At 43.3% G+C, this 105,732-nt stretch overlaps 1 protein-coding gene across 1 annotated transcript; it reads right to left on the reverse strand.

Annotated features, from left to right (window-relative positions):
• Window positions 1–2,630: 2,630 nt before the first annotated feature.
• On the reverse strand, window positions 2,631–98,272 carry ULK1 (unc-51 like autophagy activating kinase 1). Its single transcript, XM_044275620.1, has 28 exons — window positions 97,442–98,272; window positions 95,743–95,835; window positions 95,626–95,667; window positions 65,582–65,614; window positions 63,829–63,865; window positions 53,428–53,601; window positions 51,610–51,683; window positions 47,302–47,403; window positions 36,042–36,100; window positions 34,495–34,577; window positions 32,836–32,886; window positions 31,810–31,898; window positions 31,353–31,524; window positions 29,245–29,302; window positions 28,809–28,895; window positions 26,955–27,077; window positions 26,415–26,566; window positions 24,851–24,934; window positions 23,076–23,335; window positions 21,442–21,635; window positions 19,781–19,896; window positions 16,218–16,355; window positions 15,939–16,126; window positions 14,298–14,476; window positions 9,816–9,934; window positions 9,202–9,359; window positions 8,406–8,541; window positions 2,631–5,591 (listed from the first exon to the last, which is right to left on the reverse strand). Exons 1-28 carry the CDS (start codon window positions 97,529–97,531, stop codon window positions 5,536–5,538), a joined length of 3,147 nt encoding a protein of 1,048 aa, XP_044131555.1. The 5' UTR covers window positions 97,532–98,272; the 3' UTR covers window positions 2,631–5,535.
• Between the last annotated feature and the right edge of the window lie 7,460 nt (window positions 98,273–105,732).

The following is a 105,732-nucleotide window of genomic DNA, read 5'->3' on the forward strand; positions in this document are numbered from 1 at the left end:
GTTTTGGGAGAGAGGTATGTACCTTCCTAAACAGGTCTAATTCATATAGCCCAAGATTTTTTAGGGTTTAGAGATTAATCCGGTTTCGGTCCAGTATTGATGGGCTGTGGAATAAAGACTGCTTTGTAAGCAGGTACGTTACCCTCCTTGTGGTTGTTGGTGCGCTGATCAGCGGCTCCTGTCCGGGCGGCGATATCCACGTGTGCCGTTCCCGCTCTCTGGTGTCTCCGGCCGTTAGTTGTTATTAGGTGTCGTCACTTCCGGTGACGTCACCAGCGTTCCTCGGATCTCCCGCTCAGTGCTGATGGAGCTTGCCACGTGGAGGCTAGTGGCGGGAAGCGGAGGCGCTGTAGTTTTTGGGTAGCTCCGGAGCTGATCTGTAGTGGTCGGATCCTTCTTGTTTCGTTGCTAGCTAGATGACATAGACTTACTCAATGCCCATACGCGTTTCAGAGCTCACTGCTCCTTCATCAGTGAGAAGGAGCAGTGAGCTCTGAAACGCGTATGGGCATTGAGTAAGTCTATGTCATCTAGCTAGCAACGAAACAAGAAGGATCCGACCACTACAGATCAGCTCCGGAGCTACCCAAAAACTACAGCGCCTCCGCTTCCCGCCACTAGCCTCCACGTGGCAAGCTCCATCAGCACTGAGCGGGAGATCCGAGGAACGCTGGTGACGTCACCGGAAGTGACGACACCTAATAACAACTAACGGCCGGAGACACCAGAGAGCGGGAACGGCACACGTGGATATCGCCGCCCGGACAGGAGCCGCTGATCAGCGCACCAACAACCACAAGGAGGGTAACGTACCTGCTTACAAAGCAGTCTTTATTCCACAGCCCATCAATACTGGACCGAAACCGGATTAATCTCTAAACCCTAAAAAATCTTGGGCTATATGAATTAGACCTGTTTAGGAAGGTACATACCTCTCTCCCAAAACAGGTTGATAAAACAGATTTACGAGACTATCTCCTCTCCCTCCATACCAGGAGCACCTCTTCTTTTTTCCAACAGGATTATACAATTTTTTTCCAACAGGATTATACACTATTGACATTGTACTAGGATATTATTGGTCATTATAATACTGGAAGTGACCTTTTTTTTCAGCGGAGTGTCTCCCTCTTTTTTCCAACAGGATTCCTCTCTCTTTTTTCCAGCAGGATTTTTATTGAATTTTTTATTGAATTTTTTATTGAATTGACATTCAACCGATTTCTATTGAATTGACATCGAACCACCTTACTTGGTGTCTTTTTATTTTATTTTATTTTCTTTTATTATCTCTATTACCATCATGTATTGATTTATTTAATCATGTGCATACACAGCCATTATATCTGATATATTTTAACATCAGCTATTCCTCACTAAATGAATATTTTTCCATACACCTCAGTTGTTTGAGTGCCATCCCTCTACTTTTACACAGAGTTCCTGGTGCTGCCATAGCTTCTAGCAAGTTAAGTATTACCTTTCCCTTTGTATTTTGGCTTTTCTGTGTGTTGCATTTCCTTGTCGTTTTGTATTAGGCCTTAGGGAGACTCCCGTTCATCCTTCCTTTTGGAGGAACAGGTTGTCTCATTCCTGTCACTAGTACCAGGGTCCTTTAGGGTTAGATAGGACTTTAGGTATTCCTGTGTATGAACTCATCTACCTCTGGGGTCTGTTCATGTTGGTAGTCACTGTCACTAGTCATCTGTTATTTTGTTTCTCTGTGCTCCCCAATTCTGGCCCACCACATATATAGGAAAGGATTGCTGTCCACTTGTGGGTCGCTAGTTAGGTTGGATTGTAAAAGTAGGTAAGTACAGTGGTAGGCAGGAGTACAGTTCACTGTTCCCTTGTCACGGTCCCTCCCATGACAGAGGTGAGAGGATCTGAGAGACTGGCGGCACGTGAGGGTATCTGACAGTCTCTCTGTTTTCACTTTGCAGTGTTGTTGCTTGGTAATGACCACACCTCTTGTCAGGTGCAGCTTGTGATCATTACTGAGGCTCTATTTAGTTCTGACTCACATTGCTTACCATGCAGTTGATATTTCCTGCTGGAGTTGGTTGAGCTGGAGTGTTGTTAGTTTGGATCTCCTGCTCCTCCATTCTTCTTTAAGCTAAGTGCATTTTGTTGTTCACTTGTGTTTGTTGTTTTCTAGGCCTCAGGGAGACGCTGGTTCCGTCATCTGAAAAGGAACCGGTAGTGTCATTCCCTGCCACTACTCCTAGGGATTTCCAGGGTCACCAGGGCTAGGTTCCGGTGTATGAGTATTTTCACCTTCAGGGTCTACTCATAGTGGCAGGAGTCAGGGAGAGGTCTAGGGATTCCTAGGAGGTCACCGTCCCTCTACCTTAGCTTTGAGACCTATACTCCGGGCTATTTCCTTCTGTTTGTTATCTGGTGCTTTCCCCTCCCCATTACACGTGACATCCCTACCTTGAAAATATCCAACTAAACGATTCTGGTTTGTTAAGTCACTTTATTATGACCAAGTATCTTTCCTATGATCCCCCTCTGCACTTATGTCGAGTCATACATTCATATAGGCCTATCCAAATACATCTGCACAGATGGCTAGTCTTGTCTATTCTAAACCAAGCCTTCATTTTTTTTTATAAACACGCTAACAATTAGTTATCAAGATTTTATTTTTTTATTTTTACATTTTCTTATTGAAGGTATACAAATAAAATAAATCGATGCAACACACACAAACAAAAATGGAAGAACATCAAAACAACCATGTTTCAAACACTATCCATATTACTCTTTTTTTTATAATAAAAGCAGACATTCCACATCATAATTTTCCAACCATGTATTTTATCACCCAAACCAGCATATTCCAAATACAAACAGCATACTTAGTAGGGAAGCCTACTGAGAAGTTATTTTTACAAGTGCAACTAGCTAATATCAGAATTCTTTCATTAGTTTAACAATGCCACTGTTAGGAGAACAGCACAAAAGTGAGGTTGACTCAATCCAGCAGAGTCATTCTAGAAATGTATGCCCGTGGCGCAACTTTAGACTGCAATACCAAGAATAGACGGCCTATTGGACAGTCGTCTGCTGTCTACCAGAAAGGCAATATCCTGCACTGTATTAGTAAGGCTTTAAAAACAAAGTCTTGTAAAACATTTTTCCATCTGAGCACTCACACATCATACATAAGCACGCATGACAATGCAGAACAATTAACCTCCAATTCTGTGTAGCTAATAGGCTTCATTGAGAGTACCACTTGCTTGTGTGCGTAATACTCTGCTGAACTATAGTACTAAGTGAGATAAAAGGGCACTTTTCATTGTGAAAAATCTGATATTTTTTTTTTACTTATCCTTTTTATTTTTGGCTAACACACAATAAATACCAATTATTTGAATAAATGCTACATACAACATAAAAGCTGTGATAAAAAAATGCAACCCAGCTAATGGCAAATGAAACAGTTACTTCAACCTTGTGGGCTAGAGGCCTAACACTACCTAACACGGCAAAACATATTTTGCTCCTGGAAAACTGATTAACTCCTAGGTCTCTTTTGGGCCTCAAGGCGCTTATTGACTAAAAGCATTAAATAAAGTTTCAAGTATTGAGAAGTAAAATTATAAAAGCAGTGGTGCATTTTCTTCACATTACTATGACCATGTCTCAGTGGACTCTACTATTCAGGACTACCTACAGATGCAGGGTCTTTGAAACTAAGGTAAGACCATAAATACCATTTGACCTGTGATTATAGTTAGGTCTATTGAGAATACAGAGTGATGTTACCTCCAATAAGTACTCTCTGAACATGACCAACTGCTTCATAAGACCTGTAAACCATAAGTTGTTGAGTAATACTTCTGGATCTAAGCCGAATCCTTTTTCTAGAATAGCAGCTCCAATCAGATCCCATTTTTGCCACCATCATATTCAATTATTGTCCATCCATTCCTAGCTCATTATTCAACACCATATTGCATATAGGATCGTTCTTATGGCCATATATTGCATCCTGGTAGAATCTTCTCCAGAACAGATCCGTTGATACAAATCCCTATTTCACATGGATTGTATACGTAAGGATAGGAGTGGCAATATCCCAGAGTTGGCAGCAAAGGCCTTGATATAGGTCCATAGTTCTAATAGTGACCCTGCCAACATAGGTGTGGTAGTTCCGATCTGTGTCATAAGCATGAAGAGGAGCAGCAACCTTAAGTGACTATTTTCTATAAAACAAAAATGCTGATAGGAAGACAAAGCAGACAAATGTGATAGTCGTATCTTACCGCAATTTACAGTTCTTGTAAAATCTACATTATATACACATATATATATTTATATACATGAACGTATATACACTGGTAGTGTAGTACAAAAGGAAAAAACGACTAGAGAAGCAACCTTGGCTTCTGACAACCTGGCATTTAGCCTTCTGTGCCAACTCTGAACATCAATTCCACTTCAATATTAATATGTTCCCTGTATGTTCAGGAAAACATTTTGGTTGACATTCTCAAATCTTCGTTAAAAGTGAATTAAGTGCAAGAAAAAAAAACTATTTATAAAGAGAACATGCAGGGAAATGCTATTATTCAGAACTGCACCATGACACTGTTCTGTCCCCTGGATACAGTTGTATTTGCTACATAAGGACGTTGTCACGTACGTCTAGCAGGCTTAAGGAAAAGAAATATAAATGAACAACTAGATCATTTCAAATCCTTGGAACAGTTCATAGCCTGCGGCGGGCACAGTGTGTAAAGTCCATGAGAAAAACTCTGTTCTGTGCAAAGGTAACTCCAAACTCTCCGAGCCTTGGCAAGTAATAGAAAGTAATTACTCCATTTTCCTGGTTGATGGTTCTGAGAGTTCTCCATCATTCATAAGCTATATTAGTTCTCTGTAATTGAGAGCAAGGATCCAACCAACATAACAGCTTCTTTGGAACTGTGCAAACTAGATAATCATGGGAGATCTGCAGAAAATGTAACGACAAGCGTTGCAAGGTATTGCATGGCGATTTCAGAAATGTACCCTGTGATGTTCAGAGCCAGATGAGGAGGGGAACTCTAAGGGCAGATCAACGGTGGAAACAGTGACATGGCGGCTTCCTGGTCAGACTATATCACTGTATAAAGAGTAAATGTGTCATCAGCCTTGGTTGTACCACTAGACAGATCCTTTTTGGCTTACATGGAATATTTTACAGTATTTTTACACCAAGCTGGACACTCTCCACAATGTCATACTTTGAATGCAGTCTTGGCCATTCATGTCCTTAAAGAATGCATACCATCTTTTTTGTTACTACAGCATAAAGAAATTCTATGAAGTGTTCTCCAAGCGTTCTTCATCAGAAGATCCCGTCACATAAATGTGTGCAGGAGAATGTTTAAAGGGGAAGGGTCTCCATAACATAGAGAGAACTGATGTTTTATAGGATTCATCTCTGACAGCTGGAAATGCTTGAAACTGTACATAGTGCTGGCAATGCTTTTTTTTCTTCCAAAATTAGAGGAAATGTGACAGGAAAACATCTAGGGCTCATGCACAAATGCTGCCTTGAAGTGCAAAGAGTCGGCGCTCTATACAAAGTTTACCTATAAGAAAGAACAGCAACATTCATGGTGTGAATAGACAATACATTTTAGAAGGCAAAGACAAATGTAACGGTCCTTCAAACTATTCTTACATCTATGGATTTTCTATTGTGTAGCTAGCATTCCACTGCTGTTAGAGGTTCACCTTTAAGAATCTTGAGACATGTCAGAATATGGACTCCACTTATGGCTAGAGCAAAGGGGCTGCAGTGCTGTTAAAAGTGCCCCTACCATATGCACTGTGCATAGTAAGCTGAGAACACTACACCTTGCTTCACTGTGCACTAAAATAGGGTGTACTGTCCTCTGCTTCATAAGTGCATGTGCCAAAGTCAATGGAGATGAGTCCTGAACTTATCTCCAAAACAGCCTATTTGCACAGGGGCATCTTTAGAAAGCTAAGCCCCGGATGCATAACGTCATGCTGGTGGTTTACTGGCCCCAGAGCTAGTGATGGTGTTACGGTGGGGAGTGGGGGGGAGAACTCCCCACCGTAAAGTGAGGAGAACGGGGAAACAGCTAGGCCTGTAAACCAGGAAACGGGAGCATGTTACCTCCTAAACCTGGCCCTGACTCCTAACCGTATGAGCAGACCCAGATGGTAGGTGATCTCATACACAGGAACCTCGGGCCCTTAGTCACCCTGAAGATCCCTGCAATGAGGTTAGGAGCAGGAGACAACCTGTTCATGCCAGACGCGGATGAACAGGAGTCTTCACTGACCTAGCTACATGGAAAGGGACAGCCAGTGAACAGCCACTAGATCGGCAGGTAAGAGCCCAGAAACAACATGAACTTACCTGCCGCGGCCAGAACAACCACCGAACCTCCATGCAGACAGGAAGCATGGCGGCCCCAGGCAGAGCTCAAAACATACACCCAAAACAATAAGTGAGGATGGGAAAAGAACAGAGGGAACAAAGGGGAGACATCAAGGTGACGATGTCTAGCTAGGAGGCCCTCCCACTGGACAGATAGTATATCCAGGATAGGGACAGCACTCCAGCTCTCACAAAGGCTGAAGGGCCACTGACCTCAAGCTCACAACACAACATATAAAGAGCCAAGAGGCCACACCCAAGACACACCTAAATCCACACCAGCCAGATAATTAACCCCTTCGGCACCAGACAGGGAAGGGCCCAGGGGAAAGGAGGAGCCACCTACATACTGCAACAGCACATTGCCACAGGCAACAGCATGCACGGCAACCGTGTCACGGCGCACACAACAGAGGCCGTGACAGATGGGTACCCTTTAAATGTGCACAAATTTTCCTTAACAATAGTACACCTGATGAAGTTGGAACTGGTACCTCTCAGTAGTGCAACCTCAGGCTTTGGGGCCATAACATCAAGTAATTTATGCAAAATCAAAATGGGAAAAAAACGGATCTGGCACTGAAAACAATATAAGTCAATGGTGACGGATCTGTTTTTTTCAGGAGCCTAAACTTTTAATGTATTTAGTAATGGTTCAGTTTTTTTTCCATTTTGATTTCACACAACCGCATCCCAACAGAACGGATACATCCTGATATGCAAAATCAAAACGGATCCATTTGATTCTGGTATAGAGATCCTCTGCGAAATCTCAATACCAGAATTACTAAGACAAGTGTGAAAGTAGCCTATTATATATCAGTATGTTATGATCACAGCAGTGTGTGTACTGCAGTATTTCAGGTGGCAGCTGCATTTACATTTATATTTTACCACTGTCGTGCCCAAGGATCGCAGTGTAGCGTTGCCAGCATAGAAATGTAAGGGGTCACTGCATGACTCATGTTTGCTGCGACTCCAGAAGTACAAAATCCATCAGTGTTGGATCTTTTTTGCAATTCTGGGCTTGTGGCATATGTGCGAGTTGTGCTGCGACCCCATTCATTTCTATGCTAGCACTGCTACACTGTGATCCAACTGCGATTCTTGGGCACAACCAAGAACGTTGTGTAGCTTTAAATATGTATCTAACTAAAGTAGCATATACACTTGTTTGCCATTATCTATTTATCTATAGTCAAAAAAGTGGCATCCTCATCACTCAGACATATGCCCCCACTAGACTACACCGCATCGTGACACCCTGGAAGAAAGATAAGCGAGTGGCTCTCTTTCCATGTATATGAAAGTGACAGCTAACAGTAAGAGACATAATGATGTAAACTTACTGACACAGACGTTCCCTCGACAGGTGGCAGGAGATCGGTGAGACTGGCAACACGTGGTTTGATCTGACATGTTTTCTGTTTGGACCAAATGACTTCTGTGCTGTTTCTGGTGCTTGCCACACCTTCTATCCCCAGGTGTGGCTATTATGGTCATTTAACCTTCTTTATTTATTGCTGTATCTCCTACTATGCTATGTGTTTTATAGCTTCTGTTTGAGTTTTGGATAGCTGGTGTGTGGATCTTGGCTGAGTTCCTGGTGCTAACATAGCCACTTGAAGTTAAGTATTTTCTTTCCCCTTTGTATTTTGTTTTGGGTTATTTTGTGTGTTGCAATTCCCTGTCATTTGTATTAAGGCCTGAGGAAGACTCCTGTTCGTCCTTCCTTTTGGAGGAACAGGTTGTCTCAGTCCTGACATTAATACTAGGGTACTATAGGGCAAGTTAGGACACTAGGTATTCCTGTGTATGAACTCACCTACCTCTGGGGTCTGTTCATACTGGTAGTTAGTCAGGTCTTTGATTAGGGTTTTACTAGGAGGAGAATTCCATCTTCTTTCCCTAATTTCCAGGCCTTATTCCCTCACCCCTTTCCCTCCTATGTGCGGTGTGGTGTTTCCCTCCCACACCCGAACGTGACACTTACATTTGCTGATATTCTCTATATCCGCCTGGTCAGTCATGAAGTTCAGCAATCCATCCATCAAGAGCAGAGCTTTGTGATATCTCTGCACACAGTCTTCCCGATGGTGAAACATTTCATCTAAGGCTGCTGACTGCACCTGTAATAACATGCCAGCATTATGAAATATCTATAGATTCATGTATATGTCAATATAGAACTGAAACTGACAACCTTTCATTTCTATGTATAATGTCACTTTACGATGACTTTTAAAGGCAACTTTGTCATTAGAGAGAAGCATTTTACAAAAGGGCAGCTATAAATACACATACAGTACAGAAAGGGCGTTCCCTTCATGCTGGGGTCGAGGAACCTGGAAGGTGTTTTCTCAGCCTACCAAGTAATGGCTGATGGTGGGCATCTGATGGATGAGGAGAAGGCCATATCAGCATTTGCTATGCACAACACTGCTTTCAACCTGGTATTGTGCCTATAACTGCATTTCAACTAAATGGGCCACACATGGTCAAGACTGGCATTAGGCAGGACAAAAATTGAGAAGGGGTATGACACTCCCCAGGGCATTCTAGCAATCAGAGGTTCCATCAGTTTATTACTTACATGGGTGAACCCAGTAAATCTTAATATGCATCTTTCAGGGGTATATTGTTCTCAAACAAATCGTACAGGGTTGTTGGTTCATCTGCATCAAGCAAAGCAGTTGCAGAGGAATTACAGCAAATGCAGTGATTTCATTCATTAGTTAAATAAGGAGTCGCGGAGACTAAATAGAATGCATATGTCGACTGCCACTCACCATCTGGACCGTATAGCTAAAGATGAGCTTTTCTGCCGTGATGCTGTTGATCCGGTCCATAAGCTTCTGTTTGTCAGCAAAGAACCTTTGAAGCCGCACATTCAGGCAATGACAGGAAGACACGCACGATTTGTACAGATCATTCAGCTTCTTCACCACTAAGAAAGAAAAAAGCATCAAAAGTCAGCAGCTGCCCAAGGTATCCTAGGTGCCAATTCAAGATAGAAACTGCATGTACACACAGCAGACTTTTCATACATATTCTGTCTGAAATCTGCTCCATAATTCATACAGTGCAAGCTTTCCGTGCGCAGATTTGAAACTGCACGGATTATCCCAGGTGAATGGAGTTAAACCTGCGTATGGATCCGTGTCACGTTCTATTGAAAAACTGCAGCTGCCGGAAATATTAGCCGCATACACATCCCTTTAGGGATGTCTATGGGCCTGAACAGATACTTCTGAGACAACAGGAAGAAAAAGGGACCTGATGAGTTGGATTTCATCCTGTTCAATGATAAGTGGAGACAGATAATCATGGTAGCTGCTTATCCCCAACACTGCATGTCATGCCTGGATAACCAGTGTCCCACACCAAACGCACAAACACCTACCCTGTTTAACTGTAGAGGACAGACACAGTTTTCCAGTCTTGACCTGCTCCATGGCAGTCTGAAGCCCAATTGAGAGAAGTTGTGCTGCTTTCAGATAGAGAACCAGCTGTTCTGCGTAACTAATACAAAGTGCAGAAAAATTAGTTTTTGATATACCGGCATGCTATCATTCAGGCTTTACATAATGTGAAGAATGACAACTACATTGCTTGTGTCTCTCCCCTTGTCCTGTGTACCTAAATACAATTCCATATGGTACCTGTCATCCACACATATCATAAGCACCTTCAAATATCAAGAAAAAAAAATACAAGGTAACAGCACTCTGTATAATAAGATTATCTGGGCCCGTCTGCCCAGCATGCATGTGGAACCTGCACTCCCTGAATTTTATGGTGGCTGTTATGGCACATAACAGGTAGAATTTAGTGTTAGGTTCCCGTCTTACATGTGGCAGACGGGCCCAAATAATTTTGTACAAAATATATTTGCCAAGAATCTCAAATTTACTTAATAAGCATAGCATTATAATACGTTTTTGTACTTTATTTGGTTTGCAGAGTACTGTTGCATTGTATTTTTTTTCTTTGTGTTTCTAGTCATGACAACGTGTACCTGCGCATTGGGATGTGCTGACTGACCACCTTTTTTCTTTGTGTTTCTAGTCATGACAACGTGTACCTGCGCATTGGGATGTGCTGACTGACCCCCTTTTTTCTTTGTGTTTCTAGTCATGACAACGTGTACCTGCACATTGGGATGTGCTGACTGACCCCCTTTTTTCTTTGTGTTTCTAGTCATGACAACGTGTACCTGCACATTGGGATGTGCTGACTGACCCCCTTTTTTCTTTGTGTTTCTAGTCATGACAACGTGTACCTGCACATTGGGATGTGCTGACTGACCCCCTTTTTTCTTTGTGTTTCTAGCCATGACAACGTGTACCTGCACATTGGGATGTGCTGACTGACCCCCTTTTTTCTTTGTGTTTCTAGTCATGACAACGTGTACCTGCACAATGGGATGTGCTGACTGACCCCCTTTTTTCTTTGTGTTTCTAGTCCATGACAACGTGTACCTGCACATGGGATGTGCTGACTGACCCCCTTTTTTCTTTGTGTTTCTAGTCCATGACAACGTGTACCTGCACAATTGGGATGTGCTGACTGACCCCCTTTTTTCTTTGTGTTTCTAGCCATGACAACATGTACCTGCACATTGGGATGTGCTGACTGACCCCCTTTTTTCTTTGTGTTTCTAGTAATGACAACATGTACCTGCACAATGGGATGTGCTGACTGACCCCCTTTTTTCTTTGTGTTTCTAGTCATGACAACATGTACCTGCACAATGGGATGTGCTGACTGACCCCCTTTTTTCTTTGTGTTTCTAGTCATGACAACGTGTACCTGCACATTGGGATGTGCTGACTGACCCCCTTTTTTCTTTGTGTTTCTAGTCATGACAACGTGTACCTGCAGCATTGGGATGTGCTGACTGACCCCCTTTTTTCTTTGTGTTTCTAGTCATGACAACGTGTACCTGCACATTGGGATGTGCTGACTGACCCCCTTTTTTCTTTGTGTTTCTAGCCATGACAACGTGTACCTGCACATTGGGATGTGCTGACTGACCCCCTTTTTTCTTTGTGTTTCTAGTCATGACAACGTGTACCTGCACATTGGGATGTGCTGACTGACCCCCTTTTTTCTTTGTGTTTCTAGTAATGACAACATGTACCTGCACAATGGGATGTGCTGACTGACCCCCTTTTTTCTTTGTGTTTCTAGTCATGACAACATGTACCTGCACAATGGGATGTGCTGACTGACCCCCTTTTTTCTTTGTGTTTCTAGCCATGACAACATGTACCTGCACATTGGGATGTGCTGACTGACCCCCTTTTTTCTTTGTGTTTCTAGTAATGACAACATGTACCTGCACAATGGGATGTGCTGACTGACCCCCTTTTTTCTTTGTGTTTCTAGTCATGACAACATGTACCTGCACAATGGGATGTGCTGACTGACCCCCTTTTTTCTTTGTGTTTCTATCCATGACAACGTGTACCTGCACATTGGGATGTGCTGACTGACCCCCTTTTTTCTTTGTGTTTCTAGTCATGACAACGTGTACCTGCGCATTGGTATGTGCTGACTGACCCCCTTTTTTCTTTGTGTTTCTAGCCATGACAACATGTACCTGCACATTGGGATGTGCTGACTGACCCCCTTTTTTCTTTGTGTTTCTAGCCATGACAACGTGTACCTGCACATTGGGATGTGCTGACTGACCCCCTTTTTTCTTTGTGTTTCTAGCCATGACAACGTGTACCTGCACAATGGGATGTGCTGACTGACCCCCTTTTTTCTTTGTGTTTCTAGTCATGACAACGTGTACCTGCACATTGGGATGTGCTGACTGACCCCCTTTTTTCTTTGTGTTTCTAGCCATGACAACGTGTACCTGCACATTGGGATGTGCTGACTGACCCCCTTTTTTCTTTGTGTTTCTAGCCATGACAACGTGTACCTGCACATTGGGATGTGCTGACTGACCCCCTTTTTTCTTTGTGTTTCTAGCCATGACAACGTGTACCTGCACATTGGGATGTGCTGACTGACCCCCTTTTTTCTTTGTGTTTCTAGCCATGACAACGTGTACCTGCACATTGGGATGTGCTGACTGACCCCCTTTTTTCTTTGTGTTTCTATCCATGACAACATGTACCTGCACATTGGGATGTGCTGACTGACCCCCTTTTTTCTTTGTGTTTCTAGTCATGACAACGTGTACCTGCACATTGGGATGTGCTGACTGACCCCCTTTTTTCTTTGTGTTTCTAGCCATGACAACGTGTACCTGCACATTGGGATGTGCTGACTGACCCCCTTTTTTCTTTGTGTTTCTAGTCATGACAACGTGTACCTGCACATTGGGATGTGCTGACTGACCCCCTTTTTTCTTTGTGTTTCTAGCCATGACAACGTGTACCTGCACATTGGGATGTGCTGACTGACCCCCTTTTTTCTTTGTGTTTCTAGCCATGACAACGTGTACCTGCACATTGGGATGTGCTGACTGACCCCCTTTTTTCTTTGTGTTTCTAGCCATGACAACATGTACCTGCACATTGGGATGTGCTGACTGACCCCCTTTTTTCTTTGTGTTTCTAGCCATGACAACGTGTACCTGCACATTGGGATGTGCTGACTGACCCCCTTTTTTCTTTGTGTTTCTAGCCATGACAACGTGTACCTGCACATTGGGATGTGCTGACTGACCCCCTTTTTTCTTTGTGTTTCTAGTCATGACAACGTGTACCTGCACATTGGGATGTGCTGACTGACCCCCTTTTTTCTTTGCACCATAAAATATCCCCCAATAACACGAGTGAGAAGTGACTTCTATAATACAAAACATGGGATCCGTCTGGACAGAAAAAAACTGCCTGTCTCATTGTTCATCCAATCCCTTCTTGCTTTAAAGGAATTGTCTAAACTTTTTCTAAGTGATGGTCTATCCTCAGAATAAGTTGATCAGTTGGGGTTTGGCACCCCCCAAACCATGGTTGCCATTGTCCAGAAATTTCTGATCAGTATTTAAAAAAGGGGACTTTTTTCCTATGTCCGTGAAAAAAAAAATTACGCATCCGTGATTTTTTTGAGGCTGGTGGTACTTGAATTGATTATTTTGAAGGTAATTATCATTTTACAGCTCACTGTAAATGCTGATAATGAGTTCAGTATATTGAGCTACAGACCTGCATTACTATATAATATTATCATCCATTATGGTTTTCCAGTTTGTACATATAAAGTGTTGGCTGCCCGTGATTTTGGGAGAAGTTCTCCAGAAAAAAAGAAAAATTCTGGTTGGCAACCCTGCGCAAACCCCCTTTAATCCGCTTCTCTGCAGCAGCTCTGGCACCAGAACTATAGCTTTGAGCTGGTTACTGCATTGCTGCTCCCACTGAAATGAATGCAATCAGGTCTCCAGTAACCAGTTCCATCCACTACACCCAAAGGACGGAGCGGGATCTGCAGAACGGCTTAATGTCAGTGGTGGGGGTTTGACATCCCCACAGATCAATTACTGATGGATCAATAAAAAAGGAGTGGAAAATACAAACATTCATTTCTTCATTGCAATTAAGGGTCTATTCGCATGTCCACAATTTCGTTCCGCATTTTGCGGACAAGAATAGGCATATTCTATTAGTGCCGGCACTGTGTGGCCCGCAAAATGCGGAACGCACATTGCCGCTGTCCGTGTTTTGTGGATCCGCAAAACACACACGGATGTGTGAATGGACCCTTACAATGCCAATCAATGGCTGCTGCACATTCACAGCTCCCTCAGATAGTCCGCATGCCTGAACGTCATCAGATCTAGAGGATAAAGTTCTAATAACCCTTGCATGGTTAATTTCCTTCATGTGGTGTCTTGTACTGTGTTCTGACTTGTAGGGGACAAGCTCACCTCCACTCTCGACTTAGGAGGCTAATCTGATCTGCCACAACACTCTCTTGCATTTGGAACTCGGATGTGGCAGCAGCGCTGACGTCCACAGGACTCCCTTTTAGACTGGCGATTTCCATAACAGAATGAGCAAAGGCAAGTGTGAATCGGAGGCTGCGTAGTGTGTCTGTGTGCTCTTGCTGCAACGGAAAGTGGAATATCACAGTTAGGTGATAGAATATGAAGATGCCTGGAACAACAGTAAATCAAGCACTTCACTTCTGACTAATATCACATCTATAGTATTGTGTTTAAGCACAGAAGGTTACATGGATCAGGCACGGCTCCTGCTTATGAATCTTCTAGGAGCAAAGAGAGAAACTCATGACCACGTCAATGAAAAATCTGAAATTAAAAGTCCCTCTCGCCATTGATAGAAACAGACATACAGAATGTTGGAATCCAATGATAGCAATGTCTCACACACTACAATGGAAATGTCTGCTGTCATCTATGAAGTCAATGGACCTCACATTAGCCACCACTAAGACAGCTGTCACCTTTATAAATGCCATGTTAAGACATGCTTATATTGGGGTTCAGAGTGTTTCTCGGTTGGTACATATGTCCTATCACATTATATAACCACAAGGCAGAAATAGCTACACTCCTCTCTTTCTCCAAGTTCTGACCCCAACAAAACAGAATACTTCAGTCTAACCACAAGCGATACTGATTCTACAGATTCCCATAATAATCCTGACGTTCAAGATGTATCTGCATATGGTTAGATGAGAGAAGACGTGTATGCAGCACCTGACTAGACATGCCCTAAGTACTGCTGTTCACAGACTCATGTTTCCTATGAATCTGGATGAACATGGCAAGCTTCACTTGTAACCGGTTCTGGTGGCCCAGGCCTATCTAGAAGGGCATGTCTACAGGAAACATTCCCTCAGATGATGACTATTAATATAGACAGGAAGGACAACAACTAGAATAGGACACTGGGGCAGATTTATTAAGACTAGCAGTTTAAGCGCGGTTCTAGATATCTCCTGATCATGCCTTGTCATAAATTAGATGCATATTCCTGCAGTCCGTGCAGATAAACAGAAATCTACTTCATATATTGGCTGCTGCTGCTCCCCTATTCTCCCAAGATGGCTGGACCATCGTACAAAACAAGCACTTCTACCTTTTGTGTCACCTCTATCTCCTCATCGATTGTAAGCTGAGGAGATAGAACCAGAGGGTCCTCATTCCTCTTGTTCTAATTATTGACGTGTCTGTTGCTATGTTACTTATGACTGCTTGTACATGAACTGTAAAGCGCTGCGGAATATGTTGGCGCTATATCAATAAAGATTATTATGATATTATCTACCACAGCTCAGAGCTGCTGTAGATTTCTGGCTTAATTTGTGCCAGAAAACTGGTGTAAATAAACATACATTTGTCAGGGCGGCTGGCCACAGACCCTTCCCGCCACTGTCATGCCTATTTTAGGTAAGGTGGCAAGGTTGGCATACAAAAAAAAAAATCTGAGAAATGCGACAATTTTTTGAAAAGTCGCAATTAAAAAGCTTGCTATCAGAGGGTTTCTGCCATCTAAAAAAAAAAGATCAACATGCTACCAAACCTTCTAAGAAATGTTCTCACCTCCATCAGCGTCTCTTCAGGAAGCTCAGGCACTTCAAACATTACAATGCCTTCAGCATTTGCCATCCCAGTGTCGGAAAATGCATATCTAAGGCTTGATGGGGCTTCAAATGTTTCACCCCCTGCGCCAACCACAAGATGTCTTCCAGTGTATGAGCCAGCAGAGCTCTGTGAGCTGGATGATCCCACTGGCAGGAAAAATAAGTAAGGAGACAATGTATGAGGAGTCCACCAGAAAACATAACAAATTGTAATAATAAGAGATTCAATCCAAATTACCAGAGAAGAGTTGTGTGCGTGTTGCCTGAGGAGGAGTCATGCCATCCGGAGGAGAACCCACTGTAAAAATGACCGGAGCCGGACTGATAGACCTTGGTGCCCCACTGTGCAGGTTCCCTCCATAACCAATTAAAGGAGCTAAACAGGATTCAGAATAGATGAGATATGTTAGCTGACCCACTGTTTGACATTAGATGGTATAAAATACCTACTGGAAGATACCTGACATTGCTTATCGGTGATACATAATACATGGGCGGGGGATAAGGTTGTTACTTCCCCTTCCTGTCTTCATCTAGAAATATCAGATGTACCACCCACATTATACAGCTCGGGCAGCGGAGAATATTATTTTTTATTTTACGCACTTCTATATCGCTGCTACAGTGGAGGAAATAATTATTTGACCCCTCACTGATTTTGTAAGTTTGTCCAATGACAAAGAAATGAAAAGTCTCAGAACAGTATCATTTCAATGGTAGGTTTATTGTAACAGTGGCAGATAGCACATCAAAAGGAAAATCGAAAAAATAACTTTAAATAAAAGATAGCAACTGATTTGCATTTCATTGAGTGAAATAAGTATTTGAACCCTCTAACAAAAAAAGACTTAATACTTGGTGGAAAAACCCTTGTTTGCAAGCACAGAGGTCAAACGTTTCTTGTAATTGATGACCAAGTTTGCGCACATTTTAGGAGGAATGTTGGTCCACTCCTCTTTGCAGATCATCTCTAAATCCCTAAGGTTTCGAGGCTGTCTCTGTGCAACTCTGAGCTTGAGCTCCCTCCATAGGTTTTCGATTGGATTAAGGTCCGGAGACTGACTAGGCCACTCCATGACCTTAATGTGCTTCTTCTTGAGCCACTCCTTTGTTGCCTTTGCTGTATGTTTTGGGTCATTGTCGTGCTGGAACACCCATCCACGACCCATTTTCAGTTTCCTGGCAGAGGGAAGGAGGTTGTCGCTCAGGATTTCACGATACATGGCTCCGTCCATTTTCCCGTTTATGCGAATAAGTTGTCCTGTGCCCTTAGCAGAAAAACACCCCCAAAGCAAAATGTTTCCACCCCCATGCTTGACGGTGGGGACGGTGTTTTGGGGGTCATAGGCAGCATTTTTCTTCCTCCAAACACAGCGAGTTGAGTTAATGCCAAAGAGCTCTATTTTGGTCTCATCAGACCACAGCACCTTCTCCCAGTCACTCTCTGAATCATTCAGGTGTTCATTGGCAAACTTCAGACGGGCCTGCACATGTGCCTTCCTGAGCAGGGGGACCTTGCGAGCCCTGCAGGATTTTAATCCATTGCGGTGTAATGTGTTTCCAATGGTTTTCTTGGTGACTGTGGTCCCTGCTAATTTGAGGTCATTAACTAACTCCTCCCGTGTAGTTCTAGGATGCTTTTTCACCTTTCTCAGAACCATTGACACCCCACGAGGTGAGATCTTGCGTGGAGCCCCAGAGCGAGGTCGATTGATGGTCATTTTGTGCTCCTTCCATTTTCGAACAATCGCACCAACAGTTGTCACCTTCTCTCCCAGCTTCTTGCTAATGGTTTTGTAGCCCATTCCAGCCTTGTGCAGGTCTACAATTTTGTCTCTGACATCCTTGGACAGCTCTTTGGTCTTTCCCATGTTGGAGAGTTTGGAGTCTGCTTGATTGATTGATTCTGTGGACAGGTGTCTTTTATACAGGTGACTAGTTAAGACAGGTGTCCTTAATGAGGGTGACTAATTGAGTAGAAGTGTCTAACCACTCTGTGGGAGCCAGAACTCTTAATGGTTGGTAGGGGTTCAAATACTTATTTCACTCAATGAAATGCAAATCAGTTGCTATCTTTTATTTAAAGTTATTTTTTCGATTTTCCTTTTGATGTGCTATCTGCCACTGTTACAATAAACCTACCATTGAAATGATACTGTTCTGAGACTTTTCATTTCTTTGTCATTGGACAAACTTACAAAATCAGTGAGGGGTCAAATAATTATTTCCTCCACTGTATATTCCGCAGTGCTTTATATTATATAAGCATCAAGCTGTCCCCAGTGGGGCTCACAATCTAAGGTCCCTATCAGTATGTCTTTGGAGTATGGGAGGAAACCCAAGTACCCGGAGGAAACCCATACAAACACGGGGAGAACATACAAACTCCATGCAGATGTGGTCCTAAGTTCCTATATGTATGGTATTGTGTGCAACAACTCGTGTAGAAATAAAAATGGGAAACTATGTGGCTTGTTCTGTTCAAACCAGAATATTACATCACTGGTCAACAGCTGATTCCTGTCTTGAGAAAGCAAGTGGTTAACATGCACAACAGCTATTGACCAATGATGCAATTTCTGGGCTTGAAGATTTTTTTCCTGCCAACTACAATGGAAACTGATAGTCTAAGATATGAGATAGTAGAGCAAATAATGCTATTCAGTCCTTTGAAGGGGTTCTTATATATATATATATATATATATATATATATATATATATATGAAGGTTTTAAAATAATAAAGAATGCATTCTCACCAGTTTGGACCCTGTAGACTCTGGCATTGCCACTCCATCCATATGGGCAGTGGTGACGTGCCCGTATACTGCACTGGACAACTGCAGCCGATCACTGGCTTCAGCAATACAGTTCTGTATACCGCTGAGGCCAAAGACTGTATACAGGGACATGCCGCTAAAGCCAAGAACATGATGCCACAGATGCAGCATGGAGGATTGGAGCAGCAGAGCTGGAGAGTTTTTATTTTTTTATTCACACTGACATGCACATACCTTACACCAGGTTTAACAGACCTTCAGCCATTTTTGTATGTTTCCCTTGAACCGTGTGCACCACAGAGAGATGAGATTCAGCAGCGATTCAAACAAGATAATCCAGCGCTGCACTGGTGCAATGAAACAAGATTGTATCGAAGAGTAGAATGCAGACATGGCTTATGCATTTCACTTTTCGACACAATAAAGACACTGTTTTATTGAACTGGTGCAGTGGTGGATTATCTTTTTTGAATGTCTTCTTTATTGTTTTATTGTCTTCCCTGCCTTTTTCAATTATTTTTTCTTACAAAAAAAAAACCTTTTAAAAGAACAGAGTCAAACACAGACCACAAGGGCATACTATGCCATATGTCTACTCAGTATAAAGCAGGGAATGTTACAGTACATGATGTGTATACATACATCAGTGTAAGGTAGCCACCACACGACAGGTAAGTATCTACCAGGCCACCAAGGCTAGTGACTAAACCTTGGAATACCAGAGATGGCGCGTCCCCACTGGATTACTAGAGAGGGGCTGGATTTCCTGGGATGGACAACAAGCCATTGGACTAAGAAAATATATGGTGAGCTAGTGGATCACCATGAATGGGCCATATACAGCTGGATCATCAGGGTCTGGTCTCTGTATCAAAGGCTTCAGAATTATTTCACCGACAACCCTAGAGTACACTGCAGCTAATATTTTAAAATCTATTACTCAGCAAATGGCAAATTGGGGTGTTAAGAGCACATGCGTGGAATGCATTCCGGTGTCATGTCAATATAGAAAGAGAAACTCACCTGCTATCTCCATTGGTTTCTCTGCATTGAGGCTATCTGTACTGCCGACGTCCGGAGCCTGTGTCCCAAATGCTGCTTTCAGCAGGAGGTCAGTGAGTCTTCCAGTGCTGAGTGACCTGCAGTTATCCGGACACAAAAAAAATCAGCATTTGGCCTGAAAATCTGCACTCAATATCCAGCGCTTGGCTATTTTCTCAATTCCCATAGCGGTGAACGGAGAGTGGCTGCATATGCGGGGCTGCTATCTGTTCACTTTGGGGGTCCCGTTCTGGAGATAGGAGTGGGTATGACCTATGTGACACTGATGCAATTAATATCCCAGATAGGAATACCCCTTTAAGGTTCCCATACACCTTCAATAGCTGTCGGCCGAACAGCTACCTCTGCAGACTCCCCTATAGACATATATGCTGATAAGCTGCAAGACATCTCTCCTGGGAGAACCAAGGGATCAGATGAAAAGCAGGTCACCCAATCCTCCTCTTCTCAACCTCGTCTGTCAGGGGAGAATCGGAAGCTCCCCATACAAATTAGATTGACAGCTGAACTATTGTGTATGGGGCCTTTACAGTCTTATTTAGAATAAAAGGCTTTTCTAGAGCAGGCCATGCAGCAGCAGCATGTGTGCATTACCCAACACTATACATATTTGAGGAGGCCGATAAGGACGCATATAAACACATTTTGCTTCTATCTATAGCATTATACAATATAATAAACTCAGCCATACACAAGCACATTTATGAACGGAGTAAATGGGAACTATGGCCAGAGGGGAGCTCCCGAGCATAAGTAAAATCTATATTTTCCACATTTGGCTAGATAAATTATGATTATTATGGAAAGATCTACTCATCTAGAGTAAAGTAACAGATGGATCAGGTGTCACGGATCATTAGATAGATCAAATCAAAAGCATAATGGCCACTGAAGCAGGGTCAGAGTGGAGCGATTACATTTTAAGGCTAGGGCTTCGTCTATGGCAAACAAGGCTGCAGGACCCCTTGACATATCAAATATGGTAAAAGCCCCTTTACATGGGCTGACAATTAGGGCAATTATCAGGAATTAATGTCCCTAGGAACACTCCTTCCAGATAATTGCCTTGTTTTAAGGTGCTGCCAATCACCCGATGAACAGGCAAACGCTCATTCATCTGGTGAAAGCACCATTGATGCGGTCACCTAAATGATTGTTCCTGGGCTTCAGATTGTGCTGTGCAGAGCGGGATGTGATGACCAGAAACAATGAATCTGTAAGGGGATAGTCCATCCGCGTACAGCAGAAGTGATTGCTGCATGTAAATGCAGCTCTCACTTACACTTACAAGCAGGCAATTATTGGGAATGAATGCTTCATTCCCCACAATTGCCTGTGCTGGCCTACGGTATGAGACCTTTTGCAACAGTCACCAAGTCACCCATTACCTTGCAAAAAAAATTAGATTGCGGTAATCCCATAATGTCACACTCAGCAGCGCATGAACAATTGTCACTGTGTAGCCCAGTGTGTCATGTCACAACTAGTGTTAGAAGATGATTAGACATTTATTGGTCAGCTCAATTGAAATCAGTGAAAGACATCACTGCTTATAGCCTGAATAAGAGCACACAGCGATAAAGCAACCGAAAACAGAGTAAAATGTGTAGTAGCATGAGTACCTGCCAAATGGCCCCTTCATGTCCTCCACAGGACGCATCCCTAGGCCAGTCTGCTGGCACTGGTACTGTCCTACATTCTTCAGGTCAGGAAGCGTCTTGTTTCGGGTTGGTGGGCCTATCACCCCTTGGTGAGTGAGAAGAGTCAGCAGATTCTGGGTACTGGTTCCCCTTGGAAACTCAAATGGTGATATGCTCTGAAAAGTAAGGAAAGAAGGAAACATTTAGCACTGGATTTATTATTATCCATTATTATTTTGAGATATCTTATATCTATCTATCTTATATCAATCTATCTATCCATCTCTCTCTCAATCTATCTAATATCTATCTCTCTTTTATCTAACTCTATCATTCTCTCTAATAAAATCTATCATCTATCTATAATCTATCTTATATATATCTTCTATCACAGGGATGGCCAACCTGAGGCTCTCCAGATGTTGCAAAACTACAACTCCCAGCATGCCCGGACTGCCAACAGCTATCAGCCTACAGAAGGGCATGGTGGGAATTTAAGTTTTACAACAGCTGGAGAGCCACAGGTTGGCCATGCCTGTTCTATCATCTATCAATCTAATATCTATCTAACTATCATTCTATCTAATATCTATATATCTATTATCTATAATCTATCTTCTATCCTTTATCAATTAATCTAATATCTATTAATCTAGCTATCTCATTCTATCTAATATCTATCTATCTATCATCTATCTTATATCTAACTCTCTATCAATCAATCTAATATCTATGTATCTATCAATCAATCTAATAGCTATGTATCTATCTATCAATCAATCTAATAACTATCTAATATATATCTATCTTATAGCTACACACATAATAATAGCAGCAGCACTCCTTTAAATGCCAGGTGCAAAAATCCCTGTAAAGTTTCGGACGTGGAAACCACAGCCAAAAATGGAATAGAAAACAAGGCAGCACTCCGGTCTTCCGTGAAGAAAAGTGGATCTTTTATTACACCCAATGCAAGGTTTCAGCTCATCTCTATGGAGCTGTCTATCTAATATCTATCAATCTTATATCTATCTAGTATCTATCTTATCTTATATCCATCCAATCTAAATACAAAAATATTGTAAAATATACTTTATGGAACAAACAGTATACAGCACAGTCTTTATGAAGGATCATCAGCTACACACCGGGTAATGATGTGAGGCTCTATGCTGGCTATGTACATTTGTTTAGTGCACAATATAGGCCGGTGGTGACGAACCCAGAGGCGGCACTCAGAGCCCTCTCTGTGGGCACCCGCACCCTGGACAAAGTCTATGGTGTACCAATATGCCTTTAGACCTTTCCTGCCAGTCATCAGCGCAGGGCGCACTATGAACAGCACAGGCAGCGCATTAAATGATAAAGTACATGGAAGATATACTATATTGGACTGTAGTATTCAGGTTAAATTGCTGTGTTGGCCTTTTGTGATAAATATGTGGGTTTTGGGTTGCAGTTTGGGCACTCGGTCTGTAAAAGGTTCACCACCCCTGATATAGGCTGTCTTCCTACTCAGTCATACTCAGTTTTAGGATAACCTCTAAGCCACTAAATGTGCTAGAAAATAGTAGTAAAATACTTGTTGTTACTCCTTGATGGTTCTGTTCTCTTACCTTTGTGGGTGAACCCAGTATAGTTGGAAGGGGGCTCCTATGCATAAATTCAGACAACTTGGGGGATGATCTGAGAGGTCGGGTGGACTGTAAGCCATGGATCTGCTGGGGGGAACTTGGCTTTGTGAAGACATCTCTAGGTATTACAGGATCTGACAGCTGTTTCTTAATCTTCTGTCTGCTTGGTTGTAGGTCAGACAAGTTTGGAGCACTGTTAAGACGAGATCCCATTCTAGAATTCTGTGCAGGGACTGGAATACCTGTAAGATATGTAGATGTAATGACAGACTGGAGGGTGGGAAAAGAAATCCTGAGCTTTCCATGGCGAGTACATACCCACTGAACCTCTAGTCCAGCTAACAGTAATGAATACTGAACAGAAAAGGAGTCTGAATTAAACTCCCTTAAAGTCTGGGTTTCCATAAAATCCATCAGTGGTGGTCTGCTCTTGTTGCACCCAAGCCATGCTCCTTTCTGTGCCAGCCCCTTCCTTGCTGCTTTGATTGACAGGGAGTGGCCCGGCTGATCGATTTTACAGACCATTTTATTAGGAACGAGCGTTGCTGTAAACGCTTGCTCCCGATAATTGGCCCAAATACTGTGCGGTCTAATAAAGCCCTTAGATTGAGCCTCCAATAACAGTTTGGTGGGGGTCTGACTCCTGGCACGACCAAATATCAGCTGTTTGAAGGGGCCCACAGCACATAGGGCAGTGATGGCTAACCTCCGGCACTCCAGCTGTGGTAAAACTACGACTCCCATCATGCTCCATTTATTTCTATGGAGTTCTGAGCACAGCCAAGCAAGTATGCATCTTGGGAGTTGTAGTTTTACCACAGCTGGAGTGCCGGAGGTTAGCCATCACAGCACATAGGGCAAGCACCGCAGCCTCTATATTATCAGGCACAGTGCCATACATTCTGTACACAAATTCATAAATGAATTCTGTCATATGCATACATCTGAAACTGTTGTATACTTCCCTAAGGCAACTTGTTCCTCCCCTAGTGCTGGAAAAACACCAGTGCGTGCTGACAGTAAATATACCTGCGCATGGGTGACTTCTGGGTTCAGGCACTGAGGTGTTTACCACATACACCAAAACCATGTCTGATTTCAGAAGTGTATTGTGCACAACATGTAAAGGTGACCTAATCATAGTCACAGCTGACAGTTTGTTGCAGTGTATCGTTATTAGCAAAAGTCTGTAAGTTTAACATAGCGGCAGCTCAAATCCCTCTCTCTCCCGTGTCTATACTGATCAGCCTCAAAGACAATAAAACTTAAAGGATTGTATCACTTCAGCAAATGGCATTTATCATGTGGATAAAGTTAATACACAGCACTTACTAATATATTGTTCCTATCCATATTGCTTCCTTTGCTGGCTGGATTCATTTTTCCATCACATTATACACTGCTCATTTCCATGTGCAGATATAGGAGGTGACCAGGACGGGAGATGCTGCGCATGCGTGCCTATCCATGCCACTACGGTCCTGACTACCAGAGAAGCCTGCACATTTTCCTATTCACGGCTGGTAGTGGTTGTAACCCCTGGAGCAGTGTATAATGTGATGGAAAAATGAATCCAGCCAGAAAAGGAGACAATATGGACAATCACAATACATCAGTAAGTGCCTTGTATTAACTTTGTCTACATGATAAATGCCATTTGCTGAAGTGAGACATCCCCTTTAAACAGGTAAGACACGGGAGCACAGTGTCTGCACTCTAATATGAATAAACTATACAATTTTTCATGCTATACACACCATAATCAGGGCTCCTGTTTCTCGGTTCTGCTCCCCCAGGACTTCTGCTGATGTCCTGCCCAGGCTGCTCTGGAATGGTGCCCACTGTGGCATACGTAGAAACAAAGTAAGCAGAATTGTAACTGTCTTTATGTACTGTATGGGAAAGTAATTCTCGTTACAGCTGGATCACGGCATCCATGTACAGATTAGTTAAAATAAAAAATGGAAAAGTGGATATAAAGCTCTTGCTATAAATTTTATTCTTTCCAAAAGGTACAAAAACCTGTAAAAAGTTACATAGCAGTAATACTCACCTTTTCGATCCCCGCTGCTGTCATTTTGATGCTTCCCAGGTCCCCCACCAGTCTCTACTTCTTGGCCCCTCTCGAAATGTGACCACGCAGCCCATCACAAGTCACAGTATTGACTAGCCTCGGCCAGTTATGGGCTGAGTGGCCACATTTAAGTCTAGGGAAGCATCATGGAGCAAAAGACCAATGGGAGACCCAGGAGGCATCAAAAAGGAGCAGTGGTGGATCGATAAGGTTTTACTTTTTTAAGCCATTCTATTCTTTTTCTATTTACATTTTTTTTGCCAGCTAGACAACCACTTTATCATAGTTCAAAAGTCTAATAATTAAAGGGCATCTGTCAGCAGATTTGTACCTATGACACTGGCTGACCTGTTACATGTGCACTTGGCAGCTGAAGGCATCTGTGTTGGTCCCATGTTCATAAGTGCCCGCATTGCTGAGAAAATTATGTTTTAATATAAGTAAGTGAGCCTCTAGGAGCAACAGGGGCGTTCCCATTACACCTGCTCTTTATGCAATTTCTGAGCCCTCTCCACTTTGACTAATAGGACCAGGTGTGATGCCTGGCCTTGTCAATCAAAGTGGAGAGGTCACGGCAGCAGTTCCAGTTGTTAAAACATCATTTTTCTCAGCAATGCGGGCACATATGAACATAGGACCAACACAGATGCCTTCAGCTGCCAAGCGCACATGTAAGGCTACTTTCACACTAGCAAAATCGCTTCCGTTACAATAATACAACCGCATGCATTCGTCATGAACGGATCCAGTTGTATTATGTGATCTATAGCCATGACGGATCCGTCTTGAACACCATTGAAAGTCAATAGGGGACGGATCTGTTTTCTATTGTGCCAGATTGTGTCAGAGAAAACAGATCTGTCCCCATTGAATAACATTGTGTGCCAGGACGGATCCGTTTGGCTCTGTTTTTGGTGTCCGCTTACAGAGCGGAATGGAGACTGAACTGAGACAAACTAATGCATTCTAAGCGGGTCCTTTTCCATTCAGAATGCATTAAGGCAAAACTGATCCGTTTTGGATCGCTTTTGAGAGCCCATGACGGATCTCACAAACGGAAAGCCGAAACGCCAGTGTGAAACAGGTCAGCCAGTTTCATATGTACAAATCTGCTGACATACCCTTTAACAACAGTGGAGGTGAAGTCATAAACAGCTGGGTATACTATGGCTACTGAGTTATAAATTCTGAAGTTTATGCCTTTAAATCACCACTATATCAAAAGACAGTGAAAGAAACCTTCTTACCTTGAGGAGAGGGAATGAATGCTTTTGCTCCTCCAAAAGAGAGCCTCCGCGTTGTTGGTGCAGAAGCAGTTTCGATAGGGAAAGGAGGGGATGTTCCTGCTCTCATGAAATTAAGGGGGCTGGCACTGTTGGACTTCCGCACCATGCCAGATCTAAAAAGAAGACATCCAGTGATACAGATTAATCCATAATGAAGCAAAACATGCTTATTAGGATGATGGCATATAATATCAGTCACACTATGACAACTATGTACTAGGGACAATTACACATTCGATCGCACAAGTAATTCAGCACAGTAGGGGAAGTCGGAGGGCGGCAGCTTACTAGTTAGACAGACACAATAACCATACTTTCTATGTATGGTTAGAATATGAATTGATACAAGTACCGTAAATGGGTCCTTAGATGGTAGTTGTGGCAGAAGCCAGACAAGACCTCTGTACGTACAATACATATTAGCAACTGGAATCACTCATCACACAATAAGAAATATGCATAATAAACCTACTTTATCATGGGGACACATTCCATACAAACCTTTGTGGTGTGTACTGATTGGGTGACTGTAAATTCTGCTCAATCCTCCGATAATTGTCGATTTGAGTTGGTACTGGAATGGGCACAGACTGACCATATCTACTAGCTGATGCCTGAGGCAATCTAAAGGAAAGAAACAAAAAAATAAAACTCCATAAGCTGTTGAAGTGAAACAGTTGTACTGCTGTAGAAAACAGCACAGCATGCTGCAGAGTAGAACAAAGGGCACCAAGATACTGGGGTCAGTTGGGCTCATTGATATCCAGATCTGTCCCTGGTTTGTATTCGATTTTTCTGTTCCTATGACAAACCAGGAAAAGGGCATGCCCAATGCAGAAGTCAAAGAAGCCTTAAAGGGGTATTCTGGCCTAGGAGCTGACAAACCCAATGGTCCTAACCCGTAGCCTTTTGAAAAAACAAAAAACACCTGTACGCTGACTCTGTTCCTACCCTACAGGAACAAGTAGCTTGATCCAGTGAATAGCCGAGGCCAATCACAATCCTCAGCAGTCACATGTGCTTGAATGGCATGTCACTAGCAGCGACGTGTCGGTCAAGCACATGCGACCGCTTAGGTCTATCATTGCCTGCAACAGTCACAGGACCAAGCAGATCCCAGCTATGCAGGGACTGAAAGTGGTCAGCAATGGGGCAGTGTTTTTATTGGGGCACAGGAGAGGACCATTAGCATTGTTGGCTCCTAGGTTGGACAACCCCTTTAAAATAATGTAACATATAAAAGCTAAAACAATCTAAAAAAATAAAAAGCAGCACACAATAATAGCGGGTGCAAAATCCTTCCCAGGACCTGAGACCAAGGTCCTATGTAGATATATTTGAAAAAAAAAAAAGACGGCAGCACTCCAAACTTTGGTGAAAAAAACTGGTGGTTTATTAACCCATCTAGCAGCAATGTTTCAGCTCTCTCTATGGAGCCTTTGTCTAGCTGAGTCAACATGTGCAATGTGTCATATATTTATAGTGAGAACAAATACATACAACAAAATTACATGATTATTCAATAAGGCAGTGATTACAGTAAAAACCTCTTAAAAAACATGATTACTCCATAGATTTATATTAGTGTCATGATTCAGTATAATGATAATCATAAATCTTTGTTTTAACAATCATAAAAAAACTTCATTAAAAGCATATATTCAATTCATACACATAATTATCAATAAATACATATAAGTGTGCATAGTGAGTATCATATAAACAGGATTAAACACCTTTTAATCTTGAGGAGCAGTCACGCATGATGCCAATAATCAATGGGACCAGCTTGGCGTTGGAAGATGCGGCATGCACATGCGCCGCCCGTCCGTGCTCTCGCGAGACACGGGAATACAGCTAAGAAGATAGGAACCACATTAAAGATGGCCACAGTCTCGGAATTGCTCAGAGCGCATGAAGTTTAGGAGTTAATTTTATTTTGGGCTTGGGCGTAACACAGGGGGCATGCCTGCCTGTATGGTCAATTCCGAGACTGCGGCCATCTTTAATGTAACATTTCAGATATACATAGAGTGCTCTCTCTGTCTCTGCAGGGTCCCGAGCTGTAAATTCAGTATAGTTTATTTTGGGCCCTGTTCATTTTTTTATTTAAAGGGCCTACATATATTGTATTTTGGTGCCTTATGGTCAATATGCATATTGACTGAACACATCCACAGGGATTCAAAATGATGAACTGACACCAATCCCAGAGAAATCAAGTTCATCTGCTCAAGGATCCCTCCTATATATTTCTGAATATAGAAATAATGGAAATCACATAGCAAGTAAAAAAAAAGTAATAAAAGGCCTCATCTCGATGATACAATTGAAAGGTTTTCTTTCAGCTCTTACCGGGATGGACTTGGGGAGCAGCTATATGGAAGTGTTGGTGAAGGTGTTCGAGCCCGGCTCTCCAGACCAGCAGATGTCAGCAGAGAACTGGGAAGAAACACAGATAAGACTTAAGGCCATCAAAAAGTATAAGAACTAGCCTTGCAAAGTCCAAAGACGTCGTAATATCACACTTAGTATCTCAAGATGTCTCAATAAAGAGACCTCAAACAACCCTCTCAAAATGGACAGACAAATTATTGGGTGAGAACACTCACTGTGCGTGTGGTTTTACCTCCACAATATGCACTATTTCTGGAAATGATCAGTTTGCTCTGCTGATGTGGGCATAGAGCTGACTGATGATAACCTTTTGAGGCCAGATTGTATGAGTAGGTGGTAAGTTGCTAACTTTGTGATTTGTAGACCGTCTGAACTGGGAGGACAGTTTTCTTACCCGCTATACATTAAAGTATCTTGGATGGGCTTGCTTGTCGTAGCTTCTGCGATATCTCCTAGAACATAAAAGAACTGATTAACTCAAAGCTATAATTAAAGTATTACATGATGACTACATAAAGACAAACGCAGGTACATAGCTGTCTGACTGCATTTCCATATCAACGTTCTCAGAAAGTTGCACTCCATTATTCCTTGTATGTTAAATAATTAGTTGAAGTAAAATTGAGAAATTCTTTAAATGGAATTGAAGACCCAAGGAGAAAAGTAATAATGCTAACTAAAGCACTGAAGCCAGCCATACACAGGCAATCCAGCTATACTGTAGACGGAGCATCATTCCTATAGCTCTTGGCCAAACTATTAATCCCACTTGCCAACAAACCTCAAGGGACTTGGGTATTTGTGGCACTATGCACAAATGAAGATCATAGGGACACGAGTGGAATAACAAAAGCATGACTATTGTCCTATTAACCTGCATGTCACTCTGTCTATCACTGGGCACTTATCTTTACTTCAAGGGGTTATCCAGAATTTTTAAATTGATGTCCTATCCTCAGGACACCTTGACTCACGGCACCATGGTCGATCAGTTGTTTGAAGAAGGCATGAGTGCCGTGCTCTCCTCACAACTCATTGACCGGAGTGCCCTTCATAGTGTAGTGGCTGTGCTTGGCCATGTGAACGATGTACGTGACGTCACAGGTCTAGGAAGAGCACTGCATCCTCTCCATACAGCTGATTGGCGTGGTTCCGACACCCGGGACACCTCCTGATCTGACACTAAAGACCTATCCTGAGGATTGGTCATCAATATGAATTCCCCGATAAACTCTTTAGTTAGTTTTCAATTACTAAACTTGAAACAACTTGTTGGTGGAAGGGGCTTCGAGGAGAAGACAGCTTCTGGAGTAAAAACTCCTTTGAAAGCCTTGGAAGTGAGCTGTGCTATGCTTCTTTTCCTGGTCTCCATAGGGTTTCCGGTAGGAAGACAAGTCTTTAACTGCTAATACTTAAAAGTAACAACAGCTCCAGACATGAATCGAATGGAGAGTTTCAGTAGGCTCCACTGGCATCAATTAATCATAATTTATGAAGCCAGACTGTCAGAACTCGCCCGCTGGATTAGTCCTAGGTGAATGGATTAGATTTGCAAATCTCTTCTTTCATTACCTATGACAGGAGGTTGCCTCAGTGATGTACATCAAGGGGACACTAAACCTAAAATTGTATCTCTTTTCTATGTAGCGGAATACTATCAGTCATTTTGGGCCGAGGAAAGGCTGACTGTAGTGTTCTGCAATGGGATTAATAACAGGATGCCAGAAAAATGTCTGCCCCCATAGTCATCTATGTCCAGTTATGAAAACCTTGGCAAATATTTCCATTCCCGGTAGTGAAGGATGGTAGAAGCTCTTTTAATCAGGTACAGTTTTATAAGCTTTGAATTTTTGGTTTAGTGGTTCTTGAAATCTATAAATGGGTCCATAGAGAATGAAGCTTTACAGGCAAGGCTTCCATATTACAAAATCACAGAGGGGTAAGCCGCCATACCAATGGAAAAAAAGGCTTAGACTTTGTTGCTGCCCCTTCTTTCCATCCTATGTAGGAGAGAACGTTGGGTATTTCCTCTTTGCTAACGTTTCTTTGGTGGTAAAGAAGAGGAGTCCTGTGGAGGTCCACACAACCCACAATAAACCATACTAGACCATACTGTGCTCTCCTTTTGGGTTCCTGCTTACAGGTGTATATCTTTACATTGTTACTGATATGAAATTTGTTCAACTAAGGTCCGTCATACACATTAGATAGTCCTCGGTCGAATGCTCATTCGGCTGACAGCTATCCCTACAGGTCACCCATATACTCACTCGGCCAGGTTCTATATGCAGAGAGGGGAGAAAGCCACTGCCAAACTCATCTAGCAGAGGATATCTCCCCAAGAACATATGGATCTGGCACTTGATATCCAACTACCTGATTCCTATCTCTCCTGACATCTGCCATCAGGGGAGAATCGGGATGTCCCCAAATACCTTAGATGGTCGGCCAGTCCTATTAAAATCAGCACACCATGTGTATAGTTTGTAAAATATTACAAACCTTGAGAACTTGGAAATTGTGCAGGCACCATCACAAAATCATCAGTGTCACAAGAGGAGTTCTTGCTGCTGCTCCCTGCAGATTCCTTTGAACCTTGAAGAAATCCTGGAGAATCAGGGATAGGTGAGACCAGGGTTTTTTCCTGTAGTTGCTGCATTTCACCTAAGGATTGCTGGGGGTAAAATTATTAAAACACAATATAAATATTAAAGTAGTGAAAACGTCAGCTCAGTATACGGCACTGCCTCAACTACTGTATACAGGCAGTATAGTAATAGTACAGGATTAGTAGTATAGTGTGTGTTTTACATCCGTCAAGCAAGGACACAATTGCCCCCTCCCCCCCGGGTCAATATGGACATCTAGATTTGTGAGGTAAGATGGCATCAAGTCACAAAGACTGGCTTCTAATCTATTTTACAACCCTACAGGAGTAGATCTTAAGATATGTACTTACAGGTGGAGACGCCAAATGTGATGTGGAAGAACTGCTGCAAGAACTTCCTGAGCCTGAACTGGGATATGACGGCATTGGCACAGGCGCAGCTAGGGAGACAGGAATATGGTTAGAAGTTACTTTACTCTTATAGGCAAAGCTTCAGCACAGAAAATGACATTATTCTCACAATCCTGCTGTCAAAAGTGATGCTTGTCATAGCAGTAAGGTACTACTTTTCAGACGTAGCACTATTTATAAATGATGATGCAGCGGAATCAAACCAATTAAAAGGGAATAAGCAAGATTTTATGCTGACTATACTTCAGAGCTGTGGTCTCAGCAAATAAAGCGCATTCATTGCATGGTGGAAAGTTATGGAATTTTCCAATGTGCTTTCTGTATCATTTTTAATGATTTTTGAGATCTCTGCTTGCTGGCATCATATGTGACTTTTACTGTTTACCTCTAAGGGATGAAAACCAGTCCTGCCATATTATGTCTATGGGACAGCTTTAATAACTGTACTGTAACTGGAAGGAGCACCTGTGTGCCCATCACCTATGACCAGAGCAGAGTGTTATGCCCTAGAGCAGGGATGGCCAACCTGAGGCTCTCCAGCTGTTGCAAAACTACAACTCCCAGCATGCCCAGAGTGCCTACAGCAGTGATGGCTAACCTCCGGCACTACAGCTGTGGTGAAACTGTGACTTCCAGCATGCTCCATTCATTTCTATTAAGTTCTGAGAACAGCTAAGTCGTAGTCTTACCACAGCTGGAGTGCCAGAGGTTAGCCATCACAGGCCTACAGCTATCAGCCTATAGCCAGGCATGGTGGGAGTTGTAGTTTTACAACAGTTGGAGACCCGTAGGTAGATCATCCCTGCCCTACAGTTAAACAATGAAGATTCCCATTGAATGACAGCAAGTGGAGATAGTGAAAGTCCAGAATTAATGTAGAAAGTACACTGGAAAATGTTATCTGCCTAAAATGATAACCTTAAGTCAATGCTAGTAACATACAATATATACCCAAATAATACATACATTTCTTCATGGAGGAGCCCACATCCAGAAACGAATGGTGAAAGAATTCATCTAAGGAGGAAACAGGAAAAGTTTAGGAGAAGGCAAAAGAGAGCTATATATATTAGAACTGGGAGATTTTGCAAAAAAGAATCATCTAAATTATTTTTAATTTAAGGACAATTATTGATTTTTCTTGATTATTTTTGTTATGGCAACAACTTTTTTATTTGTCGATGAGCCATATGAGAGCTTGTTTCTTGTGGGGAAAACTTTTTTATTGACACAATTTTGGGATACATATAACATATCTGTTAACTTTTATTATTTTTGGGGGATGGTAATAGAAAAAAGAAAGCAGTTCCGTCACCACTTTTTTTTTTTTTCTAGAATTTTTTAATACATTTTATTAACCTTCCTTTAATTATTAGTGAACACCGTCTTACAGATGCCATTATTAGAAGCCATGCACTGCCCTCCACCCCCCAAGTTGATGGTCAGTGGTCGTATATGACACATTGTCATTCCACTGAATTTAGGCAGCCTGCACAGCCCCTACCTTCAAACAGTACTGGTGGTCAGGTAATAGTATTTCATGCCACTAGTCGCCCTACATAGTTATTGTCATCCCCCAGCCCTTCTTAAAACGATTCCTTATCCCCCTTTTGGTGAGCAGATTTACCAGATCCAAAATGGTGGCAAGTTGCTAAAGAGGGAGTGGGCCCAGCTGCTTGGAAGAGAGTGGGTGTCGGGAGTGCAGCCGGCAGAATGTCCAAGCATCCCAAGCCAACCGCAATCCAAAGTTCAGGCTTTCAAGGGCTGGCGCAGGTAAAAGTTGAGGGGCGGGGCTTTTTATAGCTCCACCCACATCAACCGTCCTGACACTGGTCAGTGACCAGAGGGGGAGCAGTGAGCACCGTCACTGACGGAGTGATGTTACATCAGCCTGCGTGGAGGATGATATGGAGTTACACAGTTCACAGCGGCTGCTGCGGAAGATTACAGGGGGCACCATGAAGGGGAGGAGGGATGATTACATCAGTTAACTGACAGCATGGCCCACCAGGGTAGACTTTCAGTCCATGCCTGGCTGCAGTCACTGCTGGGATCCCCCTGTGATCCGGAGCACTGTATCAGCGCAGCCTGTGTGGACTCTTCCGTCCCTGCTGCCTGTGTCAGGGTTAAAGGCGCGGATGGCATGGACTGAACATAGCACTTTGCCTGCACCGATACAGCGCCTTGGATAAAATGTTTTATTTTTTTTAAAACAAATATCATGAGGCTCTAAAAGGGCAAATTAATCAAATTTGTTTGGTTAGTCGCCCAGCCCTAATACATATATATGCAAATATAACAGTGCTTATAATTAATACCAAGAGCTGGGCTTTTTATTGACAAGCAAAACCCACTGTGGTCCCTCTATTATGTGATAACATGGAGGCTGGTCCTGAGCGTGGGCTTGTGCTCCATGGGGTGGACAACACTCCATGCAGACCTCCTGATCTGTGAGATGTACAAGTATGGACGCTCCGATGCAGATATCTGCAGAGCCAGGGTTTAGCAGAATTCATAGAAACTATACATTTTGGCTCAGATTTTGATACATACTAAAATCTATAAGAAGCTTTACTTGCTCATTTGCAGGAATTTGGCCAAAAGAATTTACAAGTAACACTTTACCAAAGTCCATCCGGTCCTTCTGGTTCCTCTGTAAAAGCCCCAAAAGAAGCTGCTTCAGATGACTTGAGGTTTCTCGAGGGATGCTGAAATGCCATCACAGAAACATACACGCCGGTTACCAGCACATACCGACACAGAAATACAAGGGCAAAGCTGTCCAGACGAGCAGCGAGCGAGTACAGGGAAAATGCTGAGCAGAAGATTCGAGCGAAAAGCGAGAGGGGAGCATGTTTGCCAGGGTTAAATTTAACAAGTGCAAGCACCCTGGGTATTATTCCTCGTCGCTCCTAAACTAGACCCCTGGGTGTGGTTCTAAAGTATTTTTAGGGGACAGAAGTCATGAGGTGGGCAGCAAAATAACATCTTGTGCGTTAACTAAAGATCAAAGAAATATTGTCCTTTTAGACAAACTTTAGAAGGGGCTTTATGATGAGTAGTAGACCTATTTCCAGGGCTTGCACATGTTTTTCTGGGACTGTAATGCTGATGGCTTATGCTAATGAATGGTCATTGATATCACATTGGTAGAGATCAGACTCCTGGCACCCCCATGGATCAGCTGAATGAACGGGTGGCTATGCTGGGGAACAGGCACTGGAACAGCACCATTCACTAGGTAGTGGCCATGAGTGGTATTGCAGCACTTTTAGTTACCCATTCACTTAAAGCAGGCATGTCCAAACTGCGGCCCTCCAGCTGTTGCAAAACTACAACTCCCAGCATGCCTGGATAGCTTACAGCTATTAGGGCATGCTGGGAGTTGTAGTTTTGCAACAGCTGGAGGGCCGCAGTTTGGACATGCCTGACTTAAAGGGTAACTAAACCCTTTTAATAACTTTATTAAAAACTATTCTAAAAGCGCTATAGTTTTGCAATATACATTTTTTTTAAAAACATTTTACTGACAAAAAAGGCACTCGAAGTTCAGGTTGATTGTACACCAGTACAATGCTGACATGTCAGAGGTATAAGGGTGTATGGATTCCACTGTACTGCAGGAATAAGGGCTGCAGTGAGTGCTGTACTGGCAGGAGCACACATTGTTGTATGCTCTTGTAGCACTCAATGCGCCCCCTATGGGTGCAGTACAGTGGAATATGTACACCATTGATGTGTCAGGAGGCAGAAGCAGCTGATTGGTGGCAGTGCCTGGAGTCCGTCTCCTACAGATCTAATACTGATGACCTATCCTAACCCCTTTCAACATGAAGGCTGTGCTGATAATCAGCCATTACATGCCTATATACACATTATCTGCCACATTTGGTAAAATGCAGACCAGTCAAAAACATTTCCTTGAGCCCCGTAGGCTTCTCCAGTATAAAAAAAAAAAGTTTCCTCAAATAACCTGTCCCATTTGCTGAAGGGATTAAAGGCCTTTCTGTCTGAGCCTGGCACAAACAGCTATGCAGTGTTAATTAAGGAATGCTCAAGTTAGTGCCAGATATCTAGTGCCCATCTCCCTGGCAGCCTGAAACTTCAGCACAGAATCAGCAGGTGTAGAGAAAGTCGATGGGAAAGGTCAGTAATGCTGGAAGAATGATTACTTGGGTATGAGGGTCTTGTTCTTTTCATAGTAGAGACGGAGATCCTGAGGGCTGCTGGCCTGAAAAGAGAAGGTGGTCTGTAAGCTCCAGAAGGTCACGGGACAAGATTATCATACAATAGTCACACAATAAGCTAGACATATTACTGGCCCACCAAACACCTCTAACCACTGAGGGCCACCATGAATCGGGCTACTCTGGTCATCCAAGATAGGAGAGATGGAACCGTGCAGACTACGAGGTGCTGCCATACATTAAGCATAAAGATCACACTTTCTACAAATGACATCTTGCACGTGGGAGAAGGTGAGTTTTCTTTGATTCAGCAGTGAAGAATGGAAAAGGATGGGCATACACCTGAACCTGCTGCTGGCCGACTCCCTTATATATGTGCATGCTCAGCCAAGCAAACTTCTTTTCAGTGGGGAAAGGACAGTAAACCTGGTCAGGGTCAGGAGACCCTTATGTGCATTAGATTACTTTATGATTCCACCATGTTTGACTGACATTTATCTGATGTGTATGGCCACATTTAATTGAATGACAAATCTGGTTACTTAAAGCTTTGGGGAGAACATACAAATCCAATGCAGAGGCTGTCCTTGGTCAGACTCCTGTCATCAATGCTAATCACTGAGCCACCATGCTACCGGCTTCTTCTTATGTCCCCCCTCCTGACATGTCTGGTTTAGTAGCTTCATGCATTCCCCATGTAATAACTATTCTGTAGCATCTATTCTTATGGCTTTGTGTTGTGTCATTCCTTTATTATTCCTGATAGAAGTTAGGAGAGAATTACTGGCAGCTTGCAGTGAAGGTCCAGATAAGTGTTACCAGTTGGGGGGCGAGTCCCTACACAGTCCTACCCTAATAGCACTGATTGGATCTGTCGCTGTGTAAGAACACCCCGCAACTGGTAACACCCATTGAAAACCTACTAGTAATTCATTCATTTCATTTACATGGGGAATACAAGCTGTTACTTACAGGTCCTCTCTGTAGATCTCAAGTACCGGACATTAACTACATGGCAGATGAAGAGTCTCATCAGGGACATGCCATGTCACTATGGAGCTCTGATTAAAGGGGTTGTCTGGGAATTTAATAATTTCTAGCAGGTCTTGGCAGCCCGTCTCTCCTAGTAAAAGAATCATACTTACCTGCTCTCCTGGGTCTGCATCTTCCAGTCCGGGGTTTGTCTTCTTGATCCCCGGCATGGTCACTTGATCCTCTTCAGCCAACCATTGGCTTCAGCAGTGACGTGTCTCTTGTAGACTTGTCACCACTGAAGCCAGCGGTTGGCTGAGGAAGAGGATGAAGTGACCAGCACAGAGGATCAGAGTGGCGGGAGCAGGTAAGTATGATCCTTTCAGTAAGGCCTCTTGCACACAAACGTATTTTCTTTCCGTGTCCGTTCAGTTTTTTTTGCGGACCTTATACGGAACCATTCATTTCAATGGGTCCGCAAAAAAAAACCAGAAGGTACTCCACGTGCATTCCATTTCCGCAAAAAAAATAGAACATGTCCTATTATTGTCCGCATTACAGACAAGGATAGTACTGTTCTTTTAGGGGCCAGCTGTTCCGTTCCACAAAATACGGAATGCACACGGACGTCATCCATATTTTTGTCGGACTGCAAAATTCATACGGTCATGTGCAAGAGGCCTAAGGAAGACAGGCTGCCAGCACATGTTAGAAATAATATATTCCCAGACATCTCTTAAGGATGCAGTTCATAATCCAAATATCAGGGAAGAAGGGAATATTATAAAATCTTTTTCCCAGAATATTGATGTGCGGAGCCCTATTATCTACTCATTCATATATTGTATAGCCTTCCTACCGTCATCTGCACTAATATTTGCTAATATTTTTGTCTTACTTTTATAAAGAGAAAAGGGTGAAAATAACTACACTATATAAAAGAGGTTGTCTCACGAAAAATATTTTCATGGGACAACCTCTGAATACTTTTGTAATTGCATGTAATAAAAAATTTAGTACAGCCACTGAGCTATTTAATAAAATGTATCTGTATAGCGCCACCTGCTGTTTGTTTTTTTCTTATTTCTTTGACCTGCTCACTGAGAAGGCTGCACATGCTCAGTTACATCCTTCAACGGCCTCCTGAGCTGTGATAGGGAGAGCATGGACACTCCCCTTAGCTGCAGCGGAAAAGACACTCCCCTTAGGCTGTCAGCTTGATATAAATCTAGCAGAGCAATGAATGGGGAGATCTCTGGATCCATGTGAGGTACAGGGCTGGTCCTAGCTTTGTTAAAAAAGAGATTTTCATGTACTATATGATGTATGATTTTAATTTCTTACATTAGTCATGGGATAACCCCTTTAAAATGAATGGAATGTGCTGCCCCCTAAAATGTGTTACCCCACAACTATGCCCATTTTACCTATGTAAGAAATGCAATTCTGCCCTTCTGTATCAGAAAAGAGAGGAGAGAAGAGCGACACTAAGAAGGGGCAGGCTGACATAAAAAGAATACAGTAGACATACTAGACACTAATATCAGCAGCGACCTGGAGGGACCCCGGATTTAAAAACAGAATGTGCCTGACAAGTATTGGACTCCGGTCACCTCAAGGACAGCTCCAGATTTCATGGTAGCTACACTACAAACACAGTGAGACAACTACATCGAGCGTCAGATTTTTTTTTTACGCCAGGGGTAAGGTAATGGTAACTTTCCTGAGGTCTGTCTTAGGAAATACTTGCACTCCTCATAAAATAATAATTCTGGAGGATCTACTCTTAGAACTATGCTTTGTGATGTTCATCCTGGAAATGTATCAAACATTAAAGGGTTGTCCGAGTTATGAAAGAAAAAAATATATATATAGCACTGTAAATCTGATGGGCATCAATATATAACTAAGCTAACCAAGTTTTAGGCAAAAACAATATCTATTTCCTAAGGCTACTTTCACACTAGCGTTCAGAGAGGATCCGTCTGAGACGGATCCGCTCATATAATGCAGACGGTGGCTCCGTTCAGAACGGATCCGTCTGCATTATATTGTAAAAAAATTTCTAAGTGTGAAAGTAGCCTGAGCGGATCTGTCCAGACTTTACATTGAAAGTCAATGTGGGACGGATCCGTTTGAAGATTGAGCCATAGTGTGTCATCTTCAAACGGATCCGTCCCCATTGACTTACATTATAAGTCTGGACGGATCCGCACGGCCAGGCGGACACCCGAACGCTGCAAGCAGCGTTAAGGTGTCCGCCTGCTGAGCGGAGCGGAGGCTGAACGCTGCCAGACTGATGCATTCTGAGCGGATCCACATCCACTCAGAATGCATTAGTGCTGGACGGATGCGTTCGGGGCCGCTTGTGAGCCCCTTCAAACGGAGCTCACAAGCGGACAGCCGAACGCTAGTGTGAAAGTAGCCTTATTTCCCTGGTTCTCTTCTGGCCCTTTGTTTACCTGCAATAACAACAATCTCTGCCCCTCCCCCTGCTCTGCTAAGGGAGTGAATACAAGAGCCGCCCTGAGTGACATGTCTGTCTGCTGGGAGACTCAGCAGCATGTTGTATGTGTAGGACTACAAGTCCCAACTGTAAAATTACACTGCTGATACACACAGGATCTTCCCCCTACCTGTTCTTGTGCAATGCTCTGCAGAACTCCTCTAGTCTATCACCTCCTGTGCTCAGCATTTGTCTCCTCATGGCTTCATGAGGGATCGGTCATGTCAAACTAATTTAATCAGTTTTTTATGAGGAGGTAAGTTCTAGACTCGACAGCGGCGAATCAATGTATGTCGTAAATCTGGACTTCTCCAAAGCATGTGACACTGTACCACATAAAAGGTTAGTATATAAAATGAGAATGCTCGGACTGGGAGAAAATGTCTGTATAGTGGGCAAGTAACTGGCTCAGTGATAGAAAACAGAGGGTGGTTATTAATGGTACACACTCAGATTGGGTCACTGTCACTAGTGGAGTACCTCAGGGGTCAGTATTGGGCCCTATTCTCTTCAATATATTTATTAATGATCTTGTAGAAGGCTTGCACAGTAAAATATAATTTTTTGCAGATGACACTAAACTGTGTAAAGTAATTAACACAGAAGAGGACAGTATATTGCTAGAGAGGGATCTGGATAGATTGGAGGCTTGGGCAGAGAAGTGGCAGATGAGGTTTAAAACAGACAAATGTAAGGTTATGCACATGGGAAGGAATAATACAAGTCACCCGTACATACTAAATGGTAAAACACTGGGTTACACTGACATGGAAAAGGACCTAGGAATTTTAGTGAACAGCAAACTAAGCTGTAGAAAACCAGCGTCAGGCAGCTGCTGCCAAGGCCAATAAGATAATGGGTTGCATCAAAAGGGGCATTTTGATACAAATCACTGGTCAGACCACACATGGAGTACTGAGTACAGTTCTGGGCTCCCGTGAACCAGGCAGACATAGCAGAGCTGGAGAGGGTCCAGAGGAGGGCAATTACGGGAATGAGGGAACTACAGTACCCTGAAAGATTATCAAAATTAGGGTTTTTCACTTTAGAAAAAAGATGACTGAGGGGAGATCTAATTACTATGTATAAATATATCAGGGGTCAGTACAGAGATCTCTCCCATCATCTATTTATCCTCAGGACTGTGACTGTGACGAGGGGACATCCTCTGCGTCTGGAGGAAAGAAGGTTTGTACACAAACATAGAAGAGGATTCTGTACGGTAAGAGCAGTGAGACTATGGAACTCTCTGCCTGAGGAGTTGGTGATGGTAAGTTTAGTAAAAAAGTTCAAGCTGGGCCTGGATATATTTCTGGTGTAATAACATTACAGGCTATAACTAGTAGAGATGGGCCGTTGATCCAGGGAGTTATTCTGATTGCCTGAATGGAGTCGGGAAGGAATTTTTTTCCCCCTTAAGTAGGGAAAATTGGCTTCAACCTCACAGTTTTTTTTTTTTTGCCTTCCTCTGGATCAACTTACAAGATAACAGGCCGAACTGGATGGACAAATGTCTTTTTTAGGCCTTATATACTATGTTACTGCCTGCAGCTACTCAGTAAAGCCTTCAGCCTGGAGCCTGTGCTACTGAAGGGGTTAAGAATCCAGGGCGAGAGCAGACAGCATCAGATGGCAGTGCAGAAGGGCGTGGCCAGCACAGTGACGGTCTCATGCACAGACACACATCTGCTTTCTCAGGCTTGTGCATGAAACATCACAAAGCAGGGAGAGAGGCTGACATCACAGGTCATGTGACCCTCAGTGAAATCTGAAAAAAGCAGCAACTGGAGATAAAGTAAGTGAATTGTAAAGTCCTTTGCCTAGTTCGAAACCTACAAAGGATATAGAAAATAACTCGGACAACCCCTTTAAAGGGGTTCTCCGGGAATAAAAAATAAATAAAAATACTTAAATATTACTTTATTATAAATATATTCCCAAATACCTTTAATTAGTTATAATGGCTCATTTTGTCTATGGAGCAATCATCAGGTGAAATAAAATGGCCACCATCCTTTTAGTACACACAAAACCTGTCCTAATCACACAGGAGGAAAGGTTACTTCACAACACTGAGCTAAAGAGCTGCCTTATCTCCTATTTGTCAGGGGTTATGATCCTGAATACAGTTTAATAAGATCTTCAGCTGAATCTCTGTATGAATGGAGTTAATGAGGAGATATGAAGTACAGAGAGGAGGTGGGGGTGGGGCTAATGAGCAGCAGTCCTTGTATGCACCCTTCATTACCACAGTCTGTCCTGTCAGTCCTCTCTGTACTTCATGTCTCCTCACTTTCTCCATTCCTTCAGAGATTCAGCTGAAGATCTTATCAGTTGTATTCAGAATAATAATCCCAGACAAGCAGAGCAGAGAGGAGGATGAGGTAGCTCTTTACCTCAGTGTTGTGAAGTAACTTATCCTCCTGTGTGATTAGGACAGGTTTGTGTGTACTAATAGGACGGCGGCCATTTTATTTCTCCTAATGACTGCTCCCTAGACAAAACAAACCATAATTACTAAAGAAAGACTTTTGGGAATGTATTTATAATAAAGTAATAGTTAAGTATTTTTATTTTCATAATACCCGGAGTGCGCCCCTTGCAAAAGTGCGCCCCTTGTTGTCCACAAGCTTGGATTCTATGGTCCGACGTTCTCTTACCTACACAGTATAGGGAGCAGTGATCACTAATGCCATCATTCTTCCCCATACTGACTAGTTGTTTGCTGGCAGCAGATCGTGATTACACAGCACAAGCTGCTGCTGGCAAACGATAATTTTTAAGCATGCTTAAAAATCACAATTGCCTGGTAAATCAGCGTTTGCAGGTTCATTGGGTAATCTGCAGCAGTATTACAGTGCCAGATCATCTCTAACGAGTGGTCCTATGAATGCTCATTAGCGATGATATGGCAGACATTCTGCCAGTGTAACACAAGCTTGATTCAACAAATTGGTAGGTGAATAAACAAGCACCAGCCCCACTGTTACCATCATGGCATAAACAAGGTACCTCTTTTCATTTTACTATGGGTATCTCTCTATGTATAAGCCTGGTTTTTCCCAGCACACATCCATATCTGTTTTGTAGTCTGCAAATTGTGGATCTGCAAAATACAGATGCGGTCTATATGCACATTTTTTTTGTGGACCCCTTGCCTTCAATGGTTCTGTGGTCTGCATTTTGCGGACAAATCCTATCTTTTTGCAGAATGGACATGCGGATGCATAAAGCACATGGATGTTCCATGTGCTTTCCGCATCTGTATTTCCATTCCGCATATAGATAGAACATGTCCTGTACTTGGCCGCAAAATGAGGACCACGGAAACAATTAATTCAATGGGTCCACCAAAAAATGCAGATGCAACACGGACAGTAGCCGTATTTTGCTGACTGTAAAATACATACGGTCGTGTGCATGAGGCCTTAGGACAGTTCAATGGAATACTTTATATCATTCTCTGGCAAACAATAAAAATGTACAATTTCATATTATTCTGTTCTAGCAGTTTGCTTGTGGTGGAGAGCCACAACAACAAGAAGATCTAGCGTTTGGTCTGAGGATTTATTAGAAAGTCAAGTGCTAAGGATACCATAGATATAAACAAGAATTAGGTTTCCAGACAGTTCTGAAAGAGTTAACAATGGAAAGAGAGACTGCTGAGTTCTGCTTATGAGCTGCTTTTTAGGAAACATGTGGGGCCCAGCACAAGGTTTCAAATTCCTAGGCTATAGAGGCCTACTGTATAGGGAAAGACAACCCTATATATACTAAGTTGTGTGTATGTTTTTTTTATGGCATTTCAAGCAAACAAGTAAAACTAGATCAGATAGGGAAAGGACCCAATGGGGGTCATTTATCAAAGACCAACTTTTTATGCCGGCGTTTGATACCCCTGCACTGCTGGAGGACGCGCTTAATTTATGACGAGGTGCAGGACTTGTCATAAACTAGGCGCATTCTCCGGCAGTCCATGCACCTAGACTAAAATCTACTCCAGCTCCTGACCGGAGTCAGTTTCAATTGTAATTTACACCTGGAAACAGGAGTAAGTGTTGGTGAATTTGCGGGAGCCAATGGCCCCGTCCCTGCTACGCCCCGCCACTCTGCAGTGGCAAGGACGGTGAAAAAACATTGAACGCACCTAAGAAGTCACAACATGGGGTGTGCAACTTTTTTTACAGCAAAAAACTGGTGTAGAGGGTCATGAGAAATGACTCCCAATCTCTGTTTTGGTTTGAAAAACCAGTTGAACAGGCAGCAGCATATTCCAGGCACCATGTGAAAACCCTACAGTATAGGGTTCTAGATCCAGTTAAACAGGATTAAAGCATTTTTCACTGATAAAACATATTACAAAGTTTTTTTGTGGTTGCCTGTATTATTGATTTATGCAACATTGCCTGATATTTTACATAACGAGAACTATCTAAAGTGTCACAATTCATGTATATCAGGGACAGTTCATGGGACGGAGGTTAACTGCAGTATCTTTTGTTTTTATTTAAAGGGTTTGTCCATCCTTTAGTAAGTGATGGCCTATCCTCAGGACAGGCCATTAGTAGCTGATCAGTGAGGTCTGCACCTTGTTCCCTGCCTGTTCGAGTGTAGCTCCATTGCCAAAAGTCGGTGCTGGAACTAAGTTGCTCCGTCAACGCAGTACTGGGGGGATCTCGCTACTACGGTACAGTGCTGCTCCCATTGAGGTTAATTGAAGCAATGCTGCAGTGATGAGCTCTGTCCACTACACAGTTGACTGAGCTTCGTACTTTCTTAGCTGACTTCCTCCAAACAGCTGATCGGCGGGGGTACTGGGCATTGAGCCCGTGCCAATCAGCTAGTGATGGCAATAAGCATAGGTTATCACTTGTTGGTCAATGTCCTGAAGAGCTTGCATTTTATTTGATAGAAAAAGATTATGCAAACCTTCCAGGAACTTATTGTGTAATGGAGGCAAAACATGGCATTACATCCAAAATGTGTGAATTATCTACGACAGGATATGGGTAATACACTGAAAGGCTTGCATCATCCACTTCTACAGCCAAAAAAAGTGAAGAACAGGTGATTTACGTGAACTGTTCAGTAGCAGAGTGAACAGGATTCCATATATTGAGGTGGACTCTGATGATGCAATGATTTCACAGAACTTGAGAGGTCACTAGAGCTGTGCTTTTGAAGACGGTGCTTGGACTTTCCCTCAGAAGTTCAATACAAGGGCATGGTCCTGTTCCTGGAGAAACACACTGACGTACGAATGCCAGTGCCCACTTGTAACTCCAGCAGAAAGCAGATCCATTGCGGATGGTGATTACTTTCCTTACTATTCCTTGCGAGTCAATGGTCTACAACTATGCAATCAATTGACCTTGCCCGAGGAGGAACCTGCACCTTTCTGACATACTTTGATAGCATATCCTAGTGATATTAACCATCAATGTCCCAGATGGGACAACCCCTTTAAATATTCCAGAATTTTTTTTTTTTTCAAGCTCAACCTATAAACTGTGTTTGTTAGAGACTATTTACTGCCAGGATAGTCAGGTACAGGCATGCCTGGCAGTCTTCTGCGTTATGCCTGAGGTTTAGATTATTGCTGGAGCAAGCTTTATGACATATTTTAAAAGAATAATACTTCAATTAAATTGTTTGATTTTTGTCTACATATTAAACATTTGAATTGAAACGATCTCCTTGCAGACACGGCCATACATTTTTTTAGTCCAGACTGGCCACAGATGTTCAATGGCATTGGGTGAAGAACGAACGACCTTTTTAGGAACCAGACAGAAATTTCAAACATGGACAACTTCTTTTCAGAAGAGGATGGTATTTCATTGGTTGGCAAAAATTTTCGTTTGTTAAATTTCACCAGATGAATGATCGTTTTGGTTGAAATCATTAATTTTGATCAACTTGTAAAGTTAGGGGAAGTCAAATATCCATACTAATGGGGTTATTAGGCTTATAATGGGTACCTGAACATTACTTGGACAGCTATGGGGATGATACGTCAGTTTAGAGTAAGGCTAAATGTACACGATCAGGATTTTGTGTGGAAAATCTGCACCGTAGGTCATGTACATTGTATTCTATGAGAAATTCTCAATGCACACGATGCAGATCTTTTCCGCGCGGATTTCGACCTGCGTTGTGGATTTTAAAATCCGCAGCATGTCGATTTATTTTATTTTTCCTGACGGGATTTTCTTCATTCACTTAGGAAAATCCGCACTGAATCTGCACTCAAATCCACACCAATTGATGCGGATTGACCGCACAGATTTGCCTTTCCGCACATTAATCCTGACCGTGTGCATGTACCCCAAGGCTACGTTCACATCTGCAGCTCAGCTCTCCAGCAGCTTGTTCTCTGCCAGATCCCATTATAGTCAATGGGTTCCAGCAGGCAGTATCCTGCAATGCCGGATCGGGAGAACTCCAGCTGGAGCAGCCTGCTGGAGAGCTCTGCCACAGATGTGAAACTAGCCTAACATGTAGGATGATCAGGGGAAAGTACAAAGAAGATTTGATTTCGTTAGTGTTCATATTTCATGTCCATTTAAGGCTACTTTCACACTAGCGTTCGGGTTTCCGTTCGTGAGCTCCGTTTGAAGGAGCTCACGAGCGGACCCGAACGCAGCCGTCCAGCCCTGATGCAGTCTGAATGGAGGCGGATCCGCTCAGACTGCATCAGTCTGGCGGCGTTCAGCCTCCGCTCCGCTCGCCTCCGCACGGACAGGCGGACAGCTGAACGCTGCTTGCAGCGTTCGGGTGTCCGCCTGGCCGTTCGGAGGCGTGCGGATCCGTGCGGATCCGTCCAGACTTTCAATGTAAGTCAATGGGGACGGATCCGTTTGAAGATGCCACAATGTGGCTCAATCTTCAAGCGGATCCGTCCCCCATTGACTTTACATTGAAAGTCTGGACGGATCCATCCCAGGCTATTTTCACACTTAGCTTTTTTTTGCTAATATAATGCAGACGGATCCGTTCTGAACGGAGCCTCCGTCTGCATTATTATGAGCGGATCCGTTCAGAACGGATCCGCCCGAACGCTAGTGTGAAAGTAGCCTAAGATGACAACTTTTCACAAAATGAATAAAGCCAACCAGAAACAACAGAAACACCCTACACGGGACTCTCATGACCCATTATTACTAAAGAATCAACATATACCACCACTCTGTACAGGGTAATCAATTACTCAGGCCACTACGAAGTCTATAAAGCCCGGTACACATGTTGCGGCAAATATACGTGTTTTGGACTGGGTGATGGACGGAGGAGTAACTTCTTGTACACCTATCACTTCAATGTATCCCAGAGCCTCCATGTTCATATCTATCAATGTGTGCCATTCTGAAGACAGCTTGTGTTTCCTTCAGAAGTGTTCATGTTCTAGACTCCAGTATGTATGCCAGTTCTGAAGAGGGCACGAGACATTGGTGGCTCTCATTACACAGACAGGTGTCAGTTTCTCTCAGGGATGTAAACTACTAAAAGGAGCTGACATATGAGGCTTTTGTCGCCCTGTCTAAGGGCCTGATGAAGGCCTGAGCTCATCTGATCGGGGTTAGCAAAAGGGTAACAGCTTTCAAAGGTTGTAATGTGGACAACAGTGGTGTAGGTGTACTGTGATCCCGATTACCTTTCTTTATACAAAAAAAATGTACTGTACGAGGAAGGCAATTAACATAAAAACATAAAATGTCAGGAGCAAATCAATTTCACAACCAGTGGTGGTATTCAAGAGAGACTTACCTGGAATGGAGCCTTGCCAGTCAGGCACTGGTAGATGATAGTGCCAATGCTCCACAGATCAGCCTTGGCATCATAGTGCTGGGACATAATTACCTCAGGTGCCTGGCAAACCAACGAGACAATGATCATTTATCTGTAGTGTTGCTGCTCTGTTACTCTATGGGGTATGCTAATGTTAACCAATATTTTACAGCATCCACACAAAATATATAAGTTATACCTCTGGCCCAAAATCGACTCCATGGCAAAAGTCAACTGTAGTATTTGTAAGACTACCCCAGCTATGGCGCTCTATACAAGAAGAAAGGGTACCTCCTCCCAAGACCAATGTAAAAGGTCTCTCACCTAGCCAACCAAGCACCTTTCTCTGTACTGATGAGGGGCACAGCAGATGGATCTCCTTCTCCTTTTGGAGAAGACTCTTGGTTTGGCTAAAATCTTTAGTCATCCTGCAAGGTCACACCATCACTACAGTGTCAGGATAAGCCACAACTATCTGATTGGCAGGGGTCCAATAACTGGCACCGCCGACCATCAGCTGTTCTAGAACTACACAGCTCTGTCCATGGTGCAATGGATGGAGCTGATTACTGCTCCCATTCACATCCACTGCACAACAGATGGAGCCGTGTAGTCCCAGCACTTGAGCTATTACCAGACCTTTAAACGTGTGTTTTTGGATGGGGAGAATAAAATTGAGAACACATATGCTGGAATGAGGAATGCTTCCCCTGAATCTGACCTCTTTATAAGATATCTGCTTAGGATCTTATTCTTCAGGTGTCAGTGGTTAGGCAAGAGCCCAAATAACAAAGGGCCCTGCAGCCCAGCTCATGAAACAGCACAGGACGTGACTGACAATGAGCGCTGCTAGGAAATATGAATACCCATCAATTCGGGGAGTCTGCCAGTTGTCTACTTAGCAGAAACATCACCTTACTGGCAGATATGGGTAAAATCATCCCATAAAGCAGTCAGGGGACAGTACTGCAAGCTGCCTCATTTCAGTCCTCTCCTACACAGAGTGCACTCTACTTTATTAAAGAGAACCCCCACCCCAATAATTCTTACATTATAGCTGGCTATAAAAATTAGATTCATGTTGGTTGAACACAGCCAAGCGCCTGGCCATGTAATGTCTATTGGGGGGTGCCGATGGCAGATGTTGGGAAGATAAGCATCAGGCAGTTGGATTTCAACATGCCTCGTCCTTTTGTTCTGTGCGGCTTGCTTCCTTCTACCCGTTCAGTACATATGCACTAAGCCAAGTGTACATAGGTATGGTGGTGGGGATCGGGAGCAATAGTTGTCAGCCGACTACTAAAGGGCATGGCCAGCTTTAGGCTACTTTCAGACTGGCGTTTCTGGGTCCACTTGAGATCCGTTTCAGGGCTCTCACAAGCGGCCCAAAATGGATCAGTTCAGCCCCAATGCATTCTGAATGGATAAGGATCCGTTCAGAATACATCAATTTGGCAGCGTTTGGTCTCCGTTGCATTTTTTAGACGGTCACTAAAATGCAGCTTGCAGCATTTTGGTGTCCGCCTGGCGATGCGGAGCCAAATGGATCCGTCCTGACTTACAATGTAAGTAAACGGGGACGGATCCATTTTTCACTGACACAATATGGTGCAATTAAAAAAGGAAACTTCTCCCATTGACTTTCAATGTAAGTCAAGACGGATCCGTTTTGACTTAGGCCCCTTTCACACGGGCGAGTTTTCCGTGCGGGTGTGATGCGTGCGGTAAACGCATTGCACCCGCACTGAATCCTGACCCATTCATTTCTATGGGGCTGTGCACACGAGCGGTGATTTTCACGCATCACTTATGCGTTGCGTGAAAATCGCAGCATGCTCCTCTTTGTGCGTTTTTCACGTAACGCAGGCCCTATAGAAATGAATGGGGTTGCGTGAAAATCGCATGCATCCGCAAGCAAGTGCGGATGCGGTGCGATTTTCACGCATGGGTTCTAGGTGACAGTCTATTCACTGTATTATTTTCCCTTATAACATGGTTATAAGGGAAAATAATAGCATTCTGAATACAGAATGCTTAGTATAATAGTGCTGGAAGGGTTAAAAATAATAAAAAAGTTAACTCACCTTCTCCTCTTGTTCGCGTAGAGGCCGGTCTGTTCTTTAGCTGTGGCTGAAGGACCTTTGATGACGTCAGATCACATGCTCCATCACCATGGTGATGGACCATGTGATTGGAGCATGTGATCTGACATCACCTCAGGTCATTCAGTCCACAGCTAAAGAACAGACCGGGATCTACGCTAACAAGAGGAGAAGGTGAGTTAACTTTTTTATTATTTTTAACCCTTCCAGCACTATTATACTAAGCATTCTGTATTCAGAATGCTATTATTTTCCCTTATAACCATGTTATAAGGGAAAATAATACAATCTTCAGAACATCAATCCCAGACCCGAACTTCTGTGAAGAAGTTCGGGTCTGGGTACCAAACATGCGTGATTTTTCTCACGCGAGTGCAAAACGCATGACAATGTTTTGCACTCGCGCGGAAAAATCGCGCATTTTCCCGCAACGCACCCGCCTCTTATCCGGGCAAAAAACATGACGCCCGTGTGAAAGAGGCCTTAGACTTTTTTTTGTAATGAATAATGATGGATCATGTGATGACCGGAGTGACGTCACCACAGGTCCTGTTCAGCAAAGGAGACAGACGAGAAGCCGGGCTGCGCGATCAACTGGACTAATGTGAGTTAAAAACATTTTAAAAAATGTTTAACCCCTCGAGCGCTATTTTACTATGCATTCTGTATTCAGAATGATATTATTTTCCCTTATAACCATGTTATAAGGGAAAATAATAATGATCGGGTCTCCATCACGATCGTCTCCTAGCAACCGTGCGTGAAAATCGCACCGCATCCGCATTTACTTGCGGATGCTTGCGATTTTCACGCAACCCCATTCATTTCTATGGGGCCTGCGTTATGTGAAAAACGCACAAAGAGGAGCATGCTGCGATTTTTAGGCAACGCACAAGTGATGCGTGAAAATCACCGGTCATGTGCACAGCCCCATAGAAATGAATGGGTCAGGATTCAGTGCGGGTGCAATGCGTTCACTTCACACATTGCACCCGCGTGGAATACTCGCCCATGTGAAAGGGACTTTAGAGAGGCAGACACAGTGGTTGTTCTTCAGTTTTTCCAGATTTGCTGAATAGCAATTGAAAAAGCTGAACAAAAAAGGACAATTTAATAACATATTTAACAGAGAAATTATCGGTTGAGAAAGAAATTCCATTTCAAGTTATCAAGTCTTGATAACAATGCCCCGACATGTAACGCGTCTGAATATTCAACTACCCCGGCATATAAAAGTGAGGACGGAAAGAGGTTTACAATACAAAGAAAATGACTTTAATAAACCATCATTAAATAGGGATAAACAGCAAATTATCCTCTGTGAATCAATGGGAAAGCACTGCAGAATGTGATTTTCTAGTTAATGGAAACTGTGCCTGTGCATTCAGCTATGTTAATAAATATGTTAAGAACTACATTATTCTGACTTATTTGGGGGATTTTATGCCATCATATTACAAATCCCCACTGCAGAAATATACCTTGTTGTACTGGCAAGACAGAAACCAAAAGGACACCCTAGTGGCCTCCCCTAAATGGGCGCATTTAGCTTGTGCATTGGGAGGCCCTATAAAATTATGAATATAACCCCTTAAAGGGCATCTGTCAGCAGTTTTGTACCTATGAAACTGGCTGGCCTGTTACATGTGCACTTGGCAGCTGAAGGCATCTGTGTTGGTCCCATGTTCATATGTGCCCGCATTGCTGAGAAAATGATGATTTAACATATGCAAATGAGCCTCTGGGAGCAATGGGGGCGTTGTCTTTACACCTAGAGGCTCTGCTCTCTTTGCAACAGCCGCTCCCTCCCCACTTTAATTAACATGTCCAGGCAGTAAAAACATCAAAATGCCAGGTCCTGTCATTTAAAGTGCAGAAGACGAGGCAGTTACAAGGAGAGCAGAGCCTTTAAGTGTAACAGCAACGCCCCCATTGTTCCTAGAGGCTCATATGCAGATAATAAAACTTCATGTTTCTCAGCAATGCGGGCACATATAAACATGGGACCAACACAGATGTCTTCAGCTGCCAGGAGCACATGTAACAGGTCAGCCAGTGTCATAGGTACAAATCTGCTGACAGATGCCCTGTAAGAAATATGTGTGGTAACAGTCCAGACAAAGCAGAAAAGTTAATCAGAGCTAGGGCCAAATAATGACAGTAGAGTCAGGCAGATGCTGATTACCATATACATGGGAGATCCGCACAAAGTTGCTGCCATCATGTTGTTCTGCAGATACCTTGCAAACCCAAAATCAGCTGTAAATGAGAAAAATTGGCATGGTTACTTACTAAGTAGCAGGTAAGTCAGAACCAATGTACATTTTTACATTTGAGGCAGATATCAAGGGGATATCTAGACCGCACAGCACAGGCAGATCTTAATAAATCTCCCCCACTTTGTTTATACTCTACATCCAATAGACTGTATATAACGTAAATGTACAAAAATATATTTTACTGCCATGGAGAAGTATAAGAAACAAGGCGCTCTGAGGCACCTCTGCCAAATTTTTAGGCAGTGTACACTATAATGTGTCAGATTTTTGACGGTGGCTGAAGCTGGATGATATATGTGGTGCACCTATAGATTGCCTAGTCTAAGTTTATACCAAAATCATGCACCAAAATTCAATTTTTTGTGCAAATTGCGGGACATTTATTAAAGCTTTTATACCACTGTGGCATAAAAAAGTCACAAATTATGGCGTGCTCCATAATTTGAGACTTTTTTTTACACCACAATGGCATAAAAGCTTTAATAAATGCCCCCCCAATTTGCACAACCTTTTCAGCTGCTTGCCACTATTTTGAATTGGCAATAAAAGTGACAGGACCACCGCCTGCTGAATTTACTACAACTTATGCCAGAAATTGGTGTAAGTTATAGCGGAAGTCTACACCAGTTCCTGGATGGTGCAGACTTGAGTTTCTGGAGAACGTAGTGCCAGAGATGCGAGTAATCCACGTCTCTTAATAAATTAGGTGCATCTTACTCCAGTGCAGGGGACTCAAGACTGGCTTATGGGAACGCCAGTCATGATACCTGTCCTCAATTGTCTTAATGGGATTTTATAGAATACTGATGACCTAGGTCATCAATATCTGATCAGAGGGGTTCTGATATCCAGTGCCGCCACCAATCAGCTTTTTGAAAAGGCTGCAGCGCTCTGGTGAGTGCTGCAGCCTCCTTACAGCATACCGACCAACGCGCCATTCATTGCATAGCGGCTGTGTTTGGTATTGCAGCACAGCGCCATTCATTTTAATAGGCCTGTGATGTGCCTAGGTCATGTGACCGATGAACATGATGTCACTGGCCTAGGAAGAGGCTACAGCATTTACCAGGGTGCTGTAGCCTCTTCAAGCAGCTGATCGACAAGGGGAGCGGGAGTCGGACCCCCACTGATCAGATATTGATGATTTATCCTAAGGATAAGTCATCAATATTTTACTCCTGGAAAACCCCATGAACCCACACTTGCTTTCTGGTGACCTATGCCCCTTTGTCGCAAAAAGTGTCTGAAACACTTCTGGTGCATTTTCATTCGAAAACTAGAAGTACAGCTTAAAAGCCAAGTGGGGATGTCTAGAGAAAAACACTCGCCTCACATAAAAGAGACGGTAGGAGATATGGGTGGGGAACCGGCTTAAAACAATGACTAATGAACAAGAAGAATAGGACGATAGTACTGCAGCTATAAATAAGTAGATAAAATACTTGTATACAAGGCGCCAGGAAAGGGAGTTGAAACAAAGCCAGGATAAGTGGAGTGAGGCACCTACATGCTATACGGTTATAAAAAGGAGACCCTAGAATGTCAAGAGTTACTAAGGAAAACTGAACATGCCATCATACACTAAATATAAATTGTGATGATCAGAACATAAATCTCTGGTCGATGTGATAAGGGGGAGAAGGTCTTAGGTGTCTTACTCACAAACTGCTCCACACAATGTCCATTTTCCCATGTATAGGTTTTCTCATACGTGAACATCTTACCTATCTTAATGCGGATATTGTTGGGGTTGGACCTGCGACCACCTGTGCAGGACAGAAGGATGTTCTGGGGTTTCAGATCACGGTGTATAATGCCTTTACTGTGCAACATCTTCATCGCTCCGGCAATCTGCTGAAGAAATAGTCGGATGGTGTCCTCGCTCAGGGTCCGCATTGCTAGATGGCACAAGGAGATGAGAAGAGCTGAGGTCACTTGTAGATGCGACCTCTACTGAATACAGCTTTAACTGATCACACCTGTCTCCTTCATATTCATTCAATTTTCCCCAGTTTTTGGTTAGAGTTATTATAGCACAATGGTTTTTAGTGACAACACGTTTATATAGTGATGTATATTGATAGATAGCTATTTATCATTAAATTAATATTAAAGGGGTTACCCAAAGACTTAAACGGGTTCTGCAGTTTGTTTAAACTGATGATCTATCCTCTGGATAGATCATCAGCATCTGATCAGTGGGGGTCCGTCACCCGGGACCCCCGCCGATCAGCTGTTTGAGAAGGCAGCGGCGCTCCAGCAGCGCCGCGGCTTCTCACTGTTTACTGCTGGCCCAGTGACGTCACGACTAGTATCAACTGGCCTGGGCGGGTGTCGGACCCCCGCCAGTCAGATGCTGATGATCTATCCAGAGGATAGATCATCCATCAGTTTAAACAAACTGCAGAACCCCTTTAAGGAAAGCGACAAATATCTCATTCGTGGGGTCCGACTTTGCAACGCGTTTCAGAGTAGAGAACTCCTTTTTCAAGTCTTATGGAGATGAACAGAAAGCTTTGTTGTCTATGCTGGATGAGGAGCAAGACACTGTGTATATCTGTGTAGTGAGGTGCAATTTGGCGTAGTAAAAAAAATATATTTATGGGTTGTTTTCTATTAATGTCATTTATTAGATGGCTACCCTGCCATTCTGATCAATCTGTGGCCATTCATGGCCATGCACACAGGCACTCTCCACACAAATGGAGAGGTGCTTTACTGAAACAGCTGAACGCTCTCATGATATTCCATAAAAGAAGATGGATGGAAAATGATGACGACAGCATCATCTAATCTTTACAGTTACACCCATGGTGTAGATGCTGAAACACATACAGACTCCAAATACACTTATGTAAACCTAAAAAATATCATAAGCCATGTAATTACCATGTAATATGGTAAGCCACCATTGAAGATCTCCACTTACATTACAAGTTTTTTTACATTTATTACACGATATATTACATGGTATATAATTTAGCGCTCCTATTCGTTATTCTTAAAGGCGTATAGTTGTAATGACTCCGGCCCCACTGACTATAATGGGGGCGGGCCTGAGGTCCAGCCGCAGCACAGCAAACATACCGAGAGGCGGCCGGACCTCCGGCCCGCCCCCATTATAGTCAATAGGGTCGGAGCAGACTTCCGGCGGCACGGATCCGAGAAGGCATGCAGCTAGTGTGAAAGTAGCTCTGGAGACTTGGGCAACAGGCTTTTGGAAAGCCCCTGTGAATCTGGGTTAACAAGCTCCAGGTGTATTAGACAGGGTGCCCAACGGACCTATGTCATACAAGGACCCCCCAGACTCCTGAGATCTGGAGATAAGGGGGGCAGTAGATTTGTCTTGTTACATCGGCCATTGAACTCAAAATCTGTCCACACACCTTAGCTTAGACCATCTAATGTGTATGGGGATCTCATGACTCTGTGGATGGAAGATGTTGGAGGATCAGACTGTTGGATTCCAACACACAAATCCTTTTGTTCTTGCGGAGATATGCTGCAGTGTTCGGCAGACAGCTTTCTCTTTTGACCACAGAAGGACTGGGCATGTTGAAATCCAAAAGCCCAATCCTCATCTCCCTTGACAGTTATTGTTGAGTGACAGCTGGGGTGGTCAATACACAGTAGAAGGTTGGTCGTATTGAAGAGATCAGTGGGGTCCACCCTACATATTCAGAATATATGCACACCCAGCTAAACCGATTTATTTATCGTATGGCATAGACACTAAAATAGCAACACATAAAAATGCATAAGCGCATCCATAGACATATACACATGCATAAACTCAACACTTAGCAAAATAAGGTAACAATAATGAAGCAGAGTGAATATGTAGGTGTGGCAGGGTGGAACAGAGCAGGCTTTGTCCGTTTATAGACAAACATCCAATTTGTCTATATATTCAATCGCTTCATTGGTTGCCATCAGGAAATCTTCTGGGCTGCCATCATAGGACCTTGTTGGACATTCTTCTATGATGTGTTTTATAGTCTCGTTATTTCCACAATCACAGAGTGGGGATGGTTGTTTGCCCCATTTGTGTAGGAGGTATGCACAGCTCCCCTGCTCGGTTCTGATCCTGTTTAGTATGGACCAGGTTTTGCGTAGCAGGTCGAAACCCGGTGGAGTTTGATGCATGCTATGTACTTGGATGCATGCATTGGTGAGGTTCATTTTTGCTGTTTTCGTAGGTGGTTTACGGGATCGGAGTCGGCTAAGCAAGCGTGAATGTGTATGGGACAGTCAAGCTTTTGGCCAATAGCTATCCAAAAATACAGCCTGCTTTAGCCTCATTAGGCCTAATTTAGGCAGTGCAGTTTTGATGCATGTGCATTTAATATGGAGATCTTAGCTACTTTCTTGCAGATAAAAAAAAATATATATATATATTTAGACAATTTAATTGAATTAGTAAAACTAAACTTGGATTAATGATAGAAAAGGGGACCTTTCATGCTGAATGTGCAATCCAATCTGCAGGCAGGATCTTAGAGCAGGAAGAGCTGAGCAGATTGGTATAAAATTGTGCTGGAAGATATTTAGTTAAATCTCTGCTGGGTTTAAGAGTCCCGAAGCCATTCCTACCCTGCATCACTGAGCATTCAATGATAGCTATCAATCACTGAGTTGGGCCGCCCACTGGACTCCTAAGCTCAGAAACAGCAGAGATTTCAATAAATTTAATTCGAGGTGTACACATCTTTTTCCATAAAACTATATTAGTCTGCTCAGCTCCTCCTGCTCTAGAACATGCTGCCCACAGATGAACCTGCATTTACAATAGCAGAAGTTTGCTTCAAAGGGGTTGTCCACTCATTCATTACCGATGGCTGATGCTCAGGAAAGGCCATCAATATCTTATTTGTGGGGCTATGTAGTCCCGTTGTGAGGTGTCTACCCCTGCCAATCAGATATTGATGATAGGCCATCAGTTGTAAGGGAGTGGACAACCCCTATAGACTGGCCTTGCTTGGCAAGTTCTGGGCGATGTGGCAGTGTGCTTGTTGTAAATTTCACCTTCCATAAACTTAAATGGGTATTTAGTAAAATTTTCCCTTTTTATTCTTTAATGCTGTATGAAAAAATAAGCAGCAGTGTCCCTTTCCAAGTGTGTACGTCACATGCTGTTCAGTATGCATTCAATGCACTACAGGGACTACACCGACCTGAGATAAAACAAGGACTTTTCCATTTAAAACACAAACACTTCAAACATGACTCTGCACAGCCGCTCTGTTACCCTGCCAGTTCTACAAGGCCGACGGTAGCTCGAAAAAAAAAGCCCAACGTCTTGCCAATTCAATGATCTGAAGGCTGGTGAGCGCTTAGGAAAATACAGTCTGTGTTGTAACAGGGCTTGAGAGCAAGGCAGGAAACGGAAGGTTAAATTCCCAGCAAGCGTGGGAAACTGTCTGGATTAATATGGGCTTTAGGGCAAAAATTAAACATGAATAAATAATGACGGCTTTTTATATGTGAGCTTAAAAAACGGATTCTTCTATAATATCCCACATAATGACACGGCTTCCTTCACATACCGCAGTCCACTGCAGCTTCATACCATTATACCGCCTGTGATTAAATGGCTCTATCTAATCTATGTATCTATAGACATAAAAAACGAAGTTTGCAGGCAGCACATGTTATATGGTTGGCGATCCACCAACCATAAAACACATAAAAACGAACTCCACGTCACTTCCAAAATATGTGTGCGTTTATTGACCAAATAGCTGCTATTTGGTGAATAAACGCATAAATTTTTTTGGAAGTGCCGTGGAGTTCGTTTTTTATCTCTGTATCTATTTATCGGTCCCATATCTATCTATTTAACTGAATATATCTATCTATCTAAATCAGAATCCTTGATCATGTTCCACCTTTGAGAAGAGGTGGTGAGAGAGAACTCCAAGGGATTCACAGATTACAGACCCTCAGATGTGGGGTTCAACATGGTTTACTGCAGTTGAATGTTCTCATCTTGACTATCTGTGTGTTATTACCTATGATGTCATCATTACCTTGAATGTATTTATATTACTTGTATTATACAGTAAATTTACACCTTTTTTCTTTTTTAATTTTAGATTGATATCATCTTTGTCATTTCACCACCACTACAATTTGATTGTTCAGCTTTGTGATCTAATCTACATAACCATATTTCTACTGGTCTGGACTCCCAGGAATGATTATTAGAATGGCATCTACACAATTTGGATGTGTTACATCATTCTTGTTATATTTGTTATATATCATTTTTAAGATATTTGGGTCCATTTTGTGCTAAGTCTTGATGCTGCTAAATCAGTGTGGTTTTACTTGGGGTGCCTGGGATGAGAACTTGGTCTCTTGCTGATCGACATGTATTTGTGCCCTTCTTCATGGGACCATAACTGGTGCTGATAATTCAGCCATCGATAGTGGTGAATTCTCGCACCCAATCCCAGGATCTCCTACTTATCTCACTAGTGGGAGTAGTCTGGCCAACAACTATGGTCGATTTCTCCCTCTTCCCATACTCTTGTGTTCTCCCCTTTTTGGGTAAGTTCATTATGCACATATAATAGAACCCTTATGTTTTACATCCAGGTTTAATTTAATTGTAAGATGTATCTACTCTATATCTATATGTTGATCATGATCAATACTTTCTCCACATTCTTATTGTGCCACACCGGTTTAAGTATATCCTGTATTCTATTGTTAATTTGTGTTTACATGTGCGTGCCCTGATCATGTGACTGGGCTGGTCAGGTGATTTTGAGCGGATCTCTCTCCTCCCTCCCCCGGACACACCTGTGTTACCTTGGGAGCGCTCACGTGGCCTACGTGATGATGCTCCTTGGTCACATGATGTGCGTCCCAGCAAGTGCTGGATTGAGACAACACGGGACGCCTGGACATGCGCAGTAGCGGTTCGGGGATGCTATGACATTGGAACCACCAACGATGCAGTAGGTGTTTGGTTTTGATTTTAATTATAACAGCTGTTGCTGTTTTTCTTATATTGCACTTTAATCACTTTACACAGGAGGTGTAAGCTTACAATGAATGCACTTGGCACTTTCTGCTATGAATTGAATTACTGTACACATCAGAAATAATTTGGAATGAAATGTGTAATAAATTAATCATGATGTTACACTTCAGAAATATTCTTATGAATGTGGAATCATGTTTTGTATGGAATTACACTTTAATTGAAATACTACCAACTAATTATGTAATCATGTTTGTATTAATCCCTGTGGGTATTTCAGGATGTACTTGACATCATTTGTTTGCTTGACAAAGGCCCTATTGAGTTGGGCTGAAACGTTGCTACAGGGGAATGAACGGGTCGGACACCCTTTATCTACGTTGGAGTGTTGCCTCATTATTTGTCTTTTGGAGATTATCTATGGACTTTGTTGCTTCCTGTCCATGAGGGATTGCGCCCGATTTTTACAACTGCTGTGCTGCTTTTTGTTTTATCTATCGATCTATCTCTGTCTATATGATATCTATCTACTATATTTACCCGTCTATCGATCTATCTATCTCTATTTATCTGTCCTATATCTATCTATCTTTCTATGTATCTGTCTGTCTAATTATCTATTTGTCTATCTATATCTCTCTATCTATCCGTTTGTCCATTTATATCTATCTGTCTATATCTATGCCTAAATTCAAATCAGCTTTCTTGGCAGGACTAAATACATATTAGTACTGCGAAAGCAAGTAGGAAGTAATTGGGTAGGGATGGGTATAGGGACACATCTATGGTTAGGATATAGAAGTCCATGGTATATCCACACGTTCCTCTCAGTCTATGGCAGGAAGTAATACCTATTGTACATATATGGTCACTGTTCTCCTCTACCTCCCACCAGTATGAATAGTTTCTCTTCCTCCTCCATGGAGGTGAAGTCTGGGGGCGGGCATTTCAGGGGTCAGATAACCCCTTTAAAGAATGGCCGATGAGCATTGCTAATTGGGAAGCTCTGGTCATAGAACATACCCTTTGGGGCCATATGACCCATCAAGCGGCAGTTGACTTTTAGACTGACGCTCAAATGAGGCAGAGCAGAGGGGGAACAACTCACAAAACAGAACTCCCAAATGGTACCTCCTGTCCCCGCTCAAGATCTGTGGACCTGACTCCTCACCCATCTTAAGACACACAAGCAATCTCCACAAGTGTCAATCTTGATTCAAATATTCAAGTGGTGCCTACATTTTTTATAGAGATTGTAGACCGGGACCTCTCCTTACTATATAATAAGACCAGAGTGATAAGTTGTTATCTCCCATGGAAAAAAGTGTCCTCATTTCCTCTGCAGCAACCATTAATGGCCTGATCTGGGGCCTCCATGTGAAGAACTCACTTTGTAGACAACCCTTTAGGTCCTGGTATTTATGGCAGATTGCAGAATATAGGCTTCCGAAATCACAAAAAGAAGAAACTTTTGGAGAGATTTATCAATCAGATTTTGTCTTCTAAAGTAGCTCTGAAAAACTCAGAGGTGGAATCTGATTGGTTGTTATGGGCCACTAAGCCAGTTCTTTCATTAAGGTTCATTAATTTTGAAATGTGCTCTTACATTTTGTTTTACTGTACAAATGCTAGGGAGCAACAGACAATCTGCCTGAAGCTAGACTGTATACAAAATGCCCATTCAGCTCTAAAGAAATTAAATTAAAACTCGGACCAAAATCAAAGTGATGTCGACAAGACTATATTATTTTGTATATATTTCTATTATTATTACTATTTTATAATATGCACATTAGGCTACATTCACACTACTGTATCCGTTTTGCAGTCCACAAATAACGGATGTGGTCTGTGTGCACCCCGTGGACAGAGTACACGGCCGTATAAAGCTTTATAAAAACAATGGGGGCGATTTATCAAACTGGTGTAAAGTAGAACTGGCTTAGTTGCCAATCAGATCCCACTTTTCATTTTTCAAAGGAGCTGTGAAAAATGAAAGGTGGAATCTGGTTGTATGGGCAACTAAGCCAGTTCTACTTTACACCAGTTTAATAAATCTCCCCAATAACTTACTAGGCCAAAGCATATGTGAGTGAGCTATGAAAGTCTATCCAGCCTCACTGTGACTGGCGTGTCTTCCTCCCTAGACATTCGTATGTTAAATCCTAGTAATGTAAGCATTTAGTAGGATAGGCCACAGGAGACTTCTAAGCCAAGTAGCCATTGCTCTCTGCGGTACCCGGTAATAAGCAGTTTATTGGCTCCCAGGACACGGCTAAGCCAGCAGTACTTGGAAGTAACTTTATCCCTTTGTTTATTTCTGTGGGCTGATGCTACGACCGAATGATTCTCCCAGGAACAGGGCTATGTGTTTAGACCTGTTTCCTCTCATCTGCTTGGTATGAGATGTCTCACAGGGTAAGCACATGCTGTCTGACCGATATCCCAGCATCCTGACTGTCTAGCAGTGCCAAGCCTCACCATAACCATGCCTCAAGACATTCCCAGGCTAAGCTCTCCTGTACACACGGCCATCACAAAACAACGCTTACCACAAGTTAGACCTTGTTTTGGCCAATGCGTGAAGTGTGCTCCTGTATGGCTACATCTGAGGTCTACCTGGGGAATACTCCCAACATGTAGCCATAACGCAGAGCCTATCATTTTAAACCTATGACAGAATGGTACACAGAACATCAGATAACAGCAACATGAATATAGTGGTCCCTCAAGTTACAATGGCCCCAGGATACAATAATCAAATGTACAGTGGTCTTTCCTCAACATCCAATGTGTCATACAGCCTGGATCCTAACCTTGGGTATTTATTGAAACCCCTGTAATTCAGAGTCATATGCACTTGACTGACTGTCTAGTATGGCCTCGTTACAGTACAGTATTACAGATTTTTACTGCTCTCTACCAGTGCACCATGTGTGCTATTCAGGGGCGGACTGGCCATATACCCTATAGGGAAATTTCCTGGTGGGCCGATGCCCAGTCCTCCTCACGGCATCAGGCTGGGTACATAACGATCTGATGCTCTAAGCATTTATTAACGCTAGGGGTATCAGGTACTTTTGTGTCCTCCTGAACGGAAATGTATCACTGTCCTGAGGACAGTGATAGAGTTGAATACTGTGGTGAAGGAAGCAGTATCTTATGCTGCACTGTGCTATGTGGTTCTGCTGGGGCGGTGTTATGTGCTACACTACAGTATTGCAGGCACCACCTACTGCTTTTGTCCCTGTCTACATGTGTTGCCCCGCCTTGTCAAATTGGACCCACTTTTAGTTTTTTTCCAGGGCCACTTCAAGCTCCCATTCTGCCCATGGTGTTATTTCAGGACCCTGAAGAAGCTACTGTTCTTATCACAGAAAGTGATTTACCGTTTCCGCCATCTATCCCTGACTTTTATATTTTATACATGTATAACTATTTGATGTATCTAGCACTGATGGAATTAGAAATTCCCCTCAGGGCCTCAAGTTATGTTTTCAACTTACGATGGTCGTCCTGGAATGCATTAATACTGTAACTTGTAGGACCAACAGAGATTTTAAGTCAAGAGCTCAGAATAAGTCAATAGTGGATCGGTAGGTGTTCCTAGTCTAGAAATCGCCACCTACCAGCTGTTTGTAGAGGCCATGGCACTCAATGAGTGTTGCAGCCGCTTCCTACCCAGTTATGTCATCTTTATCGATCGTGTAGCCTAGGCACAGCTCAGTCCCTACCATACCAAGCACAGCCCCTATGTAATGTATGGCACTGTTCTTGGTAAGCTGTGAGGCCACATTGCTCAATGGATCACTATGGCATCTTCAAACAGCTGATCAGCAGAGGTGCTGGGTGTTGGACCCACATCAATCAGATAATGATCAGCTATCCTGAAGATAGGTCATGAATATTAAACTCCCAGAAACGTCCTTTAAAACAAAGAGAGAAATATATAAAGAAATTGTCTCTGTCCAAGGATAACAGCCATGTTCCTCCTTCATCCTCACAGTCCTGTGACTGTCTATAACACAAGTGGCTGAAGCAGGAGCCTCCCTGCTGTGTCCTAATTGTAGTAGAACAAAAATATTGTCAAGCCCTGCTCCTGGCTATGTTCTGCCCTTTCAGACAGTTTCCAACCTGACATGGAGCATATTCCAGGAGATTAGCCCCATGGCAAGATTTCTGTCAAGATTGTGCGGAAAATGCTGAAGACCCCCCCAGCATTTATCATTCATTTATCACATTAAGGCCTCATGCACACAACCATTGTTTTGGTCCGCCGTTTTTGCGGCTTGGATGCGGACCCATTCACTTCAATGGGGCCGCATCTTCAATGGGGCCTGTCCGCATCCGTTGCACCGTTCTGTGGCCCCGCAAAAAAAATATAGCATGTCCTATTCTTGTCCGTTTTGCGGACAAGCATAGGCATTTCTACAATGGGCCGCCCGTTCCGTTCCGCAAATTGCGACTTCAGTTTTTTTTTTGCGGATCCGCGGTTTGCGGACTGCAAAAAAGGGCACAGTCGTGTGCATGTAGCCTTAATCATTTATCACATTTATTCATTTATTTCCAGGTTTATTGTCCCTGTAAGAGGATTTTACGGTGGCACAGACGGTGATATACATTATCCACAAGGTGCCTTATGGTTACTCTAAGTTTGGCCAGATCAGACTTCACTGGAACTTCTTATATTGTGGATCACCAGATGGCAGCTATTGGGATAATATAAAATGATGGGCACAAGCTGGCATCTTTCAGTCTGCTGCTGAAGTACCATAAGCATGTTCAGCAGTGAGGCTCCATGAACATGAAGCATCCTGACACTGGCTTGTCACCTGTTACATGTCGGGTGCATTCCTGCTCCTCCCATGAGAAATATCCCAGTCTGTAAATAACTGAATACATTTCGCAGTTCTAAGCTGTCTAACCAGAGATATGTATACTTCTTGATAGGACGCCTCTGTTATACACAACTGTAATAAAACCACCTACTACATATACAACGAGGTGTAATATTCCACCCACTGAATGCTACAGGATACAATTACCAGCCGTAATCCTGCAGTAGGCCTTTTACTCCCGCTATATGGCAGGCTGCAGCAAGCCTGTAATACATATAAAAGGATGATATACTTACTGTGCAGGTAATCTGCTAGATCCCCACCATTGCAATACTGAAAAGGACAAAGACAATACACGGTGAGAAAGACTGCATATAATATGCACAGGACAATATTTAAAGGGAGTCTATTGGCATGATTTTGCATATTAAACCAAGCAAAGTGGCTTTCAGAGAGTGTTAAAACTGAACCTTAATTATGTCCTCCATTGCATTCAGCCAAAAAAGCACTTCAAGGACTGGAACCTACTCCAGCGACCATCTGGAGAAAATTCAAGCTAGGCGCACGGCCGGCTGGAGTGAAGTGGGCACAATTCACAGTTCAGTCAACGCGTTCTTTTCACCACCGAAACACAAGATGGTAAAAAGCAATAAAAAGAGCAATCTCCACGCAGGATCGGGGAGATTGCTCTTTTTATTGCTTTTTACCGTCTTGTGATTCGGTGGTGAGAAGAAGATAATAAGAAAAAGAGATAAGAAGCGAAGCCTTGGCGGTTGTGTGATGTGCCCATATACCAAGTTACACTTGTGAGTACAACTATGTGAATACGATTGTTGCTGACACACAGTACTTCACTATCGGCGGATTTTCTGACATCCCACAGGAACCTTGGATTGGATAGTGGGACCTGATTAATTGCCTATGTTCCTAAAATTGGATGGGACGAGCTTGAAGAGTTTTTCATTCTTCTGGATAGGGAACGCGCGGTCCCAGATAACGCATAGACATACCACTAACCTCAGGCTCACAACTCCAGTATAAGAAGAGCCATGAGGCCACGCCCAGCTCCACCTTGCACGCCTTTAACCCTAAACAAGCCAAAATGGGAAGGAACAACAGCCTAAAAGGGGAAGTGAAAATCATGCTAACAACACGTTGCCAACAGCAACAAGCAAGCACAACAAAAGTGTCACTGTCCACTACCACCAGACCATGACAGCCGTCACACCAGTCTCGGATAAATCACCCCCAAAGTATTTGTACTATTCAACTGGCCAACTACTGCTATTTCTTCAGAACTGTTCACACAATACTGTTTTGAATCAAGAGTATTTAAAGGCTCCTGATACTGATGACCTATCAGTATCTGATCGGTTTGAGAAGGCACTGACTCTCGCAGTAGTGCCGCTGACTTCTCTCTGCTCACCAAGCACAGCGCGGTACATTGTATAGCAGCTGTGCTTGGTATCACAGCTCAGCCCCATTCACCACAATGGGGCTGAGCTGCATCTAGGCCAAGTGATGTTACATGGCGGAGGAAAAGATGAAGAAGGCTGTGGAGCTACTGCGAGCGCCGCTGCCTTTTCAAACAGCTGATCGGTAGGGTTCATGGTTGTTGGACCCCCACCGATCAGACACTGATGACCTATGCAGAAGATGGGTCATTAGTAAAAAAAAAAAACGCTTGGAAAAACCCTTTTAATATCAGATTGGTTCAGGTCCAACATGCCAAATCCTCATTGATCAGCAGTTGCCTGCGGCCCCCGGAGCTGGACAAGCACTGTGAAAAGAACCAGAAACACATTCAAAGTGTAGTAGTTGTGCTGGGTTACTGCAGCTAGGCTCTCATTGACTTCAACGGACGCTAAGCTGCAGTAACCCAACACGGCCACTATAATTTCAATGGCGCAGTTCCATTCACAGCAGAGAACAGCTGATCGGTGGGAGTGCCAGGTGTCGGACCCTCACCGATTGGATATTGATGACCTATCCTGAGGATAGGACATCAATATCAGAAGCCCCGAAAACCCCTTTATCTAAGAAACTCACCTCCATGACCAGGTACACGGAATTTGCCACCTCCTGGAAAAAAAAATAATATCAAATAAATGATCACAGGATAAGATCTTAAGACAGGACTTGTACAGGTGTTATAGAAAATGGCAGTTTTTTTTTTGCATATGATGCGGATGTCACACAATACAGCTTTTAACAGGTTAAATATTGCAGAATGGATTGGGTCTTAAGTGTAAATAAGATGCAAAGCTAAAAGTGCAAATTGACACGTGTCACCATGTGTTTAGTAAAGGCTGCCCATACATACCAGAAAGCATCTAGGGGTGCCCAGTAGCATGTCATATCAATGAGGTCCATGGTGGGAGCCCCGATGCTTTCTGACTTCTGGCACTAAAACTTATCCATGCATCCAGGAGATGATGTGGATAAAATTGGCCTACAACACGAGGCTACAAACAACATGCAGCGGTTTTTTGTCCGTCCGACAGCAGGTATTTGCGCTGGATCTCTTAACCGGAGATGTGAACGCGGCCTCAGCGCTCGTGATCTCATCAGCACAGATTTTTGGAGCTCATGGCAAGTAATGCTTTATCAGGTCGAGACAGTTGTGTTTAGACAGAGGATTACAGTTTTTAGATGCTTTATAAAAGTTATGTTTTAGCCATTTTCAGAGATTTTGTATTTTGCTAGATTTTGTAGCTTTGGATCAGTGAATCCAGATCGATCATTCACGGTTTGCAGAACACATCTTGTACTCTGCTACACTTGCAGTAAGTCATTTTGTGAGCCATCCACTTGAGAATTCTAGATTCAAAAGGGGGCTTTATGACTTTTTGGGCTTATATGCACAAACATTTGGGACATATTACATTTTCCAGTTTGAATAGAGGGTTGGAAAGTGGACATGGTTAGCCAGTTGAGCTGATTTAAAGGGGTTCTCTTGGAATGATTTAAAATGCCCCCCCCCCCCCCCCCCCCCCCAGACAGCTCTGCAAGTGGAGGCAACCAGTCCTGCTCACATTCTAGGTCAGGTTGCTGGCAGCGATTTTAAATCATTTCTGGAGAACGCCTTTAAGACAGATTTATCAACTGTGACTTTGTCAAATTTTTGAAACCTTTTACAATCACTCCAGTAAAGAGGTGGTGTAGAAAGCTGAGTAACTTCTCAAGACCAACGTGTTAGGGTGCAGTCACACTAGCGTTAGGGATTCCGTTATGGCTTTTTGTTATAACATGGTTATAACGGAAAATAACGGAAATAATAAGACGGTAGGACGGATCCGTTTTTCTGGCCATAGACTTGTATTATGACAGAATGCAAAACGGAAGCCTTTAAAAGGCATTCCGTTTGCTCTCCGTCCTAAAAGAAGTCTATGGGAATCAAAACGGTTCCGTCTGGGTCCCGTTACGCAAGACGGAAAACAAAGTCCTGTCGACGGGAATTAGTTTTCCGTTGTGCATAACGGGACCCAGACGGATCCGTTTTGATTCCCATAGACTTCTATTAGGACGGAAAGCAAACGGAATGCCTTTTACAGGCTTCCGTTTTGCATTCTGTCTGGGCATTTCGTTATTTTCCGTTATAACCATGTTATAACGGAAAGCCATAGAGGAATCCCTAACGCTAGTGTGAACCCACCCTTAGACTTAAGAAAAGCTGTAAAATTTCTCTCCATGATAAATATTTGCCATTGTTAAGTAACCACGCTGTAATGTGCTTCCCTCGCATGTTCTGCTAGCCACCTCCAGGCCATATGAACTGCATTTCTTTCATAACACCTTACAAAGCACCGAGAGGGAATTCTGAGAAATGTTTGCTTTGACTTATTGACCAAGACATAATCCATTAACATTCTGCTGCCCGGTTAATAAAATACCCAGAAGACTACAGGCTGTCCACCAGGATTTAGCAGACTGATGGAGTCATTAGAAAAGGTCTTATAGCTGCAACTACAATAACGAGTGATTTCTCATTGATGAAGAGTCTACAGAACAGAAGGACGGAGGTTTGTAGGACATAAACCATGTCATATCAACTAACCATCCACTCTTTTATAGACACCAATGAAAGAAATGTTCTGCCTCTACAAAATGGCTACCGATCCTCATAAATATGTGCTCAGAAAAAATCCAGCCGTTTGTAAATGTGTACCACTTGTAGTAGTAATTCTACTCAATGGGGCGGATTTATAAAAACTGGTTTAGTTGCCCATAGCAACCAATCAGAATCTTCCTTTTGTTTCTTACAGCTCCTTCGGAAAATGAAAGGTGCAATCTGACTGGTTGCTATGGGTAACTACGCCAGCTTTCCTTTACAGCAGTTTAGATAACCTCCCCAGTGCCTTGTTACAGACATTACCTCACAATGGCTCCTGCACTGGATCACCGTGTTGTACGCAATAGGACTGTGATAGACGTACAGTAAATGGGCCTCTCTGACTGTGTCTGATTTCATACAGATGCATATGGAAGCTTTTTAGAGCAATATAAATCATGACATGCTCCGCTGTCCTCCATATGTATGATAGCAATGCTTATAGGGAAAAATATCTCCACATGTACAGGGCCTGTAGTGCAAAGCATGGAGGCCATGCAGCTCTACAGAGCACACCACCTTACATACGGCCTATGCTGTACTGAGTATACATAGTTTTGCTTTTCATTTGGAAAATAATAATAAAAATACTGGCAAATAAATGCTGATAAAACATACTACTGGTTTACTTGACAATTCAGCTATAAAGGGGTTACTCAATGCTCCATCTGTCCCACAGAACTGAATGGAGAAGTGACCTGGCATGTGCACTAGTGCTCCATTTACAGAGAACAATCCTCATTTTCAGTATTGCTGGCGGTTCTAGCGGTTGGCAACCCCCGCAATTCGATATTTAGCATCAACCCTGTGGATAGGTGATAAATATGTTGGGACAACCCCTTTAATGATTAGAATTCAATAGCCTTCCTATCATACAAGTTGTGCTTAGGCGAGTTTCACACTAGAACTTGATATCTCCGTCAAGTTGTTCCGACAGGGAGCAGCCTACCGGAGCTGTCTGGATCCGGCATTGCCAGAAGTTGCCTGAAGGCCCACAACCTGAGAAATATGCTGAGAATGTGGTGGACTAAAACCACTGTGCGCAGCGGGTTGAGCCTGGAACTTCATCGGTCCGCATTATAGTTATTGGGGCTGGGGGGCCTTCAGGCAGTCTTCGGCCAATGCCGGGTGCAGACAGCTCCGGCAGACTGCTTCCTGACAGAAAAGTCAAGCACTAGTGTGAATCCAGCCTTATTTAGATATAAGAAACAGCCAACTCTTCGCCCTCATTCACATGTCCATGACAAGACGTTCAGTATTTCATCTGTGACCATGTCTGTGAAGGGTCTCTGTTTCTTCAGTGTGTCCGTTTTTTGCCCTCCATGTGTCATCCATATTCCATGTGCACCTCTAGGCTGAAAAGGAGATACCAGAACATCTCCTACCAATGGTCAGTGGAAACCACTGACAGAATATGGATGCTACCTGTGTTCTGTCAGTGCTTTTCAAGGACTCATAGACTTCAATCGACATGTTTGGTTTATAACAAGGACCAAAGTAGTGCAGGTCTCCATTGTTTTTCCACTGATCCACGGTGGACAGGAACACAAGGATGTGTGAATAATCACATTAAAATCAATGGATATGCGTCTGTGGAGAAAAAGTACATGTCTGCGAGTCACTGTCGTGTGAATGAGGCCTTATATCGTCAGGGGTTGAAGTAATAACATTTCCTCTAATACCAAAGAAACTATCAGGAGGCCATCATTAGTGACTTGAACGCAGGCCCTGGCGTCTATTCTGCCTGGTAACAAGCCTGGGGGCTCTTCCCACTCTCCCCAGCTGATCCGCAGGCAGCTGCGTGTGCTGATAAGAGGGCCATGCATGCCATCTGTTGATGTCAGGGACATGTATGCCTGCTTTACTTCTATTTAGACAGGGACAAAGGCAATGAGGATATAAGGACAAGTCTGGTCTCCCCCTCCCCCTCATTTCCCTATCAATGCACTGGAGACAGACACACAAGGCACCTGCTGAAGCCATGGACTTACTATGTACATAATAATACTGACATAAAACACTGTTACGTGCTTCTCTGAGCTGTTCCTACTATCACAAGTCACCTCATAACTGGACATATTTATTAAACTGGTGTCTCTTACAATACCTTGTAAGCAATTTTATACGTTACTCTAGAAAGGTCACATAAAGGCACCAAGTAATAACTGCCATCTAATACCATGCCTGCTGAAATATGGGAGGTGGACAGGGGTTGTACCTAGAGGTTTAAGAATAATGAAATTATAAATGTCAGAAATACACTTAGTCACAAAAAAAGAGAATCTTATGGCAAGAACAATAATTAAATTTTCTGCTATTTCATCAATAAACATGTTTAATATTAGGGTATTATCTGGAGACCCTTGGAAAGGACACGAATGGGCTGGATACCAGATTTTTCTGCAACCTTCTGCTGAGTTATATAGTACTGCCACGGGGAACCACTGTGTCACTGACCAGACTTGCTAAGGGCTACTCCTAAGGACATTATCTAAATGTTTCCCTGGTCTTCAACTTTTCACCCCTCTACATGGATCAGGACTTCATTGCAGAGAAACCAAAAGGCCGCTACCTCCTGGAGTAGATTCTGTTCAGTAACAGCTGATTCAGGACGAGTCAATAGATACCGACACATAGCACCAAGGGGACAGGCTAGACTATAGTCAGTGGAAGGGATGAGGTCAGGGCAGGCAGAGCTCATACAATCCGATAAACAAGCAATAAGTCAGGGCAGGCGGCTCAGGTTCAATACGAGAATCAAGCAGAAGTCAGGTCAGGCAGCAGAGTGTCAAATCCAGTGAACAGGCAAAGGTCGAGCATGGGTAATTAGAATGGAATAACAGAGCACCTGCACAGGGACTAGCAAACTAGAGATCCTATTGTTCAGGGACCTTCCAACAGGGGAAGGTGCCTCAAATACCCTGGCAAGGCCTGCCTACAAACAGAGAGGAAAGCAGTCAAGCCACGGAAAGCCCCAGCCCCAGCATGCAGTGGACAGGACCAACACCACTGTAAACTACTGCTGCACTCACCAGGAAGGAGCCTACAGGGGTTTTCTGAGACTTTTTAACTGATGAATTATCCTCTGGATAGGTCATCAGTATCTGATGAGTGGTGGTCCGACATCAGAGCCCTCCGCTGATCAGCTGTTTGAGAAGCTTCTGGCAGCTTTCCCTAGGATGGTGACATTTTTTTTTGGGTCACATGGCCTAGGCGTAGCTCAGCCCCATTCAAGCAGCTGAGCTGCCATACAAAGCCCTACCACCGTACAATGTACAGCCCTGTGATTGGTGAGCCACATGAAGGCCATGGTGCTTACAGAACCAGTGCCTTCTCACACCACTGACAGCTCAGGGGATGGGTCACCAGTTAAAAGGTTTACCCCTTTAAAAGAGACTTTGATAGCTACTCTCTAATAAGAAAAGGAAATAACTGGAGCAATAAAGGCGTCCTCCACTTGTCATAACGTGTACGTTCCCAGGTCTACCGTCACTGTATTTGCATTTATAACTTATATGTTGAAAAGCTAATTGACATAACATTTGATGATTTCTGGATGGACATTTGGCTGCGATCATCTCCTACTTGTAATCTTGTACAGGGGTGTTGTAACATCCGATGTCTAAATTCTGTCACGTGATATGTGTTTACCAGTGCAGCAGCAAAGTACCACGTACACTGTGCTGCATCGTCTTTTATGGTAGTTTTCCATTACTAGTTGCATATGTGGCATTCTTTGCCCTGTAGTTCTCTTTTCCGTTGATCTACTCATTAAAAAAATGTCTTTATTTATACAGTCACAGGTAAAAAGAAGTTAATATATTTTGGTTCTTTTTACTGTTTGGAGATGTTTCTCTACTTTAAAGGGATTGTCCAGTGAGGATAGGCCATCACTAGATGATCGGCGGGGGATCTGACGCACCGCCAATCAGCTGTTCGGTTGTAGCTCAGTTACCGGAAGTCGGCACTAGAACTACACAGCTTGACAGCAATGGGAGAAGCGCTGTAGTAACGAGCTCCCTCTATGAGGTTGACGGTACTGTGTAGAACCAGCACTGACTTCTAGTGATGTAGCTACAGCCAAACAGCTGACCAGCAAGGGTGCAGGTGTTCAACCTGCGCAGATTAGCTAGTGATGGCCTATGGTGAGGATTAATACATTATGTGAGTCTACACAACGGTTATATTTACAGGCAGCTGTGCAGCTAAATAAAAATATATGCGTTTCCCCCTTTATTTCAGGATTACACTTCACATCTGGACTCCATCGCAACTTCCGTAAAAAATGCTGGACATAATAGCACCACATGCTGCACTATTTTGTCCAGTGAAATGCCAGATTTTCGAATGGAAACCTGACTGATCCCATCATTTGCCAGGGAAACTCAATTTCCATTCTTTTCACTGTTCCACTCCTGTAACACTGCAGAACAATGATAAAAACGTTAATGTGAACCCAACCCCTTATAGTTGGAAATAGAAGCAATTTCCGTACATTTACTTCCTACTCTATAATTTATCCTTTCCACAATCTGCCGTCTTCTGGCAGATCCCACTGTACGATAAATGAATCCAAGGCCACTGGGCAAATATACATGGAGTACATCTGTGCTGGCTGGATTACAGTCGCCGGCATCCTTTCCTCTAGACATGACTGGTCAGTAGACTTGGCCACATAAAGTGCAAAAAGCAATAAAGCGTTGGAAAATCACCGGCAGAGGGTGTAAATGGTACAACACAACACATTACAAATATGCTTATTTCCAGTTTTGGAACCGTTTTACATATGAATAAAAATGCACAAAATTATATGGACAAGACTACATGACTAATTCACTCTAGATGGTGCTGAACACAAGAAGAGAAATAAGAGCTGGTGCTCGCATCCAACAATGGTTTTCTGTCATGTGCGGGCAGGTAGGCACACAATGTAACCCATTAACGCAGTAATAACTTTAATGAATGTTCTAACAGCCTGGGTGACTAATAAATTACCTTTGGGGCTAAAGCTGGCCAAACCTAATAGCTGAAAGTAGAACGCGCAAGAAGAGAAAGCCGCTGCCAGACCTCTCTGGTGGAAGCTTATCTCCCCAAAAACAAAAGGATTGGGCATGTTGAAATCCAACAGCCTGATCCTTCTTTCTTCCGACTTGTATCATCCAGAGAAGACGGGTGCTGTGTGCACCGATTGGAAATGTATTATGCAGTTTCTATTACTCTTCACTATATAGGTAGAGGTTCCTCAGAAAATTATCCTTTCTGCTTGGTCCTTCATGGTTCATCATGCTGTCATGATCTCCATGACCAGAGAAGCCATCTTGTTGCTACACACACATACAGCGACAACATCAAGAATGTATTTTCTATTTCCCTATTGACATCAAGGATAATAAAATCATGGATGAATTATAATAGTTCAGATTTCACAAGCCTTTACAGACGATACGCAAAGCGAAGACAACCTATAGTAACCCGTACCTTCAATCCCATGTGAGGTCTGTAGATTACGCATTGTAGATAATCCTGGCTGATAGGCTATTTACCACAGAACATTTAGACTCTTCTCAGTAACAAGAACAAAGCCAATTAATTTACAGATCAGCCAGGAGACTGATGTTAATATAGTCCTATAGGCGCCACCTGCAACCTTACATCACCTCTGTTCTAAGCAGGACATCTGCCACCATTCACTTGCCAAGGGATTGGCATATAATAGCCATATAACTATTCAGCTGTAACTACTCGAACTAGGAGATGAGCATTTCATTCACCCTCTTCACACCGTCAGGCTTAGCTTGACAATGGGGATTTAGATGCCCATTCACTACCATGCACAGAGGTCACATGAAATATCAATGACTAGTATCAATATCAGGGCATGTGGTCTACTGCAAAAGAGACATGTATTTCATCTCTGTATTATAAGGGAACCTTAAAGTGGTTGTCCCATATCGTTATTTCCAGGCCTGACACCTATGCAGCCAGGCGTACGGAAACAGCCTGTGCGCCACTGTTTCTCTAACTCCCAAACTACATAGCATAACAAGCAACATGGCTTCCATAACTCCAGGAGAAATGGTGAGATGGGACAACCCCTGAATATAGAAGGGCTTGCACTAACAGAAATATCCTACTAATATCTTAACATGTACCCCCTCATTGCTTGCTATGGGCAACTACGGCCGGTTTTCCTTTAAACCAGTTTTGATAAATCTCCCCTTATGTGTAACAAATGTTCCCAACAAAAGGCCCCAATAAACATTAGGCTATTGACAGCTGAATCCCACCAAAAACACATACTGTACATGCTCAACTGAAAGTGTATCTGGGGGAGTCAGAAGAGATGCGAACCAGTTTTCGGCCAACAGCTACTGAAGGTATGTGTGCAACTTAACATTAGTTTTTGCCATCATTAAATGTCTGTGGATGAGCCTACAGTTGTGTGTGAGCTATTCAAGTCATCATTATATGAATGACAATTAACATCATAAAAAAATCTCCCATCATACCAATCAATCTCTACGTGCAAACACGCACTGTACAATCATACTCATCTCACATAATAATCAAAGTCTATAATCATAGGGTGTTAACCCTTAAGGCCTGTTTACACATAACAATTCTTCTGGTTTTGAAATATTGAAGAATATTAGATGGGGGGGGGGGGGCACAAGTGACTCTAGGAATTCCTGCCCAAGTGAATGGGATGAAGCTAGAACCCCCTGTACCACCAGTACTAAGTAGATGAAACTCAGGCAGATGGTCCCATGTATACAATGAAGGGGCCACAATGATCGAACAGGCGCCAGAGCCTCCTCAAGTAGCTGATCGGAAGGGGTGTCGAGAGATAGCCCCCCACTGATCAGCATATTGCTGGTACTAGTAATATTAGTAATGCAGATCAATGAGATATATAAGGGGGCATTTACAATGATAATGACGTTACCTTACCTACCTATGACCAATTTTCACCAAAGATAAAATTTTATTACTGGGAGAATATACCAATATGTATATCAAAATAGCCAAGGCATGCAAAAACAGAAAACCTTTGTTATCAGTGAATGGGATCTTAGAGCAACTCATGACTGGTAACCAGAAAAGTCAAATTGGCTCATAGAGTAGCAGAACGGTGTTAAAAGAACGTCTCATCATGACAAGACAGCCCCATTAAACCAAGAATTGTGGTGTAGGTCAACTGATCATCACAAGTCTGGCTCCAAAGACCTCAGCAAATAGCTAAAAACAGCCCAAATAGATTTTGTTGGGTGAAGATTTAGCCATGGCAGGGGTAATGTAGGGTTAGAGGACAGCCATTCAGATGATTGTCCATTTAATACATCTGTAAGAGCGAGAGCCACTGCCTTGAGCCCTCCTCTTTGATGTCCACATCCCCTAATAGGGACAGCCACTTCAGGGAATTACACCATGCTCTCCTGAATCTATAACACAACATGAACGACTTGCCTCTAGCGCTTTCGATATTCAGTTAAATATCAGTATTTTAAAAGCATGCTAAACTACTGTAACGTTTGAAAGAAGATATATTGCTTTGCATAGCTGAAATACCCCCCAAAAAAATTAAATAACTGCTATACATTTTTGATACATTTCTTGGATAGAAAACTTCTAAGGGTACTTTCACACTTGATGAAAACAAACCCTATCTTACTGGGTCAAAAGTAACAGAACATATTACAACAAAAAATGGGTGACCTTGTTAAAGCTTAATTTTCAATCAACACTAGATATAAAATAGCCCATAAGTACAATAATAGACAAGAATATGTGCTGGACGAATGTGCCTAAATTACCAGTGCTCAGTAAAAGAGGAACAGTCTTACCACAGTCTTTCAAAGTGGAGCCACCACTGGGGTCTCCATGATTCCATTGCTGGGTCTCTGACCCTTATCTTACCATACTTGACCTGGGCTTATACCTGTCAGAGGAGCACCATGATCACCCTATTGAGGGTGACCCCAGTGGATAAATAGAACTCACCTATCTGGGTATCCCTACCAATTCCCCTATGCAGCCTAGTGACTGCCCAGCTTTGTCAATAGAGGTGGGGGAGACCATATGCACCTCTAACTTCTGCTAGTGACACCAGGCGAACCTATGTCTGGTGCCGGCTTCCAAATCCTACACTATACGTCTGATGCTCTTACTACTTAAACTCAGCCTGGATTGATGGTCCCCTGATGATCTGGCGACGGCCAGTGAAACTTGTAGGGACGAACAGGTCTGACACTGGGGTCTCCCCCCACCTCTATTGACAAAGCTAGGAAGTCACTAGGTTGCATAGGGGAATTGGTATGGATACGTTTTTCTGGATGACACCGGAGAGACGGATCCGGTGTTTCAAAATGCTATCCGTTTGCATACAGATTTCCGGATCCGGCAGGCAATTCCAGCGACGGAACTGCCTGCCGGAATCCACCAACGCAAGTGTGAAAGTACCGTAAGTAGTTCATTGGTATTTGTTAAAATTTACTTCCAAGGAACTCAATTAGCTAAAGCACCAACCGGTCATAGGCCATTCCATAACCAAGGAGACTGCAAAAAAATATATATACGACGATACAATTGTCCTGTCAACGTGATTGGAAAAGAGGAGAGGACAAGAAGACCAGACATATTCGGAGCTCCACCTCTTGAGGTACATTCATTTCGGAAGAATAGAAAACTAATTATTTTTAATTAGTGCTGTATTACACCAGGCAGACGACCGTAGGGAGGGAAGTGTTTCTTCCCAGCGATCGTCTGTTCGTCAGTGGAGACCGCTGCTAGACATGTTCTACACTGTAGGACATGTTGACTAATCTCTCAATTTTAAAATCAGTTTGAGGGTTTAGTGAGACTGCAGAGTGCACCTGTATTTGTTATTGTTTTGTTATATTGTTATATTGATTATTACATCCGCACTTGTTACCTTGTGTGAGATGTCTATTGTGGTACTTGTGGTTCGCCGCGGGCATCCTCCACCGTATGCATTTTGCTGGGGATCGCCATTAGCAACGGGCCACAAGTGCAGGATTTGCTCCTCTGTATATATGCACGACTGCATGTGGGTTTGAGCACCTCCTGCTAATGCCACCTTGTCTTTTTGGTTTGTATATATAGATTCCTGGAGGTGTATAAACTCCAATTTAAATGTGCCTGTTTTCCATCTACAGGCCACATTTAGGTGCACCTGTGAGGACTGGGCCATATCAGCCAGTCTTGAGTGGGACTCGCAGACTCCTCCCTCCTCCCATTGCAAGCATGGTTACATGCTGGAGGTAACTGGTGAGCTGTTTGTGAGTCGGCCTCATGCTCCTGTAATTTGCCCACTGGCTCCTGGTATCGCCCATACGGCGCAGGTAGGAGAGCGTTAGGTCCCGGGCTACTTGAGAAACCTTGACGTGGTGCCCGGGCTTAGACATGTTCTACACCGTAGGACATGTTGACTAATCTCTCAATTTTAAAATCAGTTTGAGGGTTTAGTGAGACTGCAGAGTGCACCTGTATTTGTTATATTGATTATTACATCCGCACTTGTTACCTTGTGTGAGATGTCTATTGTGGTACTTGTGGTTCGCCGCGGGCATCCTCCACCGTATGCATTTTGCTGGGGATCGCCATTAGCAACGGGCCACAAGTGCAGGATTTGCTCCCCTGTATATATGCACGACTGCATGTGGGTTTGAGCCCCTCCTGCTAATGCCACCTTGTCTTTTTTGGTGCGCTGCTATTACATGCAGCAATCTCCTCCACAGTATGGGGAGGAGTGATCGCTATGCCATCTTTCTTCCCCATACAAAATCATTGTTTGCCAGCAGCAGATCGTGAAGACACAGCATGACGTGCCGTCAGCAAGTAATGATTTTTAAACCTGCTGAAAGAGTCCAATTGCCCGATTGGGTAATCAGCGGCAGTATCGCACAGGCCGAGTGTTCCTAAGAACGCTTGTCAGCGATGATCTGCCCGACAATTGGCTGGCGAAATACAGCCCTTACATTTGTAGCTAATATCTCTGAAGATAATGTCAAAGACGTACTGAGACAGCAAGTGATGACAATGTCTGTAAAGCGCTGTGGAATATATCAGCGTTATATAAGGGAGCAAAATAAAGAAGAAATAAAAATAATGGCAAACACAAGAATAACAAGTTATAAAACTAAACTTAGAAATGCAAATAGAGGAGATTGTTAGGCACTGCTGCCAACGAGGAAGAGCCGGTTCTAAGTCTGCAAAGCTACTTCTTTAATAAATAGGATCTGGGCTACTTAAGTATTCGTTGTGTCTGCTCTGATGTTTGATGTGAATTACAGCTGACCTAAATCCTCCCGCTTGTCCTCATGCTACCCGCTCTTTGTAAACAAAATAAGGTCACAGTCTTGTCAACCGAATGCTGCGAGGTAGAGCTGGGATACAGGTGCTATAAGGATACCTCCGAGCTCTTCGATAACTGCTATCTGAGTTAATGTATAGAAAGTGCCTACACCAGGCAACAAGTGCCGTCATCCTGTTACACAGATGTTCCCGCGGAAAACAGACCTATTGCTCAAACATTCCTTGCTAATACAGGAGCAAGACAAGGAAGTCTTGGACTACCTAGTATGATAAAGCTGATCATGCAATAGGCAGCCAGCAATGTATCTGGAACTGAGGAGATCCAATAAGTGGCTCATGTATTGGGCAAACTCTACACAACAGACAATCATCTGATACGACAGTGTTATGTCCTGCTGTTCACCTCTAGAGCCGTCCATAGACATTAGAAGGTCTTTAGGATCTGCTGACCATCTAAGAGGACTGTGGACAAGGAACATATAGATTTACACAGTTGAGTATTTCCGATCCCCCTTATTTCATCCTGGAATATGGCTCTCTAGGGGGTTGTCACGTCACCTTAATTCAAGGTATTAATGGGACACTTGCCATTGTATTTCACGCTTGTGACCAGTATAAGGATATTCCTTCAGTCGGTACAATCCCTTGTAACTTTCGCAGTCCATGTCTGATCTAAGTTGATAAATGTATTCCTTTTTTTTAAGATTTTAAGTGCCCCCGCCACCTTCCCTACTCAAGTATAGAGGCCAGAACCATGTAGTAAAACCAACCCACATATCAGAATGTGACAATATCAGTCTATATGTGGAAGGCATACTCTCCCACCAGATCAGATATGCAGAGATACATCTGCACGCTGGACGGTCGGACTCATGCACTCTACTCAATGGGAACTGGACCGATGTCTTGGAATCCTTACCGCCCAACGTTCAGATGCCTGGACAACCTCTTTAAAAAGGACCTGTCTTGTCACCAGCAGCCTCTTTTGCCTTCAGCCACCACTGTGCAGATTTCCCCAGTGTCTATTTTTCCTAGGTCCCCCCCCCCCCCCCATTCCTGAACAATAAGAGCCGTTAGTTTTGGCTCCCAATATACTGCACTAGTTAAGGGGGTTGATTCTCCACGTTGCAACATGGTCCATGAATCTAAAACAGAAATATCAAAACCAATTAAATAAAAAAATTCTCTGCCGCTGACCCTTGGTTCTTGGAATCAGACGCGTTACAATGACATGGAAAAGTATAAGCAAATGAACGTCTTTAACGAGTTTATTTTACAGCACTGTAAATACAGTGTAATACATCATCACCATAAAACTATAAAAGAGTATAAAACGTTTGTGCTCTGCAGTCGAAAGTGTCCTATTGTCTCTAACTGTATATGATGTTGTGGACCATAACATGGTAACAAGAGCTGCACTTCAGTCCGCCACATGTCACTGATAAATCATTAACTCTTCACATAGCCAGCACTACACAGCAGGCATTGTGAATGGGAAAAATCTCTAAAGGGTGGGGTCCATGTTGTTCACCTGCGGCAGAGGGTCACTGGGGTCAGGTGTATGCAGCAGCTGTCGCCGCAAGCTAAGCTATATACCAGTTGCTATTTATTTCGGTTTCTAACAGTCAAGGACAACATTGTATAAGCAGTTCTCGTTTATTAAAGGGAACCTGTCACCACGTAATGCAGTGCAGTCTGCCGGCAGCACATTATAGAGCAGGAGGAGCTGAGCAGACTCAGATTCATTGAATTTGTGTGTGTGGGGTCTTATTGGTGGTCTATATACACACACAGGCTATCTGCACACGTGTGGGGGTTTCAAAACAGAAAATGCATTATTTTTCTTGAAGATTTCTGTGCTTTTCCACACCAAAAACCACATGTGTTACTTAGGCAGATCTCACCTTTGCATTGAAAAGGGTCAAATCTGCACAAAAATATTGCACAAAGAACTGACATGTTGCAGATTTCATAATCCACATGGAAGGACAATTTCCTCACGGAGACAAAGCAGAGTGTATATGAGATTTGTCTAATCTTATTCACTTTGCTGGTGCTGTATTACACCTGTCATCTGCATGGTGTGCAGGCAGTCTTATTGCCCCTTTACATGGCCTGATGTAGCAGGCGATTGTCAAGTAGGGTAGCATCCCTTCCCAGCAATCGCCTGCTCGTCAGTAAAGGAGACCGCTGCTATTACATGCAGAGATCTCCTCCACAGTATGGGGAGGAGAGATCACTAATGCCATCGCTCGTCCTCATACAGAATCATTGTTTGCCGGCAGCAGAGGCTGTTTAGACGGCACGATCTGCTTCTGGCAAACGATGATTTAGGTGTTCGCATGAAAGATCCAATTACCGGATGAATGAATGTTTCACGTGTTCATTGGGTAATCGGCGCACCTTTTACACAGGAAGATTATCGTACCAACACTCCTTAGCGATAATCTGTCCGAACATCAGGCAGTGTACAGGGCCCATTACTTGGAAAATGCTCTCAAATACCCTGTTTCCCCGAAAATAAGACAGTGTTATATTAATTTTTGCTCCCAAAGATTTGCTAGGTCTTATTTTCAGGGATGTCTTCTTTTTCCATGAAGAAGAATGGCACAGGGTGGGGAGGGGGATCACTTAAAATGGCACAGGGGTATCAGGGTGGGAAGGGGGATCACTTAAAATGGCACAGGGAGATCAGGGTGGTGAGGGGGATCACTTAAAATGGCACAGGGGTATCAGGGTGGGGAGGGGGATCACTTAAAATGGCACAGGGGGATCAGGGTGGGAAGGGGGATCACTTAAAATGGCACAGGGGGATCAGAAGGGGGAATCAAAATGGCACAGGAGAATCAGAGGGGGGATTACCATACCATTTTAGTAACCCCTTCTGATCCTCCTGTGTCATTTTGATTCCCCCCCTCTGATCCCTCTGTGTCATTTTAAATGATCCCCCTCCCGTGTGCCAGTGGACAGTGGATTACCGCATTTAGTCTCCCCCCCCCACCTTCACCAGACATCCCCCACCTTCCATCAGATATTCCCCCCCCCCTACCTGTCACCCCTGTGTGTCCGTGCCAGCCAAGTTGTGAATCAGCCAGACTCCGTCAGGGCAGAGCGAGCAGCGGGCGGAAGAAGGCGGCAGCTTGTCCTGGTGGCGGCGCGGGCTCTCTGATTTAAAGGGACCTCGCACCACCTGCGCTGCAGCCAATCAGTGAGCCGCGTGCCGGCGCCCGTAGGGTCCAGAGGAGTCAGACGCCTTATGGTACTGTAGCTTCGTGGGGTCTTATATTCAGGGGTGGCTTTATTATCGAGGATGCCTTATTTTCGGGGGATTTCTTATTATCGGGGAGGTCTTATTTTCGAGGGGATGCCTTATATTACAGCGAGAGGCAAAACTAGAAGTAGGTCTTATTTTCGGGGGGTGTCTTATTTTTGGGGGAAACACGGTATGAATATTATGCGTGAGCTAAGATTTCAAATTTTGATTGGGGTTGTCCTTTAAGACCTGTTACACTGAACAAGACCTCATGTATTCCTTGCAATACATGCACAAGATCTGATGGACAACTTTCAGGCGTCAAGTTGCTTTAGAAGGGCAGCGATATAAAAAGTCATGGCGGCTCTCATGTGCTTATAGAACTTCACTGAACAAAAATATAAACGCAACACTTTCGGTTTTGCTCCCATTTTCCATGAGCTGAACTCTAAGGTCTTCAGCATACACAAAAGACCTATTACTCTCAAATATTGTTCACAAATCTGTCTAAATCTGTGTTAGTGCGCACTTCTTTTTTTCCGAGATAATCCATCCCACCTCACAGGTGTGGCATATCAAGGTGCTGATTAGACAGCATGAATATTGCACAGGTGTGCCTTAGACTGCCCACAATAAAAGACCACTCTGAAATGTGCAGTTTGATCACACAGCACAATGCCACAGATGTTGCAACGTTTGAGGGAGCGTGCAATTGGCATGCGGACTGCAGGAATGTCTACCAGAGCTGTTGTCCATGCAATGAATTTTCATTTCTCTACCATAAGCCGTCTCCAAAGGCGTTTCAGAGAATTTGGCAGTACATCCAACCGGCCTCACAACCGCAGACCACGTGTAACCACACCAGCCAAAGACCTCCACATCCAGCATGTTCACCCACATGATCGTCTGAGATCAGCCACCCGGACAGCTGCAGCAACAATCTGTTTGCATAACCAAAAAATTTCTGCACAAACTGTCAGAAACCATCTCAGGGAAGCTCATCTGCATGCTCGTCGTCCTCATCGGGGTCTGGACCTGACTGCAGTTCGTCATCGTAACCGACTTGAGTGGGCAAATGCTCAGATTAAATGGTGTCTGGCCCATTGGAGAGGCGTTCTGTTCACAGATGAGTCTCGGTTTTCACTGTTCGGGGCAGATGGCAGACAGCGTGTGTGGCGTCATGTGGGTGAGTGGTTTGCTGACGTCAACTTTGTGGATCAAGTGCCCCATGGTGGCGGTGGGGTTATGGTATTGGCAGGCGTATGTTATGGACAAAGAACACAGGTGCATTTTATTGATAACATTTTGAATGCGCAGACATACCGTGAGGAGATCCCCAGGCCCATTGTTGTGCCGATCATCCACGACCATCACGTCATGTTGCAGCATGATAATGCACGGCCCCATATTGCAAGGATCTGTACACAATTCCTGGAAGCTGAAAACATCCCAGTTCTTGCATGGCCAGCATACTCACCAGATATGAGCTCACCATTGAGCATGTTTGGGATGCTCTGGATCGGCGTATACGACAGCGTGTTCCAGTTCCTGCCAATATTCTGCAACTTCGCACAGCTATTGAAGAGGAGTGGGCCAACATTCTACAGGCCAAAATCAACAACCTGATTAACTCTATGCGAGGGAGATGTGTTGCACTGAGGCAAATGGTGGTCACACCAGATACTGACTGGCTTTTTGACAACCGCCCCCCCTCCCATAAGGCAAAACTGTGCACATTTCAGAGTGGCCTTTTATTGTGGGCAGTCTAAGGCACACCTGTGCAATATTCATGCTGTCTAATCAGCACCTTGATATGCCACACCTATGAGGTGGGATGGATTATCTCGGCAAAGGAGAAGTGCTCACTAACACAGATTTAGACAGATCTGTGAACAATATTTGAGAGTAATGGGTCTTTTGTGTATGTAGAAAATGTTTCAGATCTTTGAGCTCAGCTCATGCAAAATGGGAGCAAAACCAAAAGTGTTGCGTTTATATTTCTGTTCAGTGTAGTTATGCTTTTCTTTTTAAGTCCACTTTATTACAGAATACAGTTGGTCCACATAGGACAGGCATGTCCAAACTGTGGCCCTCCAGCTGTTGCAAAACTACAACTCCCAGCATGCCCTAATAGCATGCCTGTAATAGCTGACATAGGACATCAAGATTTTCTACAGTAGACAAGTCCTGCCAACCCTCCCTAGCTCAGTACTAAAGACGGGCTTACATAGTATGCATGTGCAAGGAGTACTGGCTGCACCGGCACAATGCGCATGCGTACAATAGCGCTGGAGATGAGTATCAGACTCATTTCTTGGTAACTAAGATTTTGATTCACTATACAGGGATGGGTGGGTTTGATCTGGACAGGTTCGGGACCGTAAACCCCAGCTGTATAACAGCACGCTGGTGGTTTAGTGGCCCCAAACCAGGTCACGTGATCCCTTTAATTCTGCATTGAGAATACGACTTGAGTAATCTAAACATGACTGGTTGCTGTCTGTCAGTCCCGTCTAAAGGACTGTGCTTGTTAACCAGTATGTTCCTAGCAACCAACTCAAAACTGACGTGGCACGGTACAGCTCCTGCGTGGCCAGTAGCGACATTATACTACACATCATTAGAAGCGCCACATGAACACTGAATCCGTTCTTTCCAAGAATGGAGTCTCCATAGACACTTATATTGCCTTATGAGGCAACATGGCGGAGGAATGGAATTGATTTGCCCATTAAAAGATGCCACGACGAGCCATGGCTCCTATATCACCAAACTAAGAGAAATAACCAGAAAACCCTGGAGAAAACTGCTGATCTCGTCAGAATTCATTGTCACCCGGACCGCCTTCCAATCATGTATGATATGTGACTGTCACGTTTGACAATACAAGTTTAGCTGGTTTTCATGCTGTGTCCCGTGAGCAATGGAATTAATGCTGGCAACATGACTTCACGGGATGTGATAAAGTGAGTGATGGCTGAAGAATGCCACGTCTCATATCACGGAGGTAACACTTAGATTAGTCATTAACAAAAATATAATTACACCAACCGGACTAAATAACACCTTATAATTCCACCGCTGTCAACACCTCTGGGCTATCCTGACAGATGGCACATAGGAACAATAGTCCAGCCTGTAAGACACAATGTCTTTGTTATCTAGACTCCGTCATGACGCTATTAACCATTTCATAACTAAGAACATGATCGTGGTGATGCTCATCTTCATAAGCCAATGCCTTTCATGTTCTGTTTGTAGGTGTACTGATAGCCTAGGTCACTACATATCGATAGGTGAAACATAAAGGTGCATTACAGCAAAAAGTATAAATATCCTTTAACAGTTGTAGCACAGGTACAACACATTTTGGGCAGAAGTCCTTAATTATAGCTATGATTAGGGGCTTCCATCTGAAACATCAGGGGTGCCTGTTCTACACACATATGGGATCGGTTATTAAACTGGTGTAAGGTCGAACTGGCTTAGTTGCCCATAGCAACCAATCAGATGCCACCTTTCATTTTCCAAAGGAGCTGTCAAAAATGAAAGGTGGAATCTGATTGGCCAGTTCTACTCTCCCCCATAGAGAAGAAGCACTTAGAGCATTAGGCCTCCTTCATATCTCCAGCTGCCTGATCCGATGCTAATGCTGGCTATTGGCCGGATCACCACTTGACCTCACTGCAGTCAATCAGGCAGGCTGCTCTTTGCCGGAACAGCCTGCTCGATCTCCTAGTGGCGATACAAGCAATATCCAATCAATTCCTTTTGACTGGTTCTCCACACACATCCTGATGTGCCTCTAACAAATAGATATATCACTTTTATATATCTTTATAGACTTTTTATAGCCCAGTGCGTCTCTAATAGAAATGTTCCAATGTAATGAATGTCTGTCATGGAGCTGTCTGGGGAAAATGAGCTATTATACTATAAAAAGTAACAGTATTCTGGCCTACATCTCCAGCCAAGTGTTTCTTAGAAGGGAAGACTGGCAGATGTCCTGTCCACTGGTAGAAGCCACTAAGACACAGATACTTACACCAATTAACAACAGCACTGTCACATTGAGCAATGCCATCAGATAACAGGATTGCTCCTGCTTGGGATCAGGACTATATTTACAGCACCGGATCACGCTTCAGTTAGCCCAGGGTTTATACACATGTAGCTGCTTTTGTTCTAAGGCTGTGTTCACACTACCAGATCTGTCACGTGACAGAGATGCTCCCCAACAGACCCTTTAGAGTCGTGGCTCTGTCATGTTGCATTACTCTTCCTGTCAAATGAAATGGAACGGCAGACGGAGCCTCTGACGGTAGTGTGAACACAGCCTAATGTTATTTCTAACCACTTGGACCTGTCACCAGTTTCAAAAATGCTAACTATTTTCAAATAGCATGCAGTTTGCGAAGGGGGTAGCAATTGATTCACTTGGCTTGAGGAAGAGCTATCCAATCATCCACGAACAGTGCCAGGGCAGCCTGGTATCCTCAGAGGACCACCAGGATTTAGGTGAGGTAGTGACAGGTCCTCTGCACCAAACTAATGGATTATCCACAGGGCAGGCCTTCCATATCAGACTGGCAGGGGTCTCTGCCAGATGTTCAGGAGTTGCTCCTGCACCGGAAATAGGCACCAGAACTACACAGATTCGTCCATTATGTAGTGGATGAGCTGGTTACCGCAGAGCTGCTCCCATTCATTTCAATGAGAGCAGTGCTATAGTAACTCTAGAGGATTGTTACCTGCTGTGGCTCAGCTCAGGAATCGGTGACTACAGTTTAGCTCCAGTGCCCACAGAGAGTCTGGGGATGTCTAAGACACGCCTCCTGTCTCGTAATTGGTTCACACTGCTGGTCCCTCCCTCCTCCGATTGGCTGCTGTGTATGAACACAGGAAGTCATGATCTCCAGTACATCATGGGCCGAATGATTATACAATGTAGGTTACTAACCTACCAGTGAGAAGAAGATGATGATCAGGACACTGCTGTAGATACACTGAGGGGAATGTAGCTTTGCAAGTGGGGGGCTGGAGGGTTGCTTTAAGATAGGGACCACCAAGGAGAATCAACCAAATCTAGATTGGTTCACAATATCATTCATGGTTAGGGATAGGATAGGGGAAAACATGCGGTTACTGTGGTGGTGGTGGTATGGCATTTACGTAAGCTCAGGACACGGAGTTCACAATCTCACCCAGGCTCATTCTATACAATCAGACTGCAGCAAAACCTCGTTCTACAATAACAGTGATTCACTGGACAAACACTACAGAAAGTAAGAACGCCCGAAGGTGACTAATGACGCCATTCACATGGCCCGCGCTCTGAAGGCCTGATGTAATATTCATATTCATTGCATAATAAGAAAGGTCCGGGCACCTCTTACTAATGCACTCGGGTACCATTTGTACCATAGCTGAGGACTAGTGTCACTTCTCTTGTTACTAATGAGTCTATACTCCAGCATACTGTTTTCTCTCCACACATTGATATGTATAGTATATAGTACGTTAGATGGACAGATGATAGAGAATAGATGGACAGACAGATGGATGTCCCATTTCTTAAACAGTGCTCTGAATATCATTGTTCTCCTACTCAGTAACCTACGATATGGTGGCGGGTAACAAGGCCGGGGATTCAGCACCATCATTCGAATTGTACTGAAACATAAAGGTTCCCAAACACCTTAGGCTACTTTCACACTCGTGTTTTGGCTTGCCGTTTCCGAGATCCGTTCAGGGCTCTCACAAGCGGTCCAAAACGGATCCGTTTTGCCCTAATGCATTCTGAATGGAAAAGGATCCTCTCAGAATGCATCAGTTTGCCTCCGATCAGTCTCCATTCCGCTCTAAAGGCAGACACCAAACGCCATGACAGATCCGCCCAAAACGCGAGTGTGAAAGTAGCCTTAGATAGCTGCTGGCCAAACAAGTGGTCAGACTGGCCGAGTGTGCATGTGGTTATCTGGTTACAGCTCATCTCCTGTTAGAACAAGGATTAAGCTTGTTGAAATCCAACATGCCTGATCCTAATTTCCCGACATCTACACATTAGATGATGGGAAGGTCCCACTGGCATTGGTCTAGTGTGTACTGGCATCTTAAAGGGGTTTTCTGAGACTTAAATAGTGATGACCTAAGTGGCAATGAATTCATTGGTCACATGGCCTAGGCCAGTGGTGGCGAGCCTATGGCACACGTACCAGAGGGGGCATGCGGCTCTGTGTGGGCAGTGAGTAGGGTTGCCATCTCTGCACTATTATTAATGAACGATTCCACTGTGGAGCGCTCATTAGTGCAGCCTTTGCCCCTTCTGCTTCACCTCATCCATTTAATCGCACCGCGGGGACTCTCGCTGATGACTGGATGCGCAATCATATGGATGAGGTGAGCTTTATTTTTGCAGAAGAAGAGTGGGGAAGGGGGCATTAAAAATACTGTGGTCTCTAATGGGGGCATACTGGGAGCCACTAATGGAGGAAAAATAATATTGGGGGGGCACATATGGGGGCATTCATTTTATTGGGGGCCACTAATGGGGACCTTATTAATACTGGGGGCCACTTCTGGGGAATACCAGAGGGGACATTGATTTTGCTGGGGCCTGTGTTAAGCCACGCCCCCACAGCTTAACTTGGCTGGTATTTTTCAGTCTTCGGGTTAAATTGTCGTGTTGGCACTATGCGATAAATAAGTGGGTTTTGGGTCCCAGTTTGGACACTCGGTCTATGAAAGGTTCCCCATCACTGGCCTAGGCGCAGCTCAGACCCATTGAAGTGAATGCGGCTGAGCGTGATCCCAAGCACGCCCACTATACAATGTATGGCGCTGTGCTTGGTGAGCACAGAGAAGGCCTCACCGCTCACAGAAGCGCTGGTGCCTTCTCAAACAGCTGATCGGCAAAAGTCCCGGGTGTCCAGAAGATAGGTCATCAGTATAAAAATCTCGGAACACCCTTATAAATATTGTATATATAACAGGCACGCTGGTTCTACCAGGCTATGGAAGATGGTGGACGGCTCTCAGGCTCTCTGGACCAGGCATCTCCTGGTATACATTTTCTATTGGTCTAGTTTTGGAGATGGATGAGACTTCAGGGGCCTTTGAGCCTCCCAGCTGGAGATCAGAGGACTAATATGTACCAGTCATTATCTAGATCTGCTTAGGTATTTTATAGAGGAGAAGTACAAAGTACATTAAAGGGAACCTGTCATCATCTTTATGCTGTCCATACTAACGGCAGAATAAAGTAGAGACAGGTGAGTTGATTTCAGCGGTCTGTCATTTAGAAGTTAAAAGTAAGTGGCTGCCGAGAACCAACATCACAATCATTGCAGACTGGGCCTGGAAAAGAGTCACAGCCAACTGAGAAGAGTCATGGTTATTCATAAGTTCCTGCTCTCCTGCCCACCTGCTGATGACGGACAGTCTTCTACCTAGTTGTCTCCCTTTCTCTCTAGGAGAGAACTGCCAATCATCAGCAGGTGGGCAGGAGAGCAGGAGATTATGAATAACCAGGACTCTTCTCAGGTGGCCGGGACTCTTTTACAGGCCTGGGCTGCAATGATTATGAGGCTGGTTCTCAGCAACCACTTACTTTTAGCTCATGAGTGACACACCGCTGAAATCAGCATTTCTGTCACAAATTTATGCTATTTTATGAGGTCAGCATAAAGTTGATAACAGGTTCCCTTTAAGATATAGACTTCCGAATGAACTGTATGAACCAGCATATGGAGACAACAAGAAGCAAAGGTCAGTTAAGATAAAGCGCCCATTAGTCAAAAAAGATAATTTGAAATTATTATATAGCTTTACACTTGTAGATGTAAGAAACTGTTATATAGCGTTATACTTGTAGGTGTGAGACACTGTTATACAGCGTTATACTTGTAGGTGTGAGACACTGTTATATAGCGTTATACTTGTAGGTGTAAGACACTGTTATATAGCGTTATACTTGTAGATGTAGGACACTGTTATACAGCGTTATACTTGTAGATGTAAGACACTGTTATACGGCGTTATACTTGTAGGTGTAAGACACTGTTATATAGCGTTATACTTGTAGGTGTAAGAAACTGTTATATAACGTTATACTTGTAGATGTAAGTTACTGTTATATAGCGTTATACTTGTAGGTGTAAGACACTGTTATATAACGTTATACTTGTAGATGTAAGTTACTGTTATATAGCGTTATACTTGTAGATGTAAGACACTGTTATATAGCGTTATACTTGTAGATGTAAGACACTGTTATATAGCGTTATACTTGTAGATGTAAGACACTGTTATATAGCGTTATACTTGTAGATGTAAGACACTGTTATATAGCGTTATACTTGTAGGTGTAAGACACTGTTATATAGCGTTATACTTGTAGGTGTAAGAAACTGTTATATTGCGTTATACTTGTAGGTGTAAGACACTGTTATATAGCGTTATACTTGTAGATGTAAGACACTGTTATACGGCGTTATACTTGTAGGTGTAAGACACTGTTATATAGCTTTACACTTGTAGGTGTAAGACACTGTTATATAGAGTTATACTTGTAGATGTAAGACACTGTTATATAGCTTTACACTTGTAGGTGTGAGACACTGTTATATAACGTTATACTTGTAGGTGTAAGACACTGTTATACAGCGTTATACTTGTAGGTGTAAGGAACTGTTATATAGTGTTATACTTGTAGATGTAAGACACTGTTATATAGCGTTATACTTGTAGATGTAAGACACTGTTATATAGCTTTACACTTGTAGGTGTAAGAAACTGTTATATAGCGTTATACTTGTAGGTGTAAGACACTGTTATATAGCGTTATACTTGTAGATGTAAGACACTGTTATACGGCGTTATACTTGTAGGTGTAAGACACTGTTATATAGCTTTACACTTGTAGGTGTAAGACACTGTTATATAGAGTTATACTTGTAGATGTAAGACACTGTTATATAGCTTTACACTTGTAGGTGTGAGACACTGTTATATAACGTTATACTTGTAGGTGTAAGACACTGTTATACAGCGTTATACTTGTAGGTGTAAGGAACTGTTATATAGTGTTATACTTGTAGATGTAAGACACTGTTATATAGCGTTATACTTGTAGATGTAAGACACTGTTATATAGCTTTACACTTGTAGGTGTAAGACACTGTTATATAACGTTACACTTGTAGGTGTAAGACACTGTTATATAGCTTTACACTTGTAGGTGTAGGACACTGTTATATAACGTTATACTTGTAGATGTAAGACACTATTATATAGATTTACACTTGTAGATGTAAGAAACTGTTATATAACGTTATACTTGACACTGTTATATAACGTTATACTTGTAGGTGTAAGACAATGTTTTATAGCTTTACACTTGTAGGTGTAAGACACTGTTATATAACGTTATACTTGTAGGTGTAAGACACTGTTATATAGCTTTACACTTGTAGGTGTAAGACACTGTTATATAACGTTACACTTGTAGGTGTAAGACACTGTTATATAGCTTTACACTTGTAGGTGTAGGACACTGTTATATAACGTTATACTTGTAGGTGTAAGACACTGTTATATAGATTTACACTTGTAGATGTAAGAAACTGTTATATAGCGTTATACTTGTAGGTGTAAGACACTGTTATATAGCGTTATACTTGTAGGTGTAAGACACTGTTATATACTGTTATATGTAAGACACTGTTATATAGTGTTATACTTGTAGATGTAAGACACTGTTATATAGTGTTATACTTGTAGGTGTAAGACACTGTTATATAGCGGTATACTTGTAAATGTAAGACACTGTTATATAGCGTTATACTTGTAGGTGTAAGACACTGTTATATACTGTTATATGTAAGACACTGTTATATAGCGTTATACTTGTAGATGTAAGACACTGTTATATACTGTTATATAGCGTTATACTTGTAGATGTAAGACACTGTTATATAGCTTTATACTTGTAGATGTAAGACACTGTTATATACTGTTATATGGCGTTATACTTGTAGATGTAAGACACTGTTATATAGCGTTATACTTGTACATTTAAGACACTGTTATATACTGTTATATAGCGTTATACTTGTAGGTGTAAGACACTGTTATATAGCGTTATACTTGTAGGTGTAAGACACTGTTATATAGCGTTATACTTGCAGATGTAAGACACTGTTATATAGCGTTATACTTGTACATGTAAGACACTGTTATATAGCATTATACTTGTAGATGTAAGACACTGTTATATAGCGTTATACTTGTAGGTGTAAGACACTGTTATATAGCGTTATACTTGTAGATGTAAGACACTGTTATATAGCGTTATACTTGTAGGTGTAAGACACTATTATATAGAGTTATACTTGTAGGTGTAAGACACTGTTATATAGCGTTATACTTGCAGATGTAAGACACTGTTATATAGCGTTATACTTGTACATGTAAGACACTGTTATATAGCATTATACTTGTAGATGTAAGACACTGTTATATAGCGTTATACTTGTAGGTGTAAGACACTGTTATATAGCGTTATACTTGTAGATGTAAGACACTGTTATATAGCGTTATACTTGTAGGTGTAAGACACTATTATATAGAGTTATACTTGAAGGTGTAAGACACTGTTATACAGCGTTATACTTGTAGATGTAAGACACTGTTATATAGCGTTATACTTGGAGATGTAAGACACTGTTATATAGCGTTATACTTGAAGGTGTAAGACACTGTTATATAGAGTTATACTTGTAGATGTGAGTTACTGTTATATAGCGTTATACTTGCAGATGTAAGACACTGTTATATAGCGTTATACTTGTACATGTAAGACACTGTTATATAGCGTTATACTTGTAGGTGTAAGACACTGTTATATAGCATTATACTTGAAGGTGTAAGACAATGTTATATAGAGTTATACTTGTAGATGTAAGTTACTGTTATATAGCGTTATACTTGTAGATGTAAGACACTGTTATATAGCTTTACACTTGTAGGTGTAAGACACTGTTATATAACGTTATACTTGTAGATGTAAGACACTGTTATATAGCTTTACACTTGTAGATGTAAGACACTGTTATATAGCGTTATACTTGTAGATGTAAGACACTGTTATATAGCGTTATACTTGTAGATGTAAGACACTGTTATATAGCGTTATACTTGTAGGTGTAAGACACTGTTATATAGCGTTATACTTGTAGGTGTAAGACACTGTTATATAGCGTTATACTTGTAGGTGTAAGACACTGTTATATAGCGTTATACTTGTAGATGTAAGACACTGTTATATAGCATTATACTTGTAGGTGTGAGACACTGTTATATAGCATTATACTTGTAGATGTAAGACACTGTTATATAGCGTTATACTTGTAGGTGTGAGACACTGTTATATAGCGTTATACTTGCAGATGTAAGACACTGTTATATAGCGTTATACTTGTACATGTAAGACACTGTTATATAGCATTATACTTGTAGATGTAAGACACTGTTATATAGCGTTATACTTGTAGGTGTAAGACACTGTTATATAGCGTTATACTTGTAGGTGTGAGACACTGTTATATAGCATTATACTTGTAGATGTAAGACACTGTTATATAGCGTTATACTTGTAGGTGTGAGACACTGTTATATAGCGTTATACTTGTAGATGTAAGACACTGTTATATAGCATTATACTTGTAGATGTAAGACACTGTTATATAGCGTTATACTTGTAGATGTAAGACACTGTTATATAGCATTATACTTGTAGATGTAAGACACTGTTATATAGCGTTATACTTGTAGATGTAAGACACTGTTATATAGCGTTATACTTGTAGGTGTAAGGAACTGTTATATAGTGTTATACTTGTAGGTGTAAGACACTGTTATATAACGTTATACTTGTAGATGTAAGTTACTGTTATATAGCGTTATACTTGTAGGTGTAAGACACTGTTATATAGCGTTATACTTGTAGGTGTGAGACACTGTTATATAGCATTATACTTGTAGATGTAAGACACTGTTATATAGCATTATACTTGTAGGTGTGAGACACTGTTATATAGCATTATACTTGTAGATGTAAGACACTGTTATATAGCGTTATACTTGTAGGTGTGAGACACTGTTATATAGCGTTATACTTGTAGATGTAAGACACTGTTATATAGCGTTATACTTGTAGGTGTGAGACACTGTTATATAGCGTTATACTTGTAGATGTAAGACACTGTTATATAACGTTATACTTGTAGGTGTAAGACACTGTTATATAGCGTTATACTTGTAGGTGTGAGACACTGTTATATGGCGTTATACTTGTAGATGTAAGACACTGTTATATAGCGTTATACTTGTAGGTGTGAGACTACATCCTGACACAAGTGATCTATATCTGAAGAATTCAAACTCCCCGCAGCTGCTATCCTGGTGCCTGCAGAATACAACACACAAAGGGGAGATTTATCAAAACTGGTGGAAACGGTAACTGGCTTTGTTGCCCATAGCAACCAATCAGATTCCACCTTTCATTTTTCAGAGCCCCTTTGGAAAATGAAAGGTGGAATCTGATTGGTTGCTATGGGCAACTAAGCCAGTTTTCCTTTACACCAGCTTGATAAATCTCCCCCAAAGGCTGCAATTTGGCCTGGTAACATGTGCTAGTACTAGACAACTGCTTAAAGCACAATTCCCTACTGCTTCAAGCAAAAATACACCGACAGAATTCTACTTTATTATGTAACTGAAATATTCAGCAATTTATTGTAGAGAAAAAAACAGCATCTCGGCCCCTTTAATGGAGTATAGGGGGCTGTTAGGAAAGATCTGAAGGGATGAACTTTGGAAGCCCCTTACTTACCCATCCCCCACTGGCTGTAAACTGACGGCAGAGAATTACAGCTAATGTTTCTCATACTATAGAGGGGACCTGACTGCCTGCAGCTGCTGGCTCAGTCCAGACATAGTGGGGGAGATTCATCAAAAGTGGTGTACAGGAAAGCGGTCGTAGTTGCATCTAGCAACCAATCAGCACGTTCTATAATCTGCATTTTTCACGCAGCCCTGGCCCCATAGAAGTGAATGGGTCTTCAGTGAAAAACGCATTGCATCCGGAAGCAAGTGCGGATTCAAGGCGTTTATCACTCATGGTTGCTAGGAGATGTTGCTTGTAATCCTTCCGTTTGTTATCACGTGCGTAAAAAAAAAAACGCATCAAAACGCATTGCACCCGCGTGAAAAATCTGAACTGAACGCAATCGCAGACAAAACTTGCAAAAAGGTGTGAGTTTCAATGAACGCACCCGGACCTAATCCGACGAAGGTGCGCTAAATTATACACATCCTCCAGCCACGCATGGGGGAAGTCCAAGACCGCACATCGCCTGCACTTAATAGACTATGCCTATTCTTGTCCGAATAGCACATGTTCTATTTTATTGGAATTGCGGACCCGGAAGTGTGGGTCCCCACTGCCGGATCCGGGCAGCACATCGTGCTGCCCCATAGAAGTGAATGGGTCCGCAATTCTGTTTGCGGAAAATGCGCCTATGCTACTGAAGTCATCGGCTCCAACTGATTTTCCCACTGGCCATCCTCAACAGGTTAGGGTAGGCTCACATGGAGGTTTTTGAGGCAGATTTTCCAACCACAGCAAGAAGGAGAAGTATAACCCCCCCTTTCAGATTCCTGCCTGAAATCCCTGTCAGCACTATACCCACCCCCAGTTAAAGGGGCTGTTCACCATTGCCTAGAAGCAGCTGTGACCGTCCCTTTAAGGGGCAGCTTGGTTCTATCTGACAAGCAGTCCAGGCCTGTACTTCCCCACATATCCCTTTGTCTGCGAGGTGAGGGCCATGGAATGACTCCGCATTTCTGCTCATTTTCCACCACTTGTCAGAGGCTGTACACAAACAAAACCCTCCTCCCATAATCTAGCTGGGACGGATGCCAAAAGAAGAGGTGTTTACAGCGCGCACGGCTCCATGGGACTTGTAGTTTTCGCGCTAGACTCACTGCCGTAAATAACTACAACTCCCGAGAGCCCGCGCTCAGCCTGACAGCTAGGCGAGGTTTTCTTAGAATTCCGTGACGTACACACGCCAGGAACCAATGAGAACGCAGCAAACTGGAATGTCAACAAACAAGGCAGCGGCCACGTGACAGGGAACCCGGAGGAGGGAGAGAGGCTAGCTAGCTGAGGGAGATGACGGTGGTCCTACCTTCCGGAGCGCCGCTTGTAACACTACGACCGTGAAGGAATGCTGGGAATTGTAGTCTCACAACAGGTGGAGAGCCACGAATTGCGGCCACTGTTGCCGCGTTACAGACCACAAATCATTGCAACAGAAAACGTGTGTTTACCTGGAAGTCGTACAAGGCCACGATATTTTCATGTTTCAGCTCCTACAATGAGAACACACGGTTACAATAGGGCCCCGTTCACACAGATGTGCTCCTCTCCACAGCACACTCTTTTACCTTCAGGATTTTGATCTCCTTCCCTAGAAGCGTCTGAGATTTGGCCAGATTTTTCTTATTGATGCATTTTACAGCAACCTCCAAATCCTGCTTCTGAAAATGTAAGACAAGACACAGAAAATAACTGGACTGGTTTGTAGTATATGGTTTATACCAGGAGTACTACTACTGACATCATCCTCTATACCAGATATACCAAGGGTACTACTACTGACATCATCCTCTATACCAGACATACCAAGGGTACTACTACTGACATCATCCTCTATACCAGACATACCAAGGGTACTACTACTGACATCATCCTCTATACCAGACAGTATACACTATTAGTACCACTAACCTCATCCGCTATATACCATGCAGTATACACTAGGGGTACCACCAGCACTGCTCCTGTATACCATACACTATACACTAGGGGTACCACCAGCACTGCTCCTGTATGCCATACAGTATACACTAGGGGTACCCCCAGCACTGCTCCTGTATACCATACATTAGGGGTACCACCAGCACTGCTCCTGTATACCATACACTAGGGGTACCCCCAGCACTGCTCCTGTATACCATACACTAGAGGTACCACCAGCACTGCTCCTGTATACCATACACTAGGGGTACCCCCAGCACTGCTCCTGTATACCATACACTAGGGGTACCACCAGCACTGCTCCTGTATACCATACAGTATACACTAGGGGTACCACCAGCACTGCTCCTGTATACCATACAGTATACACTAGGGGTACCACCAGCACTGCTCCTGTATACCATACAGTATACACTAGGGGTACCACCAGCACTGCTCCTGTATACCATACACTATACACTAGGGGTACCACCAGCACTGCTCCTGTATGCCATACAGTATACACTAGGGGTACCACCAGCACTGCTCCTGTATACCATACATTAGGGGTACCACCAGCACTGCTCCTGTATACCATACACTAGGGGTACCCCCAGCACTGCTCCTGTATACCATACACTAGAGGTACCACCAGCACTGCTCCTGTATACCATACACTAGGGGTACCCCCAGCACTGCTCCTGTATACCATACACTAGGGGTACCACCAGCACTGCTCCTGTATACCATACACTAGGGGTACCACCAGCACTGCTCCTGTATACCATACACTAGGGGTACCACCAGCACTGCTCCTGTATACCATACACTAGGGGTACCACCAGCACTGCTCCTGTATACCATACACTAGGGGTACCACCAGAACTGCTCCTGTATACCATACACTAGGGGTACCACCAGCACTGCTCCTGTATACCATACACTAGGGGTCCCATTGTCCCTGCATTAGTCCTTGCCCGGACTTGCCCAGCTCGGAATGATAATTTAGGTTTCCTGTGAAATGGTGGGCCCTACCACTGGAGCAGGATTTAGTCTCTGCCCCCGCAGGTTCCTGAGAACAGGCCTGATGTTAGGAGTTCTGCTCTGTCCCAGGTCAGGTCACCTGCTGCTCACATATCACACATCGGGTACTGAAAAGCAAAATGCAGACACTGAGAAGTGACAGGTGCCCCCCCCCCCCCCAGCGACCAGATCCCATCTACAGAGCTGACCATATTAAACCAATCCATCTACTGAGCGATCAAGCACAATCCCCAGACACAGGCTACAAGTACAGCGATCAGATCGTGTCAGCAATCACACAGCAATGCACCCTTGATACATTACCTCTTTGTGCCTGCCTCTGAACACCACAGCAAAGGCTCCATGGCCGATCAGATCCTTCCTACTGAACTCAAAGTTCCCAACCGACTCCATAGTAAATCCCCGGATCGGCCGACAATCGCGCGATCAGGTGTTGAAGATGAAGAATTTATGACAGATGGGTGTAAGGAAAGGGGGACAAATCAAGAACTCAAGGCCAGCTGGAAGAGAAGGGCTGCTCTCCTGTCAACCTCCCTGCTGCTGAGGATCAGGCTCCTGAGGGTCACTTGCATGGGCTGCTGATCCCAGCACTCCCGTCCTCCCTGCTGCATGATAGGAGTAAGAGGGGGGAATGTAGCTTTGGATGGAAGGGGTGACAGATCCCCTAGAAGAAGAGGAGGAGATCAGGACCCCCCTCTCCGGCACTGGATCTCTATTGCCATGGTGATATACAGCGAGCTGATGCAACCTGGGTCGTCCACAAGTGCCAGCAGAACAGGAGGCTTTGTTTACAGGCCTGGCCAGAGACTTCTGAGAAGGAGCTGCTGCTGTTGCTGTCACCGGGGGAGGTGATAATAAGGCCCGCAGCCGATTGCACAGCGCAGTCCTCTGGCTGCTGAAGGGCCCGCGCCTGCGCACTGACTCACCCAGCCGATGCGTCCTACTGGGCATGCGCGGAAAGGGCTGCTTTGTTGTGTCTGTGGGAGCTAGGTTGACTGAGCGGCGGTGAGTCAGGTGCCAGCGGTTGTCCTGAGGGGATAGCTGGACCATAGTATGGACCAGAATATGTATTGTTCATTAGGAGCGAATTAAAACCCTGTGGAAATGTAAGGGAAGCATACTAAGAAGGCAATGTGTGAGGTGAATTAGCTGAACATTAGAGGCTATGGAGTAACTAAGTCGAGGAGAATCGGTTTTGACTAATTTAAGATCGGAAGTGGAGAGTTTTCATTGTTTACCTCACTTTTATTTGGTAAATACCGTGAGGAAATTCATCAAAACTGGTGTAAAGGGAAACTGGCTGAGTTGCCCATAGCAACCAATCAGATTCCACCTTTCATTTTTCAGAGCTTCTTTGGAAATGAAAGGATTAATCTGATTGGTTGCTGTGGGCAGGTAAGCCAATAAATCACGGTGCATGTTTTATGGCGCACGGTGTACCGCTATCTCAGTGTGATATGTCATTACATAATCCAGTCCATACAGGATGGCAGCCATGTTTCCCTTGTGTGTTATATCATGTTGTGTCATAACATTAAAACCACTGTGTGTCAACGGCAGCTTTCTCAGGATGAGGTATCTTAGGAAGCAAGTGAACAATCAGTTGTTCCATTACTAGCTGATCAGAGGGGGGTCTGACACCCGCGCCGATTAATTGTTTGGTTGTAGCTTTGGCACCAGAAGTTGTCGGCCGGACTACACAACACTGTCCCGTGGGTCAGCTCGTTACTACAGCACTGCTTCCATTGAAGTCAAGGGGGAAGCGCTGCAGTCAAAAGCTGTGTCACTGATCATGGGGGTGCGGGATGTTGGACTGCCTATCCTCGACAATCGCGTTAACTCTTTCACTACCGAGCCACTTTTCATCTTAAATCCCAGGTCCATTTTTGCAAATCTGACATGTGTCACTTTATGTGGTAATAACTTTGGAACGCTTTTACTTAGGGTACTTTCACACTAGCGTTTTTCTTTTCCGGCGCTGAGTTCCGTCCTAGGGGCTCTCTACGGGAAAATAACTGATCCGTTTTATCCCTATGCATTCTGAATGGAGAGCAATCCGTTCAGGATGGCTTCAGTTCAGTCTTTTTGACTTTTCAGGACGGAGATAAAACTGTAGCATGCTGCGGTTTTATTTCCGGCCCAAAAAAAACACTTGCCTGAATGCCGGATATTTTTTTCTATAGAAATGTACTAGTGCCGGATCCGGCATTCAAATTGACGGAACCAGTATTCCGGTCTGCTTTTGTGCAGACCTTTAAAAATGTGAACAAAATAAATACCAGATCTCTTTAGCCTGATGACACCGGAAAAACTGATCAGGTATTGCAATGCATTTTTCTGACTGATCAGGCATTTTTCTAACTGATCAGGATCATGAAAAGTCTGAAAAATGCCTGATCAGTCAGAAAAAAATAACATGCGTTTGCATACAGTTTGCCTGATCAGGCAACGGAACTGCCTGCTGGAATCAAACCACGCAAGTGTGAAAGTACCCTTATCCAAGCCATTCTGAGATTGTTTTCTGGTGACACATTGTACTTCATGATAGCGGTAGATTTGGTCAATATATTTCACCTTTATTTATAAATTAATCCAAAATGTATCCAAAATTTGGAAAAATTCACAATTTTCTAAATTTGAATTTCTCTACTTTTAAGGCTTGTTGCACACAACCGTATGTATTTTGCGGGCCGCAAAAAATACGGATGATCGGTGTGCATCCCGTATTTTGTGGAACGGAACAGCTGGCCCCTAATAGAACAGTACTATCCTTGTCTGTAATGTGGACAATAATAGGACGTGTTCTATTATTTTGTAGAACGGAAATACAGACATACGGAAACGGAATGCACATGGAGCACCCTTCTATTTTTGCGGACCCATTGAAATGAATGGTTCCGTATACGGTCCTCAAAAAATACGTAATGGACACGCAATGAAAATCTGTTCGTGTGCGCGAGCCCTAAGACAGATAGTAACTTCTCATAAACTAGTTATCAATCAACATAGAAACATAGACTGTGTCGGCAGATAGGAACCATTTGGCCCATCTAGTCTGCCCAATATACTGAATACTACAGTCTTGATCAAAAGTTTAAGACCACTTGAAAAATGGCAAAAAATCATATTTTACATTGTTGGATCTTAACAAGGTTCCAAGTAGAGCTTCAACATGCAACAAGAAGAAATGAGAGTGAGACAAAACATTTTTTGAGCATTCAATTAATTGAAAATAACCATTAAACTGAAACAGGCTGTTTTTCAGCTGATCCAAATTTTAGGACCACATGCCTTTAAAAGGCCAAGTCTGTGCAAAGATGTGGATTCATTGTCATTTTCTGTCAGGTAGTCACATGTTGTGATGGCAAAGGCAAAAAAACTCTCCCTTTTTGAACGTGGTCGGGTTGTTGAACTGCATAAGCAGGGTCTCACAGCGCGCCATCGCTGCTGAGGTGGGACGCGGTAAGACAGTCATTTGGAATTTCTTAAATGATCCTGAGTGTTATGGAACAAAAAAGTCAAGTGGAAGACCCAAAAAAATTTCATCAGCACTGAGCCGGAGGATCCGATTGCCTGTCCGTCAAGACACTGGATGACCCTCGACCCAAATTAAGGCCCTTACTGGTCTGTGAGCTGTTGCTGGAGTGCTGGTTCCTGTGTGTCAGTACGTTATGCATCCGTTTGGTGTTTGGATTGCAGTACGTTTGTATGGGTTCCAGTTTACCTTGGTGTGGTCTTCTGTTGTACTGTCCAGCACCTGCGGCAAGTAAGTGACCATGCCTTCCTGGATTTTTGGTTCAGTGGTTATCCCCGCCAATGGATACTTACCTGCCGTTCCACTTGGCTTCCTCACCTTGCTGTTAGGCCTGCAGAGACTCCTGCTCTTCCGTGTCTTGGAAGAACAGGTCATCTCTCCACTGCTCCTATGTGAGGGATTATCATGGCGACTCAGGGTCCTAGGTATCCTGGGTATGAGCCGTCCTACCATCCAGGTCCGCTCATACGGTGAGGAGTCAGGGCGAGGATTAGGGTCGCTTTAGGAGGTGACCTGATTCAGGCATCCTGGCCTAGCTGCTTCCCCGCTTACTTAATATCGTACCGTGGGGGGTTTCCTCCACCTGCATTTTTCATGCAGCCCTGGCCCCATAGAAGTGAATGGGGCTTCAGTGAAAAACACATTGCATCCGCGCAGAAGAAACAACGCAATCGCAGACAAATCTGGCCGAGCTTGCTTGCAAAATGGTGCGAGTTTCACTAAACGCATCCAGAGCCAATCCGTCACGCTCGTGTAAAAGGGGCCTTGTAATAAATCTAGGGGCAGTGGTAGGCCCCACCCTGAGTAAGCCCTTGGTATCAACACATTAGAAAGGTGGCAGGAAGTGCCCAGGGGCAGACACAGATAGGGCCTCTATGCAAAGGGACTCCCAGCAACATGAATAACAGCAATACACATATATACTGTATAGAAGATGTGATGTGACTGCATCATATGGTCCATTGTATAACATACCGTATATCACATACTCATGGCCTGTCTTTAAGCAGAAGTTTGCATCAAGATACACATTTTTTCCCCTCCAAACTGAATATTGCCGACAATGCTATTCTGTACAGGAAAAAGTACATTTAAATTTAAACTATACTACTGTAAAAGTCATATCCATTCTTATTTGGGTATAATATAGGCATGATTGACGGAGATAGGGGGGATTATTTTTGCCAGATCAGAGACATTGCATTACATTGGCAAAAGCAGTGATTTGTGAAGCTGGTGCATTACTGGTCCCAGCATACCCAGGTAAGATTGAATGTTGTAGAACCAATTTATTTTTCCTCGGCATGCTGGCACTAATAGTCCACAACAGCCCAAGTGCCGCCACATAAAATTGCTGAAATGTCAAGCATGCAAAGAGCCAGGGAGGACATTACCAGGAGCTCCCTCTACAGGTTTCTGGATGCATGTCATCTCCAGCTCTGTGACCCTGAAATGCCAGTCTTCCAGACTGCAGCCCCCTCCTCAGGACCCCAGTGCAGATGCACAGGTAGTGTGTTTGACCCTGCTTTGTTCTCCTGTGAGATGCACTGCTGCCTGAGGTGAACCTATTTCTCCTTGCCCCAAAGAAATAAACATGCGCGCTATGTGAAATCAAATGTAACGTACAGTATAGACCAAAAGTTTGGACACACCTTCTCATTCAAAGAGTTTTCTTTATTTTCATGACTATGAAAATTGTAGATTCACACTGAAGACATCAAAACTATGAATTAACACATGTGGAATTATATACATAACAAAAAAGTGTGAAACAACTGAAAATATGTCATATTCTAGGTTCTTCAAAGTAGCCACCTTTTGCTTTGATTACTGCTTTGCACACTCTTGGCATTTTCTTGATGAGCTTCAAGAGGTAGTCACCTGAAATGGTCTTCCAACAGTCTTGAAGGAGTTCCCAGAGATGCTTAGCACTTGTTGGCCTTTTTGCCTTCACTCTGCGGTCCAGCTCACCCCAAACCATCTCGATTGGGTTCAGCTCCGGTGACTGTGGAGGCCAGGTCATCTGGCGCAGCACCCCATCACTCTCCTTCATGGTCAAATAGCCATTACACAGCCTGGAGGTGTGTTTGGGGTCATTGTCCTGTTGAAAAATAAATGATGGTCCAACTAAACGCAAACCGGATGGAATAGCTTGCCGCTCCAAGATGCTGTGGTCGCCATGCTGGTTCAGTATGCCTTCAATTTTGAATAAATCCCCAACAGTGTCACCAGCAAAGCACCCCACACCATCACACCTCCTCCTCCATGCTTCACAGTGGGAACCAGGCATGTAGAGTCCATCCGTTCACCTTTTCTGCGTCGCACAAAGACACAGTGGTTGGAACCAAAGATCTCAAATTTGGACTCATCAGACCAAAGCACAGATTTCCACTGATCTAATGTCCATTCCTTGTGTTCTTTAGCCGAAACAAGTCTCTTCTGCTTGTTGCCTGTCCTTAGCAGTGGTTTCCTAGCAGATATTCTACCATGAAGGCCTGATTCACAATGTCTCCTCTTAACAGTTGTTCTAGAGATGTGTCTGCTGCTAGAACTCTGTGTGGCATTGACCTGGTCTCTAATCTGAGCTGCTGTTAACCTGCGTTTTCTGAGGCTGGTGACTCGGATGAACTTATCCTCCGCAGCAGAGGTGACTCTTGGTCTTCCTTTCCTGGGGCGGTCCGCATGTGAGCCAGTTTTTTTTGTAGCGCTTGATGGTTTTTGTGACTGCACTTGGGGACGCTTTCAAAGTTTTCCCAATTTTTCAAGTAATGATGGCCACTCGTTTTTCTTTACTTTGCTGCTTTTTTCTTGCCATAATACAAATTCTAACAGTCTATTCAGTAGGACTATCAGCTGTGTATCCACCTGACTTCTCCACAATGCAACTGATGGTCCCAACCCAATTTATAAGGCAAGAAATCCCACTTATTAAACCTGACAGGGCACACCAGTGAAGTGAAAACCATTTCAGGTGACTACCTCTTGAAGCTCATCAAGAGAATGCCAAGAGTGTGCAAAGCAGTAATCAAAGCAAAAGGTGGCTACCTTGAAGAACCTAGAATATGACATATTTTCAGTTGTTTCACACTTTTTTGTTATGTATATCATTCCACATGTGTTAATTCATAGTTTTTATGCCTTCACTGTGAATCTACAATTTTCATAGTCATGAAAATAAAGAAAACTCTTTGAATGAGAAGGTGTGTCCAAACTTTTGGTCTGTACTGTATGTGTTCTTGAGGATTTTCAGTTTTCCTAACGCCCTACTAAAGAGGAGCGAGTAGTTTGGTGGTGGACGGGCAACAAATAGACCCCTGGATATAACCGTCATATGTGCATGGGGTGATAATGTAGCTACTCATGAACTGAGCCTGCTCCATACGTGGTGGGTGCCAGCTGTAACTCTGATCCCAGTCATTTAACCCATCAGATGGGTGGTCTGTCGCTGCCGTGGTATCTGAGAAGTTTGGCAGAAGGAAGGGGCTCCCTCTGTCCTCCTATTTAGCTCATGCAGTGAAATGTATTTTGCCCCTGTGGGTCAGCAGGTAGTGGCCTAGTGGTTCCTCTGACACAGAGTCCAGATTCTTATACAGGGGTCAGAGGATAAAGACAACAGACTACCTCCAGACGTGGTCACAGAAGGAACAGTGGACAGTTTTAAAAAGGATTTAGATTCATTCTTAAAAGTAAATGACATTAATGCTTATGAAAATGTGTAGAAATCTGAGGGTGTACCCCACCCTAGTACTGATTACCACCCCTCTGTACCCTTACTGCAGACTGCTAGCAATTCTTTCATAGCTTCTAGTAGAAATAATAGATGTTCCAGAATTGTTATTACACGGGGAAAGCATGAAGCTATTAAAACAGGCATGTCAGGAGTGGTGACAGGTCCTCTTTTTTTTTTTTTTTTTTAAATATAATCTTTATTAACTTTTATCAATTTTCATATCACAAGCAAAAGCAAGGTACAGAATCATGAAGAATGGACAAAGTTAGGCAGAAAGATACAATAAAGTTATCTCATGTCGCAAGATTCTTCATATAAATCAAGTTCGCCTCTAGCATAGCCTGATATATAATGACCTCACAATCAAAATTCTGACCTTTGAAACCAGTCGGCTAGCTCCCCCTTAAAGATAACCCCCAAACCCTCCCCACCTCCCCCCCCCCCCCAAACTTTTCTCCTTCAGTATACCGGGTTCCAGCCAAATTTATACCTTAATCGGACAGCAGCCTCCCTAAAGTCCCCGCCACTTTTCGTTTCAAATACCACTCTGAAGATAAGAATGGCGTCATCAAGCTTTTCAATTCCAGGTCTGAGTACACTATTGACATAAAGTCCTCCCATCTTTTGAAAAAATGGCCAATGCGCGCTCCTCTAACCGAGTTCGCTTCAACCCTTTCCATATCAAAGCATTTTTTAACCACAGGTCCTCTTTAAGTTACTGCTCATTCTGGGCTTTGAAGTCCAGGAGGCGGTCCTATCAGTGATTGACAGCGATCTCTGTATACAGTCATGGAGGGAAGGTTGTCAATCGCTGATAGGATCTTCTCCTTGACCCAGAAGAAGCAGGGATATAAATGAATAAATTACAAGTTATGCCTTATGGAGATCACTGACGTGTGAATAAAGCCTCATTCACACATCAGCGTTTTGGTCAGTGATTGTGAGCCAAATCCAGGATTGGAGCTTCCACAGACATAAGGTCCAAAGTGTATTGCGGATCCGCAAATACACCCGTCCGGCACCCCCATAGAACTGCCTACTCTTGTCAGCAATTGCAGACAAGAATATAACATGTTCTATATTTTTTTCGGGGGCCACACTCCGGAAATGCGGATGCGATCAGCACACAGAGAATGAATGGGTCCAGGATTTGTTCCGCAACATTGCAGAACGGATCCGAATCCATTCTACGGACGTGTGAATGGGCCCTAAGGGAAAGATCTGCACCTGTTCTGTGGTTAGACCTGCACCTGGTTTTAGCTTAAAATCACTGATGGAAATCACTGACCGAACACTGACTGTGTGAATGAGGCATACACTTTAGGCCTC

This window comes from Bufo gargarizans, chromosome 1, assembly GCF_014858855.1.
Source record: "Bufo gargarizans isolate SCDJY-AF-19 chromosome 1, ASM1485885v1, whole genome shotgun sequence".
Classification (NCBI taxonomy): Eukaryota; Metazoa; Chordata; class Amphibia; order Anura; family Bufonidae; genus Bufo; species Bufo gargarizans.

Coding starts and splice junctions, on each gene's coding strand:
- ULK1 (XM_044275620.1), bottom strand. CDS start 97,531: ATGGAGTCGGTTGGGAACTTTGAGTTCAGTAGGAAGGATCTGATCGGC. Junction 47,404..51,609: donor GCGGATCTCCCATGTATATG/GTAATCAGCATC, acceptor TTGGTTTGCCAG/GCACCTGAGGTAATTATGTC. Junction 24,935..26,414: donor ATTCATTCCCTCTCCTCAAG/GTAAGAAGGTTT, acceptor CGTATGCCACAG/TGGGCACCATTCCAGAGCAG.